Here is a 124,564-nt window from a genome sequence, read left to right as displayed (position 1 = left end):
ATCCCGAAGCCTTTCCATCCGCCCTCTCCTCCTCTTCTCTCCAAATCCTTTCGTGTAAGACATAAATATTTCTGATTAAAAAAATAAAAAATAAAAAAATATCTTCTTTTCAGTATCATCTTCTCGCTCCCTGGATAGTGTCACGTTGGTTGATTGGTTTAATGGTGGAGACAGATTTGTTAAATGAAATCAAAGTGATTGGATTCATCCTCCCGGACAGTGCGGCCGGGCGGGGTGTGGATTACGCACCGGAGGAGGCTTCAAACGGTTGGGGCGGGGTGACGTCACGATGCAGACAGATGCTCTCTCTTTCATCCCCCACCGACACGACCAACCCTCCCCCTCTTTGCCCTTGAGAGCTGGAAAGCCTGGAATTAAAAGGTTTTTTTTGTAATTAGTGTTGTCTAAGTAGTTAGTGTCACAACAGAAATTAAGAATCAGCTGAATACACTGGTTGAAAGACTGAACTATGTATTTCAAAAAACAGTGGAGGTTCTCTGAGGGCCCTCTCACCCCTTACAAAAGGCACAAAATGGTTTAGTCCATCCATCACACTTAATCTACATGCACAGGACAGGACAACATACAGCAACATTGCATACAAAAACAAACAGCAACAACAACATGTCTATCAATCATAAACAAAAAAAAAACTACAATAGAACATATTATTATAAGCAGCACATGAAGGTAACCACACAGAAGCACACCACAATGGACGACCCAAGCAAACAGAGTTAGTACGCTGCAAGTACCAGGACAAATTCAAATTCACAGACTGATGCATGTTAGGATGTTGCTCCATTCTTGTGAGGCTGTGACAGAATGGAGGCCCTGAAAGGCAAGGTGAAAAAAATTGTGGCCATTGTTGTCAAAAACCTAAGTTTATCTCCTACATAGTAGATAGTATCTCCTATGTAGGAGATAAACTTTTAGGCTTAATTAATTTGTTTTGAAAGCTGTGTGGTCTGTGGTCTGATGGAATCATATTGTGAAGAGACTGTATGTTCCACATAGCTACTTAATATTCACGTTGATGGATGAGTGATCATGATTCCTGCAGGCAGTGTAACCCTTTCTAATGTGTAAATGATGCACCTGGATGCAAGAAATGCAGTATGTAAAATACAGTAAATGTAACAACAAATAGTTAAGGACACACCATGACATTATTTGTCCATCACAGCTGATGCATTTGGACATGGCTGTTTCACAGGAAGTCGCTGTGTTTTAACTGTAGCAGACTGTTGTTGTTTTCAGGTGATTACTGCGTGTGGATGGTCAGCCAAAACAATACTAAAAACGTGCGGTTACAGGAATTCACGTCCTCGTGTGGACGGGCCCTCGGACTTCCTCCTTTTTTTAAGCGACGGTTTCTCTACTTTTGCATAGATGGCTTCTTTTACTCCTCTTTCAAACCATCTGTCCTCTCTGTCCAGGATTTGGACATTGTTGTCATCAAATGAGTGGGCTTTCTCCTTGAGATGTAAGTGGACAACAGAATCCAGGCCTGAGGAGTTAGCTCTCCTGTATTGGGCCATGCGTTTATGCAGTGGTTTTTTGGTTTCTCCAATGTAGAGAACTTTGCACTCCTCGTCGCATTGGACAGCATAAACCAGATTGCTTTTGTGGGTGTGTGGTGTTCTGTCCTTGGGATGTACTAGTCTCTGTCTGAGTGTGTTACTGGGTTTGAAATACACAGGGATGCAGTGTTTGTTGAAGATCCTCCGGGGTTTCTCTTATACCCCAGCCTCATACGAAACCAATAAGACTTGTTTCTCTTGTTTTGTTTTTCTTTCACAGCCATTTTGGTTTTCTTTCTGGAAGCAACTGCCATTTTCGTAAGATACCATGGTTTCATCTGGATCCATTTATAAGTCTCTGACTTTGTTCACAGAGTCTATGGAGTTTTGGATGTGGGGCGGGGTGTTGTCCACCAGTGGTGCCAGGGTATTGGCTACGTGCTTGGCAATGTTGTAAGTGACCGAGTTTATGCTGCTGACTATGGGCCTGAGCTGGCCCCTTCTTTATGGATTTTTGGGAGTCCATATAAGCAGGGGGTTGAGTCCTGGGGATAGAGCCTGTAATATTGTGATTTGTCAATGACCCCTTCTTTTTGTAGTTCTTGTAGACACTCTATAACCTTCTTTATGTAACCACTGGTAGGGTCTAGTTTCAGAGTCTCATAAGTGTTAGAGTCACTGAGTAGTGCAGAGATCTTAGCCTGGTAATCAGATGTATTGAGAACAACTGTGCATCTACCCTTGTCTGCTGGAAGGATTGTGAAGTTGTGGTCTTTGCTAAGTGCTGTTACTACTTTTCTCTCCTCAATGGTGAGGTTGGATGGGGGTACCTTAGCTTGGGACATCATTGCTGACACTTTTAACCTTAGCTGTTCAGTCTCAGTTCCAGTTAGGCTGTTTTTCTTTATAGCAGATTCTGTAGCTGTGATCAACTCCTCTATGGGTAACTCTTTTGGTGTCATGGTAAAGTTCAAGTCCTTGGCTGAGAGCTCCTTCTCTGGGTGGGTAAAATCTATGTCTGACATATTCTTAACCCATCTGTTATGTGTTTCTTTCTGTGCTGGAGTGTCATTTTTTTTTGCCTCATAGTGAGTATTTCTGTGTTTTTGTCAGAATTCCAGGATTGTAAATTGTGAAATTTCTTTGTTTGTCTTTCTTTGCTTTTGTTGTGTTGAGATACTTGGGCATTCTGGGTGAAATCCACAACTTTCCTTATGATAGAACCAGGTAAGAGTGATGTCAGTTTCTGTAGTGAGAGGTCCGCTTTGTCTTTTAGCCCTTCGATAGTGAAATTGAGGAGTGGATTTTGAGCCTTTTCTGTGATTTTCTCCACTCTATGCCCTCTCATAGGGGAATTCAAGCATAGGCTAGTTGGTGTAAGCCTTTGTTGTTTGAATCTCAGACTTAACCGTAGGTGGTTTCTTTGATCTGCTTTTTTCCAAGCAAATCTTTCATGTTCCTGCACCATTTTAAGGGTTGCTGACCCAAATTGGTGTGCAATAGGCCTTTGAATGTTCTCATTTGTCCAGGTCATCTTTTTCCCCAAAGCAATTTCGGTCAAAAGTAACTGGACTTGGTTATTTGTCTAGACGTTTCACTTCTCATCCAAAGGGAGAGATTCTGTAACTATTAAACAGACCACATTTTAAAATTGTGGATGATAATGTAACCCACGGGGTTACTTAACCAATTTATGTGATTTGAGTGTAGTACGTGAGCCCCGCCACATGGTGGTGCATCAGCTATATAACATGATAAAAAACATGTAAATTAATGATTAATCCACGGACAGTATCTTGATAAATATTTTGTTTATGAGCGGAAAGTCATGTGAGTCTGCATGAGAGAGAGAGAGGAGAGAGAGGTTTCCCCATGTTAAGCATCTGTGAGAACTCTGGTAAGAACCATGCTACATGCTAAGGGGCTGACTTTAGGCCTCGAGGTTAGCTGTTCATGTTAGCATGATGTGAGAAAATTCCTTTCATTGGAGTATGTTTACAAAACCAGTAGGAGTCCCCGGCATGTTTCCTAATGTTTTAAACCCGTGGTACCTCCATTATCATTGTGAACTAACTGAAAAAAGATCGCTAGTGGCTGGTTAAGCTAAATTGCCACTACTGCAGCATGTTATAGAGAGAAAAAGATGGCACATGATGCATATTTGTGTTGATATGATGCCCGTTGTGATTTTTAATTAAAGTACTGTGCATACTGTGTTTTACTGCACTGAAGTTGTTTAAATATTCATGTCTGTTAAAATAAATAATTTAATACTGTTAATTTACAGTTAGAAGAGTTAAAAGGGATATAATCTATGGCTTAAAAGATAAATATTTACGTTAAAAGCTGTTTAAAATTTTAGATTAAAAAAACAACTATAAAAATAAACAAATAGTGCATTTATGTTGAAATATAAGTTCATGATAGGTAATTGTCATGGTAAAATACTTCCTGTAGGGACTGTAAAAATATACAGGCTCATTTACAATTCTTTGAATGCTGCATATCCTGCATCTGGGTGTAGATATGGAAGATATAGATTGAAATAGAATTAAAAGTAAAAAGATGAAACCTGACCCAGTACTTACCCTTTGAGCATCTTTCTACTCCAGAAATACAAAAAGTAGTGGTTGAGCATGTCATAAAGAACTGTGATCTTCCTCTCCACTATCATGACAATGCCCGACTCAGACCCTTCTCAGAGAGAATCCCCTGTCCCAGTTCAGAGTCTGATTATGAAACGTGGCGCAGCCACGTTGAGTTTTTCCTTGCAGACCCTTCCATGTTTGCCACACATACAACCAGGAAAATAGTTAAGAGTCTTGTCCCGTCTGCCGCCTCCATTGTGAACCATCTTGGGCCCAACACTTCTCCCCATGAATATCTTGCCTTAATTGACTCTGCTTATGCTATCATCGATGACAACGATGAGCTCTTTGCAAAGTTCTTAAACACGAACCAAGACTCTGGAGAAAAGCCTTCTATCTATTTGCAGGGCTTCCAGACATTCTTGAGCAAAATCCTCAAAAGAGGTGGTTTAGCTGCTAGTGATTCAGATCACCAGCTACTCAAGCGGCTGGAATAACAGTCTACTTACTAGTCTTCAGCTTGAACAGAAAAATAATAACCCACCTCCCTTCTCCAAGCTGCTCCTTTGGGTGCGTTCTGAGGAGGACAGAAAAACTGCTAAGACCAGTAGGATGAGGCAGCATTTTGGGGCGAACAGAACAAAAGTTCAGTCAAATACACTCTCAGTAGAAGAATATGCCTCTGATGATGATGTAGCAGTACCTGCCCCTTATGACCCACAAAAACTTGATCTGGTTGAAAAGAAGCGCAGAAAACTAAAGCAAAAACAAGTCTCCTGGGAGCAGAGTTTAAACTGAATGCAGTTCCTGTTGAGGGACAACCAGGAACTGGAAACCCTGGATGTTGAGGGTGCTAGCAGCCAAAATGTCCCCTATTTAAGCTATGTACCTGTCACTCAAGTTCTCAAAATAATTTGTTGATGCTTAACCCGAAATTTCGATCTTAGCCTTTGCTAATACCAGATCGCCGAAATTATGTTGACTTACTCATTGGCATAAATGCACTCAACATTTTGTATGAAGAACATTGTAGTGATAAAAACCCAAATTACTTGTCCTCTGTGTATGGTTAAAGACATATTATTTGTGAACTCAGAAACCAGGCTAACTCTACAGGAAAAATAGGGTTAGCAACTTTAAAGGGTAAAGAGCAGCAAGTCATACCCGCTCAAACAAGTCCCCTTAAGCTTCCCCAATGTAGTAGTTTGTAAAAAAAAAAATGGAGATCAAAGACCCATACGCCTTGCCCAATCTTGCCTTTTCAGTTCTCGCTGGATCTAAATGGTTTTCAGTAATGGATCCAAAATCTGGATATTACCAAATAGAGATGGAGGAGCGTGATGAGCCAAAGACCGCTTTTGTTTGTCCCTTGGGATTTTACAAATTCAAGAGCATGCCCCAAGGCATCACAAATGCCCCCAGTACTTTCCAGTGGTTAATGGAGAGGGTCATGGGTTCCATCAATCGGAAGGAAGTACTGGTATTCTTAGACATCATCGTGTTTTCCAGTACGTTAGAGGAGCCTCCAGCAGCTAAGAGAAAATGGCCTGAAACCCTCGCCAAAAATTGCCATTTCTTCCAGAGCTCTGTGTGGTATCTAGCCCACATTGTTTGGCCAAAAGGGGTAGAGACTGACCCAGACAAGATCAGTGCTCCACGCCCCTGGCCAAGACCTCAAACCTTTTGCAAGCTCAAGTCCTTTTCAGGCTTTGCGGGGTACTAACGCCGCTTTGTCCGAGACTTTTCAAAAATAGTCTAACCCTTGAATGATCTTACCGGTGGCTACCCACCTTATGGTAAGGGCCCCGGAACATCCCGCCCTAGAGGGTACTTCAACCCCAAAGAGCCCTTCAATGAGCGGTGGACGCCCGATTGTCAAATGGCATTTGACGTCATCATTGAAAAAGTCAGATCCGCTCCTGTCCTTGGTTTCAGCAACCCAAAACTATCATATGTGCTCCACACCGACTCTAGCACTTCAGGTCTAGGGGCCGCCCTGTACAAAGAACACAATGGAGAAATGCGTGTTATCGCTTATGCGAGCAGAGGCCTTTAATGCAGTGAAAAGAGATATTCTGCCCACAAGCTTGAGTTCCTAGCTCTAAAGTGGTCAATCGTAGAAAAGTTCCATGACTACCTCTATGGAAACGCATTCACCATCATAACGGATAACAATCCTTTGACTTATGTTTTGAAGACAGCCAAACTAGACACTGCCAGACAACGCTGCCAGCTAACACTGGCTAGCTACCCTTTCGACCATTCAACCTTCGTCTTTAACATTAAGTACCGTCCTGGGAAGAACAACCACGATGTTTCGACAAGGCAGTGTGAGAGTCGGCACTAGAGGAAGGAGATCTGGTGTTAGTGAAAAATCTTAGGTTCCGGAGTAAACACAAGCTGTCGGACAAGTGGTCCACCACAAGTGGTCCACTAGTACAAGGTTCTGGAAAAAATGGGAGACCTACCTGTGTACAAAGTACAGTCCACATGCGGGAATGGTCCCATCCAAACTTTACACAGGGACCTACTGCTTGCTTGTGGTGACCTCGGAGGCTTGAGGAGGAAACTGAGCCTGTCAAGTCTAAGGTCTGCAGGCCAAGAATTAGACAGAGCCCCCATAAAACCTTAGACAAACTCTCAGAATCTGTGGATGACGTGCTCATCTATCCTGCCCAGTCCTTTTTAGAAAGGTTCCGTCAGTTGTGTGGATTCCGAGGTGGAAACAACCCAATGCAAACCCAGAGGGTGAAGGCTTACTGGCTATGCCATCAAGTTCCTTGACCTCCCAGCCTCAGGATGGTCCTGATGACAGCAATCCCCCTGCTGAACCTGTCAAACACCTGCTGAGTTGGTAGAAGGAGTGGAGCCCGAGGTAATGGTTGAGCAGTCCCCTGCTGGAGAGGACAATACACAAATGGACTTGACAAATTAAATTGAATTGGATATGACAAATGAACCGGATGTGACAAACAAACTGGATGTGAGGAACTGAACGGATATGACAAAAGAACTGGACATGACAAATGAAACTGATGTGGAAAAGAACCCTGTGGAAGTTCTACAAGATGCTGAGCCAAACCATACTCAGACATCTGACAAAGAAACTGAAAGTGAAACTGTAACAGATAAAAACACAAGTGACTCCAGAAGAAAGTCAGAAAGGTCACGGCAGCTCCCTGACTGTTTTCACTACATTCAGTTGGGAAAACCTTTAGGGTATTTTACACAGCTTTAACCAAGCACAAGACACTATTGGTAACTATGACAGCCCCCTATAGATCAGAGAGCTAGTATGAAGGGACTCATACTGATTCCAGAAGGAAGCGTGTAGGGAGATTGCATAGTGTGTTCTTCCGATCAGGCTAAAGGCGTGTTTATTGCTAAGTATTTGCTGTTTTAGACTGATGAAGAAATTGCAATCCAATGACTTCCAGAAGGCAGGAGTTTGTCCAGCTGATTTGCAAATTCTACCCACCTTGAAGAAGTTGGAGCACCACTATTCTATCGAGGCAAGGAACTCTGCATTCACCATAAATATAAAAGAGAAGATATGGCCTGATCTCTCCGCTTGTTACCAGGTGCCATGACTGATATTAATTTGTAGTTCATAATCAGTGGATTTCAGGCACTAGTAAAAGTGTCCCAAGGTTTTTGAACATGAATGTTTCTTCCTTTGTAAAATTAAGGATGAAGAGATCCAGACCTCCCTGGAGGAGGTGACAGTGGTGAACCCAAGGTTCAAGCTGAAAATGGACAACGATGACGCATTCTGGGACAGGCTTAGGACCCCAGCAGTTGTAGAGACGCTCCAAGGAGCAGAAGAGGTACTTGAATCACAGTCTGTGGTACAATTCCATTGCCTATATACTCTGGTTCATGGGTCGACCGGTAGGTGTAGTTTAGCGCTGTAATGATTCCAACTAATAATCACAAATACCTTTAAGACTTACTTCAATGAGATAGTGTTTTCTACAGATGATTGTAATACGTCTGCACCGGCTGCACAGCTTCATCTTTGATTCAGAAACTTGTGTTTGTGATCTGTATCATGATTATCATCATTATTATCATCGATATATTGCAAAATAACATTTATTCCATACATTTACAGATAATGTTGAGAGGAAACCACACAAGTCAAGTATAGATATATAAACTAAGTAGACTAAATATTTACTGCATAGTCATTTTTCAGTAAAATATTAACCTATCAATGAGATTTTCTTCAGAAACTATTTGCAAATAGCCGACACATGTAAGAATACATACTTATAATACGATATTATTTATAGAAATTGAAAGTGAAGCATATGTAGTGAACGTTTCAGGTTGTTTTTCATTTTACTAGTTTGTGCTGTTCTGTTCTGTTTGGTTAGGTTTACTTTTGGTATATTTTATATTTTCTTTTCTTTTGGACCATTGGTTTCTTTTGGCCTTTAACTCTTTGGTTTATTTGGCCATTTTTGCTTTTGTGTAGTTTTGATTTGTTTTCATGGTCCTTTTCTGTTGAATCCTTGAGTGGAGATACTGTTAATCATTTGTGTTGTTGGTTTTGTTAACTTCCTTTTGCTTTTTGTTTCAGGGAGTTCCTTTTTGTGTGTTCCTTGATCTTCAGTGCAGCCTGGGCGTAGTCGGCTGGGAGGCTAGGCACTTTCTCACTAGATTTAGAAACTTTTTACACCTTCTTAGCAACTTTATTTATAAAAAGGGATGAGCGACCAATTTAGCTCCTTATTCAGAGCATCAGGGAAAAAGGAGAAATATATGGTCGGCCTAATTCATTCCCATGCATGTGGCTCAGAGTACAGTTCAATATACAATCTATGGGTCTTCTCTCACACATAAGCACTGTTGTTGATATTTGACATCTCAGGGTTAAGGCCTTGGGTGGGGTGAAGACGGCATTGTTTAATAAAGTATGCGGCCTTGCCGTCCAGACGCGCAGCGTTTTCGGATCTTTCCACTCTGGGACCCGGTTTCAAAGGATACCGTTTTCTGGCTCCAATAACACCGGCTGCGTGTAGATGGTCGGCCAAAACCATACTAAAGTTGTGTGGACAGGCCCTAAGAGGTGGTCCTTCTAGAGGAAGAGGACAAATTTGTTATGCATTACTACTATGTACAGTTAGCTGGAGGAATATTGAATTACTTTGATAAATGCTGATTTGCAACAAGTATTATCATTGTCTCATCATGTTATCATTAACACTCAAACTTTGCACATGCAAAACTTAATGTGAACTTATAAAAAAGAAGAAATACATGTTTTCCTGTCATCCTTCCACAATCAAACAGATACAAATGAACAGAAGATGGTGCTGAAAATTTTAGACATGGTTCAACAAATTGCATATCACACACCACATCATCCTTATCAGTCATGTGAATAGTGCTGGACCTCAAGCAGCTACAGCAGATGTTGTTATGTGCATGAACATTAGAGGGCAGTCTCTCATTCGAGGAATGACAAAACATGAGAAGCACCAAACTTCATATCATCACATCGCTTTAATGCTCATTTAAACAGATCTGTGACCATCAAAATGGTTATAATTGACCTCTGCATTTTGAAAATTATTATGTGTGTGTGTGTGTATATAAATAATGACATTGTTCATATATTGTTTGATACTCCTTAAAGCTCAGGATCATCAAGCGCTCTGTTATATCTTGTGTTTCAGTTTGTGTGTCCTCATACATGACCCTGCTCACTGCCTCCCTTCTGTTAATCTGATGTCTAATTGGCTAAATAGAGCAGATAAAGCTAAGACCAGGAATAGAACTACATCCCCAACACAAATACGTGTGGATGTGTACAGGTAAGAGGTTAGACAGAGTGTAAGGTTAGTACAACATGACCAATATAAAGGACATATAGAGGCACTCACTTTATTCACACTCCAATTTGACAGAAAGTCACAGTTTGAAATGAACTATATCAATTGAAAAGGCAATAAAATAATTTCCATTACCCTGGAAACTTTTTTTTGTGTGAAAGAAGCTTGAGGTTGGTAAGAACCATACAGTACATGTTATCTTACTTTACTTTATAGACTAAATTTGCTGTGTAGCTTGACTTGAAACCATAGGAATCTCACAAGTTCTTGAAAAAATGTGACACGGAGATGAGAAATTATTTCTCCAGAGCTACAGTTAAATTAATGAAGTGGAGAAAAGCTTTATGAAGGTGAGTTTCTGTTTCACAGAAGCTCTCTAAATGTCTCCTGGCACTTTGTTCTGTTATAAAAGGTTACTGCTGATCAGTATGTAGGCATTGGGCAGTGAACTGGGCAAAGAATGATGGAAAGATTAACATCCCCACCAATAAATTGCAATTAGATAGTTTCCTCATATTGAGCAGCCATATTATGCATGTACTTTTTTTTCTATCTATCATAAGCCAAAGTTTTGGACCGTTCCAATTTTTATCTGATGATTGGGCTAGATGAAAAGTCAGAGATCACCAAAGTGATTACAATTCATACAGCAGGGTACATGAATTTCTGTACTTTCATGGCAATCCATCCAAAAGTTTATATTTCACTCAAGGATGCAAATTTCAACCTTATAGTGACGCTAGAATAAAAGTCAGGGAAGCACCAAAGTTATTAGGATTCATCTGAGGGCCATGAATGCCTGTACAAAACTGAGTGCCAACCCACCTGTAAATAATTTATTTTAAGGATGGATAGTTCATAGAAAAAGGGGAAACCTCAGAATCAAGTTTTTAACCTTGTTAACATGTCTATATATGATGAAAGTGAAATAAGAAGTCATCACCCTGACTGAGCATCATTTCCGCCTTGAAACTACAGTGGATTGTATTTTACAATATATCACAGCTAAGAAACCAATCCAGTCAACTTAAAGTGAAATTCCAGTATAAAATCATCCCAGGCTCTTTTTAGGCAAATGGACTCATCAGATAAGCCTTCCAGACAATTGCTAACAGCCAAATGCGGCTAACAGTGATTAGCTACCAGTGGATTATTGTTTTGAATCTGGACATTGAGATGCCAATCGAGACGCTTAGGCAGAGGGATTACCGTGTCTGCAGAAAACATTTGGAAAAGGACAAATTCGTAATTCCTAGAAGACCTTCTGACCCAAAGAAGGCATGCTTGAAGAAGATGGCCATTCCACGAGTGCAGCAACTGACTACGGATAGACTGGAGGTAAAGATATTTCACCAAACTGACACAAACCAAAACATTTACGTGTTTTATTGGAATAACAAAACAAAACAAAAATGGGCTCCTTCTTTTTGGATTGACTTTGGGACAAGTACCCTAAAGCCCGGGCGTGGTGCGAAAGGACAGTGTGAGTGCTCCCTAAAACACTCTTGGGTTCACTAATTACGTTGTTGGTGCTTTGTTTTCTGTGTAGGAACTCTAATCATGCTACTGAAGAGGTTTGGGGTTATTTTGATTAGTATTAGTGGTTAAAAAAGAAATTTTATTGCCTTCACCTAGCTGCCCGAGCTAATCACTGTTAGCCAAATGCGGCTGTTAGTGTCTGTCCCGGATTTCTCTGATTGTAGTTCGTACACTAAAAAAATATCTCAAAGGCTTATTTGAGTATATTTGCCTAAAAAGAGCCTGGGATGATTTTTCATTGGAATTTCACTTTGATGGTGAGGTATTCTATGGTGTAACTACGGTAATAGTGTTTTTAGATGAATTACCTGTTTATGAGCAACGTATTCTCATCAACGGGTTCGTAGGATAAAATTTTGTATATCTTACTAAATCTGGCGCTCTGTTTAATGCTGGAATCGACAGTTATGTTTCGTTTCATTAAGGAAACAACAGATGATTAGGGTAAGGTGTCAAAATTACTTGTATATATTTCCTGCATACCTGATAAATAGTAGTATCCTGGTTACTGATTACTGCATGCTATTTACTCAAACCCTGTGTTTACAGAAACAAACCAGCCACAGGAAAGATTCAACATAGGCTGTACTTAGTATTATTGGATCTCAGTGCTGTATTCGACAGTTGTTCACAACATATTTCTAGACCGTCTGGAAAACTGGGTGGGGCTATCTGGCACAGTATTAAAATGGTTTAAATCCTAATTGAAAGACAGACACTACTTTGTGTCTTTAGGTAAATACACATCTGAGCAGGAAAAAATACATGTGGAGTTCCCCAAGGCTCCATTCTGCGCAGACGACACACACACACACACACACACACACACACACACACACACACACACACACACACACACACACACACACACACACACACACACACACACACACACACACAGAGGTAAATGCAGTCAGTAAATTTTATCCTCTGGGGATCATGAATATCTATACAGAATTTCAAACCATATAGTTGGCTGAACAACAGACAGAAACATGGACATGGAAAAGATTAGTTGTTCTACAAATAAGTGACTTTTATTTGAATAACCACCTAAATACCTACTGTGTTATCGCCATCTTAAACACATGTACAACTGTGTGATTTAGTTGGCCCCATGTGAAACTCACAGCTCAGCCAGTCAATCTGGGAGCCCAGACATTTAGCACCCTGGCTTTGACTCCGCACCCTTTGGTGACAGGTGGGTGACATTCATCATGCCAAGTCAATCTGCAGTGTTGGCTGTAAATAAGTTACTTCATTGTGACTATATAATACACTGTAGGGCCTATTCTAAATTATAGTTAATATAATTCTACAGGTACACTGGAAGGCATATATTTAATTACAATAAATAATATGTAAATATAATACTTTTATACATTTCCATTACAGTAAATCTCTGTATACAATATAGCCTACTACTTCGAAACCGTTTCATCCTTAGTTTGCTTTACCAGGCTTTAGCAACGTGTGTGTGTGTGTGGGTGTGTGGCCAATGACTGAGCATGTGCAGAGCAACAGAGAGATTAGCTCTCTCTGACTCTAGACGGCTTGGTGTACCTCCCCAGCTGTCTGACGGTTTGCTGGAATATTCAGGGAAACATTTTCATTAAGACATGGATGGACTTCATCATTGGTTGGAAACTATTCAATTTAAACATAGGCAATAGACATTAAGGGAAAGGAGATGAATGGCTGGGGTTTGATTTTACTTTTTTGAGACTTTCTATGCGTGTGGATCGCCTCCTCAGTTGTGAACATGGCCATGTAACCCAATAGTTTGTCTGGAAAAGAATTACTGTGCGTTTATTTAGAGTCCGTAAGTGTCTAACTCCAACTAATGTCAGACTCATTGAAGCTGAATAATGTACCTCATATGATGATATTTTATGCAGAACTTGTGATCTGGAAATATCTCAAGAGGCCTTATAACAGATAACTCATTTTCAATTTTTTTATAGGCTGGAACAGACGACCATTTGATATTTGAAAGACATCTCACCTTCATTGAGTCAAATGGCAGAGGAATATGAACAGTCCGGTGCGTCAGAATTTATTAAAGGTAAGTTGCACATAAATATTTTATAATCATGTATAATTAACCTTGTACTTAAATATTACCTGCATCAACCGTGTGAGGACAACATGATGTTTAGTGTTGTGCTTTTGAGATATATCTGGTTATGAAAGACTCCTCTGTTGACCCTTTGGCTTCAGTTGTCAACACACTGGGTAGACTTGCGAGTCAATGACATCCTACTTATACCGTAGGTTGCTGTTTTAAAGACAGGGAACACGTAGTTAAAGTTGTACTCTAAGATTTTCATCTATTTAATTGTCTTTTAAATTCCTATCCATCACAGAGTGAGTTAAAACAATGGTGATTGATCATATGACCCACTAATGAATAACTTTTTGCTGAGTATTCCAATATCCGTGTCTGTGGCATTCTCGGGCAGGATGTAAATAAGCCGCCGTTAGTGACACTACTGACAGTGGTCGGCCCAGATCAGTTATGCTGCATTCGCTTGTAATCGGACTTTGGGAACTTCATCTTCTGAGTCTGTCAAGGACAGAAGTGTAATAGGAACGTGTGTGTGTGTGTGTGTGTGTGTGTATTTGAGAGGGTAACATAGCGGATGGACTGGAAGTAGAGAGGTAAATGTTTACAAAAGAGCAAAAAAATTAAAAAAGTCAATGGATGTGACAAGATGGAGGCTCTGAATGAACCAAGTTGTGCAGTTATATCGTATTACGAAAGAGGCCACTAGAAACATATCTAAATTCTTATGGAGTACAAATTTAAAGCTGAAGTTGGTAACTTTAATTTTTCATATTTGCTGAAATCGTCACTATATCCTGACAGCCCAATTAGACACACAATCTGTGAAAAAGTAATGTAGCTCCTTCCTCCACCTACTACTCTCTGTATTGGAACATAATATTCTAGGAAACAAGGTTGCTGTTTAACCACTATTTACTCTTTTAGCTCTGGGGTTGGTCTCCACCAATTCCTTTTTAAATTATTATAATCATTATTATTATTAAAGGTTGAATATGTAGAATCTTTATTACAAGGTATATTTTTTAAAAATACACCCACGGGGCGTTTTGAGTCGTACAGAATGAAAATATTGCTTTTCCTTAAAAAAAATGTAATTCTGAAATAATATTTTAAAAAATTTTGACGGTTTTTGAATGACTTCTGTCCCGTTCTGTTTCCATGGTAGCAGCCAATAGCATTGGGCGTTGGTGGTTGCCAGGGTTGTCTGTTGTTGGGTGCAGCTACTGTAGGCTGGCACTGGGTGAAATGGAGTTTGCCAATCCTGCAGCTGCTTCGGAGCCTCAGTGAAGGGGGCGTTATTAGTCCCAGCAGCTGAGTGAGCGGAGACAGGCAAAAACCAGAGTCAATATAGGCCAAGCATTCACTCCATGCACTGAGAGAAAGGAGAGAAACGCCATTCAAACGCACCCCCAAATGGCTACGGTTCTCCTTGATCGCAAATATCACTTTCATCTTTACTTAGCTGGAACGGCTAAGTGCAATACTTGTTTTTATGGTGTGACTTGCTGGAGGGGATGGGTTCAAACAGGCTCAAACAGACTCCGGTTTCTTGTAGGGTAAAGGGCCAGATCTGACAAACCTGGCAACCTGACAAAAAGTCACATGGTTCTTTGTTTTACTTTGGTAAGTGAAAAGACAGTCATACAGAGAGAGAGGTGCGTACTGATATTTTTTGTTGTTGCGACTACGATCTTGAAACACTAGATGGCGGTGTTCTGATCATTCTTCATATTCAACCTTTAAGTAGGACAAACCAAGTGAAAGACATTATGTGGGGGACATGAAAGTAACGTGTGTTCAAATTGCTCACATAAAAAAAAACAAGACAGAGACGAGCAGGAAGTCATAGTACATGTCATATCAGCATATGTTGACAGTGTAGAAAGGCACTGTGTGTGTGTGTGTGTGTTTGTGTGTGTGTGTGTGTGTGTGTGTGTGTGTGTGTGTGTGTGTGTGTGTGTGTGTGCGTATATCTGTGTGGGTTAAATTTTCATCAGATACCATTATTTCTGATGTCCATGACAAATATACATCCATAAATCTAGAAATCATAGAAAGACGATGCTCCTAACAGCTTCAGAACTTGCTTGTGTTTCAGTGTGCTACCAAAGTAATAAAGTGATAGTGTCTGCACCTCCCTGGGTACACTGCAAACTGTTACGGCTATTTAATGGCAATTTGTATGGAAGTAAATCTCTTTCATTGGATTTTGAAATTAAAAAGCAATTGAATTTCTAGCAATGAATATTTATGCATTGAAAATATTTATCCGTCTGTTTGACTCTGATTTTAACTCTTTATTTTTCAATGATCATAAATTCGAGGTTAAATAGGAGCCGATCCAAGCTACACTGAATTGTATACATAGCATTTCATACACTGAATTTGCATCTGAATTTGGCCTGTTGAATTTTTTAACTTTTAATTTTTTAATGTTGAAATTTTTATTCTTGAATTTTTTACCATTTCATTTTTTAACATTTAATTTTGTTAATATTTAATTTTTTAACATTGAATTTATTAACCTTGAATTTACGATCATTGAAAAGTAGAGAGTTAAATTCAGAGTCAAAACATCTAGATACATATTTTCAATGTATAAATATTTAGTGCTAGAAATTCAATAGTTTTATTAATTTCAAAATCAGATGACACAGATTTACTTCCATAAATTTGTCAAATTCATAGATAAAGGTAAACAAACGAATTGAAGCCCAAAGCTTCACTGATTCCATGGCAATTCTCTTTTGGTAGTCGCACATTGCCGAGCATATCTCCACAGTGCTGTGTCAGCAAAAGCCAATCAGAGACAGAGTAGGGCGTGTCATGCCTTTGCCGTCCCTCCAGACCATCCATTCTAGTATCAACCTTAAATAGATAGCACAAGGGGAGGAGAATGACCGAGAGTGGAAGTCAGCCTTTATGCTTGCACTTCACATCCTGTACAGACAGCCATGCCCAAGCAAAATCTCCTAATTAAGCAGCTAACAAATGCAGTGAAATTTGTCTGCTTGTCCTCCTGTCTCCTCCTGTGTGTGTGTGTGTGTGTGTGTGTGTGTGTGTGTGTGTGTGTGTGTGTGTGTGTGTGTGTGTGTGTGTGTGTCTGCTGGACACCACAGATCGACTTTACTTTGCCACTCTACGTGTCAAACCAAAGAATACAGCCAACGCACACTACTTCAGCGTGGATGAGGAGTTCATATATGAGAGGTAAGCCTGTTTGATAAGCAGCTGGATTAAATTCACATCACTCAGTCAACAAGAGATTATACCAGCACAGAATCCTTAACTCAAAATATCCATGCCATAATACATGCCTTATAGAGGATCAGCAGATGTCATCAGCATTCGGAATATACAGATCACCACATATTTTGGAAAAATATCATGGTATGTGGTGTGTAGTCACTGTCCTAATATAAGCAAATAATATGGGTGTGAGCAGTGGTGTTGAGTTGATGTAAACAGACATGAATCAATGGCAAGTTTGCCTCTAGTTTAACACACATATTACTGATGTAGTAGCACACATAAAGGGGACCTCCATCAATTTTAAACATTAAAGGTTGGAGAATAAGCAGAACACCGCCATCTCAAGATCGTAGTGGCAACAACAAACAATAATTCTAATAATGTTCTGTCTCCAGAGGGAGCTGTGTGACATCTGATGACTCCACAACATTTATCAGTTTAGAATGTAAATTCTCAAAACTACTTATTCAACCTTCACATCATAGAGTCACTTGTGCACTTTATAAAAGCAGTTTCTCATTCTTTTGAACAAGTTGCAAATATTTTGGCACATACATGCAAATGATTCTGTATAACTGCTGTTTCCTACATCGTCAATAGTCTTACACCCAAATCATCTGGCATGAGTTAATTACAGTAGTCATTACATGTAAAATGGTTGAACCAGTTGTCATAATTTGTCAAGCATATTTTATATACAATTCCATTAAATCTTTTTATATTGTAAATGTGTCCTGAATGTATGAATTGTTCTCACATGAGTTTTGACATGAATCTAGGAAATGAACAGGGTGATAAGAAGAGGAGGCTGCGTGGTGGAAGAGACGGTGTACTGTACTGTAATTCCCCACACAGCATGTACAGTTCTGCCTAAACAGTGTTTTCTGTGTACATTTCTTTTTTTTTATTCTTGTGCTTTATGTTTTTTTTACCGTTTTGCAATTGTTATATATATATATATATATATATATATATATATATATATATATATATATATATATATATATACACCAAATCCCACAGTTCAAATTTCTGAACAATGAGTTTATTGTTGACAATAGATTTTTATTTTCCATTCATTCAAGCAAATTGCACGTTTTCCCTGTGTGCATTTGTTTACAATTTGCACAATACCCACTCACATAAATTGATGATCAAAACCAATGAGTGAATTCTCAGTGAACTTGTCGAACTCTTCACAACTTCTAAACATTCTTTCATCGTTTGAGTCATCACATAAAATGATCAATGATAAAAATCTGTCAGACATACATTTATATTCCACAAATATCTATGACATGGAATAAAGTCTTCTAAATTGTTTAATGAGTTGCCAGGTGACAGTAATGAACTCAGAATTCCAATCAAGACCAAGCACAGGAGAACTTAGTGTTCCGTTCTGTGAGGATGTACAGTTTGCAGTCTTTTACTCAACTACTGCAGGTCAGTTTTGCACGTTTCTTTTTTATTGGCCATGGATGTTATTGTAGCACATTCTCTGTTGGCTGTATATGACTTTACATGAAAGATCAAAGTTGATTTTTATGTTTACAGTACATCTAACACATTGATACACATACATTTACTGTATACATACCCTTTTTCTGTGTACTACAGAACTTTTACCTGCTGCTGAAATCAGAATCTAAAAATCTCAGTGTGATGCACAGTCAAATGTTCTGTTAGTTACTACTTTTTGCACACATGCCAGCTCACATTGTAATGATTGCACAAACAAAGATTAGAGAATGTTATGACTGTTTAGAAAAATTAGCCAAAGTCACTGAGAAAAACTGTGATTGATTTCATTATTTGAGTGTCCTGCACCAAATAGTGCCCATGACACGACACTAACCAGCAACAACCAGGATAGCCCTGACAAATAAGAATATACAGCTCAACAAAACAAGATAATTAAAAAAGAAGTACATAATAAAAAATGACATATTATAAGATGTAGTGTTTTCTGTCTTAGCTACCATATGCAGTATAACAAAAATGTCCAAATTAAGAAGCCACCTCAACAAATAAGAGAACAGATTTATTTTTTTCTGTTACATATACAATACTTATGACCAGTAACTTAAATAAAAAGTGGGAGACTTATTTACTGTGTTCATAATACTGTATATACTGTACATGTGAGGTGGACATAGTGCATACTGAAATACAAAGCCCACTTTAGGTTTTAAGTGCAGTTTTGGATCACTTACTTTAATTTTAGTAGACAGGGGATGAAAAGTGTGCAGTATGTGTCCAGGGTGACAATGTATAAGTCTTTAGTCTGTTAAAAGAAGCGTTAGGTTCACTTCCGGACCAGTCCTGACTCAGAGGGGGCTGGTAGTTCAGGGAGATGGCAGCAGGTAGGAAGGACCTCCTGTAGTGATCCTTGGATCAGTGTCTGATGGACAGTGCACTGTCATTTGAGCAGGTCAAAAATATTTGTAAATTGATTTACATATAGAAGCAGGCTGATGAGGAAACACTAAGGTGGTCCTTTAAATATCAACCTGCAACTGAAGCCCATTCATCTCCATACATTCAGCCCCTGGCTATGATCCCACTGTAAGATATAGGTCAAGATGAGATCAGTGGCTGTGCCCTCGTGATGGAAAAGGGATTTAGGACAAACACTGATGACACCATTCAGACTTGATGCCTAAACATTCTAATCTACCATTTTCACATCTAATGAAGATGTCTGACATAGCACTTGAGTGTTACGCCCCGGCCTAGGGGTACCGTATCATAAAAGTTGCTCTCCCCTTTTCCCAAACTCCCAGAGACCAAGACACTAAGTAGCAGTCCAACATTAATTTATTTTCAACACAGGGTAGTTTAAACTTCAGGGTGAGTTCGGCCAAAATAATAAACAAAACATCTCTTATTTGAAAACTATCTTACCTATCAAAAATTAAATGGTAAAAGAAAATACAGGACTCTTACCTGGCTCCCTAACAAATAAACAGGAGAAAAACTGGTGCCCAAACAAATAGGCTGCGAAGTGAACCACGAACAGTCTTTTAGAAAACAATTCCCGCTCCGCAGTCTGGCTATACACAATCTGAAGTTCATAAAAAAGAACAAGTGATGCTCAGCTACCCAAAAAAAGTTTGTTGCTGATTTTCCAGTCAATTATCCGTGCCTGTATGTTTGATGCAGAACTAGTTTCTTCAGAGCGTAATAATATTTTGGCCAAAGGTGGTGGCACGGTTCAACGCGTGACCGTACTACACCAATAAGATAGCTGCTTTTCGTCAACAGAATTGCAAGATGGCGGCTCCTGTGGTTAGATTCAATGTTAGCGATAAAGAGGAACACAACACCCCAAAATCCTCTTGAGTGGGCCAAATGGATTCTTAACTGTGCTGAATACATAACCAAGTCCAAGAAGAGCAATAAGGCAAATATGTGATAAGGAGAACTTTTTATGTTAAGTCAGATCAATAAAAGACAGTAATTGTACTCATACCACTGACTATTCGTTTGTTCATTAATTCATCCACACACGAAAACACTGATCAACCATAAAAACGATCTTTAATAAAAATTTGAAATGTAAAACTGTAAAAAAATATATATATAATAAGGGATAACGGAACAGCCCAGAGCTAAATGTGAAAAAAAACTCTACAAAATAAAATTAGGGATAACAGAACAGCCCAGAGCTAAATATGAAATAAAAACTGTACAAAATAGAATTAGGGATAACAGAGCAGCCCAGAGCTAAATATGAATAAAAAAACTGTACTAAATAGATTAGGGAATTAGGTGCAGATAGCAGTATACACCAGAATCGTTTTGAGGGTGTGATTAAAACAATGAGCAACAATGAGAGCATGTACACTCAACACCTGCAACACCTCCTCCTCGACCATTGCATCGAGTATGAGTAATAATATGACTGGGAGGAGTGGATTCATTTAGGCTAACATATTCTTCATGACACAGCCAGGTTTCAGTCAGACAGAGTAAATCAATATGGTTATCTGATATCAGATCATTTACTAATACAGCTTTAGATGGCGGAGATCTGATGTTTACATGGACATTACAAGTCCACAGTCTTGATCCAGAGGTTCTAGCCAATTATAGTCCTATTTCTAACCTTCCTTTTCTTTCTAAGATCCTCAAGAAATTAGTCCCCAATCAGTGTGTGACTTTTTACATAAAGAGTTAATCAAGGAATTCCAGTCAGGATTTAGAACGAATCACAGCACTGAGACAGCAATGGTAAAAAATACTAATGACCTTCTAATAGCTTCAGACAAAGGACCTGTCTCTGTACTTGTTTTACTAAATCTTAGTGCGGCCTTCGACACTATTGACAATTGCATCCTGCTACAGAGACTGGAGCATCTAATTGGCGTTAGAGGACCCGCATTAAGTTCGTTGAAGTCGTATTTATCAGATAGATCTCAGTTTGTCCATGTTAACGACAAATACTCCATGCAAACTAAAGTCAGTCATGGAGTCCCACAGGGTTCTGTCCTTGGACCGATTCTATTCACCTTATATATGCTTCCCTTAGGAAATATTTTAAGGAAGCACTCCATAAATTTTCATTGTTACGCTGATGATACACAATTATATTTGTCAATCAAACCAGAAGAAACCATTCAGTTAGATAAACTTCAAATGTACATTAAGGAAATAAAAAGCTGGATGACCTGCAATTTTCTGATGTTAAACTCAGATAAAACATTATTGTACTTAGCCCTGAAGGCCTCCGAAACTCAATATCTAAAGATATTATTACTCTGGATGATGTTGTGTTGTCCTCCAGCACCACAGTCAGAAATCTAGGTTTTATTTTTGATCAGGATATGTCCTTCGATTCTCACATAAAATTAGCAACAAGGACTGCATATTTTTGCGTAATATTCTGAAAATTAGGAACATTGTTCCTCAGAGAGATGCAGAAAAACTAGTCATTTGTTACTTCTAGGCTGGACTATTGCAACTCATTATTATCATGCTGCTCCAATAAGTCTGTTAAGAGTCTCTAGTTGGTCCAAAATGGAAAAACAAATCGAAGAGAACATTAGTCACTAGTCACTATTAGTCATATATACTATTCAAGATTCAAGATTCAAGATGTTTATTGTCATATGTTCAGTTAAGACAGACGTCACACTGCACAATGAAATTCTTACTTTGCACATCTCCCTGGTCACAAAGAAAGTAAAAATGAAATAAAATAAAAAATATTTAACTAAACAGTGTCAAAAAATAGAATTTAAAAAAGGCTAGGACTAAAAATAAAACTAAATAAAAATTAAAGTGAAAAGATATTCCATCTTTTCACTTTAATTTTTATTTAGTTTTATTTTTAGTCTGTGCATATATTTTTAGTCTGTACATTTGTACATTTTTTTAACTTAAATTGTATTGTAGCCTTTTTAAAATTCTATTTTTTAAAACAGATCCAAGAGCAATATTGCACGATTAAAATGAGAAAAAAATTGAATCTTAGAACAGATCCAAACAGTATTGCACGATTGATTATAGGAAGAAATGACAACAAGTATTGAGAGCACAGAGAGTAGCAGCAGTGTTTGTATGTTAATCAGTTCTGTGTGTGTGTGTGTGTGTGTGTGTGTGTGTGTGTGTGTATGAATCAGTTCAGGGATGTGAGGGGGGGGGGGGGGGTATTGATGAGGGAGCTGTTCACCAGCCTGATGGCCTGTGGATAAAAACTATTTGTCATCCTAGTGGTTCTGGATCTCAGACTCCTGTAGCGTCTGCCTGATGGCAGCAGCGTGAAGAGTCTGTGCTGTGGGTGGGTAGTGTCTTTAATGATGTTGTGGGCTCTTCTGGTGGCCCTGGTGGAGTAGATGTCCTGAAGTGAGTGGAAGGCTGTTCCAGAGATGGACTATGGACTTCCTGTCTTGGGCAGTGCAGTTTCCATTACAGACTGTGATGGAGCTGGTGAGGATGCTCTCCACCGTACACCTGTATGGAGAGAAGTTGCTGAGGATTTTGGATGACATGCCAAATTTTCTCAGCTTTCTCAGGAAGTACAGTCGCTGCTGGGCTTTTTTAATCCTCTGCTGTGCGTTGTGGGACCAAGTTAGGTCCTTGCTGATGTAAGTGCAGAGGAATTTGAAGGTTTTCACCCTGTCCACTTCTGTCTCACCTATGCACAGTGGTATGTGCTGCACTGTCTTCCTTCTGGGGTCAATGATCATCTCCTTGGTCTTTTCTGCATTCAAGGAGAGATTATTGTCTTGACACCAGGCCACAAGTTCTGCCACCTCTCTCCTATACGCCGTCTCTGACCCACCAGTAATCAGTCCGATGACTGTAGTATCGTCCGCAAACTTTACGATACTGTTGTTGTTCTGGCCGGCCACACAATCGTAGGTGAAGAGGGTGTACAGCAAGGGACTCAGCAAGCAGTCCTGGGGGGTCCCTATGCTTACAGTTCTTGTTTGAGATGTGCAGTTGCCAACTCTGACTGACTGGGGTCTGTCGTTGAGGAAACTCAGCACCCAGTTACAGAGGCCAGGTGTCAGACCAAGAGTGAGGAGCTTAGTAGAGAGTTTATATGGAATGACCATGTTAAACGCTGAGCTGTAGTCTATGAAAAGCAGTCTGACGTATGTATCCTTGGCCTCTAGGTGAGTGAGGGTGGTGTGAATAACTGTGTTTATGGCATCGTCTGTGGACCGGTTCTGACGGTACGCAAACTGTAAAGGGTCCAAGGTGTCGGGGATGTTCTTTTTGATGTGTGTCATGACTATCCTCCCGAAACACTTCATCACTCTAGGGATGACTGCAATGGGACGATAGTCATTCAGGCAGGTCACAATGTTTTTCTTTGGGAGGGGAATGATGGTGGTGGATTTGAAGCAGACAGGACCAACAGCTTGTGCTAGTGACAGGTTGTAGATATCAGCAAGCACATCAGCCAGTTCCCATGAACAGACCCTGAGGGCACGCCCGGAGATGTTGTCTGGGCCGGCTGCTTTCCGTGGATTCGTTCTCCTCAGAGCTGTGCGCACCTCAGCTGTTGTCACAGTGAGTGGTGAGTCTTGTGCACGCTCCGTAGTCAGTGGTCCTCTCTGTTGGTTGGTGTTGAGGGCCTCGAAGCGGGCATAGAACTCATTAAGCTCATCTGCTAGTTAGGGCTGGCTGGTTGTGGCCCATCTGCTCCCCTGATGGTAGTCAGTGATGTGCTGCAGTCCTTGCCACATGCGACGGGAATCTGTGGTGGAGTAGAAACCCTCCAGCTTCACTCTGTATTGCCTTTTGGCATCTCTGATGGACTTACGCAGGTCATATCTGGCCTTTTTGTAGTCCTCAGCGCTGCCTGAGGCAAATGCAGTGGAGCGTGCACGCAGCATGGGCCGAACTTCACAGTTGATCCAGGGCTTTTGGTTTGGGTATATCCTGCGACGTTTTGTGGGTACAATGTTTTTTTCACATGTACTGATGTAGCATGTTACACTGGAGGCATATTCCTGCAAGTCCACAATACAGTCAGTCCCTGTAGCAGCAGTTTTAAAAATGTCCCAATTTGTACTACCAAAGCAGTCCTGAAGCACCAGTCCAGTTTCTTCATTCCACACTTTAACAGTAGTACTTACTGGGGGGGCTTGCTTGAGGCGTTGTCTGTATGCAGGGTAGAGGAAAGCTGAGATGTGGTCGGACTGACCAAAGTGAGGCCGAGGCACAGCCTTGTAGGCTCCCTTTATGTTGCAGTAGACCTGGTCCAGAGTGTTGTTCTCCCTCGTCGGAAAGTTCACTTGTTGGTGGTATTTGGGGAGAACACTCTTGAGGTTGCAGTGGTTAAAATCGCTGGCAGCAACGAACACTGCGTCCGGTTGTGTGGTCTCGTATTTGTTAATGATGTCATGCAGCAGCCTCAGCGCCGTGGTGTAGTCCGCCCGCGGCGGGATGTAAACACTCAGCAAAAACACAGCACTGAACTCCCTAGGCAGATAGAATGGTCTGCATTTCACCATTAAAAGTTCGATATCAAACAAGCAGTGTCTTTCAACCACCTGTACGTCCGAGCACCAACTGTTATCACTATACTATCATTAGTCTTAGTCTAACTATAAAATTTGTAGCCATAAAAATACTATCAGTGGTATGTCTTGCTGTATCACAGCTGGTATTACCGCTACTCATCATTTATCATATTTACCACCATGATTTTTATCATTGTCATATTCTATCCCCTTAGCTGTACTTGTTTCTTACTATTCTTCTATATTAAGTGCCATAACATATAAGTCATATTCACATTACTATAGATATTATTATAGTAACTGTTACTTTTGTGGTGGCTTGCATCTCTGGAAGTGTCTCTGTCTGTCTGTCTTTGTCTCTCTCTCTGTCCATCTGTCTGTCTTTTCTCTCTTACTGTCTTCTTTTCTTCCTCCTCAATTTTTGATTGAATTGATTTAGATGATCGTGAAGCACACAGCGTTTGTATAGGATACTGGGCTGGAAAGTGCTCCACAGGGAGTGCAGAGAGGTATGTAAGACTGCATCTCTGCTTCCTGTGCATCTGTGGTAAGGGCAGCGCAGAGAGCACTATTAAACTGCGACTCTGCATCCAGATCCCAACACTGGGTTGTTGTCAGGAGGTGGTGGTGGTGCAGGACCGGACAGTCAGGTCAATGTTGACGGATAAATGTTTTGACCCCTCCTGGTTAGGGTGCAGACTGTCATGTTTAAAAAGCCTGGCACTGTTTAAAAAAGTAGTAAAGTTGTCCACAAATGGATTTTTTTTTCCAGGCAGTATCTTTTAAGCCCCAGGTGCAGCTGGGGGAGGCAGTTAAGTGAACCAGAAAAATCAGTCGCTTACCCATGTCTAGCAGGCAGTATACGATGGACCTGAAGTCCTGCTTGAGGACCTCAGACTGGCGGTTCTTTAAATCATTTGTACTGGCCTGCAGGACCAGCGTGGAGGCCGAGCTGTTCTTTGAACATAGCTGGAGGGCGGAGGACTCAACCTCCCTGACGATCAGGTTAGATGAGAAGACCCAGGCTCCTGGGCCGGTGAGAGCCACGACCAGCTGGATGGATGGATTCCGGGGCAAGCTGGAGCACACACTCCAGGTGTTATCCAGTGATCCGGAGGCGGAGGAAGGAGAGCTAGACTCCACTTAAGTAGAGTTGAGCCACTGCTCCGTCCTCCCTGATCGAGCACTGCCACTCCACGGGGCAAAGGCAGGAGGTGGAGGGTGCCGATAACTAGGCCTTGACTCCATGGTGGTGCCAGCAGGACTCGGCGAATGCTGGTGCCGGAGATCCGGTGGTGATGGAACCAGTCCACGGTAGGGTGGTGGTGTCCTCGGCCGTCATGCTCTGGTCACGAGTGCCGGAAGCCCTAAGATGGGCGACAAGCTTTGCCTGGGTCGTGGCAACGATGGAGAGATCCAGGAGAATTTTGTCCCTCTCCTTGAGGTCAGCCTTCAGGCCAGAGACATTGGCCCTCATTTATCAATCTTGTGTGAAAACGGGCGCAGATCTGAGCGCAGAATTGGTCGTAGGAAAGGACCCATGTGTGATTTATGAAACATTCGTATCCGTATCCAATCTCAGCGTACGAATGAGCAGGCCTTCATAAATGCGGCGGCTGCATTTGATCGTCATTAACATGTTACGCCCTTAAATATTCCTGTTTCAGAGGCCTCGCCCACTGAGGTCAAACATGGAGAGGAGAAACGCATGTAAGAAAAGGAACTTTTCCGACACACAGATCGGCATCCTGACATCCGAGATGGAGCAAATAAAGATGTGCTTTTTGGCAGTCTTAAGAGTGGAATAAAAGGGGCCCATAAAAACGCTGTATGGAAAAGAATAACGGAGGCAGTCAACCCGAAGCAGCGCTCCACTGTGACCCGTGTGCATTTGTGCGCACTGCTGTACCTGCGCTCCTGCTCTGTAGCGGGGTTTGCCAGCGGGGTTATTTGGTATTCCATTGTCATATTCTATCCCCTTAGCTGTACTTGTTTCTTACTATTCTTCTATATTAAGTGCCATAACATATAAGTCATATTCACATTACTATAGATATTATTATAGTAACTGTTACTTTTGTGGTGGCTTGCAGCGCTCCACTGTGACCCGTGTGCATTTGTGCGCACTGCTGTACCTGCGCTCCTGCTCTGTAGCGGGGTTTGCCAGCGGGGTTATTTGGTATTCCGTTAGAGGATACCCGTTGTCACCTAGAAGAACCATACCAAGATGTTAATCATCTGATACCTTGTTTGATTTAATGCAATTTATCGAGGGTAGCAACTAACCGAGGAGATGACTTTGGCTCTGCAGTGCGCTTTCCTTTTCATTCATTCATCTTCAACCGCTTGTCCCGCGGGGGGCTGGAGCCGAGCTGTTTTGAAATATAAAAGAATCGCGTGTGCCCCCCCCGGCCACCTGGCCACCACGTTTAAAAGCGATAGCTTGGCATCACAAATCACCTGTACATTTATGGAGTGGTTGTTTTGGCGATTGATGATTTATTCGTTTTAAGAATCCGTTTTGATCTGTTCTTAATATATGACTGCTTATGCTTAATGACAGCTGAGGTTTGTTAATTATTTTCAGCCAGATTTTGATGTGCTGCACCGCAAATATACAGGCTGAAATCTGCGTACACGATCTCAGACCAGACGTGAGATTTGATCGTAGCTCCCGCTCACGTCTAAATTGATAAATGCCGAAGTTTGCCAGGAAATGGTCGTACGCACGTTTTTCTGCCGTACGTTCGTTTGATAAATTAGGGCCATTCTCCTTGATTTTTGAGAGGGTGGGGAGACAGGACTCATCATACCTGCAGCCTGTGCTGGGGATCCGTCCACCGGGGACACAGAACCACTATAAGGAGGTGAGATTAATTCCGATGCTGGAGCCGAATTGTCCAGGGAGACCTTCTTCACTCCTGGGCAGGAAGCCCACTTCACCAGTTGCTTTTAGATTCTACTGAGTTAAAAAAGTTCTTTAAAAAGTGGCGCCTCGCTAGTGCTATACGACTTTTCTTTTACTTCTCCGTTGTAATCAGAGGCAACCACAGGCCCCATGGTTAAAAGCTTTCGTCCATGTTTTTTTTTAATATCCAATAAAAGCTGGGCACGAGTGATTCCAAATATAAAAACGAGAAACTGTGTTAAAAACAAAACAAAAACAATATTACTTATTGTTCTTCTTGGACACGGTTATGAATTCAGCACAGTTTAAAATCCATTTGGCCCACTTAAGACGATTTTCGGATGTTTCTTCTTTATCGCTGACATTGAATCTAACGACGGGAGCCGCCATCTTGCCATTCTGTTGACACAAAGCAGCTATCTTATTGGTTTAGCACGGTCGTGTGTTGAACCGTGCCACCACCCAAGGCCAAAATATCATTACGGTCTGAAGAAACTAGTTCTGCATAAACGTAACAGAGTCATTGGTGTACAGTGTGAACAGCAGAGGAGAGCTAACACGTCCTTGTGGTGCGCCGCAGCTGGTTGTGACCATAGAGGAATAGGTGTTAGGCGGAGCAGCTGTTCAATTCAATTCAATTCAATTTTATTTATAGTGCCAAATCATAACAAAAGTTATCTCAGGACACTTTACAGAGTAAGGTCATCAGCCAGGGACCACCAATAACCAACGTTTCACTTCTTTAAACCTGGAACGTCTCCTGGTGGCGGAGCAGATGTCTCCCTGCCACCCCTGCAGCTGATAGGTGTTCCCCCCCGGTTGTTGTTGTGGTTAGTTGTTCGTTGCTCAGCACTTGTCCTTCCTCCTTAACCAGAGCCAAAAGCTTCCTTTCTCAGCCTCCTCTGCCAGCTCTTTGGTTGCCTTCTCTCCCTCCTGTCACTCCTGCGTCCCTCAGAACGCGTGTGGTTGACTGCCCCACATAGCCTTGGCATCCAAAATCCACCAGATAGATAGTTGTCTTCCAGCCAGCCATCTGGAACTCAGCAGCCAACTTTGAGTACTTGGCCTTTTTTCGTTCTTAGGCGGCCTCGATCCCCTCCTTCGCTGGTACCATGAGCTCAATGAGGAGCAGGGATTTTGCCTTAGAGGAACCACGCCACTATGTCCAGGCGGGGCGATGTAGCAGTGATTGCGACCGAAAAGTGAAGCTGCCTGTCGAGGTCGACTCTCATGTTCCACTCCTGGTTAGGGTAGAATGGCCTAGGTGTTTCTTTTGGCCTGGTGTCTCCTGGGAGAGCGCGATCTTACAGCCTGACAGGATGTGCTGGAGGTTTGCATTAGGGGTGTTGCAGAGTGTGCAGCATTCCTCACTCCCAAACCACTGGTGAAGGTTCCGAGGACAGGGAAGCGTGTCATATGTTGCACGAATAAGGAAGCTGAGCCTTGCCCGCGGGATCTTCCACAGGTCTGTCCAACTGACGTTTCAGTTGATGACTCTTTTATCTTATAGCTCTCTTCCTCCAACCTTGTCACCTCTGCCACCACCATCTCCTTCCTCTTTTTTTGCAGTTGGCCTTGGACCAGAACCATGGTGCTTCTCCCCACCCTAGGCCTGTTAGCTGCTGCGGCTAGCTGCAGGGTCATTAGCCAGGAACCACCAATCACCAACATTTCGCTCCTTTAATCCTGGAACGTCTCCTGCTGGCGGAGCAGTGACAGGGACGACTTTCGTTTATAGGCAGCCTCGACCCCGTCTTCCGCTGGTACCATGAGCTCAATGAGGAGCAGGGATTCAATATTCAAATAACAGTAAATATGCTAGTCTTTGCAGCAGCCCGATACCAGCTAATTCAGCCTTGACAGTCAAACTTATAGACTGTATAAAAAAATGTATGTAGCCTCTCCATCGGGGTCCGTTCTCTCAACTTGATCCAATCATATTCGCCTCTGGCAGTCGCCATCTTGTCAGACTTTAACTCCGCCTCATTTCTTCTTAACAAAAAAGGGTATTGATGTGACGTAGGAGGGAGGGAGATACGTCCATCTTGCTGATGTTTACTGAATTAGTCAAATTAGCTTCACCACTCGGGAGCTAGGCTAACAGAACATGCTACTAGATGAACAGGGAGTCAATGTTGAGATGTGTTTGACCTGGAGTCATTTTTTTTATTTCCTGTGTCTCTAGCAGAGATTCGGCTCTGCAAGTCAAGTACAGGCAGCCAGCATTTATGATCTATGATTTAAATTGATATTCAACACAGTACCATGTCCATAGACTGTTAAACATCGACCCTCACGACACGAATCCTAGCATAACAGAGCTAACATGGTGTGTTCCTAAACCATTTGTTTGTACAGTTGATCAAAGAGCAAACCATCTTGTCACTTATGGAAACACCACTACACGAATGATTGCAGTCCAGGTCAAGATGAAAAAGTTAGCATGCTAATCCTGACATCTAGCCTCTGAGGCGAGGTGAGGGCCAGGGGCTAGCTGTCACTCAAGAGGCCACACCCCTAAATATTCATAGACTTTAACCCCCAATTAACTAAAAACTAGCCTGGTACAAAAAAATTCAACCCCCTCAGTGTTGTCATGGACATATGACCTAAACATACAGACTAGAGTGTTTTTTTTGTAAACAAGTACCAAGGTTTAATTATGCTCTAAAAAATCACCCTGTTTAACATGGAGGTCAATGACAAATTGCTATATTATGCGAACTACTCCTATTGGACACTCAGAGAACTGCAGTTTTTGGCACTTCTTATTGGATCAACCAGGAAGTCGCTGTGGTGGGGGCTTGTTCAAACTAGATAATAAAATAAAGTTATATGGTATCCATTCTCTGTATGTATTTGTTCATATTTACAAAGGGTTTAACCTGAACCAGATAATACACATTGGGCCTCATGATGAATTATTCAAAAAAATATGTAAAATCTTTCACAACATTTTGTTACTTGTGCACCACACAAAAAAAAAAAAAACATGAGGGTGAGGGTCAGGGTTAGGGGGTAGTGTTAGGGTGAGACCCGGGGAACATACGACCTAGGTATGCTCCATTTTATTGGAGCATGTGTAACTGTGCTCAGTCGCAGTTGTGTAACTGGCTGGTTCAAGCAACCCCTCGATTCTGCGGAAAGATGAGCAGGAGACTTGTTTATCTTTTATGCAACCATTTCTTACCTGAATAGAACAGAAGATTGCTACATTTTTAACACTGTTATCACTTATCGCTCCTTCTCACTTATTTAGTTTGTACTTATTTTATTTCAGTATGCTGCTAAACTGCACAGGGCGTATTGTTGTATATTGTATATACCTACGCTTAACCACAATGTCTGTTGCACTCTGTCACACTTAGTTAATTGTTTGATTTATTTTACGTTAGCTTTATTTTGATTTGATTCCTTTCCCACATTTGTATTGAAACTATTGTACAATAATTTCCCTCGGTGTCAGGTTTAAGCAACCTAAAACACCCAAAACTTAACAAAAGAGAGAAAGACAAGAGTTATTTTACTTGCAAGGAGAACGGACAGAGATGTGTTCAGCTACAGTCTCCTACCGCTCTGAGGTATCTCTGCCAAACCCCTTGATTTTATTAGCATTGGTGGTTACAATGTTTACAATGAATTACCATTCTTAAGGTGAGGGTCACATAGCTGCAACACAAGACATATGGAAAATTCATAGTCTTTATGACTTTACAACTCTAAAGAAGCCTTAAAACATGTCTTGTCATTAATCAGTTGAGCAGGGTCTGTGTTTTCACAGACCCCCCCCTTTTTGGTGTCTCCTCAACAGTCACGCTTATCTGATTTCCTTGACCTGCATCCACTCAGCACGAATTGGCTATACACACACACCAAGTAATGTTAGTTTAAATGTAAAGATAATTAGAGTAAATATGGGATTACTTTATGTACAATTATTCTAACATTTCCCTCCTGTTTATCACATATTTGCTCAAATTCTCACATCACTTTTAGTCAGCCACTTCTTGTTTGATTTTCAGCTGTAAGGTCATTTTCATGAGCACAAATACATTTACACTCAGAAGTTTCTTAATACTTGTCAGAGTCATAGTCTGTTGAATCAGGATACAGCTTCCTCAAATCAAAAGGAGTTTACTGGTTGTCGTCATTGTTGCTTTCATCATCACTTTGGGGATCGCTGTCAAGCAGAGGATACAGCTGCTCCATTTTGTTCTCCATGGGTGAAATAGCTGTAGTAATGAGATGGTTAAGCAAAGCACACATACAGGAAACACAACCACATCCACACAAGGTTAAAACTGCAGCAAAAACTGCTATTGAGACTAGGACAGAGGACACCAAAGTTCTTTCCTTCCCAAACGCATCCATCCAGGAGTCCCACATAGTGGTATAGACTCCAGAATGCTTCTTCATCTTACTGTTGAGAGTACGGAGCCCTGCTACGGCCTTGGTGAGGCTGCCATCAGCAGCAGTGTCGTTAGAGATTTAAGTGCAGCACTGTTCACCGAACATTGCACATACCCCTCCTTTCTCGGCCAATAGCATGTCCAGGGCTATGACATGAGGGAAGTTGCAGCTAATTGATCACGAACTGCTTCGAACCCACTTTGTGTCCAATTACCTAGCTTTTGTACATTGTAGTGGATGTAATTGATTCTGTCAACGTTCTTGTTAACTGTACAACACAAGCAAAAAATAGATTCAAAACCATTAGATATCTGATCAGCTTCTTTATATTCCTCTTGCACCCCTCGTGGAACACCTATATCATCAACGTATGTTGGATCTCTTACATCTATCCATTTTGCAGATCTTTTCACACGTTGCCACTGTTCAGGCATTTCGTTGGATCGAGTAGCTGCTAAATCTGCAGCAGACATAGGATGAATAGATATTGGCAAGAGCAATGTTATGAGAGCACAGTATCCCGTCACATCTCGGTAATTTATCAAACAATCTCTCGTCACCACTGCACCACCAGATGTCGCTCCGTGACACAGGTTTATATTGTCCATCTACGGGCACAATTACTTCACACCATTCATTTGAGAGATTGCCTAGTCGTTTTTCTCCTTCTGTCATGTTTATACATGTAAAGTTGCCTGGTGCTACTTTTCTAGAAAACATTACTTTCTTAAGGTCGATCGCAGTGATTGGGAAAATAGAATCCCAGTATCTACAATTTTCCCTAGGATTTGTGTTATTCATTATGTCAGCTACACATATTTAGATAATTATAGCTGGGAATATTTGTAAGAGGGGTCTAGGACTCATACATGCTACACAATTCTGTTTAGACATGTTAGCAGCTTGTTCAACCATTAATAACCAATTGGTATTATGTCCAGATACCCTCTGTTGCCGCCTGGAACCATTCATCTGGAGTATACGCTACTGTAGGTTCTCCAAATGCAAAAAGTCCTTGTTCACTACATTTATACATGCATAGACTTATTAGGAACAAAGGATCATTATTATTAAACAGTTAGATGTCACTCAGCAATAAATGGCATCTCCTAACAATCTTTGGATCATTTTGGCCAAATCTCCTCTACTTGGTTTGGTGTCTTATAAACGCTTCACTGACTTTCGGGTCTATCCAGCCTCTACACGTCTGAATCCACCCTATTATCAGATTTTGCTCACCTCCCCTAACGGAGTCTTTAACCGAAATGACCTTTTTGCAATGTGTTAGATGGATCCATGTTAATCATTCTGCTATCTTTACTGCTGTGGGAGTTGTTAGCAATACCTGATACTACCCTTCACACTTAGGTGAATACCAATGTTTCTTTTTATGATTCTTATTAAACCCAGTCTCCCAGTTCCTAGGTGGAGTTCCTGCTGGGGGACGGAAAGGTTTTTCATTAGTTTGTTTCTGTTTTTGTTTTTCCAACATGGACCTCATCTAATCAGCTAATTTAGCCTCATCATCCGTTTCCCCTTAATTAATTTTTTTTTAATTGGGGTAGTCTATATGGTTTTTCAAAGAACATTTCATAAGGTATCAATTTAAAAAGTACAGGTGATATTTATGTATAAGTTTACTAAATCCAAACATTGCGTCCATGTCTTTTCTTCAATGCACTTCTTTAATCTATTTAATAGTTCCGTTCATTATTTCTACTAGGCCAGCACTTTGTGGTTGGTAAGCACAATGATTCTTCAGATCAATATGAAACATTATATTATATTATATTTTTTACTATCTGGTTTACAACATGAGTTCCATTATCACTATAGATTTTCTCAGGTATCCTTTACCTGGGAATAATGTCTTGTCAAAGCATCTATTATGAATGGACTACTTTTTCCCACTTTTTCCTTCACTTTGGTTTAATTCTATAAAATCCATGTGGATTATTTGGAATGGATATTTAGGTGTAGGAAACGTTCTTCTACGCGGTCTTAGATTACCTTGTGGATTGTGCCTGGCACTCGTCAGACATGCTCTACAGAATTTCTTTTTTTTAATTTTATTTTAAATAAGACTTGAATCCATAGGTTGGTGTATCTGTCCTACCATCCCTCCTGTTGAGACATGTGTTAACCCATGGCTCAATATTGCCGCCCATTTATACAAGTTTCTTGGTAGGATAGGTTTGTATTCTAGTCATATACATGTTGCCTTGTAGTTTTGCTCCATTTCTTATCCAAACTTCTCCTTTAGTTTGTTCTCACATTTATTTTAAAGTAGTTTGATCTAGAGTTGTGCATTATTGCACTGTCAACACAGTTGTGTCACCTGTTGCTGACGCTTTTGCTGTTTCGTCTGCAAATGCATTTCTTAGGGAAACACTATCTGTGCAAGACGTATGTGCTGCACATTTACATATTGCTAATGCTTTTGGAAGTTGCACCGCTTGCAATAGATTTGTCAAAAGTTCAACATGTGTTACTAGATCCCTGTTGAGGTTATCATGCCTCTGTTCTTCCAATATTGTACAAAAGTATTAACTGTAGCATATGTATATTGACTATCAGTATAGATAGTTACTTCTTTGTTTTTCATTAATTTACATGCTTCAGTTAGTGCTATTTATTCAGCAGCCTGTGCTGAATAATATGATGGCAGTTGTTCTGCTTTTAGCACCGTCGTATGAGTTACAACTGCATCTCCTGTCAGGGTTTTATGTAGTTCATTCTTTTTAGGGTAACCATCTACAAATATCACTCCTCCTTTTTGTAATGGTTGGTCTCTCAGATTGGCTCTGCTTTAGCTGTCTGTTTTGCTAGTTCCTGGCAATCATGTTGTACACAATCCTCTAGGAGGGGTAACAACGTAGCAGGATTCAGAGTTGTACATCTTTCAATGGTCAGATGGTGTTGTGACAGCAAAGTAGACATGCAAGACAGATGTCTAGCCGGTGATTTGTCTCCATGTTGTTGAGATAATACAGAGGTCACAAAATATCCTTTGCAATCTACCATTTGAACAAAAGGTTTCCCATAATCTGGTAATGCTAGTGCTGTGCTAGATACCAAAACTTGTTTTATTTTACAGAATGCTTCTTCAGCCTCTGCATTCCAGCATAATTGGGATGTCATTTTTAGATCTTCTTCATACATTAATTTACTCAAAGGTGCAGTTATTTCTGCATAGTTAGGCACCCAAGTTCTACAATAATTTGTCAATCCTAAAAATGACATCATCTATTTTTTCAGTCACTAGTTTGGGAGCTTGGAGGATTGCAGTTTCTTCTGTCTTCCACTATTGTTCGTCCTCCTGCACTAAGATTGTGTCCCAAGTATTTTATCTGTTCTTTGCACATCTGCAGCTTGTTCTTTACTTGCTTTGTGACCTTCTTCAGCTAAATATTTTAGGAGTGCTATAGTGTCTTTTTACATATCTCCATATCAGGGGAGGCTAGTAAAATATAATTTACATACAGGAGCACTTGGCTTCCCCCTGGAGGTTGGAATTTAGCCATACTTGCACTCATCACTTGAGAGTAAATAGTTGGTCCCTCAGTCTTGGGAAAGTCTGGTATATGTGTATCTTTTCCCCCCAAAGGTGAAGGCGAACCAGAATTGACCTTTTTTTTTTAATTTAATTTTTTTCTACTGGCACCAAAAAGAATATTTTACTGATATCTACTACAGTGAACACTTTTGCATCTGGTCTTAAAGTATTTAGCAGCGTATGAGGGTCAGGAACACACGGAGCTCTTTGAATTACAGCATTATTTACTGCTTGTAAATCTTGCACCATGCGCTGGAAAAATAGGAGTGTTGCAGGGGGAGTCTTCGCATATAATTATTAACCCTGCAGCAATTAAATCCTCAATTACAGGTTTTATTCCCTCTTGTGCATCCTGTTTTAATGGATATTGTCTCACACATGGTCTGTACTCAGTTTTAGGTCTTATTTGCACTGATTATGCTCCTTTTACTTGTCCCACATCAGTTGGTCCTTTAGACCATAGTTTATCTGGAACACTTTTTTAGCAGTTCTTCCTCATTTTCCACTAACATAATGTTTCAATGAGCTCTTCTGTCCAGATGAGTACCTCCCTGTACTTGGACTGGCCAAAACAATGCTTTTCTGGTCATACCTGTATTTTATCTGTACCACGTGTTCACTGATGTGGCAACCCCGTCTGTTGCACTCTCCCCCATTTGCACTATTTTACCCAAATCTTTCCATTGTTGATTTTTAATTTCATATAGGGAGATGTGAGGTGGGGTCCACATCCGATACAGCTTGGAATTTTCACCAGACTGCTGTACTTTCTGAATCTCCATACAAATACGTTACAGGGATTTTAGCAGGAGTGTCTTTCCCTAGTTTAGCTTCGTATTCTCTATCTGATCCAGGTGTAGGTATTCGTGCTAGTCCTTACAACAACAAGTGTCTCTGCCCAAAAGGTTGACTGGACATTCTGGAAACATTAAGATGGATAGCTGACAAGACAGTCCAGGTGGATCTGGGTCTCTTATCCACAAGGGTTATGTCTCTGGCAGTCAGCTTTCCACTGGCAGATCTCACAGTGACACTTGTTTGATTTGTTTTAAACCCTGGTATCCACATAGTATATTGTAATATAGTATGTATCTGCGATACAGTACTCTTATTATAGTTTATATTTTGTATTTTATATTGTATTTTATTCATTCTTTATTATTATTTTTTTATTTATGTTACTTCTGATTGTTTTGTACCGCTGCTACAATGACCTTATTTCCCCTCTGGGATAAATAAAGTTATCTATCTATCTATTTATTTATCTATCTATTCATCTATCTATTAGTTATCTGCAGGTAGTCCTGCAGGCACCTATGTCACATAAAAAGGTAAAAGGTTTACCGTTCACATACAAAATGACCTCTGGTCTTATACTATGCATAGAGAGCAGGTCCTGATCATTTAACAGCACTTCTCCTGTGTCCCTGTCTATTTCGCTCTCTCTGAAACCTCCTCTACCCCTACCTACTTGGTAGTAGATCTCCTCTTCCTGTCCTGAAAGAAAATACTAACATAATCCCTGCACTACGACCTTTGGCCCTGCAGCAACCACTGGCTTTGCAGCAGCTCCTTTTTCTTCACTTTCCTCATCTCTATGTCTCTCCTTTCTTCCTGTCACTGGTCCTGTCTCATCATCCTTTCTTCTTATAAAACAGCACCTCTTTTGCTTAAGCTTTCTCTACACTTTCAAGTATCTGTCTTTTACTTTTTCTTTTTTCCACAGCCTTCATCCAATACTCCGTATCTTCATACCCTTCTTGTTTCATCTTTATGGGATTCTTTTTGGTCTTTTTTTTTTTTTTTTAATTGCATCTTGTAGTGCAGTTATTTTTTGTGTGTTTGGCCGGCCTTCAAATTTTTACTGTTTTATCCATTTATTTATTTAATTTTATCAGGATCCTGTTTTTTCTATAACATTCCAATCTTTAATTAACAGTTCATCTTTTAGTTCGATTTTGTTTCCCCCTTTTCGAGATTTTGGTCCAGTCCTGTTAACACATAGGGTGTTCTAAAAACTGGTTTTAATCAGTAGGGTAGCGATTAAACTACCTTTTGTGGTAACTCTCACTTCAACTCTTCCGAGTGGAGAATTCTTGCCTTTGCATCCACAATAGGCTCGCTACTTGTATTCCTACTGTTTTGCATGAGGTAAAATACCTAGTGGTATTTTGATCTCCAATCACACTCACAATCAAACTTTCATTCACACAATTTTACCGTTTTTTTCTTCTGAACTTTTAAGACGTCCGGACCCCACTTGTCCTTTTACACAGAGCTTTCGGGTCTCTGTCTCCCAGTGGGTTTAGCATCACAGGAACCCGCCGTCCTTTACACGGAGTTTTTAATTTTCATTTATTATCATTTTTTATTTTTATTTTTAGTTTTAAATATTTTTTTGCGGACCTCCGTTGCCTCTACGGGATTTAAGTGATCGCTTTTACCTGATAGTGTCTAGAATTGTCAGGGCTTTATACACGCAATGATCCTCAGTCATTCGTCATCTTTTTAAGTGAAACTTCACTCACCACTGTGGCACCACTGTTGTCTTTCCCCTTCACGGATTACCGTCAGCCGTCGGATCCCAGCGGGTGAGCTGATTTCCAGTCCTGGAAAAGGATCTTAAAAGACTCACTCTATGGAGTCTGCCGTGGCCACGGTCTTTCCTGGAGTCCCCCACACCCGCTGGAATCCTTTAGGCGTGTTGGTATCCGGCTCGAAGGACCAAATAAATGTCAGGTTTAAGCAACCTAAAACACCCAAAACTTAACAAAAGAGAGAAAGACAAGAGTTATTTTACTTGCAAGGAGAACGGACAGAGATGTGTTCAGCTACAGTCTCCTACCGCTCTGAGGTAATCTCTGCCAAACCCCTTGATTTTATTAGCATTGGTGGTTACAATGTTTACAATGAATTACCATTCTTAAGGTGAGGGTCACATAGCTGCAACACAAGACATATGGAAAATTCATAGTCTTTATGACTTTACAACTCTAAAGAAGCCTTAAAACATGTCTTGTCATTAATCAGTTGAGCAGGGTCTGTGTTTTCACAGACCCCCCCCTTTTTGGTGTCTCCTCAACAGTCACGCTTATCTGATTTCCTTGACCTGCATCCACTCAGCACGAATTGGCTATACACACACACCAAGTAATGTTAGTTTAAATGTAAAGATAATTAGAGTAAATATGGGATTACTTTATGTACAATTATTCTAACACTCGGGATAAATAAAGCTTCTTGAATCTTGAATCTTGAATCTTGAAGATGTACTGGTCAGTCTTACATTTGACTCTCTACAGGCAACTCACACGCAGCAGACTACAAAAGAATAGCTTGCTATTATGGCCAAGAGGCTAGCTAGCTAGCTTACATAGTGCATTATGTTGTGATTTGAACATTTTAGCACTTAAAAAGTACAGCCTACCCTACCATTGTTGCTCTTCATACTACATCCTCTTACAGCGCCATGGTCAAGCAGTTGCTCTGAATCTTAATGCTGATGCGTTGGGTGATCCAGCTTACCAATAGATGAGATAGAGTAGGGCCATCCTGTCTCAATACCCATGTACAGTAGTAGTGATGATAACGTTCATGAAAATGGCATTTGAAGTGGGTGCTATTTCAATGTGCAGTACTTTGATACTTATAGAAAAAGTATAGATCGTATTTATTTAATTCTATTTGATTTGATGGTAGCTCTACAGTGTATGACACGTTCACCTGTTTCTCTGTGTGTTGCAGTTTCTATGCAGACTTTGGGCCACTCAACTTGGCCATGATGTACAAATACTGCTGCAAAGTCATAAAGAAGCTCAAGGTAACAGAGACGGAGCTCTGCACTTTGCATGCAGGGCAGTATCACAAACCTGTAATAGAGATTTAAGGTGACAGAAAGTTTATCCACTTTCTTAGTCTGAAATAAGGCTCTGTGCTGTAAATTGATTGTCTATATCATGTGGATAATTAAATTACTTCGTTATTGCTGATTTTTCATTAGACATTGACTTTTTTGTCACTCCAGTCCTTCACGATATCTCGAAAGAAACTGGTCCACTACACCAGTTATGACCAGAGGAAGAGAGCAAATGCTGCTCTTCTCATTGGTGCCTATGCAGTAAATATCTTTTTATATATATATTTTTTTATAAATTTATCCTGCTATTCATTCTTGTACTACAGTATATCTTCTGTCTATTATTATATATACATATAACCTCTTCCCTGTAGGTTATCTATTTGAAAAGAAGCCCGGAAGAAGCCTACAGGACTCTGATCTCAGGAAACAATACAGGCTACTTGCCATTCAGGTAGGCCTAGACACACACTCACAAACACATACATACAAACAATAGACTTGCCCTCTTCTGAACTTTATGGGTAATACTCTTCTCCAATAACAGCACACATTCACCCACTGAAATTTACATAAACATAGCCAGCCAATCAGGATGTGCCTACCTGAATATGAGTCCCACACATAGACTGTATAAAAAATAAACGTAGCCTCTCTCAACTTGATCCAATCATCCTCTCCTATGGGAATCTCCATCTTGTCAGACTTTGACTCCGCCTAATTTCCTCTTACAAAAAAGGGCATGTATGTGACGTTGGGGGAGTAAGAATTGTCCATCTGGCTGATGTATACCTCCGAGGAGAAGGGAGGGCCAGCAGCTTGCTGTCACTCGAGATGCCACACCCCTAATTATTCATAAACTTTAACCTCCAATGAAATAAATACTAGCCTGGAACAAAAATATTCATCCCCTTACTGTTGTCATGGAGATATGACCTAAACATACAGACTACAATGTTTTTTTTGTACCAGGCCTTAAATATGTTTAATTATGCTGTGAAAATGGCCTGTTTAACATGAGGGTCGATGAGAAACTGCTCTATTATGAAACCGGCCCCTAGTGGCAACTCGGAAAACTGCCATTTTTGGCACTTCCTTATTAGATCAACCCAGAAATCGCTGTGGTGGGGGCTTAGTCCCACAATATAAAAGGCCGTACACACCACTTTCTGCTAAAGGGGAATGACAGGGGCCCTAGTTAGAGGGTTCGACCTGTGCCAAAAAAACTACACGCATGCCCTCTTCTGGACAAATGGATACAGTAGGTGCTGGACTATATGGATACAGAAGGTGGAGCCCGATGAATGAATGCACTGTACCCTGTCACGACACAGACACAGTGGCCCACCTAACCATGAATAACCTAAGCCACAACAGCGGAGAAGTAGGGGGCCCAAACCAACCCAAGTAGTTTGCAACTAAACTGGGTAGAACAACTATTCAACCAAAAAGACAAACAGAAGACACCCCGCACACCACATTCCCAGTCATGAAGGAGTACAAGAAAATGTAAGTGTAACATGTCACGAGAGGTGTTCCAGCGAGTACAGACCCTGAAAAAGAGCCCAACATGTCCAAGAGATGGAACCACATGAATGATGACACTGCTGTACATATGTCTTCCGAAACTGCCACATTGTGTTTCGAGTGACCACAGTGGGAGGGTCTCTTCCAGCTGTTGGTTTGCGAGGAACACTCACAAAGTCAACCTGCAATGTGTTTCTTGGACAGGGCTTTTCCAGCCACACCACACCAGCATTGGCACATCACTTTGCCTTGTGACAGGCATTGGTGGATCCCGCTCTTGCTGCCTGGATAGTCTGCATAACCTGTACGGATAATACACACACACACACACACACGCACACGCACACACAGACACACACACACACACACACACACACACACACACACACACACACACACACACACACACACACACACACAAATCACACCGCCCTCCTGAGACAATTCAATTCAATGTAATATTATTACTAGTGCTTAATCATAACAAAAGTTATCGTGACTTCACGCACCTGAGCTCCTGTCAGTTATGTAGATCTGGCTTTATTTTAAACGTTACAGTTTCAAATTACCCTGAAACTATAGGACAATCTTCTTAATTGCACACTGAACACAAACAATGGGAGCATCTGAGCTCAAGAGAATGGAAGCTCCCATAGTCTTCTTGCAATCAGTTTGGGATGCGATTTAAGGAACTAAAACCAATATATTGAGCAGAATCAACGAGAAGCTTGATCCCTTGACACAAAGTATAAATCTGATCCGAACCTCTCTAAGCACCATGTCTCTAGCTAGAGCAAAGTGTCAGCAGCAATAAAGATATTGTACAGGAACAGAGAACCTGGGTACTGCAGCTTGAAAAACAAAATCTTGATTTTATTAATTATTTTGATCACAAATTAGAGAGCCTTGAGAACCAAAGCCGATCCTCAAATCGCTGCTTTATAAATATTCCTGAGTCGGTGGAAGGCAACAACATCATCGGCTTTATGTCCAAGCTGATCCCCAAACTCCTGAACTAACAGAGCTTCTGCGAGTCCCCTATCATCAAAAGGACTCACCGTATACCTATAACCAGATGAGAATCAGCCAAGCCCTGGCCTATCCCAATCAAACTTCTTAACCTACAGGACAAAGTAAGTCTTGCGTCTTGCCCGAGAAAAAAAGGAATTGCTTTTCATTGGAACCTGCATCCAACTCTTTCCTGAGTACAGCGCCAATCTGATAAAGAGACGCCACTGTTTCGACACTGTGAAGAAGATGCTTTGCTGGACTTAAAGTTTTCCCTTCGCTATCTGTGTACTCTTAGGGCGCACTCACACTGTCCGCCCGTACCTTGCCCCGGGCTTTAGGGTACTTGTCCCCCCCTCCCTCTCCCCATGCTGGCCAGCCCGTTTGTACTCACACTGCCTGGGCCTCGCGCAAATGCTTCTTGCCTGTCCATACGTTATCACGCCGTAACATGTCACACGTCACACGCATTGATTGACGTCATCGTGATGCGTCGCTTAGTTTACAAATCTTTCCATTGACCTCAGAGTTTTTGTGCGTCTTGTCCAACTGTTTTTCAAATATTTTCATCTACCAAAGCTGCAGTAAACACTTCACCTCCGCATCACACCAACGTGAACCTTCGCCGCCATTGTTTTAAATGTCCGTGCATGGTCCCTCCTTCTTTTTTCTATGTCCCAACAGGCGCACATAAAACGACGTCATCGCGACGCGTCGCTTTGTTTACAAATCTTTCCAGAGTTTTTGTGCGTCTTGTCCGACTGTTTTTAAATATTTTCATCCGACCAAATCTGCAATCTGCAATAAACACTCCACCACCGCATCACACCAAAGTGAACCTTTTACCACCATTGTTGTTGTTGTTAAATGTCAGCGCATGGTCCGTCTTTTTTTTTTTTTCTATGTCCAAACAGCCGCACATAAAATGACGTCAGAGCCGCCGTAGGCCTCATGCTCGTACACGTGCGCACGCTTGTGCTTGTACATGTGCAAACACGCTTTACAAAAGCCCACCTCTCTCAAACGGGTTGTGTACGGCCAGCTGGTCGCAGCTAGGCGCGGAGCGGTTGCACTCACACTGGTCAAAGGAACTAGGCTTTACCCGTAAAACCTGTTTTGGGCACGGTATGGAAGGACAGTGTGAGTGCGCCCTTAGTGAGATTGTTGATGGCAAACCGAGGCCTGTTCACTGTCTCAAAGAGGCAGAGGCTGCCTTTATGTTGTCCACTTAATCCAACTCCCCCATGACTTCTCTCCTTGGTAAAATGGACCTGCAGAAGTAACCTACAGTTAGTTCTTTTTTCCTTCTTAAGTTTTATTTTCTTGTTGTTAAGATGTTTCCTAGACTGTAGACTCAGCATTTTCTTTCAGTGCATCAGGGATAACAGCATGATCTCCTCTGATCACTATTCCATCTTGACAGCTCAGCTCCTCCTGGATTGTATTAAATATATTTTTGCACAATTTATAAATTCCGTATGAACATTTAGGGAAATTATTTTGACGCACGTAGGCTATTACATGTATTTTGGATTTTAATTGAATTATTTTGAGGACTTATCAACACATGGTCATTGAAGTTACGTTGTCAACGTCAGGCAGGCTGATCACAGAGTATAGAGATTTCCTACTCGTTCCAACAGCAAACGTCCATGGCTGCAGCAGACTAGTAAATTTACCGTCTAATGACAGAACGAGGAGGAAATATGGCACAGAAACGCATTTCTGATTTTTTTGGAAAAAACCACCACCAGTGAAGAAGAAGAACATTAGTACCGCAACCACGACAACAGTAAGCAGCCAGGCAGGCCCAGCACCCACAACCGAGCCTAGGGTGATTGGATTAGATGAGCCTTTCCAGCCAACATCCAGTTTCAGATTTCCTGCACGGCGTTGTGGTAATGAAAAGTTCTCATGTACTGTGGCACCGGCTCGGTACTTGGAACTCCAGCTGCCGAACTCACAAAATACAGAGGTGTCACAGTCCAAGATGTAGCATCATGTTTGACAAAGCTCCAGCCACAAACAAGAGCCATGTTTTCAGAGACAGAAAAACTGATTATTCAGTTCATCGTCCCCTCATGAGAGACGTTATCTCCACGACCTCAGATCGCACCTCGACATTTGTTCACCTGTAACCATGGCGACATGCCTGTAGCTCAAAGTAAGTGCATGGTGACGCTGCCCACTTTGGTCCTGTATCTATTCATGCAGTTTAACATCACTATTTTTGCAAGGTGGTGGGGATAACGTTTTTTTTTTGATTGTGTGTTCCTTGTGTAATGGATGTGGAGAACCGTTCAATAATGTGTCTAATATTCGGATATTAATTCCGTGTGATGTGCGTAAAAGGATTGTGGAGACTCAGATTCATGCCAGCTGACCAAATCTATTTAATTGTTATAGCCTCATTGTGATGTTTAATTAATAGCGCATATTCATCTGAGAACTGATGCCTGTGTGTTACAGACCCTGGCTGTGTGCACGGAAGTGTATATGACAATAAAGTAGAGAATCTCAATCTATTTATTTTTAAAATGTATTGTTAAATAGAACTATAGGCTCAAACAATTTTTTCACAGCACCCTCTGTTCAAAATTACTTCCAGTGGCCCTGCCAGTATGTGGAGATTGACTGAACAAAACGTGTAAGTATAAACGTGATTCACAGATCTTATTTTCGGACATAATCCCTTTGGATTATGTGAACCAGCGCAATGCTTAACTTCTGGGATTTGACGTCAGCCCTGGCACATTTACTGCTTACAAATAATAAGGGTGGAAATAATAATAATGTAACCGACTGTAGTGACTGTTAATGTTAATATGTGAGTGTCAATGTTGGAGTGAATCACTGAGATGTCCCACAGGTCAGTGAAGTTGCGTGTTGTTTTTGAGATGCTGTAAACCTGTAGTTGGTTGAGAGGGGGATGGCCGTGGAAATAGCGGAAGTTGTGGGATGGTTATAAGCTAGGAGCTAATGTGTAAAGAGGGTTTTAAGGTTGTTCTGTTTTGGCGTTGGCTACGGCCCACAGTAGCATGTGTTCAGTCAGAAATAAAGCTGCAACAAACTGGATAAAGTCTCACCGTCTGATCACTGAGGGACACTACAATAAATAAGTAAACAGTGAGTGATATTTTGTAGGGAACTGTTTTGGTTTTTGGGCTGTGGGTGACAGAGCTGTATGAATGAGAAAGGTAAGGAAAGTGGACCTGGTTTTGTGCACATAACGTTAGTTCCGTATTCAGTTGCTGCATATGTGTTTCTTCCTCATGCTGTGTTGTCCAGTCCCATTCACAGTCTTTATGTGTCAACTGCCTCAGCACCTCACACTGCTCAGAGAGGTGTGGGCAGAACTTAGCCAGGTAATTTACCATGCGCAGTAGCCTCTGGACAGCTTTCACATCTGTTGGTTTTGGCATGTGTTTGATGGCACGCACCTTTTCTGGATCTATTTTTAGTCAATCAGCTGTCAGGAAGTGTCCGATATATGCAACCTCCTCTTATCACAGTTTGAACTTGTCTGCATTTAGTTTGATGTTTTTTTGTTTGCATTGGTTCAGAAACAGTCTCAGTTTTTCATCATGGTCATGCTCAGCTGTCTCCTGTGTCTCACCTTGACCTGTGATCAGCACATCATCAGAGATAATATATAGGCCAGGCAGATCTTCCAGGGCTTGTGTGAGCTTTCTTTGAGGGGCTGTACTTATCCCCATTTGCATCCATAGCCATCAGTAACGTCCGAAAGAAGTGGAGAATGTTGCCAGGTAACTGGACACATCTTCTAGCTTAACATGCTTCAACAGTTCTGGGAGTATGTCCTCAGTGGTTGGTAATGGGAAATGGCTGCACTTAAACATCTTGCTCAAGGGTCGCAGATCAATGCATAGTCTTGGCTTCATATGCTGCTTTTTTTTTTTACAACAACCATCCTGCTGATCCAGTCTGTGCTGCATTTTACTGGTTTGATGATGCCACTGCTCTGCAGATCCTGCAGTTCATCTTTCAGTGGCTTCATCATGGCGACTGGCACGCGTCTCTTTGGTAGCAGCACAGGCTTCACGGGGCTTAAGACAGCCGTCCCCTGTGAACACCTCAGCATACTCTGCTTTTATTTGTTCCATTGGCCACTGTTTGCTCTCTGTGGTGACGATGCTGTCTGTTGCCATAATGTTTTCATACTGCACCTTTATCAGTTTCATGGCCTCACTGGCTCTTTTAACAAGTAGTGGCACCGTGTAGTCTTTATCCACCACCTGGAAATCAAACTGGTATGTTTTTTTTGTTCCTTAGGTTCCGTAGTTTTACTTTGCATTTCCCCAGTGGCTTCAGTTCGTTTTGATGTACGTTAATGGTAGTCTTTGTAGCTTCAAGTTTTCTGTCAGGATTAAGCAGATCAATCGGGGATAATATTGCAGCTAGCACCACAGTCAATTTGGAATCTTTGTCCAGTACAGTAGCAGACCAGCAAAGAGCTGACTTTCCTTCACTTTGTAAGTGTCCACTGTATTAACATTGTCAGTACCTGCTTCAGTTACAAGAGGATTTCTTCATACACAGTCTGACATTCGGCTACATTGTACACATTTCTCATTTCTTTTTGTTCTGGGCAAGCTCTACATTTAACAGCAAAGTGGTTGTCCACCTTTTTTGCATTTCTTACCATATACTGAGCATTTCTGTTTACTTCTTTCATGCATTTTCCCGTGAAACTTGCATTCCACTGTGTTGCTGGTTTATCCCTGACGGGCTGCATGAACCTCCTCCAACGGTCCAGAGATGGCTTTACTGTTCTGTGCTCTGCAAAGCTGTATGCATGAGTCCAGCATCATGTCCTTCTCACGCAGCAGTCTCTCATCCACACAAAATCCTATTACAAATGAGCGAGTCTCTCAGAGTCCCAAAATTGCACGTTTCGGTCAGCAGTTTCAGTTCTGTGACATAACTGTCAATAGTTTCACTGGTGCCTTGGTTTCTTTTAAAGAAAGATACCGTTCCCCACAGGCTCATTAAAGCCCGGGTTGCAATAGTGATCAAATTTCTTGATTTTGTCATCTACCTTCCATGCATCGGCAGGTATGTCACCCATCAGTGTGTCCAGTAGCTCCCTGCCACTCTCGCCGACAAGATAGCTGAAGAGTTTCACTTTCTTCTTTTCGTCCTCTGCCGCCATCATTAAGTCCACGTGGAGCATTACCTCGTTCCTCCACGTCTTCATGTCCGCAAAGATTACCGGAATCCATGCATAGGATTTGTGGTGTTTTTACTCCATCCATGTTTCATGGCGGGAGGTTACTCAAGGTCAACTCAAGTCACTCCACCGTAGGCAAAGTCACTGCTGCAAAACTCTCTTTCTGCGCTCAATACTCAGGCAAGGTCAGCTACCGCTGCCACTTTGTTATATTCTGCTCATTCTAAATCACGAAGATTGCAGAATTTCTTATTTCTACCGAACTGGGTACTTACTTTTTATTAAACTTTGACACATGTGTTTACATTACATCTCTAAGTTGCCTGCTAATTCTACGTGTAATCCTAAAACAGGTCCGTGTTGCAACAACGACAACTGGTTGGCAGGTCCCTAGCAACAAAGACTTAAACAATAGCTCTTAATGTTACAGCTAGAACCCCTGGATCAAGACTGGGCTTTTTAAGAAGAGGTTTAATTACAGCTACTTTAAAGACTGTGGTACATAACCTGCTGATAAAGACATATTAATCATATCTAGTACAGGGGGGGTAGTATATATCAGGTTCTTCAGGTGTTTCTAAGGTTCCTGGGTTTGAAGAAAAATTGGTGCCAAGCGAGTTGATTTTGTCTCTAATAGTTATAATTGTATCATTGAAAAGGTCATGAAGTTGTTACTACTGAGGGTATAGGAATACATGGCTCAATAGAGCTGTGGCTCTCTGTCAGCCTGGCTACAGTGCTGAAAAGAAATCTAGGATTGTTTTTATTCTCCTCTATTAAAGATGAGTAATAGGCTGCTCTGGCATTACAGAGAGCCTTCCTATATGTTTAAAGACTTTCTTCCCGGTTGGTGGAACATTATTTACTTCCAGTTATCGCAATTATTGTTTTAATTCACAAGATAATGCGATGGCTCATTGCTAATGTGGGGAAAGAAATTTGCACACCAGTCTACCAACATAGTAGAACCAATGGTAAATAGTAAATGGACTTGTACTTATATAGTGCCTTTCTAGTCTTCTGACTACTCAAGGCGCTTTCACACTACTTCATCTCTCGAAATGGAGGACGGCCCGCTCTACCTCTGAGACTAAATCCGTGACTCCATCCATGGAGAGAGTAAACAATGAGCAAACTGCAGAGAAAAAGGGTAGCAGACAGGGGTGCATACTGCTTTATATAGGTACTGTAGGAGATGTTTTCAGGTAGGCACATTCTGATTAGCCGGCTATGTTAATGCAAATTTCTGCGGGTGAATGTGTGCTGTAATTGGAGGAGAGTATCACACATAGAGTTCAGTAGAGGCCGGAACCTGTGTGAGATAGAACATGGGTAAATATCCATATGTCTTTCTTTCTTGTCATGTTTTCACAAGCTTTGCCCAACACAACATCATGATGAATAGGATCAACATCAGTGTATTAAGAAGAAATCACTACAAGTAAACTGATGTGTGTCTTTACATGTGTTTTGTATCCCACAGGGATGCAGCAGCCGGAGAATGCTCCTTCAACCTTACTGTGCTCAACTGCTTACAAGGAATACGCAAGGTAAACAACCAAAATGACACTTAACTGCAGTGAAACACTTCTGCTCATGTAACTTTAAATTCAGACTATTTTGCTTTGGAATTATTAAATCATTTGAACTGTATACATTTTCATCCCGAGTTACTCAACCTACTCAACAGATTTCACATTTTAGACCTTGTAATAACTCACGGCCTGTGTGCTATTATCTCCTCAGTAGGAGATGACTCTAACCTTTTCTTTTTTGTTTGTTGATTGTTTCATACAGCAAACTGTAAGAAACTCTATCTTACCACTGAAGTGGCTGCTAATTTTATTACAGAAATTTCACCCTCCTCTTGTGATTTTATTAAAGATAGTTTTCACATTAAACTAAGCTCAACCCTTGACACAGTGGCTCCACTAAACCTCGTAAAGATGTCTAATCCGATCTTTCTGGTGAAACAAGGAAATAAGGAAAGAATAATTTTTCTGTGAACAACTGACCATGTACAACAGTTAAACATGCAAGACAAGCACACTTTTCAAAACTGATCATTGACAAGCCAACATCCTCTTTCATTCATCCATTGACCGTTTAATTAACCCTGTTTTTATAGTAAGTTTAATAGGGAAACTATTTGATCCAATTTATGTCAATGCCAGCCTAAGAATCCTAATACCCCAGAACATGTGTTCTTATGTGAGGAAATTTTTCCTGGTTCATGCTAACAAGTGTGGCAAAGTTATCTCCAAATAAAACCAGCAACTTGCATTTTAGATCACATTCCCACATCCTTTTTTTAAAAATAGTTTTTTTGATGGAGAGCTACTTAATATAGTAAACTTTTCTCTTCAGATGGGTGTTTTCCCTGCTGTTCTAAAGACCACAACAACAACAACAGTTTAGATGTTTTACTCTTTACTAACTACAGGCCATTATCCAATTTTGCATTTTAAATGTGTTTTTGAAAAGGACAAGGATTTTATGAACTCACTATATTTTTTATATGACATTTTTTTATGTTCTAGTACAACGTGACAGCAGCCTCTGATACAGTACATTACCTGATTCTTTATGTGACAGTGATGCCAGTATTATTTTCACCTTGTGAGTTTGTGTGTGTCATCATTGCAAAATGTGGTCCTGGAGTCACCTACTGTAGCGGGAATTACCACAGGAGAAGGTTTTGGAGTATTTTGCCAGGTGTCCGTTTGTCTATCTGTCTGTCTTTTTTTTGTGTGTGTGTGTGTGTGTGTGTGTGTGTGTGGGGGGGGGGGTTGCTGTTGCTGTTGCAATACTGTTATGCTTGCACAATGACAATAAGGTTCTTGAATCTTGAACCATGCAAGATACAGTCACGAAACATAACAGGTTTGAAGTTGAGATCAAAATGAATGATATGAGAAAGTATGAAAAAAATAATAAAATACTTACCTGGGGGAGGGGGGTAATATTTAGTGAGAAATGTCAGAGATTTATGAGATTAAAGTGGTAAATCTACGAGAAAATAGAGTTGCAGATTTACTAGTTTAAAAACGATCAAATCTACGAGAAAGAACTTGCAGATTTACTAATTTAAAAACTAGCAGCTAGCAACTTTCAGGTGTGACTATTGCTATTTCTAATAGCTATGGCAACAGGTGGCTGTAGCTCAGTGGTAGCGTGGATCGTCCTCCATTCGGGAGATTGGCAGTTCGATCCAATTCCCCCGGAACCACATGTCGAAGTGTCCTTGGGCAAGACACTGAACCCAGAATTGCTCCCTGTGCTGTGCATAAGTGTGTGAATTTGGTGAGAATGGTTGGATTAGATGGTATGTAGATGTCCACTGCAGTCTGTTTGAATGGGTGAATGTGACAAGTAGTGTGAATGCGCCTTGAGTACTCAGAAGACTAGAAAGGTGCTGTATAAGTACAAGTCCAGTCCATTTACCAACAACAACAAGCTAGCGTTTCAACAACAATAAGCATTTTGAACAAAACCAATTACAACTACCAACAGTCAAACCCCTCAGGACCTTAACGATGTGTTGTTACAAGTTAAAATATCAAATAAAATATTTTGCACTTTAATCTCATAAATCTCTGACATGTTTCTCGAAATATTACCACCCTCTCCCGGGTCTGTATTTTATTTATTTTTTCCTACTTGGCCCTTATACGCCGTCGTAGATTTGGCACTCAAAAAATATTCAACTGAAAAATAAAGCTCAAACATTAAAACATTATAATCTCACATCATGACATGTATTTTTATTTTACAATTTAATGCATTATAATGGGTTTTTCAATTGATTTCCGTGTAGGATAAGAGAGAACTAAACGTATTATAATAAATGAATTAATCACCTTATTAAGTAATAATTAGGCTAATTAATTAATAGTCGTTACAAAGGGGCACCACCACGTATAGACAGGTAATGTGGACTAAGCCTGATGGAACCTAGTCACCTGCAAGATTTAAAAGAATACATTTTAATCAGTTTCTCTTATCAATTAAATGTATCAATTAATTCATCAGTCTCAATCTGAAAACGTTTGTTTTCATAAAACAGTAACCTCCAAACTTTGCGAAACAGAATGAAAGCTCACAGACAACAGCTGGGGTTTTGAGGGTTTTACTACAAAAATATGAATATATTTATATACATAATAAACACTCACAGGCCACTTTATTAGGTTCACCTGTCCAACTGCTCGTTAACGCAAATTTCTAATCAGCCAATCACATGGCAGCAACTCAATGGAAACATCACCTTATCGTGGAGGAGAGCTTTGTGTGTCCCTGTGAACCTGAGGGCGTTAGTGCCTAGTGCTCCTGGTAGGGTCTCCCATGGCAGAGGGGTCTCAGGCGAGGGGCCGGACTAAGAATGGTTCACAAAGACTCTATAGACAAACGAGTAAGAGGAAGAGAGACCCTGGCCGGAGGAAGCCCGGGGACCCCGTCTGGGCCTGGCTCGCCGGCAAGCGCCTGGTGGCCGGGTTTGCCACGGAGCCCAGCTGGGCACCTCTCCTTCTCTCCATCCTGTGGGCCCACCACTCGCAGGAGGAACCTCTGGGGTCTGGTGCGCTGCTGCACGGGTGGCAGTGAAGGTGAGGGGCCCCGACCAGACACGGGAAGCAGAAGCTGGTTTTGGGGACGTTCTGGAACCGTACTCCTGGATAGGGGTTGGACCCTATTCTTCTCTGGAGTTGCCCAGGGTGTGAGTTGCCGGGCGGGTGTGGGGATACTCACTAACCCCTGGCTGAGCGCCGTGGTGTTGGAGTTTACCCCGGTGGACGAGAGGGTCGCCTCCTTACCCCTGCGGATGGTAGGGGGGAAAACTCTGACTGTTGTTTGTGCATATGCACCGAACAGTAGTTCTTCTTGGAGACCCTGAATGGAGCCTTGCATAGTTCCATAGTTCTGCTGGGAGACTTCAACCCCCACATGGGCAATGATGGAGACATCTGGAGAGGCGTGATTGGGAGGAACGGCTTCCCTGATCTAAATCCGAGCGGTCGTCTGTTATTAGACTTCTGTGCTACTCACGGATTGTCTATAACTAACACCATGTTCGTACATAGGCTCATAAGTGTACGTGGTACCAGAGCACCCTAGGCCAAAGGTCGATGATCGATTTTGTGATCGTATCATCTGATCTGAGGCCATATGTTTTGGACACTCGAGAGAAGAGAGGAGCAGAGCTGTCAACCGATCACCATCTGGTGATGACTTGGGTCAGAGGATGGGGGAAGATTCTGGACAGACCGGGTAAGCCCAAAAGAGTAGTGCGGGTGAACTGGGAACGTCTTGACAAGGCCCCTGTCCGAGCGATCTTTAACTCACACCAGCTGCGGAGCTTTTCTGGCATCCCTGTGGAGGTTGGGGGCATTGAACCGGAGTGGGCAATGTTCAAAGCTTCCATTGCTGAAGCTGCAGCGGTGAGCTGTGGCCTCAAGGTCTTAGGTGCCTCAAGGGGCGGTAACCCTTGAACACCGTGGTGGATACCGGTGGTCAGGGAAGCTGTCAGACTGAAGAAGGAGGCCTTCTGGGATATGTTATCCCAGAAGACTCTGGAGGCAGTTGCAAGGTACCGACGGGCCAGAAGGGCTGCAGCCTCTGCTGTGTCATAGGCAAAGCAGCGGGTGTGGGAGGAGTTTGGAGAAATCATGGAGAAGGACTTTCTTTGTTTGTGTTTCTTTGCTCTTGTTGTGTTGAGATAGTTGGGCTTTCTTGGTGAAATCCACAACTTTTTCCATGATAGAAACAGGTAAGATTGATGTCAGTTTCTGTAGTGAGAGGTCCACTTTCTCTTTAAGCCCTTCAATAGTGAATTTGACCTGTCTTATTCGGTCCCTGAGGAGTTGGTTTTGAGCCTTTTTATGTGATTTTTTTCCCAAACTATGCCCTCTCATAGTGGAATTCAAGCATAGGCTAGTTGGTGTAAGCCTTTGTTGTTTGCATCTCAGACTAAACCATAGGTGGTTTATGTAATCTGAAATTTTCCGAGCCAGAGAAACTCAGGAGGATATTCAACCAACACTGCATCCTTGTGTATTTCAAACCCAGTAACACAATTAGACAGAGACTAGTACATCCCAAGGACAGAACACCACACACCCACAAAAGCAATCTGGTTTATGCTGTCCAATGCAAGGAGGAATACAAAGATCTCTACATTCGGAGAAACAAAACAAACACTGCATAAACGCATTGCCCACCACAGGAGATCTAACTCCTCAGGCCTGGACTCTGCTGTCCACTTACATCTCAAGGAGAAAGCTCACTCCTTTGACAACAATGTCCAAATCCTGGACAGAGAGGACAGATGGTTTGAAAGAGGAGTAAAAGAAGCCATCTATGCAAAAGTAGAGAAACTATCGCTAAACAGAGGAGGAGGTCTGAGACACCACTTATCTCCAATTTACAATGCAGCCCTTTCATCCCTTCCCAGTAGATTCAACAATCTAACCTCAAAGAACAACTGTTCACAAATGGCCTCCTGTGACTCCAATGTCATTAAGACTCAATAGAGAACTAACAAAGTCGAAACCAATGTCCCACCAACAACTGCCACACTAATGAAGATTGTTGGCACTTGGAGCACAAAGGGTTCCAGTGACATCATCGGCCATGTGAGAGGTTAAATACCTGGATCTCCACACCAGTTAGTTGGACAAGTCCCAGCCTGGTCAGATGCGTACATGAACTGATGAAGCCTCTTGGATGAGAGGTGAAAGGTTTTCCTAGACAAATAACCAAGTCCAGTTGCTTTTGACTGAAATTGCTATGGGGATAACGATGACCTGGACAAATGAGAACATTTACAGGCTTAAAGGGTAACTTTGCGCTGTTGACTAAAGCTTATTTTCTCTGGCCAAGATGAAAAAAGCTTGTTCTCAAAAACACAAGCTCTAACTCAAAATTACGTTTGACTGATTGATAAAATGTTATTAATCAAATAACTGAACCTTGTTGAAACAAAGTTACTTGTAAAAATAAAGACAAAAATATACTAGATAGATGTTACAAAATAAAAGACTATACAATAGGCAAGACTAAGATAAAAAAAACAAGACAAGAGTAGGACAAAAGAAGACAAAAGACTGAGAAGTCTAAAGAGAAGTGAGAAGTGTGAGGAAATCATCTGAGTAATCTTCCAGACATCTAAAGAGACAGCTTGGGCCTGCTATCTTTAAGTCCAAAGGTGTGCCCTGGATAATGAGATGCATTCATTTTCCCGCCTAAAGTGGGGGAGAAACTCCCAGTTTTCATATAAATATACAAATAGGGCCAAGTGTAGGAATTTAAGAGTGAATACACACACATTAACACATAATGTGAACGTTCCTCTTAGTTAATAATCCTGGAACATGTCAGTGACACAATAACATCAAATAATAATATATTCATATGTAAAAGTAATCATTTTTTGATAGTATTCTAAATATATTTTGATAATGTGTTAAAATAAAATCCTCAATGATAATATACCATATGATTGAATGATACATGCATACAGACTGCTGTGACAAACTTAAAATATAATCCTTGGTGGATCCTTAATGTCAATACTTACATGATTAGGTTAAATATCACCACATTTCTGTAACTTTGGCAATCTTGATCATAGAAATCTGACAAAGTAATCATTGTAGGTGATTTTAATATTCATGTGGACAGCGGTAATACTATTCTCAGTATCGCGTTTATTTCTCTATTAGATTCGATTGGTTTTAGTCAGAGTGTACATAAACCTACTCACTGTTTTAATCACACCCTCGACCTTGTTTTGGTTTATGGTGTGGAAATTAATGACTTAATAGTCTTTCCACAGAATCCTATTTTATCAGACCATTATTTAATAACTTTTGAATTCATATTACAGGACTACTCACCTCTGGGTAAAAGTGTCTACACTAGATGTTTATCTGATAGTGCTATAACTAAATTTAAGGAAGCGATTCCATCTGCATTTACTTTAATGCCTTATCCTAATATTCAAGACTCCTGCACTAACGTTAGTTTCTCTGAAATTGATCACATTGTTGACAGTACTGCAGGCTCTCTAAGAACAACACTCGACTCTGTTGCTCCTTTAAAAAAGAAGATAATAAAACAGAGGAAGTTAGCTCCGTGGTATAACTCACAAACCCGTGAATTAAAACAAATATCGCGAAAGTTGGAAAGTAAATGGCACTCCACTAAACTGGAGGAATCTCACTTAGTTTGGCAAGAAAGTCTTAAAACCTATAGGAAGGACCTCCGTAATGCCAGAGCAGCATATTACTAATCTTTAACAGAGGAGAATAAGAACAATCCTAGATTTCTTTTCAGCACTGTAGCCAGGCTGACAGAGAGCCACAGCTCTATTGAGCCATGTATTCCTATAACCCTCAGTAGTAACGACTTCATGACCTTCTTTAATGACAAAATTATAAGTATTAGAGACAAAATCAACTCGCTTGGCACCAATTTTTCATCAAACCCAGGAACCTTACAAACTGTACAACCTGATATATTCTTGGACTGCTTTTCTACAGTCGACCTTAACAAATTAACCTCTACTATTTCAGCATCAAAACCTTCTACTATCCTCAAGAAATTAGTTGCCAATCAGTTGTGTGACCTTTTACATAATAATAAGATATTTGAGGATTTCCAGTCAGGATTTAGAGCAAATCATAGCACTGAGACAGCACTGGTTAAAATTACTAACGACCTTCTAATAGCTTCAGACAAAGGACTCGTCTCTGTACTTGTTTTACTAGATCTTAGTGCTGCCTTCGACACTATTGACCATCACATCCTGCTACAGAGACTGGAGCATCTAATTGGCATTAAAGGAATCGCACTGAGGTGGTTTAAGTCATATTTATCAGATAGATCTCAGTTTGTACATGTTAATGACAAATCCTCCATGCACACTAAAGTTAGTCACGGAGTCCCACAGGGTTCTGTCCTTGGACCGATTCTTTTCACCTTATATATGCTTCCCTTAGGAAATATTATAAGGAAGCACTCCATAAATTTTCATTGTTATGCTGATGATACACAATTATATTTGTCGATCAAACCAGAGGAAACCCACCAGTTAGATAAACTTCAAATGTGCATTAAGGAAATAAAAAGCTGGATGACCTGCAATTTTCTGATGTTAAACTCAGACAAAACTGAAGTTATTGTACTTGGCCCCAAAGGCCTCCAAAACTCAATAGCTAAAGACATTGTTACTCTGGATGATGTTGTGTTGTCCTCCAGCACCACAGTAAGGAATCTGGGGGTTATTTTTGATCAGGATATGTCCTTCGATTCTCACTTAAAACTAACAACAAGGACTGCATATTTTCACCTGCGTAATATTGCAAAAATTAGAAACATTGTGTCTCAGAAAGATGCAGAGAAACTTGTCCATGCATTTGTTACTTCTAGGCTGGACTATTGCAACTCCTTATTATCAGGCTGCTCCAATAAGTCTGTTAAGAGTCGTCAGTTGGTCCAAAATGCTGCAGCTCGTGTACTAACTACAAAAAATAGAAGAGAACATATTTCTCCTGTATTAGCTTCTCTGCACTGGCTACCTGTAAAATCTAGAATAGAATTTAAAATCCTTCTCCTTACGTACAAAGCTCTTATTGGTCAGGCTCCGTCGTATCTTAAAGAGCTCATAGTACCGCATCACCCAACTAGATCTATGCGCTCTGAGAATGCAGGGCTACTCGTCGTTCCTAGAGTCTCCAAAAGTAGAAGTGGAGGCAGAGCCTTCAGCTACCAAGCTCCTCTTCTGTGGAACAAACTCCCAAATGTTATTCGGGAGGCAGACACTGTCCCCTTATTTAAAAGTAAACTTAAAACTTTCCTTTTTGATAAAGCTTACAGCTAGGGCTTACGATAAGACTTTATTCTGCTTAATTATGCTGCTATAGGCCTAGTCTGCCGGGGGATAATACTTTTCCTGATACTCTCAGCTTCGCTCCTCTCTGTCTGTACCATTCATGTCTCATCAATGCATGTTACTAATTCAGCTTCTTCCCCGGAGCTGTTTGTGCTTTGTCGTCTCGCAGGTCTCTGCTGATCGTGGTGGTGCCTGCTGCCGTGGTCCTACATGACGCTTCCTGCTGCTATTTTCACTGTTACTCATATATACTATCACTAGTTTAATAACTATAAAATGTGTAGCTGTATCGTAGCTGCTATTGCCACTACTCATCATTTATCATGTTTGCCACCATAATTATTATCATTTTCATATTCTGTCACCTTAGCTGTGCTTGTTTCTACTATTCTGTTGTATTAACTGTCTTAACATATACGTTATATTCACATTACTATAAATATTATTATAGTTACTGTTAGGCTTTGCTTGCATCTCTGGAAGTGTGTCTGTCTCTCTCTGTCCATCTGTGTGTCTTTTCTCTCTTTCTCTCTCCTTTTCTTCCTCCCCAACCGGTCAAGATAGATGGCCGTCCTCTACAGAGCTGGGTCTGTCTGACGTTCCTGCCTGTTATAGGGAAGGTTTTCGTTGCCACCATACTCTACAGAGGAATTGTTGGGTCTATGTAAATCATAAATAAGTCATTGAGTGTGGTCTTTACCTACTCTGTAAAGTGTCCTGAGATAACTTTTGTTATGATTCGACACTATAAATAAAATTGAATTGAATTGAATAGAACGACCGGAGGAGCAGCAGAGAATTACACAGGTTCTTCCCGACTTCCTAGACATCATTGTCAAAAGTAATGCTGCATAAAAAGTACAGGTAAAAGTAGAAAAGGTACACTTACAATGACAGCTCCTATTTAAGCGTGCGCACACTGGAGGGAGACGCCAGATGGCGAAATACACAAATGGCTCACCAGATTCATCTATAATGAATGACTATGTACTATAATGGACAGATTGACCTCCCGGGGCTGACGTGTTGTAGCCAGCATTAATGTATGCACTTGTTAAGATAACCTCTGCCCAAACAGCACAGCATCCATTTAAAGTTAACGTTAAACCAGCCTGCTTCTTTTTTTAAAAAAAACAGACTTACTTGAGATTTGGTGGCTCCAGGTGAATTTGTGGAAGATTAAAGTAGCATAAAATGGAGTTACTCAAGTAAAGAACAAGTACCTTAAAATTGTACTTACGCACAGTTCTAGAGTAAATGTACTTAGTTACTTTCCAACAATGTAATCAGACTGAGAGGAGGCCAGACAGTGTGTCACATGCTCTCTCTCATGCAAATTATGCAAATTCTCTATATAAGGCGCCCTCCTTGTCCCTCCCCTCAGCCCCTCCTCACCCCGCCAAAAGAGTGACAGAAAGCAAAACTGAAAACCAGTGACACTGTAAAAATCCTGTCAGAGTAAAAAAAGACAAACATCAATTGAAAAAAACATCATAATGCATACAAATAGTAAAATAAAAATACATATGATGTTTTTATTTTTTGAGTGCCAAAACCTCTTGTCACTGTCCTAGCGTCACATAATCTGAGCAAGGGCACTAGAAATAGGGGGTAGTGAGAAAGTTCTCTAGTTAGGATATGCGTCTGATTGGCCCAATAGAGCATTTTAGGCATGGCTTTGTAAGTATGGATGAAGGTTTAATTTTAAGCCATGGATGGTAGGGTAAACCAGGACAAAGCTAAAGTCTTGAAGCTCAGAGTGAATGCAGTGATTTCTTGCTATCTGCAGGGCACACTAGTCATGGTCGCAGGTCTCCGCTAACCTATTCCATATGTAAAGCGTCTTGAGATAACTTTTGTTATGATTTGGCACTGTAAAAAAAACTAATTGAATTGAATAGTAACATTAGTGATTAAGGGAGTGCAATGCAGATTGGTCATAAAATAAACATTCTGACTAATAGTGGATGGGTGAAATACATTGTGTGTGTGTTTGTGAGGAACATATTAATCATCATTAATCAAAATCAAGTGAAATAAATGATATCACAGTATCAGACCTCTCTGTCTCTTTCTCCTCCAGGCATTACAGCATGGTTTCTTTGACTTTGAAAGTTTCGATGTGGAGGAATATGAACATTATGAGGTATGGGCAAACAGACACAAATAACTATCATCAACTCACACACAGACCCACTTGCATTACAGTTAAAAGACAAAGTCAGTTTTTCGTTTATATCCATGTCTGTCCAGAGTTACATAATTTAAGTAGTGAAGACTATATTATTAAGTGTATTTTTGGATGTTTAGGTGTGGATGCTTCACACACATCTTCAACCCGGTAGCACAGAACATCTATACAAACAGCACAGTGTCAAGATTAGTGTCACCAATTCAATAATACAATAAAAGACTACATATTTATGTCAAAAAACAAGGGGCAGTGAATGTGTTGGGACAGTGTGAGTGCAGCTAACATCACCTGCTCACTAATGTAATGCAAGTACTTTTCCTCAGCTCTAGCAAGACCGACACAGCCAACCTGCAATGGAACTTCAGAGACTATGCTTTTCTTATTCACTGTTGGTACTTATACAAAAAGTAATGCACTCCTTTAATTGATATATAATCCACATAATCGTGAGCCAAGACATGCAGGTCAGGTGGCTAAGTATAAAGAGCGAAAAAAAGTCTGCGTATGGGGATGTGATGCATGGGTCAAGAAAAAACAGGACTTTCGCCCAGGAGATTGCTGTTCATGTCCCAAATCACAATCTTTTCCTAATCCTAAGCAGGTAGTTGCAGGTTGTTACAGGATCTGCACTGCAGGGGCTTACACAGGTGCACTGATCACTGTGTTGGACACGATAAGAAATTAAAAATTTTGCAGAACTTTTCATGAGATATCATACAAAACTTTTTTCTTAAAGGACACACACAACTGCCTTAGAGAGTGTATCGGGATGCCCAGCTCAGGTGGAGTTAAAAGTACAAGTAGTAATATTTCCCTCTGAAATGTAGCATAAAATAAAAGTAATAAAGTAATCAATTAAAGTTCAAGTTTCTTAAATTTGTACTGAAGTACTGTACTTCAGTAAATGTACTTAGGTACGTACCACCACTGTATATAATACATCTTTGTAAATAATAATTATAATAATATGAAAAATTTGTTATTTTTACACTGAGAGCCATGAGGTAGGCTATGAATGGAAATCTGCTCGATTTGCTATAGTGAAAACAAAAAGAAAAGAGCACAGTTCTTCTAGCACAGACAAAGGGAAGAGTTTCCGGTATCGTGTTGTAAAAGAGTGAAAGGACATTTCTTGTTATACATAATTGGAGTACCTCAGTCAAACACTGTGTCTCCGTTTCTCTGTGTGTTTTTAGCATGTAGAAAACGGGGATATGAACTGGATCATTCCAGGGAAAGTTCTGGCATTCAGCAGTCCTCACCCTCACAGTAAGATAGAGAATGGTGAGTCCAGTTGCATCTTAATACGTACCTGTAAATAATTTACCAAGAGCCGAACCTGGGTTCTGTAAGGTCTCTACAATGTTCCTAGGGTCCCATGTCTCCTTTTTTTAAAAATATTTTTTTGCCCTTTCATGCCTTTATTACAATAGGAAAACTGGAGGTTGATAGGAAAGGTGGGAGACAGAGAGAGGGCGACATGCAGCAAAGGGCCACAGGTTAGAGTCAAACCTGGGGCCTCTATGTCGAGGACTTTTAGGCCCAGTTTACACGACAACGCTCGAGGATAAAAACGTCAAAATATTTTATTAGATGTGCCTTTGTTTAGATGACGACAGCGTTTTTGGGGTTTAATAACCCCATAAAGTGAAACCACCCCCCCAGAGTGGAAATGTTAATAATGGTCCACCGTTGTGTTTCCGTGTAAAGGGGTAAAAACACAAAAGTCATACCTGCAAACTTGTCGCTTTTCTGCTGCAAGCCGTTTTCTTGGTCAATTGGGTAATTTACGTGAATCGTGTAGAACTGGAGACCTTGTTTGTTTGTTTGGTTTTTTTTTTGGGGGGGGGCACATGCATGGAGCTGCGCTGTTCTCTTACTATCATAGTGCAGACCAGATTTTACTGTGTATGCAAAGCACCGCTATCTTTGATTGGTGTCTTTGCCTCTTTCTACAAGTCTTCAGAATCTGGAAGCACACAAAGGGCTCCAGCGGCTCCACACTGCAACCAAATTTGAGACCAGATGTCTCGTGACATCAATATGTACGTGACTAAACAGCAGCAGAGTGACAGATAAGACAGGAACAATATGTAAGCAGTGTGAGAAGATAGTGCAGTCAGCACCGTAACACTAACATGTAACACCTGAGCCCTGCAGCTTCTTTAACATCAGGCTACAAGTTGTAATCACAGCGTCGCACCTGAAGCCTCTGTATGTGTAATGTAATTTACTCAACCAAAATAGTTTTCATTTCGGCTCTATGGGAAGAAATCAACACTGTTTAACTGATTCATTGACTTTGTTTCTCCATCCAGCGCAGCGAGGGAGGCAGCAGGTGACATAAAGACTGATCTAATCAGTCACTGTAGATACGGTTCAAATGTTTAAAACACAGCGGGTGTGAGTTGATCGACATCATTAAATGGAGCAGTACCTGTCTGTTGACAGGTGGGGCCCTTTTAGACGGCCAGGCCCCCCCTGCAGTGGACCGGGTTGGGGTGGGGGTTATACTTTACCGCCCTGAGTACCATAGGCTACACCACAGCTAACACAAGTACTATGCAAAGACACCTGCAGCACCACCACAGCGCTCTGCTTTAACTTACTTCATAGTAAGAGGATATGGTGCTGGGGAACATAGGACCCTGGCAACATAGATACACTTCATTCATTTGAAGTCAGCATAAGAATGTCATGGGAAAGTTTATTCTGATTAAAAGTGTCCACATTTTTACCACCATTAAATTATTGATTGTTATATTAATCAGGTTCAGAGTATTTGAACAGAAATATCTCATGTTATCACATAAAACTGCTATTATTCAGTGCTGAGAAATCATTAATTTGTTTTCCCAGGTTATCCTTTGCATGCACCAGAAGCATATTTTGCATATTTTGGCCAAAACGACATCACAGCCGTGGTCCGTTTAAACAGGAAGTTGTATGACGGCAGGAGATTTGAGGAGGCAGGTTTCGAGCACCATGACCTCTTCTTCCAGGATGGGACCACACCCTCTGACCTCATCATAAGGCGCTTCCTGCATGTGTGTGAAAGTACTGAAGGAGCTGTGGCTGTGCACTGTAAAGGTTGGAGTGGATTTGTGTGTATTCATTTTTTGTCATAGTCGAAGACAATACTTACCTGGGTCCAGACCTTAAACTCTAGAGTTGATTGGCATTGTGACACGAAACATGTTTTTTATCAGTTAAAAACACAGTTACCCAATGAGCACCACAGGTGAACTGATGATTAACCAATCAGTGCCATGGGTCGGATTAACGTCATTTTAAAGTTGTGAGTTTACCACTGGCCAATCAGAACCAAGTTAGTTAAAGATGCTTATGTCATAGGCTTTTCTGTACTATACAGTCTATGGTTGCTAATTTTACAACTGTAAAAGGTGGACAAATTGTTCTGAGCATTGCAACCTCTGCAAAATGACTTGTTTCACTGTCAGAATCAGATTGATTCATTCCAATAACGTTTTGAAAGAGCTGCAAGATGAAATTATTTTACCCCTAGTTAGTAGCAAAAAGCTAGTTAGTATAGTGTTCAACTAAAAGCAGGCTTGGACCAGGAGTCCCTTGTGATTGGTCAGGGAAAATCGAATCCCCACCCCCCTGGAATTCAGTCAGAGTGCAGGCAATGTTAGACTGAAGATGGAAATGTTGTGAGTGTTGCTAGTTGACAATTCTGCCTGATATTAGTCCATAGACTGTATACAAAATGTATGTAGCATCTTTATCGAGGTCCGTTCCCTCAACTTGATCCAATCATACTCACATACGGGAGTCTCCATCTTGTAAGACTTACCCTCATTTCCTCTTACCAAAAAAGGGCATCTATGGTTGACGTATACTTCCGAGGAGAAGTAAGGGCCATAAGCTAGCTGTCACTCAAGAGGCCACGCCCCTAATTATTCATACACTTCTACCTCCAATAAAATAAAAACTATCCCGGTACAAAAAATGAGTGTTGTCATGGAGATATGACCTAAACATACAGACTAGAATGTTTTTTTGTACCAGGCCTTAAATATGTTTAATTATGCTGTGAAAAAGGCCTGTTTAACATGGGGGTCAATGAGAACTGGATCAACCAGGAAGTCGCTGTGGTGGGGGCTTGTATCAGACGGACAATGAATCTGGAGAAACCAATACAATATGTAAAGATAACTGGGTTGTCTAGGTGTTAAACTTTTTCTTCATTTGTTTCAAACTTGGATCTCCTAACCTTCTCTTCTTAAACCTTTCATCCAATCACAGCTGGCCTGGGTCGTACAGGCACTCTGATTGGCTGCTACCTAATGAAGCACTTCCGGTTCACTGCAGCTGAGGCCATTGCATGGATTCGAATTTGCCGGCCTGGATCCATCATCGGTCCCCAACAGAACTTCTTAGAGGAGTGAGTTTCAGTCTTATTTGTGGCTCAACAATATAATTGACTACCACCCTTTTTCTCCCCTGGTGGCTGGCAGCTATAAATACATTTTTTCCCTAAAGATGTCATTTAAGGTCATTTTCATCATGTTGATGGTGGTTCAAGTGTTACATTTCTGCTAAGTTTTTAATTGGTTTTAGTTATTAGATACTATATAAACAGAGTGTATGTCATGACTGACAGCTCCAATCCCCATCAGTACTGACGCCAATCGCATCACCAGCGCAACATGGCAGCACCTACAGTATATCTGGAATATTTTACTTCATTTTTGTACAGTGGAAGGAAGTAATGAGGTGTTCTCCATCATAGTATCCACACATTACATGAAAACACGCACACACACACACACACACACACACACACACACACACACACACACACACACACACACACACACACACACACACACACACACACTGGTTTATTTTGAGTTAATCTCACAAACACCACTGCTGCCTGAATGAGGATTAGTGTGGACAATAAGTAACATAATTCTGAAATGATTTTCTTTTATCAAAACATTTGCACATGCTGATCAAAACCAATAAGTTGATTCTCATTGAAATTGTCAAACTCTTCACAACATTCTTTCTTCGTTTGAGTCTTCACATGTAAAATGATCAATTATTAAACTCTGCCAGACATACATTTATATATTAAATAAAATTTTCAGTATGCGGGCATTGGACAGAGTGTAACATGTAAAGTTGAGGACACAATAGCAGCACAGAATCAGGCAGTAAAATTGTCAAATGTCAGATTAAATGGGACTTGTGCTTTTCACACTGTCAAAAGCAAATCAGATATGGGTCAGATATGAGCGAAAAAATTGGGTCAGTAACGGTTTCCAGCAGGATGTTTGCAGCTGTGGTCTCCTGTTTCCCGGAGACTTGGCTGGATGATTGGGTGATAGGATGTCGTTTCATTGTCTCACAGCCTCACAGTGGCTAGTGTACAGAGTTGTCTGTTCCTTGTGTGTACAGGAAACAGCACAGTTTGTGGGTCCAGGGTGACGTCCATCGCTCCAAACAGAAGCTCATTGAGCAGAGGCTGAGCCGACGACAGCAGCTACAGCAACAGCGTCAACAGCAGCAGCTTCACAGCCCTGACTTGGAGGGAGGGAAACAGGAAGCTATGTCTCACCTACTCTCCAGCATGGATGACCTGTCAATCAGCACCACCCTTAACAAATCATACAGCTTTGATGAGGTGAACTTTCTGGCATCTTTATCATTGCTTCCTTCAAAATGTGAATTACAATATTAAAAGCTATAAACAGACAAGTGGTTTATTATGTAATCAATGTGATGACTCTCTCTCCCTCTGTGTCTGTGAGTAGAATAACTGCCAGGAAGGCAGTTTTACTCAGGGAGACAAACTGAGAGCACTGAAGGGAAAACGACCACCCAGATCAGCCTCCTCCTCCTCAAGGTACACCTCTTAGCCTTTATGGTTTAAGGAATGTTGCCATTTTGACAAATACACTTGTTTACTTTCTTCCCAATTAGATAACAAGGTGAATCTTCTCGCTCTTGGAAAGAAAGTGAGTAAGTGCATTTTCCCAAATTGTCGAACCATTTCTCTAAATCTCAGTGATTGTAAGTCAATGCAATCTCCTTCTAAGCTGATTTGTTCACATGGAGTGTGGACTAGTGACTAATGGAGAGGTGCCAGTTCATCTCCTGGGCACTGCAGAGGTGCTGTTGAGCAAGGCACCGAACCCCCAACTGCTTGGGGCGCCAATCCATTGGCAGCCCCCTCGCTCTGACATCTCTCCATTAATTGCATGTTTATAGGTGCTGTTTGTACATGTGTGTGTATTTCGGGCCTGTGTGTTTAAATTCATTAAATATAATCATCACTTAGCCTAAAATGTGGCCAGAACCATTTTTAAACATTAACATTTAAACATAAACTTAGCCTTAAAATGTTGTAAGAGATTATTGAATTAATGAATTTGCTAATTTCTATAAATGTGTTAAGTTTCACCTTATGTCTTTTCAAAGGATTTGAATCCCCCATGGCCCTCCATGATAAAATGCCCAACTTTATAGCAGGAATAAACATATTTTGGTCCAAATCTAATGCCTCTGTTAACGATAACTAAAAGGGGCAGGGGAGGGGCTATTTATAACTCACTCAAATAAGTAATATTAAGGGTTAAAGTTGCACCATTAAGGACATGCAGTTTTCAATTCAATTCAATTCAATTCAATTTTATTTATAGTGCCCAATCATAACAAAAGTTATCTCAGGACACTTTACAAACTAGGTAAAGACCACACTCTATGACTTATTTCTGATAAATATAGACCCAACGATTCCCCCATGGAGTACGGTGGCAACGAAAACCTTCCCTATTACAGGCAGGAACGTCAGACAGACCCAGCTATGTGGAGGACGGCCATCTGTCTTGACCGGTTGGGGAGGAAGAAAAGCAGAGAGAAAGAGAGAAAAGACGGACAGATGGATAGAGAGAGACAAAGACAGACACAAAGACAGAGACAGACACACTTCCAGTAACTATAATAATATCTATAGTAATGTGAAGCTTATAGATTATAATAGTAGTAGTAGTAGTTTTGAGTGACAGGTGGGTGCTGTCACCTGTAGCGAGACTGTAGGCTTTATTCGGCCTGCCTTAAACAAAGGAAGGCTAGCCGTCCAGTTTCTGTCCTTACTACAAGCCTGACTCAGAAGTTGAGGTACCCGATTTCCGATTACAAGTGAACGCAGCATAACCGTTGGTGACGATCTGGGCCGACAGACCAACGACTGTCATTCACAGACACACAGATATTGGAATAATCGGAAACAAGGCAACATGTGTTTTCATTAGTGGGTCATATGATCAATCACCATTATTTTAACTTACTCTGTGATATATATTAACTTAAAAGACAATTAAATAGATGGAAATCTTATGGAGTATAACTCAAAAAATAAAACAGCAAAAAATAATTAAACACTGCCGTAATAAAATGATCAAACCTCTTTCCGAGCATTGTATACTTCCCTTAAATCTGGAGCAAAGGAATTATCACACCAATCTATAAAACTGTATATAGATTTGAGACACGGTGGTGTAGTGGTTAGCACTGTCGCCTCACAGCAAGAAGGTCACAGGTTCGCATCCCAACCTCGGCCTTTCTGTGCGGAGTTTGCATGTTCTCCCCGTGTCTGCGTGGGTTTTCTCCGGGTACTCCGGTTTCCTCCCACAGTCCAAAGACATGCATGTGTTAAGTTAATTGATGAGTCTAAAATTGCCCGTAGGTGTGAATGGTTGTCTGTCTCTGTACGTCTCTATGTGCCCTGTGATAGACTGGCGTCCTGTCCAGGGTGCTGCGCAAGAGTCAGATTTGATTTACACCCCAACATCAAACTACAGATATTGTCTGATTATTATTTGTATAGATTGTTTAATCTATACAAATAATAAATGTGCTGTGACAACTGGCAATATGGTTAATACAATTCTCCCCCAATGATATGGGATGAAACAGGGCTGCAGTCTCAGCCCTAGCCTGTTTAACATTTATATTAATGAAATGGTGACATCCCTAGAACAATAAAATATCCCTGGTCTCATTCACTCAGACATAGAATTTAAATGCCTACTTTTGGCAGATGATCTTCAAAACTTCTGTCAGACCTGAGCCCTGATAGGTATCTGGAAAATCAGAATTATGGTGTTTCAGAAATGGCAGGATCCTTCTGTTGAATATGGACCGGGCACCTGAAATTGGGCCTTTGATCTGTTAATTCACGTTACACAAACGTAAAATATCCTTTACCACCATCTTGTTTACTTTCTGAGCTTTGCCTCTACACTGTACGTCATACGCTTCGTCTGATTGGCTGATTTGGCCCGTATGTTGGTGATAGTATTTCTTGTCATCCAGTTAACGTGTAAGTCCTCTATTTGCCAACATATCCAGCAGGTGATGGAGCTCTTATATATATATTTTTGAGACAGGAGCGCATCTGTACTGCTCGATGAAGCCGTGGAGGACGCCATCTTTCCATTCTGTTGACAAAAAGCAGCTACTTTATTGGTTTAGCACGGTCGCGTGTTGAACCGTGCCACCACCCGCGAACAAAATATTATTACACTCTGAAGAAACTAGTTCTGCATAAAACTTACTTACTTTTAAATTTAAAGTTAATGCATAGGATAGTTAACAGATAGTATCCTTTTTTTTGCCTAAATATTGAACAATTGGTCAACCTCCTACCATGAACTTCTGTGTCACATATCCATGAAAAAAGAGAGTGCAAACACAGGATTTCCTGATCATGTTTGTGATCAATTATTTGTCCTATCAAAGTAGAAGACTCCCTTTTCACAACTAAACGTAATGCTTTGGAGAATATCAAACATATATATTTTCTGGATAATCGACTAAAATTACAGTGACAACCTTTTAAATGACTTGTTCTTTTTTATGAATTAAAGATTGTGTAGATGCCAGACTACAGAGCGGGGATGAAACGATAACAGGGTTCAGCTTATGGCACACACCTGTCTTTATAAGACCTTACAGCTGTCAGAGGAAATTAGAATCATAAGTTTGAAGAACTGCCCGACGAGCTCAGAGACAGAACTGAGGAACTGCACCTATCAGGCTGAGGTTACAAAATAATTTCTGCTGCACTTCAGGTTCCTAAGAGCACAGTGGCTCTATAATCCTTAAATGGAAGAAGTTTGGGACGACCAGACTTCTTCCTAGAGCTGGACGTCTGGCCAAACCGAGCAATTGGAGAAGAGCCTTGGTGAGAGAGGAAAGAAGAACCTAAAGATCGATGTGGATGAGCTCCAGAGATGCAGTGAGGAGATGGGAGAAAGTTCTAGAAAGTCAACCACCACTGTGGCCCTCCACCTATCGGGACTTTATGGCAGAAGCCCATGTCTACTTACTATACTGTTTATAGCCCACATAAGATGCAGAAAAACAAGTCAATACAAATCAATTAAATTCAATTCAGTGCCAGTTCATAACAAAAGTTATCTCAGGACACTACGTTCACTAATCATACATGAACAGTAAGACGTAGACAACTAAACCAGCACCAACTTGTTCCGGGGAGTCCTCTGTTGGGGATGTCCACGGAGCAGGAGGCACAGGGAACAAAAAGACTGCTCTGTATACACAAAGGGAGGTGCTACCACTGTGTGCTGCTTTTCAGTATTACAGTAAGAGCACATCTAGACTCTGACTGTTACAGTATGTAGTTGCCATGTTGCAAAACGTTCATTTGACCATTTAAAAAAAACATCTTAAATGGTTTTAATGATGAAATTGAAATTATTTACTTACTTTTAAATTTAAAGTTAATGCATAGGATAGTTAACAGATAGTATCCTTTTTTTTGCCTAAATATTGAACAATTGGTCAACCTCCTCCCATGAACTTCTGTGTCACATATCCTGAGGTACAGAGGAGTCTAGAGGAAGCTACCTTTTGGGGGGCCAACCACATCGGGAGAGATCCCAGTCCAGGGTCACAGGGAGCACCGCCACAGAGACCAGCCCAACCCGAGCAGACAGGAGCCTCCGCACCGAGGTGCAGAGCCCTCTAGCCGCCCGTGCCGGAACTGTCCACGGGACAGCACCCCCCGCGGCCAAGATCAGAGACAACTCCCAAACTGGCAGGCCCCCTGAGGAAACACTGGAGATTAAAAAACTGTTGCCTAACAGTAAAGGGTTAAAGTATGGAGGCTAAAAACGAGGGACTAAAACATAAAAGCATAAAAGCATAGAGGCTAAAACGTGAAATTGAAGATAAAAGCATAAGAGCATAAGACATGTAAATAAAAGCATGAAGGCTAAAACACAGAGATTAAAACAGTAAAAAAGGATAAAACGTGCTCTGATTAGCACTGCCTAAAAGAAATCAATTAACTAAAAGCCTGGTTAAAAAGATGGGTCTTAAGCCTCTTTTTAAAAACCTCAGCAGTCTCCGCGACCCTGAGGCTCTCCGGCAGGCTGTTCCACAGTCGGGGCCCATAATAACTGAAAGCAGCCTTCCCGTGCTTTTTTTAACTAACCTGTGGTATGGTTAAAATGCCGGTGCCGGAGGACCTCAGGGTCCGCGTCGGCCGATAAGGTAAAAGCAAATCAGATAGGTAAGAGGGCCCAAGACCGTTAAGACACTTAAAAACTAGTAGAAGAACTTTAAAATCAATCCTGAAACGGACGGGGAGCCAATGCAGCGACTTTAAAACTGGTGTTATGTGCTCCCGCCCTCTGGTCCTTGTCAGCACTCGTGCAGCTGAGTTTTGTAATAATTGTAGATTCGAAATGCTCTTTTTGGGAAGGCCAGAGAGCAGGGCATTACAGTAGTCTATACGACAAGAGATAAAAGCATGCATCAGCACCTCCGTGCTGGCCTGAGAGAGAAACGGGCGGACTCTGGCTATGTTCTTAAGATGGTAAAAACCTATTTTTGTTATATTTTTAATGTGTGGAATAAAACTGAGCTCAGAGTCAAAAATCACACCCAGATTTTTTACAGATTGTGATAGTTCAAATTTCTGTAACTTTGGTAAAAGTTTCTCTTTCTGGCCCTCAGGACCAATGAGTAAAATCTATGTTTTGTCCTGGTTGAGCTGTAGGAAATTTCAAAAATATCAAACATATATATTTTCTAATCATCTGATTGTCCTTTGTGTTTCATATTTAGGTTAAATCTGTCCAAGGCTTCTCACTGCTCCATTCTCCCACCCCCTAAGGCCCCCAAAGTCCCCCTCTCCTTCTCTTCTTACGCTTCTTCTACGAAGCTGGTTCGAAGCTCGTCCTCCTTCGCCACACAGATCAAAAGGTGTGTCCATGTTCTTGTTGCATTTGAAATGCACTGCAAAGTGCAGTGGATATTAACTAAACACATAACTATGTGACTCTATGTGCAGACATAAGTGTTATTTCTTATGTCTTTCCTCAGATTAAAGAATTCTAAAGCAAATGTCGCCCTCTCTCTTACTTTCTTCACAGTCCCTTCAGCCTCAGGCTGTTCAGCACCAGGCATGCTGACATTCACTGACCTCACAGTTTGGACCAGTTGAGTCGACTGATGATGAAGTAAAAAAAACAGACAACATGCTGTGGTTTTATATAGTTTCAGTGAACCGCATAACTATTACCCTCTGATCAGGAGCAATTATACCAAATTAATTAAGGTACACTTGTGGTTGGAAAGTCACCCGCTGCACACTATATGCAAGCACACTCCTTCTTTATATATGTGAAAGTCCTCCGTTTTGGGACCCATCCACAATCCCAACCTACCTTGTTAAGCGGAGATTTTCTTTCTTATACTACTTCTCCGGCTTTTAATATGCGGAATCAACACAAAATAAATATGTGGAATGGATATAAAATGAATTCATTTTCATTCATTCATTCATCTTCAACCGTTTGTCCCTGTTGGGGTCGCGGGGGACCGGAGCCGATCCCAGCTGACATCAGGCGTGAGACGGGGTACACCCTGGACAGGACGGCAGTCTATCGCAGGGCACATCGGGACAAACAGAGACAGACAACCATTAATTAACCTAAGATGCATGTGTTTGGACTTTGGGAGGAAACCGGAGAACCCGGAGAAAAACCCACGCAGACATGGGGAGAACATGCAAACTCCACACAGAAGGGCCCCAGCTGGGATTCGAACCAGGAACCCTCTCGCTGTGAGGCGACAGCGTTGTTATATGTATGAACAATGCATGAGAACAATCTGAGAATGCAGCGGGTGTCGTCACAGCTGTGATTAATCTGTTATAATTGCCCCAAATCCAAGGGTAATAGTCACAGGTCCACTGAAATGAAATAAAAATGTAACTGTAATGTAACTTTTGTAATTTTTAACACTGCCACTAAAACTATGTCTCTGTCTACAATCGACAATATGCAAGAAGTATGTTAAAAGATAAAACACCCAATATTGCTGAAAAATTGTGCAATTTCACATAATGATGATGAAGTTTAATTAGTAAACTGGGTTATTATTAAGACATATATGTTTTAAGAAACTGCAACACATCAGTAGGTACACACATCTTTTCCTAAGTAAAATTAGTGATATAACATTTTAAAAATGTGTTAATTGTAAACGTATTTTTCATGAACAAACTGCATTTGAAGTATTAGAAGTAAAATTAGCCATAATGCATAATTAAAAGTGTTATCCCTGATGTTATGACAGCAGCATTTTATTTTTGCAGTGCAGCGAGAACATTTCCACTTGCTTTGAATTAAAATCCCCCTGATTAAAAATCCTCTACAAAACAGTGTCTGTATTTTGAAATAAAAGATCATAAAAAAGAAAGTTCTTGGTGGAAGTTTAAATCCTGTCTGTATGGTTGTGTCTCTTACAGTACCATACTTTGATTTGACAATGTTGCCATGTTTCCAGATTTCAGCAATTGCTTTGTTCAATACTATTTTATAATAACTGAACAAAAAATGTTGCCAATATAAGACTAAGATTGTAAAAAACATGAATTATCATACATCACTCACAGCAAACGATAACCGGTATGTCACAGCACTTACACAGAGAAATGGTATGGGTAAAAAATAGACTCTCAAGAAAAAGTACTGTGGTACTTGTCAGGATCTATTCAATCGTCATGGCCATCAGAAAAAAACTAATTATACTATAAAATCCTTTTTTCAGAGGGTATACAGGCAACTGAATAAAAAGCAATACCAACTTGTGATCATACATACGATCTATTACCATACTTTGGATAATGTTGCCTCAAAGTGTAATTTTCGGTGCACATTTTTGGCACTTGCATTCATCAAATAAGCCATCGAGACAGTTTTTTTGTGTAAAAACTATTAACTGAGATATTTGGTAGAGTCGCTAACAGCCAGATGTGGCTAACACTGATTAGCTCGGGTCAGTACGGTGAAGGCAATAAAGCGTCTTTTTTACCACTAATACTGCTCAAAATAACAGTAAACCTCTGCATTAGCATGAGAAGAGTCCCTACACATAATACAAAGCACCAATGGGCACCTTCCTTTTGGGTTGACTTTGGTAATCCACTTAAATAGACTTTACTATGAGAGGAGCTGGTACAGGGGCCAGTAGGTAAGTCTTTAAAACACTCTTTTAATAAACTCTGGGTTCACTTACTACGTTGTTGGTGCTTTGTTTTCTGTGTAAGGACTCTTATCATGCTACTGCAGAGGTTTATTGTTATTTTGAGCAGTATTAGTGGTTAAAAACTGTTTTAATGCCTTTACCGTACTGCCCCAAGCTAATCAGTGTTAGCCACGTCTGGCTGTTAGCGACTCTCCAGGATTTTTCCGTTAATAGTTCATACACAAAAATAACTGTCTCAAGGGCTTACATCAATTACAATTTAACCATGTTTGACTAGTTGATATAGCCTACTGTACACTTGAGTATAGTAGCCTACTGGTGTCATGTCATATATTGGTTCACGGGGCAAATGGACCAAGCTCAAATAAAGTCAGTCAAAGCAAGCAAGGGGTTTTATTTAGAAATGGTATAAAGAGGGAAAAAGATTAGAGCAGAGGTCATCAACCGTGGGCCCAGGTGTCATCATTGGATCGTGGTAGCTTAACCAGTGACACACTATAGCAACAAGTATTGCAAGTGTGCAAGAAATCTTTGGGGAAATAATGTAGTGCTTTCTCATCTGCATGCCAAATTAACTTTTTACAGACATTGGCTGGTGCAGTGCCTGTTATTCAATGGTGAATGCTCTAAGACTGCATGGGGAAAAAAAAGTGGTAAAATATGTACTGCCTTCATCTTTTGTTCAGAATAGCTACTTATCACAGGTAACCGGCCCACCTTCCTTCTGATTCATCCCCACAGCTTCACAGCGCTTTACACAGTCTGACGCGCAGCTTCTACTGATTTCAATGGGGAAGTGTAGAGCGGGTTGTTTCACTGCAGAGAAACTAGACGCTCATTGGTTAAATGCTAAGCCTGTCCCGTCCACCGGACATTCAGCGTCTCTGGGGCACTATTGGACAGTGGGCTGGCCCGGACACTCGGCTTCTGCATGTTGATTGGAAGAGCTGTCTGAGGCGGAATCTTTTTTTTTGTTTACAGCGAAATGAGCGAATCAGCGAACTTGAAGAATAAACATCCAGCGGAACACTTTCCAAGTTTTTCATTCCGTTCTTCTGAACTGGTCCAGAGACTTTACCGATCTCCAGTGACTTTGTCTTTGTTAAAAACAACTAGCGTTGTGATTGACGACTCTGTTCTGTCACTATGCAGTTTCCTTCCCCAATGAGCAGCGGCAGCTCCAGCTGGGCCGAGGCTGTTTAAGCAGCCTAGCTCTGCTGGCCATTGAGAGGACACTGGTCAAGTCCCTGGAAAAGACGCCTAGTTGGTACGACAAGGTCACAGATCATTTTCTTGAAGTGGAACGAAGGGTAGAATTTACATCTCAATACAAACAAACACATTTATGATGTAGGCCGAAAAATTAGCTTCCCCTCCTTGGAAGACTAGTCGCCGCCACTGCTGTTATTTACAAAAAAAGAAGAAGAAGAAGAATTCCTTTATTAGTCCCGCAATGGGGAAATTCGATTTTTTCACTCTATTATTGTTATTCATGTACACACACACAGGCCCGAAATACACACACATGCACAGACAGGACCTATATACATGCAATTAATGGAGAGATGTTAGAGTGAGGGGGCTGCCAGTGACCAGCGCCCCGAGCAATTGGGGGTCCAATATTCCCCAATAGTTTGACTGACATTTTCCTTGTGAAGCTTCATGAAGCATTTTCTCTATGTTATGAAACCACTAGATAGAACTCTTTGTTTAAAGAAAAAAGGCTCAAGGACTGATGTTTTGTTGTGCTTTTAACCCTTTGTTGAAAAGTGAGTGCCATCTGGGCACTGTTTCAGAAAGCATTACACATTAACATAAAAACATCATCAATGGAGCTCTGATACTACAATTCACCATGGCAACAGCTAAAAAAAAAGGCAAAGCCTCCATTTTAGTCCTATGGATGTAGTGATTAATGCATGTACTGTATATGCAGACTGTGCACATTTAGCGTCAGAGACAAAAGAGTCAGAGCAGGGAAAGTTTCAATAAATTAACACAATAAAGTTTTATTCTGTGTTCTCTATCAATTCATCATTTAAAAATATAGTTGAAGATTTAAAAAACAAAAAATCACCTAGATCAAAGACAGAGACATGATAGTAAGATAACAATCTGATCCAGTAACCAGTAATATTGTGATTGTGATTTGCAGGTAAATATACAATAGATTTAAATGTTAGAGTCACAGTGTAATTTAAAAAGGACATGCAGATCTAAGTTTTATTCAGAGTTGGATTGAATATTTGAATGAGGCCAAAAAGGACTATTCAAAGACATGACTGGAAGTGCATAAAGGCAATAACATTAGATAGTACTGAGTAGCAAACTAATATCTGAGCAGGATTTTGATTCTGACATTCGTATTATGGGTTATATAAATATTTATATGAACTTGACCACTGCCTTCTGTGTAAGTGACACACCCTCTCTTGTTGTTCCACACCCCTCCTGCTCTCTGCACTTTACCAGCTAACCTCATTCTCTCCCACTCCATCAGTACATGTTCCACACTTTCTGTTTGTCCACATTCACACTCATCCGTTCCACTTTTTCCTATTAAAAATCAAGTTTGATTCAGTCCAGTGTGTCCTATTTTCATTCTGGTCAGCGCTGTTTCCTCCCTTCTATTTATCCTTTTAAATCCCTGAACCAGGTCACCAGGTGGTCAATCTCCCACCTGTAGGAAGACTCATACCCACCAGAGTTGAGTCCAATGAGGGTGGTGTCGTCTGCAAACTCTAGGAGTTTGACAGACTGGTGACTGGAGGTGCAGTTGTTGGTGTACAGGGAGAAGAGCAGGGGAGAAAGAACGCAGCATTGGGGGTAGCCATGAGACTTCCAAGACAATTATTATCGATTATGACTCCTAAGAATTTAATTTCATTCACAGTGTCAATTGGGACACCGTCAATGATTATTTTGGAATCGGAACTACTCGCAAGTCTACCAAAAAACATTGCTTTGGTTTTGTTCAAATTTAAAGACAGTTTAGTTGTATCCATCCATCTTTTGATTATGCGCATTTCCTTATTCACCGTATCTATAAGCTCATCATAATTTGTGTTACTATAGAAAATGTTTGTGTTGTCTGCAAAAAGTATAAGCTTCAGAATTTTGGATGCATTAAAAATATCATTAATATACAAGTTGAATAGTTTAGGCCCCAACACAGACCCTTGAGGAACACCACATGTAATGAGCAATTGTTCATTTATTATTCCATGTTTCTCAAGAAGCTTTTCCAGTCGACTGTTAAAAAGTTTCTCAATAATCTTTAAAAATTGGGGAAGTAGAGAGATTGGCCTATAATTTGTGAAACTGTGTTTATCACCACTTTTGAATAAAGGTATAACCTTGGCAGATTTCATTTTATTAGGAAAACAACCAGACTTAATAAATATGTCTAAAAAAAATTTCTGTATGCACTTTCCACATCTAATTCATTATAAACTGTACTCCAGTCTTGGTGAGCTAAGCCGTTATTCAAGGAGTCAATTGCCTCTTCATTCCTATTTCGCTTAAGAATAATTTTTGCAGACTCTTAGCTTTTTTTTTTAAACCACAATCATACAAAATAAAGACAAGTAAATGGTTGGTAACATCACATGCCACATTGGTAAGGATGTTATTGTGGCACTAGTTGAAGTTATCCTGCTGGGCTTTGTTATAGAAGGATATAGAGAGAAACTATACATTGTATCAATGGGGTCATCAATAGTTGTTACTCTGCCTGGATTTAGTAAATCAATATTGAAATCACCACAGACAAATATAGTTTTTGACCATGGAAAATAATTTTTCCATCCATTCACTGAAAATTTCAATGCTGGACCCAGGAGTGTGACACACACAACTTACATTTGACTGACAGACAGTGTCATATTTGCTAAGGTTTTAAATTCAACTGATTTGTGAATAAATAAAGTGTAGGAGAGTGAGCCTACACGTATTATGGCTAGAATATATTAGTCGGCGAATTAAATATGAATCAACTCGACTCGTTAAAATTTAGGATTTAATTTACCTCGAAGTAGGGCACAACACCAAAATAAGACAGGATGTTTATTAAACTTTGGTGAAGGTTTAATACCTGTTAGCAACTTAAAGTAATTGATTGTTTAAATTTTATCAGTCTCATCTCGAACGTGTTAGTTCGTACCACAGCCTTATCAGGGACCATCAATTTCTGCACAGAAGGAAAGACTCTCACAACGATGTGAAATTATAAACATTTATTTGGTAAATTAGCAAGGATAATACAGAATAGTGCAGTACCGAATAAATGAGTGACAAAGGGTTAAATGTGGATATAAAACATTTACGACCAGAGATTCAGACCTAGGGGGCTGTCTTATAATATAACTGGCGGACTTAAACTTGCTCTAATTAGCCTGTCAACAGAACTCGGATCAGAACCTAATTACCACCAACGTTTTTAACCAAGAGTTGTAGTAAAAGGCCAACGTTACTTTGCCGTTGATATTACAGTCGCCCTGGCGTCTTACAGTACCGATGCAGGTTCCGTAGGTCCGAGTCCCAGTGTTTGGGACTGGGTCGACATTGGAGTTGGTTCAGTGGGGCTTGTCTGCTCCCGTCCCGGCTTGGATTCAGCTCTTCAGGTGGCTGCAGCTCTGCATGTGGCTTGCTTCTGGCTGTTGTTTGTTGGTTAACAAAAAAAAAAAGGTTCTGACCGGTTCTGTGGGGCTGGTGTCGCGAGTTTGATGCAATTTGATAATGAGGTTTGCAAATCGAAAGAACAAAGTGGCACTTCTGAAACAAGGTCGTCAACTGAAAGGCACGGATCGTTTTCATCAATGAAAACTTAACCAAACGCAATGCAGATATTGCAAGAAAGGCAAGACAACTGAAAAAGCAAGGTAACATACAACAAACCTGGGTAACAAATTGTAAGATCATTATTAAACTCAATGGGACTCCTGAGGATGCTAAAGTTCTAGTTTTCTACATCATCATGCATAGGCCTACACCTAACACACAGCCTGGACTAATGAATGACTTGGCCAAATTACAAAAACTTGTTCAAGAAAATCAAATGCAACTAGACACTTGTATCTATCATGACCACAATATAAGTGACTTAACCACAGAGATGGACCCTGACAATTTTCTTTCTTCTATTGTTAATAATTGCAATTATTTTTATTAACTCTTTATTGCAAAAGTTCGCCCGGACAAAAAGGCAAAGACAGCACGAGGGGTTTTACTATACTTACAAGAGATAAAAACGTATTGTAGAAAACTTATAAAGTCACGCGATAAAAATAGATTAATAAACGAAAATACTTTAACAAGAAAACTAAATATAAAGTAACGATTCGGGCGAAACAAAAGAAAGACAAAAACGCAGTAAGAGCAGAAGATGGGGAGAAGAGAGGGCAGAGAAGAGAAAGTGAAGTGAGATGAAGAGAAGATGAAGTAAGGGGCAGAGACACCTCTGTGTTGTTCCTTTATCCCCCGGAGGAGCGAGAATGGGGGTCTTGGCCTAACCCAACCATCTGGTTCTGAGCGACTTAGCTGCTTTACGTTCCAGCATTCTAACAGGGAAGTTTAAACTATCTCTGGTTGATTTTCCGTTATTAATCTTTCTGATATCCAATTTACCCAAAATCTTTAGATAGGCAGTTTTAACAGATAACCTTACTGAGTGAAGGGAAGTATTATTAAAACACAGAATATTTTAGGAATTAGACAGAGACTTTGCACTTCTGAAAGCACATAATCACAACAAGATACAAATAATGCATACACAGTTACACATTTGGAAGAATGTCTTTGAACAGCAAGTTGGGATGAAACAGCGAACTAACTGTTTTTCTTTCAGTGATATATTTCTTGTCCTTATCACTGAATGTCACTCTGTCTCCTGGGTGAGGGAGAGACCGACCCTTCAGTTCAAATTGCGGTCAGATTTGACGTTGACGTAGGATAAAAGGTCCTCCCTCCTGGAGGAAGTGTCCTGGAGTTCTGGGTTTTAATTACCATAGGAGGGTTTGAGGTTGTAAAACACCTTATCTCACACTTCCTTCCTGTGACGCTGAGCAGATGGTCAGACACAAAGGATTCACGAAGGAGCAATTCCTTTCGAGGTTCCTACAAAAGCAACACCCCCACCTATTTTGTTTCTATTTTCATATATTAATTCATAACAATCAAGAAATAAAATCTATGCCTTTAGCAATATTGAACCAAGTTTCAGTAATAGCTATAATGCTAAATGGATTGACAAAGTGCTGTAAATATTCTTTTATGAACTCAAAATTTGTATACATACTCCGACTATTGAAATGGACCATGGTCAGTTTACTATCATCTGGAGAAAAATAATTGCAATTATTAACAATAGAAGAAAGAAAATCGTCAGGGTCCATCTCTGTGGTTAAGTCACTTATATTGTGGTCATGATAGACGCAAGTGTCTAGTTGCATTCGTTTAAAACAACAATAAACCTCTCTGTTTGTATCATTCATGTCTCATCAATGCATGTTACTAATTCAGCTTCTTCCCCGGAGTTGTGCTTTGTCGTCTCGCAGGTCTCTGCTGATCGTGGTGGTCCTGCATGACACTTCCTGCTACTATTATAATCTATAACCTTAGCTGTGCTTGTTTCTACTATTCTACTGTATTAACTGCCATAACATATAAGTCATATTCACATTACTATAGATATTATTATAGTTACTGTAAGTGTGTCTGTCTCTGTCTTTGTGTCTGTCTTTGTCTTTCTCTGTCCATCTGTCCGTCTTTTCTCTCTTTCTCTCTCCTTTTCTTCCTCCCCAACCGGTCAAGACAGATGGCCGTCCTCCACAGAGCTGGGTCTGTCTGACGTTCCTGCCTGTAATAGGGAAGGTTTTCGTTGCCACCGTACTCTACGGGGGAATTGTTGGGTCTTTGTTTATCATAGAGTGTGGTCTTTACCTAGTCTGTAAAGTGTCCTGAGATAACTTCTGTTATGATTTGGCACTATAAATAAAATTGAATTGAATTGAATTGAATTTCATTTTCTTGAACAAGTTTTTGTAATTTGGCCAAGTCATTCATAAGTCCATGCTGTGTGTTGTAGAAAACTCCATGCTAGGCTTATTGTCGTCAGTTAAATTGATCAAGTTCTCGTATGTCCTTCACCACTAGAACTTTAGCATCCTCAGGAGTCCCATTGAGTTTAATAATGATCTTACAATTTGTTACCCAGGTTTGTTGTATGTTACCTTGCTTTTTCAGTCGTCTTGCCTTTCTTGCAATATCTGCATTCCGGTTAAGTTTTCATTGATGAAAACGTCCGTGCCTTTCAGTTGACGACCTTGTTTCAGAAGTGCCACTTTGTTCTTTCGATTTGCAAACCTCATTATAACCGCTGGTGGATTTGGATTCCTTTTGGGCAGCAAATGGCAGGCCTCGACGTACTCCAAAGCCATCTCTATCCCTTTACTTTGGAGGTAAGATACGACCTGTTGCTCGACCAAGCTCGAATCCTGCTCAGGCTCTCCGCCGTCCGTGGCTACCGCACGTGCCAATGACCGCGGCTTGATTTTGATGCCAGTAATGACCACTTCATTCATGCGGGTGTTTTGCTCTAACTCATCAACTCGTCGCTCCAAAACCAAAATCTGTTGTTCTTTCTCAGTATTTTGGAGGCGTGGGTGTTCCACCTCCTCAAGTAGGCTCAGAAGTTGCACCTGTTTCTCTAGTAGGGAGGCGATAGAGCTTTTTAACTCCTCGAACTCCTCCGTTGTCGCTTTTCTTGGTGCCATTCTGTTATCGTTCTTGCCAATACATTCAAGCAGGGACATTGGAAATCAAGCCCTGCAGATCCCTGTCACACTGATCGCCGTCATGTCTGATCAGCTGATCTGCACAATGCTTCAGGCAGGATGGAGACACGGAGTCCAGCCCAGCAGCTTTGCGGGAATTCTGTCTCTTGAAGAGCCTGTTAACGTCTTTCTCAAGTACAGACAGAGGTGTTGATGGTGAATGGGGGAAGGTGGAAGGCAGCTGTGATGATGGGAGCTGTTCTACTTCTGTTCTACCTCTGTTGTAGTGGGAGGAGTAAAGCTGTTGGTGGGAAGTGGGGCGGAGGATTGTCTTTAAAGCTGCAGTAGAAGTTGTTCAGGTTTCACTGTGGCCATCTGCTAAGTCTCACAGGAGGGGAGTGTGAGATTAGAAGTTTATAACCTTTGCAATGTACGATAATGGGGTTGTTTTATGACTCTCACCCTCCTGCTAGAATAATTTAAACTGCACTCCGGAAAATCTCCTCCCAGGATAAAGAACCCCCTTTCCTTTAAATCAACTGGACATATGACCGCTAATTGAACTAAGGGTTGGTCTGCCCCTAAGGAGACAGAGTGACATCCAGTGGTAGGACGGGGTATGGACAAGGAACAAGACTTTCATTAAAGGAACAGATAAATTGAAAAAACAGCTAAAGTTCACTGTTTCATCGCAACTGGTTGTTCAAAGACATTCCCTAAAAAATGTAACTGTGTATGCTTTATTTGTATCTTGTTCGTGATTATGTTTATGTGGTTTCAGAAGTGCAAAATCTCTGTTTAGTTTCTGAATATTCTGTGTTTTTAAATAATGTTTCCATTCACTTGTAAGGTTATCTGTTAAACAGCCTTTCTAAAGATTTTGGTTAAATTGGATATAAGAAAGATTAATAACGGAAAATCACCCAGAGATAGTTTAATCTTCACTGTCGGAATGCTGGAATATAGGCGCAGCTAATTTGTTCCGAACCAGGAAGTTAAGTCAGCCCAAGACCCTCCTTCCTGCGCCTCCGGGGGATAAAAATCACCGGCGGAGGTGTCTCACACTCTTCTCTTCCTGCTCTCTTGACCGTCTGCTCTTCTTCACCTCTCTCCTGAGCACTTTCTTCAGCTGCTGTTTTTTTGTTTCCTTTGTTTGCAGCAAGTAGTTTTTACTCAAGAGTTCGCGAGAAACGTTACTTTTATATTTTATTTTCTTACGAAAGTGTTTTCGTTTATTAATCTATTTTTATCGCGCAGCTTTATAAGTCTTCTATGATAAGTTTTATCTCCCTTTTTGATAAGCATAGTAAAGCCACTGCGTGCCGATTTTTGTTGCATCTGTCCGGCCGGCAATTTACATTGAATTTTGCGTTACACCAACTCAACAGAATCGGTCAGAACTTCTTTCTGACCACTAACGACAGCCAGAGCCAAGCGACCTGAAGGGACGGAATCCAAGCAGGGACGTGAAGCAGCGACCCCGCTGATTCAACTGCGCCAGTCCGACAGTCGACCCAGTCCACAGTGGATTGCAGATCCGTCAATACGTCCGTCCAAATTTAACCCTTTGTCACTCATCTATTCAGTATAGCATTATTCTGTATTATCCATGCCAGTTAATCAAATTAATGTTTATAACTTTACGTCGTTGGGAGAATCTTCCCTTCTGTGCAGAAGCTAATGGTCACTGTTAGGTTACGGTACGAACTAACGCGTTCGAGGCGAGACTGATAAAATTTTAATAATCATTTACTTTAAGTTGCTAACAGGTATTAAGCCTTCACCAAAGTTTAATAAACATCCTGTCTTATTTTGGTGTGGTGCCCTACTTCGAGGTTAATTAAATCCTACATTTTAATGAGTCAAGTTAATTTGCAATTAATTTGGTGATTAATCTATTCAAGCCCTAATCCTGTAGACTCTATTCCAGATTGTCGTATTACCATAAAACCTGTAACTATTCTCTGGTGTATGATTATGATGTATCCTTTATAATGTGACTTACACTCTAATATTTGATAGCATACACATATGAAATTCATGAAAATTCTTGTACAGTCTTAAACAATAATGGAATAATATGTGGGTTAATATGTGGATGCATGTGTAGGCATCGTCCATCATCAGTCCTTGAAGTCCTCTCTCAGTTTGTGTCCATTTCACCATCCTCCTTACTGCTCCAAAAGAGAAAAAGAGAGAATCAGAAGCCATGCAGACATTCCATAGTTCATTTGCCCTGGGTAGTAGTTCAGCTTGCCAACTCCAGTTGAGCCATTTGTACTTTTGTATCAACCACTGCACGCTTATACAACATTCCCTGGATCCACCTATGGGTATGATGCAACAGTGTAGGGATGCTACAACAAATAACACTATGAAAATGATCGCAATAGCTTTTATACATAACGCTCCCCACTCTCCTGCTATTGCTTCTAGTCCCCTCCACTCACATGCATCTCTGCCAGCATTTTTTGTCATTTCAGCCTGCAGCTCCTTCAATTTGTTCATAGCTTTAATCTCATCTCGGGCCTTAACCTTGTATGGAATTCCTTGTGGTTGTCCTATCGCATCCAAATACACTTCCCTGTCCTCCATTAGACTTCTTCTCATTCGTGCCTTGCATTAACTTCTTCCATGATCCATCCACACAACGCCTCTCGCACTACCGAAACGCATTTTACTGCCCCAAAGTCCCACACTGACGCTCCTAACTTATTTGACTTCCACCCACATATAACTTGCCTACTTTCATCTTTGAGAATTTTTTAAATAGTCACCTCTCTTCTTTCTACCAAACCTGTTGGATGTGTAGGCTTAATCTCCCTCCTGTCATGATATACATCTATGTCTCCCTCCAAGTCTTGTATTTGATATCGATTCAATTCTCTGTGTAAATCAGTGGCTGCAGTATCCAGGTTAAGCCAGTAGGACTGTCCTGCTTTGCTTGTATCTAGGTCCTTGTAGCAATATGGATGTCCTTTTCCCTGTGCTACAAAATTTTGGCACCAGGCCTAATTGGCAATTAGCTCCTGTCGGAGTTTTGTCCGTGTTGTCGCTCACACCTTGTCTCTGTGTTATCATACTGTCGGAGGTCCTGGCCTGCGAGTCCCGAGTTCCACTTATCTCCTCCATCTGCCATGGGTTGGGGTTTGCATAAGGCGGAGGGGCCTGTGGTGAGACGTGTGTCGGGGCGTGTGTCGCCACTGTTTTTGGTGTTTGTTCCTTGTGCCTGTCAAAGTCTCCAGTAAATCTAACCGTTCCAGCTAGGCTGGGGTAGATTCCTGCAGCTTGCTGTTTGTACGCATCTTTTTTCATTTCACTTTATCACGTTCTCTCTGAATTCCTCTCTGTATCTTTCACCTTCTGTTTTGAACAAGTTCAAAATTTTTAATTCAAGCTCTCTTTTCCCTTTCCTTTTTTTCTACTCCCATCTTTTGGTTTCTAGTATTTTATTTGTCCCTCCATGTCCTCGCAAGCTCCCACATCAAATGTGCCCTCCTTCGGCCACGGTGCAGACATTTTTTCCGTGCTCTTTGACAATCTTGGAATATCCTTAATGTATTCTGGGTATTTGGCCCCCATTATCTCAATTGGTCGTGCAGTCATTGTTGTGTTGCTGTGTTATTATTGATAGCACTTTTGCAGAGGTGAATGTTATTTCTATGTTTTACTTGTCGTAAGTTTAGGCCTAGCTTACTTTGATTATGCTAAGCTAGTTCAGCCTTAGCTATATTGGTTATGCTAAGCTAGGCTATGGCAATACCCACAGTCTAATTTGATATGCTAGTTTTTTAGCTCAATGCTAATTAGCTTAACCTTAGCTATGCTAGTTATGCTAAGCTAGTCTATGGTTATGCCCAAAGTCTAAATTGATATGCTATTTTTTAGCTCAATGCTAATCAGCTTAGCTTTAGCTATGCTAATCATGCTAAGCTAGGCTATGGTCATAGCCGCAATCAATTTTAAATGCTTACTCTTAGCTTAGCCTTTCTGGTAGCTATGCTTTTTAGGCCTCTAGCTGACAGCTAGGTCTTCTCAGCTGGTGCTATCTGTTGCAATCCCCTCCTGTCTGGCGGTCTTCCAAGCCACTCCTGGCAAAAATGACAGCTTCCAAGAAATTAAACTGCGCAACGTTTGATTCATAATGGCGATCAGGTTTTAAAATGGCGGTCCTCCAAGCCACACCTAACTCCTAAATTTCAATTGCGCCACAACTTCAAAATGGCGATTGATAGCACAACCATACCTATTTCCGATTTTCTTCTGCACCACTGCTTTAAAATGGCGATTGGCCTTTATAGCCACACCTAACTTCTGAATTTAAACTGCGCCACAACCTAAAAATGACAACGCCTGCAAAACCCCATTTGGTTACTTCACAGTATGTATTTGCACAATTTTATTTTGCTGTTTTTCCTCTGATCACAGCTGAGTCACATTAACTTTGTTAAAAGCACATACAGTATCTCAATTCTTCTCTGCCCAGTCAAAACACGTCTCACACCCCTAAGAACATCCTTGTTGAAAGAGGGTCAGTCAGTGATTAACCCGTTCAGTCAAAGATCTTCTAGAATTCAGTTTATGGATCTACACATATATTTATAGGTTATAGATAGATTTTTACAGATCTATATATAGATTTTACTTTATTATTGTTTATTTATTTATTTTCAATGTTAACTTTCCCTTATTAATTGGTGCTTTACATATCATACATGCAGTGGTTATATAAGTTTATATATATTTTCTATGGGAGTTTTCATAAGCAGTGTTCCCCTTACCGACTGAATTACTTTATTTGTGAGCCTTTCAATAGACCTTTTGAGACACTTTTTCCTGTTTGCTGTGTGTGTGTGTGTTTTCATATCTTTATCCAGTGCTCAAACAGATCCTGCTCAATTTCTAGTGAATTTCCTTTCACATATATATAAATGATTTAGTTGACGCTGTAGTACCATGGTGATCAGCACGTGGCAGTAGCGTGTGACCTACATAGACAGACTCTAAAGCGCACGCCTCTCCATATTTTATTCCCAAACTCTGGAAATGTTCTCTTAAAAATTCAGTCTGTTTTTTTATTGAAACACTCTCATAAACTCATCCACTCCCCCTATCAATCACAATCACAATGACCGGTCACCACACACGCACAATTTCACCATTTTTCTTTTTGTATCACAGCTGCTGACACACTCCAATGATTCAAATAATTGTTATATCATAGCAAATTTTAAAGAATTACAGCAGCTTTCCTGCTTGCAAGAACACACAAGACAGCCAGAGGCCTCCCAGCCTCTTCAACTTGGAATGAACCTCGAAAACGCTACCCTGAGTCAAGGCTGGGCCTCAACAGGCATGCAACTGTGCGAGATAGGAAAAAAGTTCCTACCTTACCCCGCCTTCTGCACAGCCCCTGCAATGGTGAGCTCAGCTGTTGTTTCAGCGAGCAGGTCCAAACCGATCGAACTTTCAGGGTCACCAATTTATGGTAGAACAATGTATTATAAAATAGAAAGGTCTACAAGGAGTCAGCAGAGAAGTCTCACAGCCATCGAGGGGAATTTATTGAATCAAGGTTAACACACTCATCACAGAGTTTCAAATTCCATTCCTAAATTCTAAATTCCTAAATTCCAAGTGTCTCTTCACAGAACTTCCCCTCTTATACTGAGGTGTGTAATGTAGAAGTTTAGACAGCAGAAGTTTAGAGGCTGCAAACCTGCTCCACAATCCTAATAATATCTCAAAAATAGGTTGGCATCCACCACTTTCAGTGTATTCTACCAATATCTGAAGATATAAGGAGATGGATGTACAACCATTTTGGAAAATTGCTGCTTTATTGTGACCTTTTGAGCCTCGGGCCTTAACTTCCAGGAAGCAGCCTAAGGAAACACAAAGCCAAGCAAAATCAACCTGAAAATGGCTAACAAGAAATTGGCCGAAGATGTCGACGACATAAAGAAGTCCTTGCAGTTTTTGTCACAGGTGTAGGTACTTTTGGATTAATTGGATCAAAAGTGTGACTATCAAATGAAATATTTGAAAAAGAAAATTAATAAAGAAAAATTACTAAAAATTAATAACTTTAATTTCTTAAAAACTTCACACAGAGAACCAATTAAATGTAGGGCCTTGACTCACGTTCTCAATAAACTTATCGTTAATCAAGTAAGGATTAGCTATCACCAATAGTTATCAAAGATAATAAAAATTACTCTAGTTAAACCAGAGTTTCTCGGGGCACCACCGTCATAGACGGAGTGACAACTAATATTAAAGTCTCATTAAATATATTAAACTACTAATTAAGGGTTGAACACCGATAAATGTAATAGTTTAATCAGTTGAAGGATTTAAAAGTTCTTTTCTTAGTAGAGGCTGGCTCATTCATCTTTGTGTAATATTAAATAAACAGACATATGGTAAACAGAAACATTTATTAACAAATGAATAAATGCAACAAACAAAACACAATAAACTAACTAAAGCTAAAAGCAAATGTGTTTGTGTGTTTGTGTGTGTGTGTGTGTGTGTGTGTGTGTGTGTGTGTGTGTGTGTGTGTGTGTGTGTGTGTGTGTGTGTGCGTGTGTGTGTGTGTGTGTGTGTGAAACAAAGAGGAGAGGGGGGGGCTCGGACCCCTGCAGGGATGGTGTGAACATTTAAGTTACACAAAGGCCAGCAGGCTGAAGACCTCAGAAGTTAGAGTAAGGTTATAACAAAGTAACAGTTCTATCTAGCCGTTCATACAGTTCTATAACATGTAGTAATGCCCAGTTGATGATTAGTTACCAGTCCATGAGATGGGAAAGATATGTTGCGTTGCTTGATGCCAGTGGCCAGGAAGCTGGTTGAAGAAAGGTTCCAGTCTTAGTTGTTGCTCTTAGACAAAAGAGGACTCAGATCGCTCTTTGTTCTGCTCAGTTGAGTTGGTAACCGATTTATTATCCTACTCAATACAGGCCATGTTCAAGGCCTAGGGACAGCGGCAGTTGGTCCCTGGATCCAGCAGGAGTGCGTTGAGTTGAATGCAAGAGGAGAGTCCAAGTCCCACAGTTTTATAGACACTGGGGATGTCATCACCAGAGGTCAGGTCAGCTAATGAACAGTTTGAGAATTCACACCTGGATGTGACCTGTGGGGGAGATTTGAATGGCCCTTTTCTGTGACCATGCACTCAGAGACAAAGGCTGCCAGGCTTTCGGCCTAGTCCTTCCTTTTGTCTGAGCAGGCTGAGGCCTTCTCATAATCAAACTGAAAGTTCACGTTAATCCAAAAATGAACAATCATCATGAGATCAGACAACTGAAAACACTGATTCAAGAAAAGGACATGTGAATTGAGCATTTGGAAAAACGGATTGATGATCTGAACAATTGTGAATATTATACACATGAGCACACAATTACCCCCAGGATTCAATCCCCTGCTTATATAGACTCCCAAAAATCCATAAAGAAGGGGCCCCTCTCAGGCCCATTGTCAGCAGCATAAACTCTGTCACTTATTACATTGCCAAGCATGTTGCCCATATTCTGGCACCACTGGTGGGCAACACCCCACGCCACATCAAAAACTCCATAGACTTTGTGAACAAGTCTGAGACCTAAAAATGGATCCAGATGAAACCACGGTATCCTACGACGTGACTTCCTTGTTCACCTGTATTCCAACCATGGAGGCCTTGGCCACAGTAAGAGAGCTGCTCACGCAGGACAACTCCTTAAACAACCGAACAAATCTCAAACCAGACCGAATTTGCCAACTTCTGGATTTGTGCCTGAACACCACATATTTCCAGTTTAATGGTATTTTTACAGGAAGACACACGGCTGGGCCATGGGTTCACCAGTATCCCCTATTGTGGCAAATCTATACATGGAGGAGGTAGAGGACAAGGCTTTGAACTCCTTCAAAGGAGTAACCCCAAGCCATCAGTTCAGATATGTGGACGACACATGGGTTAAAATCAAATCCAGAGAGGTGCAAACTTTTACTGAACATATAAACTCTGTGGACAGAAACATCAAGTTCACCAGAGAAGAAGTCAAGGACAATAGTTTGCCCTTCTTAGACTGTGACGTCCATATGGAGAATGAGAGGAGCCTCCACATTGGGGTATACAGAAAACCCACTCACACAGATCAATACCCACTGTTTGACTCTCACCACCCTTTGAAACACAAGCTTGGAGTTATCAGAACACTGCAGAATAGAGCTGATAACATACCCACCAGCTCACAGGCCCAAGGGGAAGAACGCAAGCACCTGAGAGGCACCATTACAACTTATGGCTACCCCAGCCGGACCTCTGTGAAAATGGCAGCTTCTTCCAGAAAGAAAACCAAAGTGGTTGAGAAAGAAAAAGAAAACAAGAGAAACAACATAGTCATTCCGTATGTGGCTGGGGTATCAGAGAAACTCAGGAGGATCTTCAACAAACACTGCATCCCCGTGTATTTCAAACCCGGTAACACACTCAGACAGAGACTAGTACATCCCAAGGACAGAACACCACACACCCACAAAAGCAATCTGGTTTATGCTTTCCAATGCAACGAGGAATGCAAAGATCTCTACATTGGAGAAACAAAACAACCACTGCATAAACGCATGGCCCAACACAGGAGAGCTAACTCCTCAGGCCTGGACTCCGCTGTCTACTTACACCTCAAGGAGAAAGCCCACTCCTTTGATGGCAACAATGTCCATATCTTGGACAGAGAGGACAGATGGTTTGAAAGAGGAGTAAAAGAAGCCATCTATGTAAAAGTAGAGAAACCATCGCTAAACAGAGGAGGAGGTCTCAGACACCACTTATCTCCAATTTACCATGCTGCCATTTCATCCCTTCCCAGGAAATTCAACAATCTAACCTCGAAGAACAACTGTTCACAAAGGGCCTCCTGTGACTGCAACAACTGTCATTAAGACTCAATTGAGCACTAACGACGCCTTCCAGTTTTTACAAAGATAGAAATGGTTACTAAATCCTATAAAGAAAAGAAAATGGTTATAATGACCAGACAATAACACTGAGGCAATTAATAGACATAAGAATGCTCTAATGGAGCAAAATTTAAAAATATAAAATATATTCAGATAATGTAAATACTGCTTATGAAGCCTTTTTGAACACTTTTTTTTACTCTATATAACACACATTGTCCCCTAATTAGTAAAGTAATCACTGACAAATTTTCTGGAAAACAATGGTTAACAAAGGGTATTCAAAAAGCATGTAAGAAAAAGAACAAACTGTATAAAGAATTCCTTAAAAAAAAGGACTGAAGAAGCAGAGAGAATCTACAAAACATAAAAGAACAGACTTACAAACATCTTGAGAGCATGTAAAACAGATTATTATAGTGATATTTTGGAAAGAAGCAAAAATGACATAAAAAATACATGGAGCATTTTGAACAAACTAATTCAAAAGAGGAAATAAGGAGTCCCACTTCCCTTCTCACTTTGAAATAAATTATGGACATTTGATCACCCAGACAAACGAAATTGCCAATGAATTTAATAACTACTTTAGTAAAATAGGTTCTAACTTAGAAAAAGAAATACCAAACTACCATAATGAGGAGGATCTCCTCAGCAAACTTCCAAAGCAGGAAAACAGTATATTTCTACATCTTCTTTCCATTGTGAAAAACTTTGAAAGTAAAAAGTCATCAGACTCTGATGGATTGGACATGTCAATATTAAAAGAAATAATTGATTATGTAATAATTCCAATCACCTTTTTATTTAACCTGTACCTGCAAACAGGGATATTCCCAGAAAGGATGAAGATGGCAAAAGTCATCCCGATTTACAAGTCTGGTGATATACACACATTCACAAAATATAGACCTATTTCCACACTATCCCAATTTTCTAAAATATTGGAGAAGCTTTATCATATAAGATCATATAATTACTTAGAAAAATATAACATACTCTGTGAGCAGCAATATGGCTTTAGACCTGATTGAACCACAACCTTAGCTTTGGTGGACCTTGTTGCAAATATAACAAATGCAATAGTACATAAGCAATATGCTGTTAGTTTATTCCTGGATCTTACCAAAGCTTTCAACACCGTGACCCATGATCTCTTGCTGAAAAAACTTAATAGATATGGGATCAGGGGTGTGGCCCTTTCCTGGATCGAAAGTCATTTGAGCAACAGATCCCAATATGTCCACTTTGATGGCACCGACTCAGAGACCATGTCAGTGACCTGTGGACATTATGTTGTTCATAATTTACATTAATGATTTATGTTTGGTTTCAAAAACAATGCACTTTATATTATTTGCAGATGACATGAATATAGTTTGTTGTGGTAGAGATTTAAAGGCATTATTTGAAGCTGTAGAAAATGAATTGAAAATATTGAAGTATTGTATCAATTCAAATAGATTATCTCTGAACTTAAAGAAAACTAAATTTATAATATTTGCAAATCGTTCAATCAATGTGGAAACAAATTTAATTATAAATGATACAGAGATTGAACAAGTAAATGAAATTAAGTTTTTAGGAATAATAATGCAAAATAAGCTAAGTTGGAAAAACACAAATTATATAAAGGTAAAAGTTTGCAAATCATTAGCAGTCATTAGCAGGGTTAAATAATATTTAAATGATCAAACATTATATGTATTCTATTGTTGCTTGGTGCTCCCCTACATGACCTATGGTCTGGAGGTGTGGGGAAACACATACCAAACTAACACAAAACCAATCAGTTTGATCCAAAAAGGGCAATGCGACTTATAAATAAAGCTGGATATAGGGAACACACAAATACATTTTTCATCCGAAAAAAGCCTTGAAATTCAAGGACTTGGTTTACTTTCGAACGGCACATTTTATGTTTAAAATAACCAATTCCCCATTCTGATTCAGAACCTGTTTCAGGAAAGGGAAAGTACCAATCTGCTGAGAGGGCAAGATGTGCTAAAAAAGTCCATTGTTAGAACAAATGCAAAAATGCATTGTATTTCTGTTGTTGGAGTGAATGTTTGGAATGATTTGGCCACTGATTTAAAAGACTGCAGAACATTAATTTACTTTAAAACTGTTCTCAGGAGGAACATTTTTCAAACATATGTTGATTGTGTATGCTGATAGCAGTAATAAATTAATTATCAGACATTTTCTTTTTGACCTGTGTGTAGCAGCTACCTAAGTTTATGTATTTTAAAGGGTAGGCATTATGAGCTTTAGCTTCTGCCTATTCCCTTTTTTTCAGACCTTATGAATTTTTTTGTGTTTGTCATGAAATGTCTTTCTCTGAATGACTGAAAATAAACTGAACTGAACCGAACTGTGGTTCGTGTGCTACAAATGTTTACACGCCCCATCAGGTCTTTCCAATACACACTCATACATTTACCATCAGTCGGGTCTACTTTGTGTCCAGACGTCATCATGCCCAAATGTTAAATGGACTTATATAGCGCCTTTCTAGTCTTCTGACTATTCAAGGCGCTTTCACAGTGTTTGTCACATTCACCCATTACACAGACATTCACACTGATGGCAGTGGACATCTACATACCACCTAATCTAATGTAACCATTCACACCACATTTACACACCCATGCACAGCACAGGGAGCAATTCGGGGTTCAGTGTCTTGCCCAAGGACACTTCAACATGTGGACCGGGGGAGGTGGGGATTGAACCACTAATCTCTCGAATGGAGGACGACCCACTCTGCCTCTGAGCCAGTCGCCTAAATATAGTTCTATTATTCTCTAAACAGAATGTGTGCTTATCAGGCCTATCTCCCAAGTACACTGTGACCTTGTCCTGTTATTCCCGTTCTTAATCATGTTTTCTTCCACATCATCCAGACTGGTGGAAGCAGTCCAAACATGCCTTCAGATCCTCCGCAGCCTCCCTTGTCCACTTCTTTGATGTCCTCGTCACAGGTTTATCATTCATTCATTCATCTTCAACCGCTTATCCCGGGGTCGGGGTCGCGGGGGTGCTGGAGCCGATCCCAGCTGACATCGGGCGTGAGGCGGGGTACACCCTGGACAGGACGCCAGTCTATCACAGGGCACATAGAGACATACAGAGACAGACAACCATTCACACCTACGGGCAATTTTAGACTCATCAATTAACCTAACACATGCATGTCTTTGGACTGTGGGAGGAAACCGGAGTACCCGGAGAAAACCCACGCAGACACGGGGAGAACATGCAAACTCCACACAGAAAGGCCGAGGTCGGGATGCGAACCTGTCGTCACAGGTTTAGAAAGATTTAATTTCTGCCTGTAGGCAGAAATCAGGTGGACCACGTCACGGTCAGAGTGACCCAATGCAGCACGGGTGACGGCGTGATAGGCGTTACTGACTGTAGTGTAACAGTGATCCAGAGTGTTCCCCTCCCTGGTTGCACATATTATAAACTGTCTGTATTTGGGAAATTCGTGGCCAAGGTTTCCTTTGTTAAAGTCCCAGAGGACAAAAACAAAGGAGTCCGGAAAGGTCAGCTCCGAGTCCAGTATCTGGTTGGCGAGTGCTCGCTGTGCGTCCTGCACGTTGGCCTCCAGTGGAATGTTAACACCGACCAGAATGAACAAAGTGAACTCACGGGCAGAGTAGAATGGCTTGCAGTTAATAATAAAAGTTTCCAGAAAGGGAGAACAGTGCCACTTGTTGATGTAGAAACAAATACCTCCGCCCTTTGTTTTGCCGGAGAGCCGCGTGTCACGGTCCGCGCGGTTAAGCTGGAATCCATCCAGCTCCATTAAAATAGCTGTGGGTGCAAGTTTGTAAAACCAAACCCACTGGGATTGTTCCCCTAATGTTAATGAGCTCCTCTTTGGTGAGAGTGAGCCTGGAAGTGTTACGCCCCGTTGCTGGGGAAAATGGTATAGTAAAGAAAGGAAAAACCATACGAGCACGACACGTTAGCCTTCATCAGTGTATTCTATCTTTTTTTTTAACCCGCTTCTCTTCCAACACGGCAATACATGGGCATCAACAACAATTGCTATGCTGCACATTCGCCACAGACTTTACATAAAAAAATAAAAATTGCCCCACACATTACTTATGCAAGTGATTTTTTATAAAGGTTATGTAAAGGTTGTAAATAAAAAGTGATATGAAATAAGTGTAGTAACTGTCTCTGTTGTTTTCAATACCTTTGAGGCAAAAGCAGTTGAACACATAACAGACCAATCATTAATTTTAACATTTTTAACTATTTCTGTTATCATTACCATTTTTAACTCCTTCTGTCATCATTCTCGTTATAACCATCATTATAACCATGACACACTCCCCTTCAACAACTGAGGAAATTTACACCATTTTGCTATTGTACGAAATGTCATCCCATCAATCATTCAGCAGTCTGTATACAATCACTTGGCTTATTTAAAATCCAGGAGCGTGTGACACGTATTACACTCTGCTTGTCCATCAGTCCATACACTGCCTACAATGTGTAAATGTGTAATAGGTGAATATGTGGATCCACACTCAGTTAAAGAAACAGTCCATCATGAGTGTGTGATGTGTGTATGATGTGATCAACACTCAGTTAAAGAAACAGTCCATCAATCAGTGTATGATGTGTGTATGATGTGATCAACAATCAGTTAAAGAAGCGGTCCATCAATGAGTGTATGATGTATGAATATGTGATTCTTCATTCAGTAGCCCGGTGCAACAACAGGCTGATAATTCCAGTTCTGTACTGGAATTCTGTCCTTGTACTTGCTGCTTGCATGGCTCTATAGGATGCTGGAGGATAGTAGTGCATCATGTTACTTTGGAGTCTAGTGCCACAGCAACTGGGATGGCCGAGCTGATCATATGTGAAGACTCTTGGGGGTTGTCTCTCTCTTACCAGTCATTGGTACTGTTGTTCATTTCCACTGTGATCTTCACTTCGAACAGGTGATTGTGCTGCTGGTATTCTCTCCTCCAGTGCAATAACTTCTTGAATTGACATGTCCTCTTCTGACAGTGGATATTTGTGTCCTGCTCCAGCTGGTGCATGTCCTGTTCCTCATGCTCAACATCTGGAATGAGCTGTGTGGCACCTTCATCAGCAAGCTCTCTATCTGTGTGGTCTTGGGGCTTTGATACAGGCTGATGTCTGATTGGATAGTGCCCATAGTCATCATCATCATCACTATCATCAACGTTTGTCTCTTGGTCTGCTTGATCTTTGTTTTTACGAGTCCAAGCTGTGATTTTCCTTTTCATTTTAGCTGGTTTTAGCTGAATTTCTAGGGGCAAATGGTCACATGGCTACTGTGAAGGATCCTACGTTCTCTTGCGTTGAATTGCTCATGTATCACTTCATAAATGAGCATGTCTTTTCCCACCTGACGGATGACTTTGTGGATGCAATCTTCCCAGTGATTCCTGAGCTTCCCTGTTCCCCCTCTAGGTGTCATATTCCTAATGAGAACACGGTCACCCTCATGCAAAACAGAACTCCTGACTTTATTATCATAATTCATCTTGCTCCTCTCAGCACATTTTTTTGCATTTGCTGCTGTCATCTCATCATCAGCAGTTCCAATCTCTTGTTGATCTGCCAAACAGAAGGTAAAAAGGTGAAAAACCTGTGACTTCACTTCTGGTGCTGTTTTATGCATAGACGAGCTTGGGCAATGACGCTCTCCAATCTGATTTTTGTTTCTCTGTGAGCGTTCTCAACATTTGTAGCAGTGTTCTGTTTAGCCGTTCCACTTGCCCATTGCCTTGCGGGTGATATGGTGTGGTTCGAGAGCCCATCACTCCACAGTTTTTCTGCAGCTGTGCAAACAATTGATTCTCAAATTTGGCTCCCTAGTCATGCTGAATTCTCAGAGGGAATCCAAATTTCAGTGCATAATCATTAAATATTTTATCAGCAATAGTCTTGCCAGATTTTGATGTTGTGGGGTAGGCTTGTGCAAAGCATGTTTAATGATCCACTATTAACAATATGTATTCCTATCCACCTCAACACTTAACCCCAATGCAGGAAATCATGGATAAAAGCTCAAATGGCTGAGTGGTAGCAATCGGTAGGAGTGGAGCTCTGGCTTCTCTACAGGGCTTTTTCTGTTTTAGGCATGTACAGCTTTGTGTAACGTAGTGCTCTATCGCTCGCTGCATGTGTGGCCAGATGAAACGATCCCGGATGAGCGATGTTGTGCGTTCCACAATGTGATTTCCCATCTCATTGTGGAGCTGTCTCAAAACTGTTGATTTGTATTTTTCAGGGAGAACAAGTTGAGTTCTGGTTGCAGTCTTTCGTGGAAGTATCCCATCTCCATCAAAGGAAACAAACTCTGTGCACTGAATGTCTTAACCTGCTGTCTTGTTGGCTTCTCTTTTGATTGTTTACAGGCAATGACTAGGCAAATGATTCGATCATTGAGCTTGACAGATATCTGCTCTTGAAAATGGTGTAGGTGTGTCTTCACCCATTTCTGCACACTAAAAAGCCACCATGGACAATACTGTGTGTGAAACATCACTTTCAACAACTTTCCCCGAATGAAGATGATAGTTCTTTTCTGCCTTGATCAGAGTGCGTGATGCAAAACTAGTACAGGTAGCTTACCCTCCTGTTCTTGATATTCAATTCAATTCCATTCAGTTCAATTCAATTCAATTTTATTTATAGTGCCAAATCATAACAAAAGTTATCTCAGGACACTTTACAGACTAGGTATTGACCACACTCTATGACTTATTTATGATTTACATAGACCCAACAATTCCGAGTACAGTGTCAACGAAAAACTTCCCTATTACAGGCAGGAATGTCAGACAGACCCAGCTCTATGGAGGACGGCCATCTGTCTTGACCGGTTGAGGAGGAAGAAAAGGAGAGAGAAAGAGAAAGAGATATAACACAGCACATAAACCTTGGTGTGAAGTGTCTGTGTGTAAGGTGAATGATTTGTTGAAGTCTGGGAATCCAAGGATTGGAGGCTCAACCAGACAGTCTACCAGTCTCTCCAATATCAGTTGATGTTCATCCGTCCATGTGATCGACTTGTGTGAAGGCACCCCTTTAAACTTTTCTTCCACTTTTCTTGTCCTTGTGTTACGGTCGATGTGTTTGTCTGGTCCGGGGTTTGATTCTGTCAGAGCATAAAGTGGGCCAGCAATGCGGGAGAAGTCTCTGATAAGTCCCATGACTGCTCTCAGTTCTCCCACTGTCTGTGGCCTCTTCTCCTTTCTCACTGCTACAGTGTCAGCAGGATCTATTTTGCTGCCCTCTGCAGACACGATGCGCCCAAAATAGCGGACCTCATGTCTGAACACTTCACACTTTCTAGGTTTTAACTTTATACCATGCTGAGGTTCTGCTGAAGACCAGGGTGTCATAAGGGATACAGATGTCATCCCTCAGTCCTTCCAAACAATCCTCCATACAGCGCTGGAAAGCAGCTGGAGCATTCATAAGGCCGAAGGGAATCCTGATCCACTCGTAGAGACCCCATGGTGTCACAAAAGCAGTCAGAGATCTGCCCTCCCTCGTCATAAATCCCTGATGGTACGCCTTCCCTTGCCTCCTAAGCCATCCATTATATCTTGCACCCTGGGGATAGGCTGACGGTCAGGGAGCGTCTTCCTGTTCAACTCAGTCAATACACAGTCGTAGGCTGCGTCTTTTTTCGGACACACACAACTGGTGAAGCGGAGGAGAGTTAAATTTCTCTACCCAACCCTGAGCGATGAGGTCACACAGGTAGTCCTTCATTTCCTGGTACAGTGGCTTAGGCACAGAGAGATATGTTTTTGCTACAGGCTCAGTGTCTTTCAGAGATATGCAGAGTTGTAATTTTTCAGTCCAATCTGTTTTTGAAAATGAGGCAGCCTCCTCTTAGGGCCAACACAGAGAGAATGAGGAGGCCATGAGACTGCTGAACGAGGACTGAGCGTCCCCAGCCTTGCCGCCATCAAACACACACATGGGATTGAACGGGATGGAACATGCTGCCATCACAAGTTTTCCACGGCACTTGTATTTTGCTTGTAACAGCACTACTTGTTTATGTGATATATTTATGGGGTATGTGTTTTATGTGGTTATTTTTTTATGTGGGTTATGTGTAAGTGGGGAACCATGCATGACTAAAGAGACACTTAAGCATTACACTACTGGTTATACCTGTATAATTGAGTATGTGATCAATAAACTTGAATTTAATGGAATGTAATTGAATTAGGGTTTCTTCTGCATTCCGCTGGAATCTTGATTGCAAATCAATGTAGTTTTCCCTCTCACTACCGGGGTTGCTGCAGCAGATTTTTCAAAAGTGTATTAAAAATATTTTGCACAATTTATAAATTCCGTATGAATATTTTGGGAAATGATTTTGACACACGTAGGCTATTACATGTTTTTTTTTTTTTTTAATTGAATTATTGTGAGGCCTAATCAACACAGGTTCATTGAGGTTATGTTGTCAACGTCAGGATCGTGGTCACAGAGTAAAAAGGTTTCCTGCTTATTCCATCAGCAAACATCCATGACTGCAGAAGACTAGTAAATTTACAGTCTAATGACCAAACGAGGAGGAAATATGGCACAGAAACGTATTTCATATTTCTTTGAAAAACCACCACCAGTGAAGAAGAAGAACACTAGTATAGCAACCACGACAACAGAAAGCAGCGTGAGGCGACTGACTGCCTGTGGTTGCACCGGCAGGCCCAGCCCCAGCACCCACCACCCAGCCTAGCGTGACAAGCCTTTCCAGCCAACATCCAGTTTCAGATTTCCTGCACGGCGTTGTGGTAATTAAACATTCTCATGTTCTGTGGCACCGGCTCGGTACATGGAACTCCAGCTGCAGATCTCACAAAAGACAGAAGGCCTAAGTGTGTCACAGTTGACAAAGCTCCAGCCACAAACAAGAGCCATGTTTTTAGAGACAGAAAAACTGATGGAGTTATGTCTGTGCCTACTCATCTCCGTGGCCTCATCCGAGCGCACTTTCTCCACCTTGCGTCTTTTGAAGGATGCTTACAGGGCAACAAGACCCAGAAAAGACTCACACACCTTTCCCTGATGCATGCAAACACAAACATTCTCAACTCTGGACATACGTCACCTCATAAGAGACTTTATCTCCACGACCCCAGAGGGCACCTCTGTTCATCTGTAACCATGGCGAGCTGCCTTTAGCTCAAAGTAAGGGCATGGTGGGGCAGCTTGTGGCTCAGTGGTTGGAGCAGTTGCCCCCATGGAGAGAGGCTGAAGGTCCTTGAGGCAGCGGCTGCGAGTTCGACTCCGACCTGCGGTGAGACTGTTATATTGATTGTGTGTTCTTTGCAAAATGGATGTGGAGAAGTGTTCAATAACGTGTAACGTAAAAGGCAATTAAAAGTGCTTCACATAAAACATTAAAAGCATTTGGAGAAATAACATATACATTTAAAACATATAAAAGGTCATTTAAATCGTATAAAAGATTTAAAACTCATAAAAGGTCATTTTTAAAACATAAAAGATGGTTATAGTTACAGAAGTTACAGTGCAGTTTACTGAAAAGCAGAAACAGAAAAGTCTTCAGTCTTGATTTAAAGGAACTAAGAGTTGCAGCAGACCTGCAGTTTGCTGGGAGATTGTTCCAGATTTGTGGAGCATAAAAACTGAATGCTGCCTCTCCATGTTTAGTTCTGACTCTGGGGACACAGAGCAGACCTGTCCCATGTTTAGTCCTGACTCTGGGGACACAGAGCAGACCTGTCCCATGTTTAGTCCTGACTCTGGGGACACAGAGCAGATCTGTCACATGTTTAGTCCCAACTCTGGGGACACAGAGCAGACCTGTCCCATGTTTAGTCCTGACTCTGGGGACACAGAGCAGACGTGTTCCATGTTTTGTCCTAACTCTGGGGACACAGAGAAGTCCTGTCCCATGTTTAGTCCTGTCTCTGGGGAAAGATAACAGACCTGTCCCATGTTTAGTCCTGACTCTGGGGACACAGAGCAGACCTGTCCCATGTTTAGTCCTGACTCTGGGGACAGAGAGCAGACCTGTCCCATGTTTAGTCCTGACTCTCAGGACACAGAAAAGACCAGTCTCATGTTTAGTTCTGACTTTTGGGACACAGAGCAGACCTGCCTCATGTTTAGTCCTGACTCTGGGGACACAGAGCAGACCTGTCCCATGTTTAGTTCTGACTCTGGGGACACAGAGCAGACCTGTCCCATGTTTAGTTCTGACTCTGGGGACACAGAGCAGACCTGTGCCATGTTTAGTTCTGACTCTGGGGACACAGATCAGACCTGTCCCATGTTTAGTCCTGAATCTGGGGACACAGAGCAGAACTGTCCCATGTTTAGTCCTGAATCTGGGGACACAGAGCAGAACTGTCCCATGTTTAGTCCTGACTCTTCGGACACAGAGCAGACCTGTCCCAGAGGATCTGAGCGGTCTGGGTGGTTCATAGCTGAGCTATCTGAAGATCTGAAATGTATTTTGGTCATAAACCATTCAGTGCTTTGTAAACCAACAGAAGTATTTTGAAATCAATTCTTTGACAGACACCAAGCCAGTAAAAAGATCTCAGGACTGGAGTGATATGATCAACTTTTTTGGTCTTAGTGAGGACTCGAGCAGCAGCGTTCTGAATTAACTGAACTGTTTAATGGAGTTTTTAGGGAGACCTGTAAAGGCACTGTAGGAGGAGGATTTCAGATGTTGTCTAATGTCCGCCAAGGTCATATGGTTAATCACATGAAATTGTGCCATGGTATTTGAGTTTGTTTTAGGTGAATAACAGATGTCCTGCACCTGATGATGCATATTTATGACTCAGGCCTATTAAACAACCCTAAACCTAAACTAAATTATAATTCATTTGAAAGTCTTGTTCTTTGTCTTTCACATTCAACCTGGAAAACCGTGCAGCCAATTATACTTGTTATAGTGTACCGTGCTCCTGGTCCGTACTCTGAATTTCTTTCTGAATTCTCAGAGTTTCTGTCAAATTTAGTCCTTAAATCTGATAAAGTAATCATTGTAAGAGATTTTAATGTTCACTTGGACATTGATAATAATAGCCTTAGTATTGCGTTTATCTCTCTATTAGATTCGATTGGTTTTATTCAGAGTGTAAATAAACCTACTCACTGTTTTAATCACACCCTCGACCTTGTTTTGGCTTATGGTGTGGAAATCAATGACTTAATAGTCTTTCCACAGAATACTATTTTATCAGGCCATTATCTACTAACTTTGGAGTTATAGGACTACTCACCTCTGGGCAAAAGTGTCTACACTAGATGTTTATCTGATAGTGCTATAACTAAATTTAAGGAATCGATTCCATCTGCATTTACTTTAATGCCTTATCCTAATATTCAAGATTCCTGCACTAAGTTTCTCTGAAATTGATCACCTTGTTGTGTTGCAGGCTTACTACGAACAACACTTGATCCTGTTGCTCCGTTAAAAAAGAAGAAAATGAAACAGAGGAAGTTAGCTCCGTGGTATAACTCACAAACCCGTGGATTAAAACAAGTATCGCGAAAATTGGAAAGTACATGGCGCTCTACTAAATTGGAGGAATCTCACTTAGTTTGGCATGAAAGTCTAAAAACATATAGGAAGGCCCTCCGTAATGCCAGAGCAGCCTATTACTCATCTTAAATAGAGGAGAATAAGAACAATCCTAGATTTCTTTTCAGCACTGTAGCCAGGCCGACAGAGAGCCACAACTCCATTGAGCCATGTATTCCTATAACCCTCAGTAGTAACGACTTCATTACCTACTTTAATAAAAAAAACTATTAGAGACAAAATCAACTCGCTTGGCACCAATTTTTCTTCAAACCCAGGAACCAACTGTACGACCTGATATGTTTTTGGACTGCTTTTCTACAGTCGACCTTAACAAATTAACCTCTGCTATTTCAGCATCAAAGCCCTCTACTTGTCTCCTAGACTCTATTCCAACTAGGTTACTTAAAGAAGTGTTACCTTTAGCTAGCACTCCTGTATTAGATATGATTAACATGTATTTATCAGCAGGTTATGTACCACAGTCTTTTAAAGTAGCTGTAATTAAACCTCTCCTTAAAAAGCCCAGTCTTGATCCTGAGGTACTAGCCAACTATAGACCTATATCTAATCTTCCTTTTCTCTCTAAGATCCTTGAGAAACTAGTCGCCAATCAGCTGTGTGACTTTTTACATAATAATGATTGAGTTATTTGAGGACTTCCAGTCAGGATTTAGAATGAATCATAGCACTGAGACAGCACTGGTTAAAATTACTAACGACCTTCTAATAGCTTCAGACATAGGACTTGTCTCTGTACTTGTTTTACTAGATCTTAGAGCTGCCTTCAACACTATTGAACATCACATCCTGCTACAGACACTGGAGCATCTAATTGGCATTAAAGGAACTGCACTGAGCTGGGGCGGTAGTAGGCTGGGAACCGGAGGGTTGCTGGTTCGAGTCCCTGTGTGGACCATGAATGGAGTGTGATGTGGTGGCTGGAGAGCTGACAGTTCATGTCCTGGGCACTGCCGAGGTGCTGTTGAGCAAGGCACCGAACCCCCAACTGCTCGGGGCACCGGTCACTGACAGCCCCCTCGCTCTAACATCTCACCATTGGTTGCATGTATATAGGTCCTGTCTGAGCATGTGTGTGTGTAAAATGAAAAAAGAATAGAGTAAAAATTGAATTTCCCCATTCGCTGGACTAATAAAGGAATTCTTCTTCTTCCTCTTCTTCTTAAGTCGTATTCGTATCAGAAAGAGCTCAGTTTGTACATGTTAATCATCATGCACACTAAAGTTAGTCACGGAGTTCCACAGGGTTCTGTCCTTGGATCGATTCTTTTCACCTTATATATGCTTCCCTTAGGAAATATTATAAGGAAGCACTCCATAAACTTTCATTGTTATGCTGATGATACACAATTATATTTGTCGATCAAACCAGACGAAACCGATCATTTAGATAAACTTCAAATGTTCATTATGGAAATAAAAAGCTGGATGACCTGCAATTTTCTGATAATAAACTCACACAAAACTGAAGTTGTTGTATATGGCCCCAAAGGCCTCCAAAACTCAATAGCTAAAGGAATTGTTACTCTGGATGATGTTGTGTTGTCCTCCAGCACAACAGTAAGGAATCTGGGTGTTATTTTTGATCAGGATATGTCCTTCAAGGAATGCATATTTTCACCTGCGTAATATTGCGAAAATTAGAAACATTGTGTCTCAGAAAGATGCAAAAAACTAGTCCATGCATTTGTTACTTCTAGGCTGGACTACTGCAACTCCTTATTATCAGGCTGCTCCAATAAGTCTGTTAAGAGTCTCCAGTTGGTCCAAAATGCTGCACCTCGTGTACTAACTAAAACAAACCGAAGAGATATTAGCTTATTTGAACTGGCTACCTGTAAAATCTAGAATAGAATTTAAAATCCTTCTCCTTACCTACAAAGCTCTTATTGGTCAAGCTCCTTCATATCTTAAAGAGCTCTTAGTACCGAACACCCGACTAGATTGCTGTGCTCTGAGAATGCAGGGCTACTTGTCATTCCCAGATGGTAAATGGTAAATGGACTTGTACTTATATAGCGCCTTTCTAGTCATCTGACTACTCAAGGCGCTTCACAGTGTCTGTCACAATCACCCATTCACACAGACATTCACACTGATGTCAGTGGACATCTACATACCATCTAATCTGATGTAACCATTCACACCACATTTACACACCCATGCGCAGCACAGGGAGCAATTCAGGGTTCAGTGTCTTGCCCAAGGACACTTCGACATGTGGACCGGGGGGAGATGGGGATCGAACCACCAATCTCTCGAACAGAAGACGACCCACTCTGCCACCAAGCCACAGCCGCCCTAGAGTCTCCAAAAGTAGAATGGGAGGCAGAGCCTTCAGCTACCAAGCTCCTCTCCTGTGGAACCAACTCCCATGTGTTATTCGGGAAGCAGACACTGTCCCCATATTTAAGAGTAAACTTAAAACTTTCCTTTTTGATAAAGCTTACAGCTAGGGCTTACGAGCCCTTAGCAATGTTGTTATTTTCAGGCTGATTTTGTTCTGCTAAATTATGCTGCTATAGGCCTAGTCTACCGGGGGATAATACTTTTCCAGATACTCTGAGCTTCTTTCCTCTCTCCCTGTATCATTCATGTCTCATCAATGCATGTTACTAATTCAACTTCTTCCCCGGAGTTGTTTGTGCTTCGTCGTCTCGCAGGTCTCTGCTGATCGTGGTGGTGCCTGCTGCCGTGGTCCTGCATGAGGCTACTTGCTATTGTTATAATCTATAACCTTAGCTGTGCTTTTTTCTACTATTCTGCTGTATTAACTTCCATAACATATAAGTCATATTCCCATTACTATAGATATTATTATAGTTTCTGGAAGTGTGTCTTTCTCTGTCTTTGTGTCATACTTTGTCTGTCTCTGTCCATCTGTCCGTCTTTTCTCTCTTTCTCTCTCCTTTTCTTCCTCCCCAACCGGTCAAGACAGATGGCCGTCCTCCAGAGAGCTGGGTCTGTCTGACATTCCTGCCTGTAATAGGGAAGGTTTTCGTTGCCACCGTACTCTACGGGGGAATTGTTGGGTCTATGTAAATCATAAACGAGTCATAGAGTATGGTCTATACCTAGTCTGTAAAGTGTCCTGAGATAACGTTTGTTATGATTTGGCACTATAAATAAAATTGAATTGAATTGAACTGTAACCCCTTAATGAAGTTTATGAAAGCTGGGCTTTCCACTTTACGCAAAGGCTGCAGGTCTCCGTCAGTATACTGCACCACCAGGTTGTCCAGCTGTGGCTGGGAGGTGACAAGCCACTACTGTACGCAGTTAATGGGATTTGGGTCGAGGATCTGTTTTGACTTTTTTTTTTTTTTTCATTTGCTTGCACAGACCTTGAAATGTTGGGTGCTTCAGTTCAATGTGCCATGTCAGGTTTGCTGTTGATGTGACTTCTTTTTGAACGCTGGCAGTCAAAGTTTGCATAGAAATGTAAGATTATTCCCATCCTCACCAAACTTGTCAATAAACTTGTTTAAATGATTACATGGCGCCTTCTTGGCTCTTTGTCGGCTCCATGCTGCTTTTTTTTTTGATGACGCATGCAGCAGTGCGACACTGGCGGCTGGTGTTGCCAGATTGGGCATTTTTCCGCTAATATTAAGGCCCGTTTTGTCGGTTTTAGACGTGTTTTTGCCTGCAAGAAAAGACTGAGAGAGCGTGCCATTCACAGACACATGAATGAACTAGTTCACAGTAACGCTCATCGGGTTTAGTTCAAGTTCGCCAAAAATATGAGTTGCACGACACTGACTATATGTAGGAGCCACATTTAAGTTTATTTACGATCAAAATATATGCTGAATCTCTATTTTGTTTGTAAGACAAAATGTCAGTGTGCACCCTCTACAGGTGGTGAGAGGCTCTTTGAGTTGAAGGGCATGGCGGGAGACAAAGCAGGCTATGGTGGTCACTGTCTTTAACTGTCTTTAACCTCAGCTTGAGCCGGTCAGGTTCCTTCTCTCAACTGCAACACTGCAACTGCAGCTGCGACTGCGCAAGATGGCGCCAGCCTGTTCTGCTATTCGTCTTCCACCGGCGCTCTGTTTAACGTTTATTACAGTCCTGCTTCAATGCATCTATCTGGATGTATCTGCTCTGCTGTGCTACGATCATCAAGCCACTTTTTAAATTCCTCCAGATCGACTGGTAGAGGGGGGGGGGGGGCGTTGCCCCTGTTTACAAGTCATTTTTCACGGTCGGCAGATTCCACACGCTGGTTTTACTAGCTGTGAACTGCAACTGTCTAAATTCAACAAAGACTTTATTCATCACCTTGCTGATTTTTATCTGGGCTAATGCTAAAATACGATCACATAACAATATGTGGTGATTTTAATGTCCATGTTTGATGTGAGTCACAGCCTCTTGCCCGGGACCTTCTGAACCTCCTCGACTCATTTAGTCTTAAGCAAGCTGTATCCGGCCCTACGCACAAAAAGGGTCACACACTAGATCTTGTGTTATCTTATGGTGTTTCTGTCTTTGTTAATGACATATGTGCCATGTCTTTCTCCGATCATTCCCCATTTTTGTTCACTGTGTCAGTCCCATGCTCAGGTAGTACCCCAAGTGTCTCCAAACCGGTCTCGCGCATGCTTAACCCCTTCGACTGATGGGCAATATTCAATGACCCCCCCCCCCCCCCCCCCCCCCCCCCCCCCCCTTGTGTAGGCCACCTCTGGGCTTCAGCTCAGAGCATACTGTTGATGAGCTTCTTTTTATGTTCTCATCAACTTGCACTGGCATTCTGGATTCTGTTGCCCCTCTCGAGCCCAAACGCACTAAAGCACAGTCAACACCGTGTGGCAGAAGGACCGCCTTCATTTGTCCCTCTGAATCCTCCGAAGCTGCATGGCCGATTACCACAGAGCTGTTAAAACCACCAAATTACAGTACATTTCCTCCCTGGTCTACAGAAGCAGTCACAACCCCCAGGTTCTTTTCAATACACTAAACTCTCTCATAAATCCCCGCAATGAATCCCTTGTTGTGCCCTCAGCCGCCCTCTGTGAAAGCTTTAAAAACTTCTTCATAGAAAAGATTGCTGCTCTCAGGCCTTCTGTTACCTCTGCCACCCCATTTACTTCCCCTCCCCCCCTACCACTGCCAACTGTCCTCGAGCAGTTTGAGCCCATTACCCTTTCCTCCCTCTCTGATGCAGTCAGACATCTGCAGCCCTCCAACTGCCCCTCTGACTGTCTTCCCTCCTGTCTACTCAAAGATACTACAGTTTTTGACGCAGTTACCCTGCCTTCTACTGTTGATCAACATTGTATATATTTTTTTAAAACATGGACCAAAGCTTTTAACCATCCGGCTCGTCCAACCCGATCCCTCCCGTCCATCTCGGTTAAGAGCGGCCGCGGGCCGGCGCAGCTCCAGGCAGGCCGTGGAACAGCGCATTCTCTCCATGCTGGTTGTCGGGACCTCGATGGTCAGGCACGTGAGGGTACGCGGCGGTCAGACCTTCTGCCGCCCTGGAGCCTGTGTCAGGGAGGTTGAGACCTCCGCCCTCCAGCTGTGTTCACCAACGATTTCAAGAATCGCCAGTCCAAGGTCCTCAAGCAGGACTTCAGGATTCATGGTGAACCGCCTGCTAGACATAGGGAAGCAACTAATTATTTTCAGCCCGCTTCCCCCGCTGCTTTTTGGTGACGTCATGACCAGACCCCTCTGCCCGCTGCACCTGTGGCTTAAAGGATACTGCCTGTGGAAAAATATTCCATTTGTGGACAACTTTACGGCTTTTTTACTAGACCCCTCCTTTGAAACACAACAGCCTGCACCTTAACCAGGAGGAGTCAAGACTTTTATCTGCCATCATTGACCTGACTGTCCGGTCCTGCACCACCACCACCTCCTGACTCACTGCACCCAAACACAGGCCCTCTGCACCTCACTCACACTCACCTTCACTCCCGCCTACCTCCACCATACACGCCCATCCCTCAGTGACCCCAGTGGCAAAGGACAATATCCACACCATCAAAACCATCATTACACACAGACAGATGACACCCATCACTGTTTTTAGATCTGTGTTTTTAACATTCCACTTGTAAAACATGATGAGCACACATTCAGCACAGACATTAAAATGGCTTTGCTGAATGTGCGCTCTCTTTTAAACAAATCTTTTATTATAAACAATATAATTTTAGATAATAACCTGTACAGCATCTCCCCACAGAGACATGGCTTGGCACTGATGCACCTGTTGTTTTTTTAACTTTTTATTTTCAACAAGGGGTGCGGAAGAGGGGGTGGCACTGCTTCAATTATAAAGAACACTATAAACAGGAAACAAAGCCTTTTTTAAAAGCTACTCAGCATTTGAGTACCATGCCTTTGTTTTTAGCAGCCTACCTATTCTTTGTATAACAGTCTACAGACCACCTCAGTATTCTACTTATTTTATAAGAGAATCTTCAGAACTTTTATCAATTATTCACACCACTTTTAATAGAATTTTGATAACTGGTGATTTTAATCTACACATGGACATCTCCTCAGACTCAATGTCCAGAGACTTTTTAAACCTTTTACACTGCCTTGATTTTAAGCAAAATGTCATGCAGCCGACCCACAGCAGAGGGCGCACCTTGGTCCTTGTTATATCTTTAGCCTGTCCATTGGTGCGCCTTCTTTTGTGGACCTGGGTGTATCTGACCACTTTTGTGTGTCACTAGTTTTAATCAGCTGGAGGCCCCTTTCAGAACAGAGGGAAACACTACCTAACTTCTGAAGTGGCTGCAAATCTTATCCGGATCTTACAGAGCACTCCTGCTGAAGTTTTACCAGCTCCCTGTGATTTTATCACTGACAACCTGAACAATAAAATAAAGACAACACTGGACTCAGTGGCTCCACTTTTTATTGAAAAAGTTAAAACCAGACCTACACCCCCATGGAAAACTGAGGAAGTTAGAAAATTCAAAAGGGAATGCAGGAGTGCTGAAAGGAGATGGAGGAAATCAAAGTTAACAGTTCACTATGAAATTTTAAGTCAAAACCTCAAAATTTACAATAACACATTCAAACAAGCAAGAATATCCCACTTCCAAAAACAAATCACTGACTATAAACATAACCCCAGATTCCTATTTTACACTATTGATCTTTTAACTAACACAAATTTTAGAAAATCCCCCAAAGCACCAGATAATGCCCTTTGTGAGGACTTTGCAGACCACTTCGGAAGAAAAATCAATGACATCAGATCCAGTTTTTTTTTTCAGAAAACCCTGGAGAGTTGTGACCTGGTTGATGCGGGGAAACTTGGTCGAGTTTTCTCCCAGGTAAAGCCCACTACCTGCCTTTTAGATCCAATTCCCACACCATTTTTAAAACACTCTATGGATTCTTTGAGCAACAGCTGTTGTATCTGGTGAATTGTACTCTTCAGACCGGTGTCTTCCCCACCTCCTTTAAAACGACTGTGCCCCTGACAATGAGCATTGTAACTGATTAATGGTTTTGGCAAAAACTTTTCTCAATGTGTTCTTTTCTGATTACAATACCGTACATGTTGCTAATGTTAAAAATCCTACCAGAACTTCACCATAAAAAACATCAACAAACTTATGGAAAGACCTTCATAAGAACTTTTATTGGATATTAAAATCTGAATTCATTTAAACTATTATCCATGTAAACCCCGTAAAGGTAATACTTAAATGTGTACAGAAGAATGTAATAAATAATAATTAATTCATTGCAGAATTTACATTCAAGTGTATCTATGTAAAAATACATACAGTAAATACAAAATGCAGCATGTCAGCTCCCTCAATGCCAAGGCTGTTCCCCTGTTCTCTGTAGCTCTGTCAGCCCATCACCAGACATAGTCTCCTATAATCCACACACTGGCTGGATGGACAGATAAAACTCTAATGGCAAGAAATGGATCATATTGTAGGCTGTAGAGGAAAAGCCTCAGTTGGAAAAAATAAAATAAAACGTCTGCTGTACTGTTTTACAATAAATAGCAATAGAAATGTAACTTATTACTCACATAAAGCTGGTTTACATGCCATGGTGACTGTCACGCTGTTTTTATTCCCATAACAGAAAATATCAATGGCTTCTTAGTTAAATATTTTTACATTATTAATAAAGGTTAAATACCTGGATCTCCACACCAGATAGTTAGACCAGTCCCAGCCTGGTCAGATGCGTACATGAACTGATAAAGCCTCTTAGATGAGAGGTGAAACGTCTTCCTAGAGAAAAAAGTCCAGTTGCTTTTGACTGAAATCTCTTTGGGGATAACAATGACCTGGACGAATGAGAACATTCACAGGATTATTAATAATACAGTTGAAAGGACTTGTAAAAAAAAGAAAAGGGTACAAACGTTAATTCTTAACACACTGACATAATGCTGAGCTGTACTCAGACAGTATTCTGTGATGTAAACTAGTTAAATTAGCCCATTTACATCTGCTCATATCCTTGAACAAACAGCACATCATTATTGAAGGTAATATTATAATAATGTAATATAATGCGGTTATCATTCCATTATTCATGTTATCTACCATCAAGTAACGACAGTGACAGCTTACACAGTGTAACTTCAGCTAAAATAAAAATACATGGTTAATGGTTATTTTTTATGTTTACCAAACGTAGTTCTACTACAGTAATGAAGGTTGAGTTAGCTGAACAGCTTACCTCCGATTATCCAAGCTAATGTTGTTAGCAGCAGCAGCGGCTCACACACGTCAGGTTGCTGATAGAAGTGGGTGGGCACATGGACCTCTCCAACTCAGGATCCAATCGATGCACCCTTGTCCCCCCCAAGCTCCTCCCTATCCTGTCCACGGTTGCAAAACTTCAAGATGGCAGCGCCACATAGAAATAGAAAAAAGTAGATGGCAGCGTCCGGGTCGGTTTCTTTTCGGAAGTTCGCAAACCTATGAGTGACGTCACCATTGCTCCGTCCATTCATTATACAGTCTATGGGACAAACACAACAGGATAAACCTGTTTTCTTGGTCTTTTGTTAAGGGCTGCTATGGCTGCAGGCACCAGGCTTTTGCCATAGCGGGCCCTCCTGTACACCAGGGACCTGAACCTGCATCCGGAGGGCACGATGGTGAAGTGGCGGTTGAGTGGGTGTGTGTTGTCCTGTGTAAATGTGATACGTGAAATGGACTTGAGATTGAGTTATGACAGTGTGGGTGTGGGGAGACCCATTAATTTGGCAGCTATGTTTGTGACACGTGTGAGATTTTTGACAGTCAACATTTTGAAGAAGCAGGTGGAACAGTAGAGCAGGACGGGCTGGACAATACTCTGACACAACAGCCATAGGAGATATGGGGCCACAAAGATTCCTTTAAGCTTATGGATGGCATGCCGTCTTTGATGGCACCTTTTTTGAATGTCCGTTGTGTGCTGGACAAAAGTGAGTTTATTGTCCAGTGTGAGTCTGAGGTATTTGAAGCTGTCAACTGATTAAACTGTGTCTTTGTTGATGAGAGTGGGAGGCTGGGGTGATGGGGTACCTATTGTCATTTCTTTTGTTTTGGCTAAATTGAGATGGAGGAAGTTATGTTTTCACCAGTTCGAGAAATGTGCGACAGTGTTATGGTAGTCTGATATAATATAGTCATTGGTGTATAGAGTGTAGAGGAAAGGGCTTAGCACACAGCCCTGAGGGGCTCCTGTGATGGTGATGAGTGTACGTGATGTAATAGCTACAGAACCAAACCTGAGCTCCTTCACAGTGCTAGGAACTGGCCACTGCTTGACTGCACTAACCTTGTCGGGGCCCTTGCTTATGCCCTGTGCTGAGACCTGGTGACCCAGAACCTGGACCTGAGACTGAAGGAATAGGCGCTTATCCGTTGAGCTTTTAGCCCTGTCTCTTTCAACCTCTTTAAGTGTAATTCCAGCGCAAAATCATCCCATAGTCTTTTTCGGCAATAACATACATCAAATAAGCCATCGAGACAGTTTTTTTCGTTAAACAACTATTATTGGAGAAATCCCGGAGAGTCACTTACAGCCGGACGTGGCTAACACTGATAAGCTTGGGGCATTAAGATGAAGGCATTAAAACGTCTTTTTTAACCACTAATACTGCTCAAAATAACACCAAACCTCTGCAGTAGCATGAGAAGAGTCCCTACACAGAAAACAAAGCACCAACAAAGTAGTTAGAGAACCCAGAGTTTATTAAAAGAGTGTTTTAAAGACTTACCAACTGGCCCCGGTACCAAATCCTCTCATAGTCCATTCAAGTGGACTAACAAATCCAATTCAAAAGGAACCCATTGATGATTTATTCCAGCAAAACACAGAAACTTTCTGGTTTGTGGCAGTTGAAATAGAAGTTAATAATAGACATAAAAGGTTTGGAAAAATCCCAGAAAGCATCTTTCTCTGCAGCACCGAAATGTCACGTGTTGAAGGGGCTCAAGGTAGAAATAGCATCAGGCATAGCATGAGTCTCGGTGTGCGGGCATTTTTCAGTGTGCCTGTGGGTGCTGTGAGCCCATGGGCACCGAAGAAGAATGTTTATGCTGCCAACAGAGTGACATTTTTCACAGTGGCCTGGAAGCATTGAATGACAACACACTGTGTGACTGTTATGGAGGATTTCCCATCCCTCATCAACCATACCGTACTGGACACTTTTTTTCCATGTCCCCAGAATAAATTTGAAGGGGCGACCGATTTCTAAATAAATCATCAATGGGCTCCATCCTTTTGCATTTTATTTGGTAATCGACTTAATTGGACTTTACTACGAGAGGAGCTGGAAAGTCCCTTCCCGTGTCCCTCTCCAGAACAATCACGTAACATAAGCAAAAGTAAAGGAACATTCTATACTCCTTTTCTTTTACTGTGACAATACTTAACACATTTTACCCCATCTGAATGACGCATTTTAACTCTTTTAATACCACACATGAATTAATACCTTAATTTCTATTTATTGTCATCTTTATTTATTAATCTTAATTTAAAGATTTTAACATTGTAGACCTATTTATTACACTAACTTATTCATCTGCTTCACTGACTTAATACATTTATATCAAAAACATATTTCTCCACCTTGGTGTGAATAAATCATACATACATTTTAGCAAAATGGTGCTTTGAATGTTGGTTTCACCACCTTGAAAATTCAGGAAGTTAGCTTGACTGACAGGATTCCCCAAATTATTGAAATAAATATAAAACTTATTTCTACTTATATTTTATATAATTCAATTCAATTTTATTTATAGTGCCAAATCATAACAAAGGTTATCTCAGGACTCTTTACAGACTAGGTATAGACCACACTCCATGACTTATTTATGATTTACACAGACCCAACAATTCCCCCGTAGAAGCGGTGGCAACGAAAACCTTCCCTATTACAGGCAGGAATGTCAGTCAGACCCAGCTCTATGGAGGACGGACATCTGTCTTGACCGGTTGGGGAGGAAGAAAAGGAGAGAGAAAGAGAGTAAAGACGGACAGATGGACAGAGAGAGACAAAGACAGACACAAAGACAGAGACAGACACACTTCCAGTAACTATATTAATATCTATAGTAATGGGAATATGACTTATATGTTATGGCAGTTAATACAGCAGAATAGTAGAAACAAGCACAGCTAAGGTTATAGATTATAACAATAGCAAGTAGCCTCATGCAGGACCGCGGCAGCAGGCACCACCACGATCAGCAGAGACCTGCGAGACGACAAAGCACAAACAACTCCGGGGAAGAAGTTGAATTAGTAACATGCATTGATGAGACATGAATGATACAGAGAGAGAGGAAAGAAGCTCAGAGTATCTGGAAAAGTATTGTCCCTCAGCAGACTAGGCCTATAGCAGCATAATTTAGCAGAACAAAATCAGCTTAAAACAACATTGCTAAGGGCTCGTAAGCCCTAGCTGTAAGCTTTATCAAACAGGAAAGTTTTAAGTTTACTCTTAAATATGGGGACAGTGTCTGACTTCCGAATAACACTTGGGAGTTGGTTCCACAGGAGAGGAGCTTGGTAGCTGAAGGCTCTGTCTCCCATTCTACCTTTGGAGACTCTAGGAATGACAAGTAGCCCTGCATTCTCAAAGCGCAGCGATCTAGTCTGGTAATACGGTACTATGAGCTCTTTAAGATATGACGGAGCCTGACCAATAAGAGCTTTGTAAGTAAGAAGAAGGATATTAAATTATATTCTAGATTTTACAGGTAGCCAGTGCAAAGAAGCTAATACAGGAGAAATATGTTCTCTTCGATTTGTTTTAGTAAGTACACAAGCTGCAGCATTTTGGACCAACTGGAGACCATTAACAGACTAATTGAAGAAGGATGTATTAAAAAGAAATAAACCCTTTTAAGCAAGTTCAATTTTTTGGTATGAATTTTTGAAGGTTACACCACTTAGACATTTTGCCATTATCCTCCAACTATTCTCAAAATTGATTAAAATCATAACTTTAGAATAGGGTAATTTGTACGTTTTTTTTTAAATCTTAACAATTTTAAATTTAATTTTAAACCTACCCTTTGATAATAATGAAGTTTGTATATGTCCTAAAAGTCAAAAAGTGACTTTTCGTACCTTGTGAATGTGCAGTCATGATATTGTTGCAGAAACCAAAAGTTCGACAAAAGCAAACACATCGATCATGACATTGATCATGATATTAATTCTTTATTAAGATGCATTAAAATCCATCAAAATACTGATAAAAATCTGAAAGTCTAGTTGAGAAATTATTGTGGTTGCAAAGTCCGTGGATGATCTACACTGGGAGAAATGTGAGTGTAGGCACCATGCCGTTAGGACATGTGGATCATCATCACCCAACCCGCTTACCCAGGGTCGGTTCATGGACTTGTGGATATAACTAATTAATAATTCAGTGGTTCAGCTCTTATCAGATTTTTTCATGTCGTCTGTGTCAAAGCTAAATGGTTTATCGTAGCCCATCAGATGGTTGTAGTCATGCGGAAAGGGGAACAAGTCCGGGTTGACCAGCAGCCCCATTTTGTCAGCGTAGAAGGTAGTGAACATCTTGCTGACGGCTGGGATCCTGACCTGCCTCTGGTGGAACATGCTCTTTTTTTCGGTTAGAAGGACACTGTAGGTGATGGCAGTGTAGGTATCTCTATCTGGGTTGTGGTACAGGCGAATCACGTAGCCCTTGGTGATGAGGTGGAGGAGGACAGGGGTGAGGAAGGTGAAGAATCCAATGACTCCACAGAAAGTGGCTGTAATGACGAAACCCTGGGCTACTAGGCCAGTCTTCAGGAGGATGTGGGGCATGAGAAAGAGGCTGGCCCCACTGGAGCTATAAGAGAACAGCTTCACCCCTGACAAAAGAGAAAATTCAGAGAACAGGTTACACAAGCGAGGGTTACACTTTTCCATACACTGCTATAGTCAGGCATATATCCATTTGATCCGAGTATTGTATGCATGTCCTTCAACATTAAGTTGATGTATCACTCATTGGACAGTCAAATCTCCCTAAACCTGTAGTTTGATGCAGTAACTGAAGCTATGTGTGACTGTAAATACAGCCATAATGTACAGGGCTTACTGTAAGAAATGCAAAGAAAGGTGTTTCTCAATGGAAATGAAGTTTTCTCTCTTCTCCCAACTGACTGACAGCCCATGATAGATGGTTCATCCTATCACCTGCCAGGTATGTTTTGAAAGTGTCTCAAAACCTTTTCCAGTCAGTTTGATGAGATGACTTAGATGTAGACTTCTCTTTATTGATCCCTTTGGGATGACTCCCGCAAGGAAATTTAATTTCCAGCAGCTTACAAAAACACAAGAGAGGTATAAAAAAATACAGTATAGGAGATCCGATAAACTCTTACCTAAATAAATACAGAAAGTATAAGAAATTAAAATAAACAGTTAACAATAAACTCTTAGTTAAATATATATAAAGTAGATGTAAGAATACAGGTAAAATAAAATTCACAGAAAATGAAATCAGATAAGTTAAATGTACAGGAAATGTATAAGAAAAAACATGTATGACAGTATATGACAGAAATGAGCAGCAAGATTAAATTATTGCACTTAAGTGGTGCATTCACATGCACCCGCCGCTATGGGTGCTCGCCGCCCAGAATGAAAGGGTTCATTACGTTCATAGTGCAATTGAAAATAATAAATGGTCCAAGAATGTACGGGCTTACATGCAACTTATTAAGCCAGAATGATCAGACCAGACTAGATCAAGGCTAGCTTTTCCCTTCATAATGGATTTCTAAATTCTACTTTTGTGCAACAGCCTCCTGGTCAGAACAGGGCCATACAATTTCCTACAAATTTAAACTTAATTGTAACTAGTATCAAATAAAAAAGAACAACAAAATGACAGTAACTCACCTCTAACAGCAGTGCCCAGGCTGCCAGTGTAAATTAGGTTCCAATCCTGGGAGTGGGTAGCTGTGGAGAGACGGGTGGATGGACATTGGGACAACACCTATTCAAAGAAACAGAAGAAAGACACATGGTAAAAGTTAGTCTTGACACTAATCTGTTCTGATGTCCTGTATGGTATTCACCTGGTCACTTTTGTCATTCTAAATGGCTCCTTTCTATGCTATCTGCCCTCAACATATTTTTCACCTTATTCTGTCTGGTCGCAGATAGAAATATTGTTATTTTTTATAATCCAAAATGTGATAATATGTTTGCGCTGGCTACACCACTGCTGTACTAGCATGTATTTTTAAATAACCAATGCCGTAAATTACTATAATATACTTGAACTTTTTACGTAGTAATTAATGTATGGCCTACAACATAACTAACTACCATTATTAGTAGAGGATACTTTTCAGTAGCCTATTGAGAGGACGTTTGGAAGTTGCACACACATTCCAGTGATCTTAGCGCCTCACTCATAGTCATGTATCTACTGTGTGTGTGTGTGTGTGTGTGTGTGTGTGTGTGTGTGTGTGTGTGTGTGTGTGTGTGTGTGTGTGTGTGTGTGTGTGTGTGTGTGTGTGTGTGTGTGTGTGTGTGTGTGTGTGTGTGTGTGTGTGTGTCACTAAACACAGTGTCAGGTGGGATAAATACCGGGTTGTTGCGGTGGAGGAAGGACCTTCTCTCAGCATGGAGCTGCTTCTCGTTCTCTCCTCTGACATAAGACACGTTCAACGGCGTACGGTGTCGCGCGGCTGTCATGTAAAAGTTACTGAAGGACTGAGCAACCACACAGGGTCGTAATGCACGCAGAATATTCACAGACAACATTGTTACTTTGGTAGCGACCTTCTTCTTCTTCTTCTTCTTCTTCTGGATTTGATTGGCGGCTGGCATCCAGCTTATAGGTGCATTGCCGCCACCTACCGGACTGGAGTGTGGAACATTGGATGACAAAAAAAAAAAAAAAAACTTAAACCCTATCCATTAAGCCTGTTTCCCTCAAGTATTTACACACATGCCTTCTAATGCTTTCTGATCTTTGCAACATGTTCTCTACCGTAAAGCTCACCTTTTCCCTTTGCAGTGCTGATTTTAGATCTCTCCTATCTCTCTCATATCCCTTGCATTCCATAAGAACATACTGCACAGTTTCAGGATGATCACACAGTCTACATTTACCAGCAGGATGTTTACCAATTCTGTGTAGTGTGCTGTTAAGGCCCGTGTGTCCTAATCTGAGGCGGGTAATGACCGCCTCCTCCTTCCTGCTCCCGCCCACCACTCCTCCTTTTCCCACCAGTTTTTGTATACCGTAAAAGTGTCTTCCTGTCTAATTTATGTCCCAATATTCCTGCCAAACCCTTTGCATTTGTGTTTTAATGACTGTCTTTTCTTCTGCTTTCCCTAATGGGATATTATTTACTGTTTGTTATCTCAACCCCTGCATGAGCAGGAACCCACAGAAAACTGACAGTCCTCCCCCTGTTTTGAAGGTCATATAACATTTGATGGATCTACATGATTAGATCTTGCCTACATGACTTCATGGTCCTAATACTACTGAGGGCTGCCCAGCTATCTGATGCACTGAGTGCATTGGCGCTGTTGTCTCCCCCTAACCATCTCAGTGCGAGTGTGATAGCCAGGAGTTCAACTGTGTATACTGATGCATGATCTGTTGCTCTCTGCTTAACTGCCACTTTAAACTCTGGAATGTACACCGCAGCCCCAGTGCGCCCATTTTCTGGCTCTTTTGATCCATCTGTAAATATTGACACTATATTTGGATAATTCTGTTCAATGTATTTCTGCACTATTACTCCAATATCTCCCTGCCTTGTCTTCTTGTTGAGCTTCTGCTGAATATTAAAATCTACTGAAGGCATCTGGAACAACCAGGGTGGAATTTCTGGTAGAGGAACATTGGAGATATACTGCACGTCACATAAACCAATGTTTCAGCTTTTGCATTTCCAACCCAGCCTAAGCTCCTGAAGTTTGATTTGTCATGCTCTGAGCAGTCCTCTAGTATGGACTTTGCTGGATGGTACATTTTATGACCCTGCAGATAGACCCATTATGCCAGCATGAGCTTGGTTCTTCTTATTCTCAGAGGTTCTTCCCCCATTTCAACTTGCAGAGCTGCAACTGGAGAGGTCTTAAATGCCCCACTACATATCCTGAGACCTTTAGCCTGCTCCACATCCAGCTTCTGAAGGTGACTTTCTGCTGCTGACATATATGCAACACTCCCATAATCTATTCTGGCTCTCATCATGGTTTTATATATATTCAATAGCGACTTCCTGGATGCACCCCAATCACGACCTGATAAGCATCGGTTATTAACACTTTTACACTTATCTTTTGTCTTCTCAATATGCTGCCTCCAAGTAAGCTTTTCATCAAACAGCACTCCCAAGAAACAAATGACTTTAATTTGCTCCAGCGTTTCACCATATAGCTTTATTGATATTTCTTTATGGGGCTTTGCAAAACATATCACTTGAGTTTTTGCAACTGATAGTTTAAACCCCCACCTATTTGCCCACTGCTCCACTGTATCAACTGCTGCCTGCGGCTTCTTCTGCAGATACTTCTCCCCCTTACCCATAATGCCCCATCATCAGCAAATAATGATTTACTTATTCCTCCCCCCACCTCCTCAAAAATGTCATTAATCATACAGTTAAAGAGTATTGGACTGCATACGCTCCCCTGTGGCGTTCCATTTTCAACCATATATGCTGGTGAGTACTCATTCCCTACTCTGACCTCTATTGTCTTCCCAAACAGAAAACCCAACACCCAATTATACATCTTCCCTCCCACTCCCAATTTATCCAGTTTGATTAGCAGGCCTTCTTTCCACAACATGTTATATGCTTTCTCTATGTCAAAAAACACAGCAATCACGATCTCTTTATTTGTCTGTGCTTTCCTGACTTCTGACTCTTAGCACAGTATTGAGACAATTGTATTTCTCCCTTTACGAAACCCGCTTTGGTATGAAGAAAATAGAATTCCATTTTCCATGAAATACATTAACCTCTCTGTAAGCATCTTTTCCATAGTTTTCCCTAGTTGAGATGTAAGTGCTATTGGTCTGTAATTTGATGGGTCTGATGCATCTTTACCTGGTTTTAAAATTGTCACTATAACTGAGTGCTTCCATGCAGCTGGAATCTCCCCTAACTCCTACACTCTGTAGTGATCTGTTATCCATGTTATCCAACATACAGTAGCAGATGTCATCTTTCCCTGGCGCTGACTGCCGGGTGCTGGGGATGGCCCTCCTTAGCTCATACATACTGAATGGAAGATCCAGATTCTCTTCTGTTGTTATTTTTTTCTTGTTAACCCATGTATTATGTGCCAGAATAGCGCTCCTATGCTGTTTAGCCTCTGCTGATAGATTCCCTGAACTATGAACTTTGATTAGTGTTTCAGCTAATAGCATTGCCTTTTCTAATCCACTAACAGCTGTTCTGCTGTTACTTGTCAGTATTGGTATTTTTGTATTCCTTCTTATTCCACTCATTTTCCTGATCATTCCCCAAACATCTGATAGCTGTACCTCCCGACCTATCTCACTACAATATTGCCTCCAGCAAGCACGCTTAGCTGTTCTGACCATCCTTCTAGCCACTGCTTGTGACCTTTTATATTGAACTAGCAACTCCATTGAATGATGTTTCTTTAACAGCCTAAATGCCCTCATTCGTTCTTTAATTGCTTGTCTGCAGTTTTCATCCCACCACGGCACATTCTTTTTGTTTCTGTATCCCGATGCTTTTGGTATCGACTCATTAGCCGATTTTGTTATAGCTGTGACTACTACCGTATTAAACTCATCCACCTCTGCCCATTCCTCTTTATATGCTTGTTCAAATCTTTTCCTACTCAATTCTTGAAAGAGTTCCCAGTTAGCTTTATCAATTTTCCATCTTGGCAATCTCATGTCTTCCTCCCGTTGTACCTCTACTCCAATCTTAACATTGATTGGATAGTGGTCACTACCCATTAATGTCTTATTTAGCACCTCCCAAGCAGTGATACTTGCCATTTCATTTGATGTTGTAGTCAAATCAATCACACTCTCCTTATTTTGTACACAGTCGTACCTTGTTCCCCTCCCGTCATTCACACATACTAATCCTTTATCTTCTATAAATTCTTCTACTATCAAGCCATTTGCATCAGTTCTCCCACTACCCCATAGAGTGCTATGTGCATTAAAATCACCACACCACACTACTTTCCCCTGCACTTCCCCATCACCATATTCAGTATATTTACACTTAATCTGTTGCATGGATTGTAGTGATTTATTATTGCTAGCTCATATTTGCCTGTCCAAATCTTTATTGTTATGGACTCACATTCTCTTCCTACTTGAACAGTACTGAACCTTATTCCATTTTTGACAAAGGTGGCCACCCCACCACCTTTCCCCACCTTCCTGTCATTCCTTATAGCAGTGTATCCTTGTATTATGAAATCCCATTGCACTCTCAGCCATGTTTCCTGCACACAAATTATACTGGGTTCATCCTGCTGATCTGAGACAAACTTCTTAAGCTCTTGTCCATTGGTTACAAGACTTCTTGCATTCCACTGCAATATGCTTATGACCATGATGATCCACCACCCCATAATGATGTCTGTGACGATGTCTGTGACGATGTCTGTGACGATGTCTGCGAACTCTGCTGCATCCCTCACATGCTCTCACTTCATGCCTGTCTGCCATCTTTACACTACTGCTGTTTGGCTGCATCCCCACCTTTCTGACCGCTTCCACATATGTGATCCCTTGGGATGTTTTCACTCGCTGCACCTCTTCTGCTCTCTTACTTACTTCACACCCTCTATATGCAGAGGTATGCTCCCCTCCGCAGTTGCAGCACTTGAGTTTAGCTCCTCTTTCACATTTTCCATACTCATGCTCCCCTGCACACCTCCCACATCTTTGCTTTCCCTTGCATACTGCCGCTACATGCCCATATTTTTGACACTTGAAGCACCTAAGCGGCGGGGGAACATAGAGCCTCACATCATAACTCATATAACCGATAAACACTTTATCAGGGATTCGATCTTCATCAAATGTAAGCAGCACCGACAGACTGTCACATTTTTGGCCCCCTCGAGTAGTTTGCAGGCGTCTGACTTCCCTCACTCTTGCACCTTTCACGTTCTCTTTTATTTGTTCAGTGGACATTCTAAGGAGAATCCCAAAAATCACTCCTCGAGTGAGACCCCCACCAGTAGCTATCGTTGCGTTAACTCTCTTCGCCTCGATCTTATTCAGTCTAATCGCTTTCCCTAGTCGTGTGCTGTCTCTGCAAAAAATCAGTAGTGCTCCACTGCGCAGAACTTTGGCACTCTTTATCTCTCCCACAAGCCTGTTTATCCCCTTGGTAAGGAGAACCGGGATCCACTCACCGAACGAAGCACCTTCTTGCTCCAGTCTGATGATTACCTTATGCTCTTCCTCATTCTCTCTTGCTTGCTCATTATCTGTTTCTTCTGACATTGAGCTCCTTCCTTTCTGCCCCAATTTCTTGCGTTTTCGCCTGGCTTTCCCTATTTTCACTTCACTCCAACTTTACTTCTCCCGCCACCTTGCTCCATTCCAAAACTAATTTCCTGATCCGTCACTTCCTTCTGCCATCTCCTGTCCATTCACCGCCGGATGTGAACCTTGTTGGCGACCTTGGCTCATTCATTGAATATACACCACATAAATACACATACACACACACACACACACACACACACACACACACACACACACACACACACACACACACAAGATGGAACCATGACGAAAGCACACTTCCGCATCTTCCTCCTTGTTTAATGACGGGCAACAAAGGAGCATGCCGCCCCTCGTGTACTGGAGTGTATAGTGTATTTGACCTTCTGTGTAATCATCTCAGTTTAAATAATAAGTAGGAGCTTTAGACACTAGGATCAATAAATTATTGTCTCTATCACTCGTGATGTGATCAGTCACAACAATGAAACGTAATTCAAAAGGTACGGGTAAGTAGTCCTAATAATATGACTATACAACAGATGGATTATATTAAACATTTCCTAATAATATGACCATATAACGGATGAATTATATTAAACATGTCCTAATAATATGACAATACAACAGATGAATTATATTAAACATGTCATAATAATATGACTATACAACAGATTAATTATATTAAACATGTCCTAATTATATGACTATACAACAGATGAATTATATTAAACATTTTATAATAATATGACTACAAAACAGATTCATTATATTAAACATATCCTAATAATATGACTATACAACAGGTGAATTAGTACTTAAACATTTCATAATAATATGACTATACAACAGATTAATTAGTACTTAAACATCTCATAATAATATGACTATACAACAGATGAATTAGTACTTAAACATCTCATAATAATATGACTATGTTCAGTGAAGTAGTTTAAAGCACCTTCAGTTGTCAGAAGACTAGAAAGGCGCTATACAAGTATAAGTACATTTACCATTAGCACCCCTACATTTGCTGAATAATAACTACTCAATGCTGTTGAGCCAAGGTTCAAATAAATTTAAATCTACTGTATTGTAACCTGAAAATCCCAAACACTTTTATTACTGGATCTCTTTATCTTAAAATCCTATCTCTATGTCTTTGTTCTTGGTTATATATGTTTAAATCTTACAATTTATTTCGAATGAATGAATGAATGAATTCATTAATTAATAGATAACACAGCATAAAACTTTACTTAACTTATTGACACTTGATCTGCTCCTTTCTTTAAAGATAAATGCGAACAGTCTGCATACATTAATATCTCTGCTTTTTATTTACCCGTTTTTCTACGGTGAATCATAGTACCAGAGCTCCATTGATGATGTTTTTTTATGTCAGGCTCAACCTACTCAGAGTTGAATGAACTAGCTCTGATCAGCTGTTCTGGAACAGGAAACTCAGAGATTCTCATCTCAGGATAGATCAACTCAGAGTTCAGGATTAGGCTCAGGGTTTGTTGACCCTGCTTTCTGAAGTAGGGCCCTGGTTTGGATGTTAGACGTGTATGGAAGTAAATCTGTCATTAGATTTTGAAATTGAAAAGCCGTTGATGTTTATTTTTTTGGATACTGTCACAATATTAAATATCCAAAAATCCAAACATTTATTTTTAGAATTTTTGTTTTATAAGCTTAATATAAAAATGGCTAACATCTGTCAAAGTAGCAAGTATGCTAGGTCTCATGGGGTCAAAACATGGCTGATGGTTGTAACGCCCTGTTACAACCGTCCGTGGAAGATATACAAATAGATAGAGTTGAAAATATTGAAATTATAATGCTAAATGTTATTAAATTAAATTAAATTAAATAAAATTAAATTTTATTTATAGTTCTAAATCATAACAAAAGGTATCTCAGGAAACCTTTCAAAGTAGGTAAAGACCACACTCTGTAACTTATTTGTGATTTACACAAACCCAACAATTCCTCCATTGAGTACAGTGGCAACGCAAACCTTCCCTATAACAGGCAGGAACGTCAGACAGCCCAAGATCTATGGAGGACAGACATCTTTCTGCACCGGTTGGGGAGGAAGAAAAGGAGAGAGATAGAGAGAAAAGACAGACAGACGGACAGAGAGAGACAAAGACAGACACAAAGACTGACAGAGACACACTTCCAGAGATGCAAACATACTCCACTTCTACACAGCCATCATCGAAAGCATCCTCACCTCATCCATCACAGTCTGGTACGGCAGTCTCAACTCAATTTCCCAGAAGAAAGTACAGCGCATCAACAGAGCATTGTGAAAGAAATTCTCTGGAGTCCTCAGTGTTTCTCAAATCATGTCTTTACTAAATACTGTATGCATACAGGAGAGAGTCTACCCAACCAGGTCTCAAATGATCTCTCCCTGTCTCCAAATTTCTTCAGCAGATATACACTCACATCAAAGCATCTTACAAACACAAGGACATCAAAGTCACAAAAACACCCTACCCAATGTTTATGACCCCATTGGATGTTATCAGTGTTTTACGACCCCCCATTGCAACCCATGTGACTCCTATCCACAATCCCCCCCAGCAGTCATTCACAGCTTGACTGTTATGGGATTTACATCATAGATAAATAAAGAGTTACAAAAAAAGTTAGGTCAATCTTTGGTTATTTCTCACAGCATCCAAAATTATTGGCTTACCCCTCCCATCCCTTGAATCACTTTACCGAACATGGACACCCTGCACACTAGGCCTTCCAGCTCCTGCCCTCTGGGAGGCGTTACAGGACAATCGGCTCTAAAACAAACCGCTTCATAAACAGTTTCATTCCCTCTGCAAGTATCATTTTAAACTCTGAATGGTGAGGAATATGAATAAGCATGGACCTTATGTATTATGTAATGTGTCTGTCTGTATTTCATGAAGCAGGAGTGTTGCAAGACGTTGTTTCGATCCCCGCTTTACCACAGCTTCAATCATGTGACCACTGCAAGTCAGACCTTGTTACGTCACATCACATGTCAAGCTGCTTCGCAGGAATGTCGAAGGGGTTGGCCATTTTAATATGTCAAAGCTTTAAAATTAGTCTGATTCACTGCTCAAACCGTGGTTTTTTTTGAGGAGATTATTGTCAACCCCATTCTTACATTTTCCATTTGAATCGAAGCCAAGGCTACACACACTAAAAAATACACATTAGGGGGTGACCCCACACTCCACTGTGCCATACTGTCACTTAGTTCTGTAGGAAATGCTGCTACATTTATTTTATTCATTTTTGGACCTGCAATTTAAACCTTTAGCCTTTGGTAAAGATACTCGTACTCGTTCTATTCTAGATTTTACATTAGTC

At 41.0% G+C, this 124,564-nt stretch overlaps 2 protein-coding genes across 3 annotated transcripts; one reads left to right on the top strand and one right to left on the bottom strand.

Annotated features, from left to right (window-relative positions):
• Positions 1-13,140: 13,140 nt before the first annotated feature.
• LOC310957236 (dual specificity protein phosphatase CDC14AB-like) lies at positions 13,141-71,801 on the top strand. Of its 2 annotated transcripts, XM_083927722.1 has the most exons (15): positions 13,141-13,312; positions 13,455-13,555; positions 16,678-16,768; positions 39,408-39,483; positions 39,688-39,780; positions 39,894-39,973; positions 48,729-48,795; positions 59,218-59,280; positions 60,525-60,612; positions 62,188-62,418; positions 63,598-63,736; positions 64,759-64,984; positions 65,115-65,206; positions 70,459-70,596; positions 70,767-71,801. In XM_083927722.1, exons 2-15 carry the CDS (start codon positions 13,510-13,512, stop codon positions 70,813-70,815), a joined length of 1,479 nt encoding a protein of 492 aa, XP_083783848.1. In that variant the 5' UTR covers positions 13,141-13,312; positions 13,455-13,509; the 3' UTR covers positions 70,816-71,801. The 2 variants fall into 2 exon arrangements, with proteins under 2 accessions (XP_083783848.1, XP_083783849.1); XM_083927723.1 differs by lacking the exons at positions 13,141-13,312; positions 13,455-13,555; positions 16,678-16,768 and adding an exon at positions 18,126-18,253.
• Positions 71,802-113,975: 42,174 nt separating this feature from the next.
• On the bottom strand, positions 113,976-116,512 carry tmem70 (transmembrane protein 70). Its single transcript, XM_083929195.1, has 3 exons — positions 116,308-116,512; positions 115,612-115,708; positions 113,976-114,575 (listed from the first exon to the last, which is right to left on the bottom strand). Exons 1-3 carry the CDS (start codon positions 116,482-116,484, stop codon positions 114,130-114,132), a joined length of 720 nt encoding a protein of 239 aa, XP_083785321.1. The 5' UTR covers positions 116,485-116,512; the 3' UTR covers positions 113,976-114,129.
• Positions 116,513-124,564: the final 8,052 nt, after the last annotated feature.

This window comes from Echiichthys vipera, assembly GCF_963691815.1.
Source record: "Echiichthys vipera genome assembly, chromosome: 15".
Lineage (NCBI taxonomy): Eukaryota > Metazoa > Chordata > Actinopteri > Perciformes > Trachinidae > Echiichthys > Echiichthys vipera.
This window is presented reverse-complemented; position numbering and strand designations above follow the sequence as displayed.

Coding starts and splice junctions, on each gene's coding strand:
- LOC310957236 (XM_083927722.1), top strand. CDS start 13,510: ATGGCAGAGGAATATGAACAGTCCGGTGCGTCAGAATTTATTAAAG. Junction 60,613..62,187: donor TCACAGTAAGATAGAGAATG/GTGAGTCCAGTT, acceptor TTGTTTTCCCAG/GTTATCCTTTGCATGCACCA. Junction 62,419..63,597: donor TGTGGCTGTGCACTGTAAAG/GTTGGAGTGGAT, acceptor ATCCAATCACAG/CTGGCCTGGGTCGTACAGGC.
- tmem70 (XM_083929195.1), bottom strand. CDS start 116,484: ATGTTGTCTGTGAATATTCTGCGTGCATTACGACCCTGTGTGGTTGCT. Junction 115,709..116,307: donor TCCTCCACCGCAACAACCCG/GTATTTATCCCA, acceptor TTCTTTGAATAG/GTGTTGTCCCAATGTCCATC. Junction 114,576..115,611: donor CCTGGGCACTGCTGTTAGAG/GTGAGTTACTGT, acceptor CTCTTTTGTCAG/GGGTGAAGCTGTTCTCTTAT.